This window comes from Drosophila innubila, assembly GCF_004354385.1.
Source record: "Drosophila innubila isolate TH190305 chromosome 3L unlocalized genomic scaffold, UK_Dinn_1.0 0_D_3L, whole genome shotgun sequence".
NCBI lineage: Eukaryota > Metazoa > Arthropoda > Insecta > Diptera > Drosophilidae > Drosophila > Drosophila innubila.
Window position 1 is genome coordinate 23,197,599 of NW_022995376.1, and position 144,179 is coordinate 23,341,777.

Sequence of the window (144,179 nt, forward strand, 5' to 3'; positions counted from 1 at the left end):
CCCTCAGTCCGTCAGCCCCTCAACCCCCTAGCACCCTTCCTTTGGCTGCACATGACAAGCTCAACATGAGTTCATCGCAGTGGCGATTGCAATTATATGGCAAACTGTGTTTGGCGTTCAAATCACCGCAGGGACACTTGGAGTGGCTACCAATGGACATGGAACTTGTGGGAAGTTTGTTGGGTTTTGGCCTGGTCGAGAGCTGCTGCTGTTTGCACAAGGGTTGTGGCCAACTCGTTGCCTGTTTTGCCATCTCTTTTTCTTTTTTATTTGCTGTTTATATGAATGACATGCATGAAGTGTTTATTGCATTTCACAAGTGCCTCATGAAATTGAAGCGATATCTAATACTCGTACTCGTATTCATACTCTTACTCTTATTATCGTATAGGGAACAGAGCTGGTAACTGAATTATAAACTGGCCATTAAGTTTCTTGGCCAAGTTGTGCTTTCAATTAAAGCACTCAAGTAAAATTTGTCAGCTAACGAAAAAAAACTTGAATACAGCTCAAGTCAGCATGAGAATCAATTGAAGCGTGAATTTGATTTAATTCACTAACTTTGTGGGCGTGGCACGAGTTCGACTAGTAGCAAATTTTTGCAACTTGGCATAAACTAACTTCCGTTCAAATGGCAATGCAGCCAACTGCAGTTGATGAATAAAACATGTAGTTATGCGCTAGTCGAGGGGGAGAATCAACTGCAAGAAGGGAAGGGAAGGGAAGAGAGGAGGAGGTGGTAGAAGGAGACGACAGTCAACGGGTGGCAACATCGCCAAGTGGCAGCATTCAGTCATCCAGCTGAGAGTGTCAAGTGTTTTTGCAACTCGACTACAAGTCTAATGGCATTTTAAGTAAATCATTGAAAAGACATTGTCGCAACTTCTTAAGGTTATTTTCCAACTGCTCTGTTCTACAGTTTCGCACGCTAAAAAAAAAAATTTGAGATAACTTAAAAAATTTGTTGTTCAGCTTGTTAACATCAAAACAATAGTATTAGCTAATTTGTTTTGTTTCAACTAAGAACAGTTGATAAAAATGTAAATAAAGTTATCAAAATGTCTGTAAATTAAAAAATTAAAATTTAAAATAAAAACTGAATGATTAAAAAGTCAAGATACCTAACGTAGAATACCCGTAACTTAATATATTTCAATATTACTACCTAATAAAAACTAGTGCGCACTTTTGGGTGCTTCTATCGCCCTAATTTGTAATAACTTTGGTTAGCTATTACTGCCATTCTACTTTTCCGATCTTGATGCAATTAAGTGAGCTAATAGAATATATTAATAGATAACGTTAATTAACATAAAAAGTGTTTTATATTGAAAACTGTGGATGTAGTGGTTTTTCGCGATTTGTTTCCAATTTATTGTAAAACTTGAAAATATCCCCTTGATTAAATTTAAGGAGACATCAAAATACCGACCATAAGTCTATCAATTAAGTATTTGAGTTTTTGTCTAAAGTTTAAACTGAAACTAAAAAAAATATATTTTTAAGCTTTAATTTACATAAAATTACATTATTAACTAAACATAAATGTAATAAAAAATGTATTTTGTGAATAAATAAAATGTAATTAAATACTATTTAAGTACCTGCAGCTTATTTCCGTTGCTGCTAAGCCACAATTTACTATAAAATCTGAAATGGCAATCCGTTTAGCAAATTATGCAAAACTTTTCTTAGGCCAGTTGAACTCCTGACAGGACACAGACATCGCACAGATTCAGCAGCTCAGACATAAGCGTTTTCCCTCTATCTCGTTTCCACTATCTCCCTCCCTCTCCCTCTCTCCCTTTCTCTGTCGGTTCTCAGTTTTAAGCTGCTGTTTAGAGTTCATTTCATGGCCGCAGTTGGCAAGTACAAAAAGCCTGAGCGAACATAAATAAATAATTGTAAGCTACTTAGCACTGGTTTTTCTCAATCTCTCTCTATATCTCTGTCTCTGTCTCTCTTTTAAAATCTTCTTCATTTCTTTACTATTTGTGCATGCAAATGCCGCGAGGAATTGTGGCCGAAACTCTAGTTTAAACGAAAAGCAGCTTAAATGCCAAACTAAAGAAGTTGTCATAGGAAACTTTAGTTCAATTATGGAAGAGTCTGAAACTGCTTCGAATGCTGCTGGCCTTATATTAGTTTGAAAATTAATTTATTGTTAAGAAAGCCGCAAAACAGCAGCCTGGCACACGTACGAGTACAAAACTGCAAACTGTAGGAACTGAAAGCAAATCAATTTCAATGGTCGTCATGTTGTAAGTTTTCCTCACTTGAAAAGCGTCGCCAGCAAATTGCAGTTGGGTTGCGAGAGGGAGAAGGGTATACAGAGGGAGATGGAGAAGGAAAAGGAGATGGAAACTTTAGCCTGAACCCGCGGCTCGTTCAGTGCCTGATTAAACTGCAGTTGCTGTTGCCCTTGGTCATTATTTAAGTTTTCAGTCAGACTCAACAACAACAACACAGCAAGTGTAACAACAACAATTAATCATTTTGACTTTTAATCTTTCATTTGTCCTTAATGTCGGCATCTTTATCGCGTCTCGGTCTTTGCCACGCCTCAGCTTTGAACCTTGCCCTATTTGTAGTTGTTTGTTGTTTGTATGAAAAGTTTACGCAATCCTCAAGCAACATGCTACACTGATAAAAAAATTGTTCGAAAATCAAGATTTCGGTCTCAAAACTACGAATTTTGGTCTAAAAAATGAGTCGAGAACATTAAATACTTAAATTAAGAAAGCACATCAACATTTCAAATAAGACCAAGTTCTTATTTTAAGAATAAATGTTCTTAAAACTAAAATTAAAAATTATTTATATATTTATATTTTTTTTTTTGACTTTTAAACCATTTGTTTTATATGAAATAGTACATATTTATACTTCCCAACAATTCAAGATTTTTGATATTGTATTAAGAACATTGACTTATTAGATAAGTAGGTTCTTAGTATTTTTAATGTGGTCTTTAAATTATTTTATTATTATTTTAAGAGCAAATTCTTTAAGGTAAATGTTCTTGATTTTAGAATTTGGTCTTTTTTTTTCAGTGTATACTGTACTCTCTTTCCATCTCCATTGCCATCTCCAGATCCAGTTGGGAGTTGCGAGTTGACTTCAGCTCGTATCTATCAGTCGTTGGCATCCATCTAAGGCTCAGTTTGTTAAGTACGCTTTTGGGTCGCTTAAGCAGACTTAATCGCATTATTACTTTTACGAGAGTTTTTCTTTATGATTTACGCAAACCGAGTGCAATCCGTGTACGCATTTTCCTTTCTACTTCTTCTCCCATCCTCAGCTCTTGGCTAAATTTGTTGGAAATGAGAACATCAGAAATGAATTTTTAAGTGCGGATTTTGTGGTCTGACATTGGTTGAGACCTGTGTGAGTTTAGTCTGAGAATTTCTGCAAATGTGAGCTGATTTGCATTTTTGACTAATACGAAGAGTTAAAATTTTATTAAGCACTCAAAAAAAAAAAAAAAAACAAGAAATTTCCTTGAAAGTAATAATCTGAATAACAGCAGATTTCTAATGTCAACTTTAGATTATAAGACTCTTTTTGAAATGCTCTTAATTTTGTAGAGTATTAAAGCGGGAACAATTGCAAATTTTCACACAATCTGTTGAGGCCATAAACAATTGGCAGGCCCAATAAAAATCAACACACATTTACTGGTCATTTATAACCCGATTTCATTGGCCTCACACATGAGAAATCAATTGAAAAATCACATTAACCGCACACCCAATTATTCTGATCATCATCATCATCATCGCCATCGCCATCGTCATTCTCATCATTATTCTCAATGTCATCGTCATCGTTATCGTCATCGTCATCGTCAGAATTCATTTAGACAGATTGCGAGTGGTGCAAGAGCCATAACAGAAATCGGTGTAAGGGGGGAGAATAAAACTCATTACATAAACGTCGACAACAGACAAAAATCGCATTTGACAAATTATTATTACTCTCTTTAAACGATATTATGGCGACTGTTCAAATCGATGGCATTTCGATTTTATGTGCGGCTCTTCTCCAAAATAAAACCAGCAACCAGAAACAATTTCCAAAAGACTCCCTCAGAAAAGGGTACCCGATGCCGAAAATATCAGTAATTGTTGTGCAGAGTGTGAGTGTTAAATGTGCAAATGTGAATGCGAAATGCGACTGTGAGTGTGAATGTGAATGTGAATCCGAATGTGAATGTGAATGGATTCGACAAGGATTCGAAATGATAATAAATGACAACATCGCTGTTTTGTGGTTCACAAAGTGAGCAGTAAATGCTCAATTGGCGGAATGCGAAAGGATTTCAGGACATTTTTGTATTTGTCAGGTGCTGATGTTATCATTCTAATTGTTCAAGACCACATGACACTTATTCAAATCTGCACTTAAACGTCGAATTAATCTTCAACATGAAATCAATGGAGGCTTTAGATATGTCAATAACTAAAGCTGTTGCTCTTATTATGCGAATTATAGAGATGACACTCGACAACTGCTTTTCAGTGCTGAATAATTCTCTATAATTCCTAGAATTGATCCCTTTCGCAGTGCAGTTTAATGCCAAATTCTTGAGACATTTATTTACACGCGTCTCTTAATCATTTGAATTGAATTTAAATATTTAATAAATATATGTGCGTACAATAACGTGTATATAAAATGCAGAGACATTGCCTTTGACAAGCGCCGGCAAAACAATTAAAACATTTTCAGCATTTTTCAACGCAATTAATCAATTTTGCATTCACTCGACTCTCTCATCTCGTTTTCTCCCTCTTATTTTCCATGGTTATTACTGGATTTTTGCCTTTTACCACTGAATTTCAAGAGTAAAGCAATTACAAGCGGTTAAAACCACAGTGGCGGCAAATTGAGCAGAAAAAAAAACAACAAAAACGAAAATATATTCTGACTGGGACCAAACTCAGAAACAGGAACATAAGTATGCATTAAGCATATGCATTGTGATTGTTATTGTTTTTTTAAGCCTGAAACTACTTGCTGATGCTTGTAAATATTTAACAAAATACCTTATGTACAACATGAGAGTATATATCGTAAGCCTGGACAACCGGAAAACCACAAACTCACGGACGGACAAACAATAATAACATCAGATTTTTATCATCATCATCAGCGGCATTTTGAAGCAAATTGAGCGACTGATGAGTGCTGAAAAGAGCTTATGGCCAGAGTCTATGAGATATGTTATTTTTAATGATATCATATCTGTTTTTAAATTCATTATAATTGTGTTTCGAGTCTGAGAATGTGAACACTGCTAAAAAATTGAAAATGAGAATTATGGCACAGAAATATAAGTAAATTGATTTAAGCGTATTTGTGGAACTTAAGTTGATGTAAAGCAAGTGTACTATCTCCTATTCACAGCAGCTGTAGAAGAGCGAGAGAGAAAGAGAGCTTTGGTTAATCTGCTTGAAGTTGCACTGCTTGCAGCTCGTTACAAACATTTTCACTTCTCGCATACGATCACACGTGATCGCAAGCAGTTAAAGTGTAAGCAGTTAAAGTGTCAAACAAACTGAATCATTGCAAGTAGTTTGGTTTACACTAGTGATGTAAATCCAAACTTTAGATCGAGTTTTATATCGAAATAGAAAATCGCCAAAAATAAGTATCGAGTTCTCGATGTATCGATATATATAAATAGTAGATCGAGTTGCAAATATCTAGTTTTTTCAATAGAAACATTTTTTAATTTGAATAGAAATCTTATTTTCTTGCATTGTTTCCATGTTTTTTTCAAACTTTGTCAATTTGGTAGGTTATTTATTATGGTCGTTCAACAAAAATTGAACGATCAAACTCAATTCTACAAATTATCTACGATGAACAATCCTCTGTGAGTTGTCGATTTTTCATGGAAATCGATTTATTCAGCTCGATAGATCGTCAAAAAAATCATCTAGTTGAAGTACTCGATAATTGCAGCCGATACGCTGTTGTATGGCAATTGCTTGATGATTATATTTTTTATCCAAATATAAACGGAAATTATGTTTATCAGACGAGTAGCAGTGTAATTAATAACGCATAATACAATTTTCAAAAGCAATTATTTAGAACCAACCCGTTCATATACTTTATGACACCAGCTAAGTGAAAACTCCTTTGCCCTTTTATTCATTTTCATACTTGCGCCCGTTCTCAGCCAGCTCGGACATCCGGAAGCTTCCGAAAACACTTCCGAAGCCAAAAAAAAAAAAAATTGCCGTAAATCAACCGCAACACTTTAGACACTTCCTTCCGCAGCGGCTGTGTCTGTGTCTGCGCCTTTGCTTTTGCCTTTCCCCATGCCTTTGACATAAAGTCAAGTCAGGCAATAGACATGAAAAAGAGGAAGATGCGGAATAAACGGGGAAATGAGAAAAGTGGCAGGCAAAGTAGAGAAGTAAAAACGGCAGGCATGTGATTTATTTTCTTATTAATTTCCGTTATTCACGCCGCACACAATATCCGCTACGTGTTACACTCAGGCTGACCAGAGACTCCATCTCGCCCTCTCTCTTTCTTTTCCTTCTCGCTTAGCATATAAAAAAGGGAGACTGTGAATATATTGAATACATTACGGGCACTCCTCAGGCATCGCTGCCTTGCCTAACAATCTAATTAATCAGCAATAATTCATAAAATTAGAGCTACACAGCGACAACAACAAAACAACAATATGGGCAGCAGCCACAGAGTTAGTGTACTGGCTGATGTGGGGGTTGGGGGCGTGGCAGCTGCCTCGTTTGCTTCACACATAAATTAAAACTGAAAAGTGCATAAATTAAAAAGCGCGTTGCGCATACGCCACGTGGTTCGCTCAGAAAAGTGCTGAAAACTTGAACGGACTAGCGGATGGGCGGACGACGCCTTGTGGGCGTGGCATGTAGCAAGTGGCGCCATTAATTGCATATTAATTTAGACAAATTTGTTGCCATTTTTATGTTCAGACAGCAATACAAAAACAAGCATTATGAACAATAACAAAAACATTTAATGGAAAGTACAATTTAGGAGAGTTAATTTTATACAATGAGGTGAGTTTAATCATATTAATGGTTTGCTAAAGGAATAAGATTATTAATAATGCTACTTTTACTCTTAAAAAATCTGAGATTTTATTCATTTGGTTGGTACAAATTATTGGGGTGGGAAATATGGATCGAATGAAAAGCCATGTATAACGTTCCATTCGATGGCGAATGCAAAAAGTAGAAATAGGATTAGTAGGATCCAACAATAGATGCCAACCGAGCGTCGGCTATAGAAATTTAATGTCAAGGTCCAGGTCAAGGTAGAGATCACTGTAATCAGGAAAAAGATATAGCAGACTACGCCGTGCTCGCCATACAACCAAACTGTTGCGCCTTGTTCACGAACATGTTCGTTGAAATATAGGGGGACAGCCATGCCTACAATAATACCTAAAAAAAATAATATGAGAATGAATTATGAATTTATCTTCCTTAACTCTCAATAGTTTGAATTCTAGATAATAGAATGGATTCCTTGTAGGAAGAAAGGATTGCCAAAATTTTTTTTTTTATAAATATGATTGAAAATTAAAAATTTTAATTAAAAGAATAAATACAGTATTCTCAAAAATATTCAATAAATATTAAGAATACTGAGGAATACTTAATGAAAAATATAAAACTTTTTATAGAAAGCTTCGTTAAACTTAAAATATAAATTAGTTTATTTTTACTAAAATAATAAAAAAAGCTTACTGAAAAAGGGACCCGCGAAAATGGCAGCAAAGGCCATTTTTTCATAGCCCTGCATGGTCATGCCAAAGATGGCTATCAAGTCAAGTATGGCATTGATCAAAGAGCCAAAAGTGATATCCATAAAATTGTCACTCAAGTTAAAAACGATGCCCACAATCGTGGTGAGCACTTCAATCTCTGCAGCACACATAAAGATGATGACGAAGGAACTGGTGCTGGTAATAAAGAGAAAAAGCTGTGGAAAGAAGTTTGAATGGAAGATTCAAAAGAAACCAGTGAGAGAGTACTTACAAAATGATAGGGAGGGGGTAAATCGGTGCGGGAATGAAAGAAGACAAACACGGCCGTTGGAACTGTGAGGCACAATGACCACAAGGAGTATTTGAAGTTGAGTACAATATGCCAACCGCAATAGACCTTGGCCAGGTCAGCTATTCAAAATGATTGAATACATTTATAAGGTGGGTTTAAGTTTTAAAGATGCGATCGCTTACAATGAACAGTGGTTATGATAATAAACGGAGTCGTGATAATCTGCATGCAGTTGAGCAACTTGCTCCAACCATGTTTGTATTTCTCATAGTTCACCTCGGGCACAACAAACTTGGCAATGAAAACCAATGGACATTTGCAGATAATGATAAAGCGATCGCAATTGTTACTCAATTTCCAGTCCATGGTATCAATGGGATTCAGAGCGCTTAGGAATTCAGAGAACAGAAATTGATTCTTCAGGTTCTTCTTGTTGTGAAGAATAGTCCTGGTCGAAACGTAATCGACGTCATTTGTATTCGTTTTCAGAACTGGCGTGACAAAGAAACTGCCAGCCGGAGATGATCGAGATTTGTGTGTATAGAAGCCGGTATTCTGTTTCCTAATGCTCATTACCTCATTGTTCTCCAGATCAATGAGTACTGCCATCTTTTTTCTCAATATCTCATTTCTTTTGAGCGAAATGGGCTGCTGTCTTAAAATAAATATTTCCGCACGGAGTTCTGAAATGGAAAGAAGAGCTTAAAAGAGATAGTTTGTCAAGTTAACTAGGCAACATACGCTTAATTGTTCTTCGCATCAAAATGAGATCAGCCAATTGAATAATCAGGTAGATTCCGTAAAACGTAAGCAGAACTGTAATCGAAACTTGATACAAGTCAAGAGATTACAGATAATCGATAAAAGACTTACCTAAGCTATCGCTTTGGCTAACCTTGCCCTCGTGGGAAACCATAAAACTCATCACCTCCACGGCCAGCAAAAGGAAGAGCAAATCCCTCGTTGTACTGTGACCATCCATCTTGAAGGGTTTCAGATAGCAGACCATGCCACCACACACGAGGACTATGACCAAAGCATTGCTAATGGTCCTCGTGAAAAGGGCACCCTGTGCACGAATTGGCATCATGTTTGATATCAGATCCGGAAAGGAATTGGCAAAAGCCAACACTGTGATTCCAGCGAAATATTCATTCATGTGCATCTTAACAGATAGAATTTTCATAACTGGCGATAGACTGAAAGAGCGTTGGAATATATTGCAAGATAATAAAATAAATGAAAAATTAACAGATTAATAAATATATAAATATTTAATGAAATAAATAAATAAATAAATAATAAATAAATAAATAAAAATATGATTATTTGTAAATTGTACAATGTGAAAGAAGCCTAATAATGTAATTAAACTATTCATTACTTTTTATGAATTAAACTTAAGATTATCAATTTATAAGAACTTTCCACTGTTTCAAAATCAAATAAAATTATAGGTATATTATGAAACTGATTTCGAAAACATGGAAAAGTCTAGTACTTGTATAAATTTAAGAGACCCAAAAGATGTACCGAACACCTTTTTAATTTGGCCTAGTAAACTTTTTAATATACTATCTTATGTGAATACCCTAATATTGTTATATATAATTGTAAGCATACCAATTTCAATTATTGACTAATTTTACTTACTATGTACTCACGATAATGCCCGTGATCAATACGTAAACGAGCACAAAGAAGATAAAGAGTAACATTACTGAAATTTCAGTTTCTGGAGTGCGAATGCCCAAAGTGCAGCACAAGACCTCGAAGTAATTTAGATTGTTAATTAACGCTTTACAGTCCGGCACCTTTCTGACCATCATGCAACGCGATTCGTATGGCAGATTCAACAAACTGAGACAGGTCATCTGTGGAGTCGAAAGTGGTAAATTTATGTGGTCAGTTTCAAGATTACCCAAATAACATACGTTTGGTAAATAGTATTTGAATTCATCATCTAAAAATGTCATTATCGCAGCGTCTATAAGAAATTTAAAAAAGTGTGTAAAAGGAATGTAAATAAAAGTGTGTATTGTATTTAAAACGAAAATATATTAATATGAGAAACATAAATGTCAAATATTATTTTGAAAGCTTACTCATCGAAATCAAGTACTTAGGTGTGGATTGAGTTTGGTTAATATAGATTCCGATGCAATTTTTAAAACGGCTTAGTGCCAACAAAATACAGCGACAGGAGAACTATCCAAATTGGAATCTCGTTTTATTGCATGGCAACCACAAATGCCAGGTCAACACCTTTTGTTGCTCTATCGACGTTCAATAAAATCAAATTGATTGAAGTTTCGCACGCTCTCGCTTTTCCTTTACCCGTGGGGAGTTCTTCACCTTTGCCCTTGCCCTTAACTCCCTCTCTCCCTCTCACTCTTTCTCCCTCTCTTTCTCCCTGTTTCATGTGCCCTGCTAGCTGTGAACATCAATTACATTCATTGCCAAACAAATATTGTACAAAGGAATTATAAAAGCAGCCATGCGAATGTCGACAGACACATGTTCTCCCTTCTAAAAAAAAGACAAGTGGGCGGTTACAGTCGAGCACGCTCTACAGTAGGATACCCTGTGCCCAGGTACTCCATTCTGATAGTTGATCCTCGACCGATTGTTCCTATGGCATGATATATGGAACCGAATTAAACCAAATTTGGTTAAAATGTACAAAACCACATTAAATGAATATTCTAACAGTTTGGTCAAGATATCTCAAAAAACAAAAAACTTTTTCATACTAAGATTTTATTTGCAATTGATCGTCTCTATTGCAGCTATATGATACAGTGGACCGATGTGAACAAAATATGGTCAGGATGTATAATACCAGCCCAGATGCATATTTTATCAGTTTGGCTAAGATATTTCAAAAAACAAAATACTTTTTTATACGAAAACTTCCTTTTCGATGCATCGTTTCTATGGCAGCTATATGATATAGTGGTCCGATCCAAAAATAAAAACAAACTTAATCTGCCTATGGTATCCAGGAACCTACTTACCAAGTTTGAAGTTTCTAGCTCTTATGTTCTCTGAAATCGACGCGATCAAACAGACGCACGGACAGACGCACGGACAGACGGACAGACATGGCTCAATCGACTCAACTGTTGCTCCTGATCAAGAATATATATACTTTGGGGGTCTGCCACGCCCCCTTCTGCCTATTACACACATTCTGCCAAGCACAATATACCCTTTATTGGCCGTTTTTTAATGGGCACAGGGTATAAAAAATAATACAAAAATGAAACTGGCACCGTTTTGTTTTGGTCTGTCTAGTAAACCCCTAAACCAGACCAAACGAGTTTACTGAGCCAGTTCCAGAGCTGCAGCTTCTGTTTCTCCTCTGCAGAATGTTGATTGAATGTGAAACCCCTTTCCATTACTTTTTTTTTTGCTTTTCCACCATTTCTACTTTCCCTTAGCTGTTGTTTTTTGGCACTTTACACTTTACAGCGAGCGTCAAATAGAAAAATGCGCCGACATTTTGTAAACAAAGCGTTTGATATTGGTGGAAAGGGATAAGGTAGTGAATTGGGGAATTGCAACGTTGCTGCTGAAAGGTCATCCCTTTTTTAGCAATTCACGTGAAGTTTGAGCTGCTAGTTTGTGTCCTGCCTAATGTCCAAACCCAAACCCAAAACCTAACCCAGACCTAACCCAAACCCTGTTATCCCATGGATTGCAGACAAAAAATGCAAAGCAAGCATGTTTTTTATACTCTTTGTATGTGTGTGAGTGTGTGTGTGTGTGTGTTGTCATCTTTTGTATGGGTTTTTTAATTTTTCGGCTGATTGCTTTATTACAGAGTGCTGCCCGTAGACTGCGGAATGTTCTGAGTCCGGCTTTTCGCATAGATATGGAAGGAGTACGAATACTAATACCCTTACCAATATGTGAAGTATGAGGCTTTAATTGAAAACTAACAGTCCACTCGCAGTGCGTATACTAGCAAATTACTTAAATGAATTATTTATTAAAGTAAATTTCACACCAAAGAAAAAATGTGTGTGAATTACCATTGAATGCAATCCTCTTTATTTTTAAACCGATCTGATTTGAATATAATTAATATTTCCCTGAGTTTTTTCCCTAGCCATTAATTAGTTTAAAAAATGTCTACTTAGTTTCTAATTAAATTAATTTAAATAAATACATGAAAGTTTAAAACTTATTTGTGATAAATGAATGACAAGCATATTCAATAAAAAGAATGCTGCTACTTCAATAATAATTATTTAAACTAAGAGGAATATTTCATAAAAATATCTAAAAAGTGATTGCACATTAAATACTGTTACTTCTCGTGTCGAGAAAAGGCATCAAAATTAATTTGAGGTTCATAGACGTAGAGAATCATTTCGCAGTCATCAAGTGAATAAAATTGGCTTTTGTCAAACTCATTGTCCATGTCTCAGCAGCTGGGAATCAGCAAGGCAAACCTACATTGTTTATATACTTATATAATATAATAAATGCCATACATACACTCACACTTATTATTAATGGACTTAAACACACACACATGCATATGGTAGGGAAAGTTCGCTAAGCCTGGATAAAGGAAATTTTATGTATGCGCCATGAAAACTTGACTAATTACAAATTTAGCCACAGGTTAAATGGCGAATTACTCGTAAATCACTTCACGCAAGCTGAAATGAGCTAAACACAGCGAAAGAGGGAGAGACAATGAGCTAGAGAGAGATGAAAGCTACCCATACATGTGTGAAATTGTGCGGCAAATAAACAGGAACAAGCAAGCTTCTAAGAGATTAACAGTCCAAGGAATTTTATCATCATCCTTCTTGAGTTTGATTTGTTTTTGTTTTTTTTTTTTCGTTGGATTTTCTTCATGTTTTTGGCTTAATAAATGAAGCGTTCATTGTTGTTGCTGCTTTCAGCGAACACTAATAAAGCAAATCAATTGTATTTGTGCACAAGATTTATGCTTTTCTAAGCAGAAACCATAAAATGTGCCATCCTCTATCGGCTGTCGCCCATTCCAATACCATTTGTCTTTTGTCTTTTATTCTTGATCAAGTTGCCTCAATTAATATTTCAGATGAATCGCAACTGAACTCCATGTCAGCTAAATTAATACGACTTTGATGAAAATACAAAATTTTAGCAAAGTCGAAGCTTAAGTACTCTATAACAGAGTACAATTATATTTTGTTGTTCCAAATTTAAGAATAAATACTCACCGCTTTAAATTAAGTTTTCATTATTGAAATCGTAAAGCAGCTAGTATTGTTTATAGAATTACTCTTAATAAACAATATATGAAGCAATCGAAATGGAATTTCTAAAACAAAACAAGCTCAATTGTACTATACATATATTTACTTTTTATAAATAAAATATTTCGAAAGGTACATCTTTGCACTTGATTAGTTCGTTTGCATTCGAATTACAGCACAATACAAATGATGAATTCTAATTGTGCTTTCATTTCAAATTTGTTATGATTTTCGAGTCAAAAATCAATTAAAAATGCCCTCAAAGTATGCAACACTTCATTTGCAGCAAACATTTTTGGCCCAAAGGCATCATTTTGCATTTTGTAAAGCGTAGGAGAATAAATTGTGCAAAAATCATTTTAGTCAACAAAGGAAAGTTGAAGGGGAAAAATGAAACAGAATGCATTATAAGATTGCAAACAAATGAAACGCATGCAAGTAGACAACAAAATCCTTACACTCCATTTCACAGCGTCAACATAATAAATCAACTTTTGCCTCCGTTCATCCGTCTGTCTAACTGTCTATCTGTCCGCCGTTCGGTTGAGTATTCTAGACGTGGTACGTTCAGACAAATAATTTCCTGTCTAATTTTCAGCAGCTGAAACTGCCTGCATTGTGGAACGGCAGCTATCAAGTGGGCTATAAGAAAATGTTAAGTGCTTTCGCTTGAAAGTATGCAACAAACAACACACACACAAACACGCACACATCAACACATACACATGCATACAGCTTGCCATCTGCTTGTTATTAAAATGACGCCTGCTCGATTAATAATGCAGTTAGACATCTGTACACAAGGATATTGCAGTATAGTTTATAAGAGGAGCTTTTTTATACACGTTCCTGGCTTATTCCTTTGCATACTCTGTGGCACTCGAATGCATTTTATTTTATTTTTTTTGGAAAAAATGAAACTTGTTTTTTAGCTATAAATTAGCTACTAGTCGATGCTACAAGTGCTTGAAATAAAGTTAAATAATTGTGTAAGAATTTAAGGTGTGCTAAATATTTTTATTTTTTTTTAATGTGTTGCAATAAATAAATAAGACGGGTCTTTCGATTTTTTCGTCAGTTTGGATTAAGGCTAAAGTGATTGATTGAGAAGGCGAGAAATTTCCAACCGAAGCAACTTTCACTGATTACTATAAAAATTCCACCTTGATAGTATCTATTAATATCAGTTATCAGTTAATGCACGACTAACGCTGTCAATTTCATCAGTTTAACAGCCTTTTATCCTGTTTATCTCAGAGGTTTTTATCTTCGTTCTATATTTCTTATGCTAGACACAATACTTGCAGCAGATCTTGAGCTTCGCTTTCAAATTTTTTCAGACATGCTGTCAGTATGGTTTTTCTTTTTGCTCGATTCCACTAACAAAGATTGAAAATGTCACGTAGGCTGACACTCGGAGATAACAATAAACATTTTACTATCACAGCAAATTTTCCATGCGAATAGAAAATAGTAGAATGCAGAATGTCAGACCAAGTCAGATCTAAAGTCAAAGCCAAAGCCATTTGTGAATAAATGAAAAAGGCGCCTTAAAGTATGCAGCAAATGTGAGTGCGAATGTGAATTGTGAATGTGGACGTTTATGGCATAAGAATAAGTATAAAAATATTCAATTTCATATGCATTCAGAGCGGCATTAAGTCGAAAAACGAATGCGAATTTTTGCACATTCCGTTTTGCATATGGGGACACAGATAAACAAGTAAAAACTAGTTAGAATTCCAATCATAAAAAGTGTGCTGAACTTGTTAAAATGGAATTCAACTCCAGTTTAATCAAATTTGGCTTGACATTAAAGAAATGTTTGTGAAGTATTATTTATATACTCTGATATAGCCTTGCTTACACTTCTTTGATTATTGGGTATAGCCAAGAGCATAACAAAAGCAATAGACAAAGACAAAACAATCTTGGTAAAATGACTGTGAGTCATTTTTTTCCCCTTACTTTATTTCTTTCTATTCTTGCATTGCATTTTGTCGGCTTTTGTTTGCCAAGGGAGCAAAAGTCACCATCATATTCCATTACCCAGGCAGCTGCAACTCCGAAAACGTTTTGCAGCAATTCTTTTTTACTCCAAAAACAAATATAGGAAAATGTTCTCTTTATGCTCCAAGTGGACACGTGGCAGCCACTTAAAACAACTCACAAGAGCTACTCTGATGCTCTTCACAATCAAACGAAGCTTTAATACTCTATTTTTTTTATTTTTAAAATATTATATACTTGTACTAATTAACTTTAACTTGCACTTTAACTTTTTATTTTCAGACCTCCTGAATCGGGTCTTGACATGAAGATCTCCGACCAAAATATAGACGATATCCCCAGTATCACCGCGAAAACCTCCCTCTTATAAGTTATCTTTAATTCATTGTTATGTTCTATAATAAATAATTTTGTTTTAATTTTAGTTTAATTTCTGATAATTTTAAGTTGGCTTGTAAGGTAGCAGGACACTCATCCCTTGTAAAAATTTGATTAAATTTTTAATAAAAAAAAAAAAAGAAATCCATAGCATACTTTTAGGGGATTTTAAAAATATTCCTTTGGGTCTTTGCAATTACTCTCAAATAGTTCATGTAACCTTCGTTGAAAACTTAAAAATAAAAACTTTAATCAGAGTGAGGGAGGGGGAGAGTAGGAAGAACAGAGAAAGTATCATGAGTGCATAATTAATTAGCGCTGTCTGTGGTGGGCGCGGCTTCTGCGTTGGCTTTGGCAGTCCATTTGCTGTTGTTGTTGCTGGTTATTAAACACAGAAAACAAAAGCAACAAACAGAAAAATATTATATGAAGAGTAAAAAAGGCGTTGCACATGCAAAAATTCATTCTACCCACCAAAGTCATACTATTATTCACAGTGCGGCCAGCTACAGGAAGGTCCTGTAATACTCCTGACTGACTGTGAAGCCTTTTTCAGTTAATTAAAAAGGCACTTCGCTTTTCGATTGCGGGTATTTGTATGCGTGTGTGTGTGTGTGTTGGCTGCTGTTTCATTATTAATGGCCATGCGAAACAAAAACATGAAATATGTTGTGTTTGTATGTATGAAGTTTTTAGTGCGAGTATTCGCATGAGTATAAATCAAAAACAGTAGAAGGTCTTCTAAAGACTCTTAGCATTCACTTAAATATTCAAAGCATCTACTTACAAATAATTAACGAAAGTACAAAGAGCAGATTAATTTTTCTAAATTTTAGCTCAATTGAATCTAATTGGTCAAAAAACTCTTTGTGGCCAGAGAAGAATGGCTAAGAAACTAGCTAGGTGTCAGATATACTTTGGATTATAAAGAAAATTTAACTTAAAAATAAATAGCTATGTTTAATCAAAGGTTTTTTATATTAAATCTGAGGAAAACAGTCGTGAAATTTTATATTTATTAAAAAATATTTTTGTTTTTTATAAATAGATAAAATCTTAGAGCTACTATTAATTGTTATAAGTATATTTGAAAGTAAATATTTATCATAGATTCATAAATTCACAACTCTTTTAACTCAGTCTGTCTCTATGTCCTTTTTCTATTGCCAGCCACATATTTTAGGCTTAGTAAAAATCTTTAAATTGAGCATGAACTTAGCTGCCAAAATGTTGTTGTAAAAGACCTTTCATATTTGCTAAAAGCCGACAATTGACAGTCTACTTTGAGTCTACTTTCAGTTTGGCTAAGATGACAAAATTTATTTGATGCTGTCAAGGTTCGGGGTATCCTAAATTCCCTATCGACTCAGACTCCGAGACGCAACTGTCACATTTGCTTTGTTTATTTGCACTTCGTGTGGGTTCGTTGAGGGGGTGTCTTAGGGTCAGGGGGTCACAGGGTCACGGGGGGTAATACAACATACAGAAATTTACATTTGCTTATGTGCCCGCTGTCGACTTTGCTTTGTTTATGTATTTTTTATTATCATTGATATTTTTCCTGTTGTTGCCTTTCCTCTCGAGTGGGTGTTTTCTTTTTCCTTTACTGTTTTTGGCTTATGGAGTTTCATATTTATTGACAGCTGGCTAAGGCGCATGTTGTTGACTTGTTTAGCATTTTTTATGAGCCGTTGACAGTGCCAACAATTCGCATTTGGCACAACTTTTCGGGTCTGTTTCTCACTCCCTCTAAAGTGTCACATTTAATAATTTCGCTGTAAAATGATAAGTTTACTTCACCTTTTTAGCTACGAGGAATTTTAGGAATGGTTGAATGGTTGTTCATAATGTCCTTTTGACGTAATCAGCTTTGGCTTTAATCCCGCTGTATGAGTATCCTTTAGTTTTCCACTCAAATGTATTAAATTTTCCCTTTTTTCACTGTAATTATCAATTTAAATACACATTTTGCTACGTTTTACACGCTCGTTAGGGTTTTGTTCGTCCTTTGCAGGACTTTTAGCAGCAGTGGCTAATTTAAAGTCCAGCCACGCCCACTACCTTTGAGTCAAACAAAAGAATATGAAACTTATTTAAATCCGAGCAGTTCTTTTGGGGCCATGTGCGCGACATGCGAATTGCCGCGTTGCATTGCCTCGTCGGACGCGTCGTGCCTCGTCGTGGCATCGTCAAGTGCCACTTGAAACAATGCAAATTTAATTAAAATTCCGAAAATCTGAAAACAATGCGCACGTTTTCATCATCAACATTATGCCCCAACACGGACACAGAGGGGGAGAGAGAGAAAGAGAGAAAGAGAGAGGTACAAACTCTTCACCCCCTCACTCAGATACTTGCGGATTGGTCTCGCTCCCTATCTCTTTCATCCCGCTCCTCTCTCTCTATCTGTGACCGTGGCTATAACTATGAGAATGGCTCCGCTATCAATGCAGCTGGGCAAGGACAATGCACAGTGGATCCTGCCGCCTGGCAGACTGTTTCTTAGTCTCCCCTTGCATGTAATTTCGGTTATTTCTTTTTAGTATTTACTTTTCAGGGTAAGTCAGCTATGTGCTTAAATTCGATATCTTAGTATATTAAATCAGCAAGAAAGGGACAGAAAGAAAAAGGAGAAAAATAGAAAAAAAAAAATCGATAAATATAGATTTTTATCTTCGATTGAAAGCGGTCGAAAGTGAGATGGAGGTTTAATATCAATAGGAAAAGCTAATTACTTTGAGATAAAAATGTACAGGGGTGGTCAAAAGAATTTACACAAAACTGAAGTTAAATGTACTCTCTATTTAAAGTTACTCTATTTCAATGATACAAAACTTTTCTTAACCCATTAAGTACCCATCGAAATTTTTTAATTTATGTAAAAATCTACATTTTTGACTTTTTTTCTTGGGCTTAAACAAAAAATGTTTTGATGCAAAAAGTTTAGTCAAACAATTCTAATTGTGACTGAAAAATTTATAAACATCTTTGCATATATTTTTTATTATTTTTTTGCATGGGATGAACTGAAAAAATGTTGTATGAAAAGAAGAAAAATGTTCAAAAAAGTTAATTTTTAGCAATTTCCCGTTAAATTATAAATTAAAAAAAAAAATTGGTATTCGGCACTGCGCAAAAATTATTTTATATGTTCGTGGTAGCTCACCTTTTTTTCGCACAGTGCAGAATGGCAATTCTCATTTTATTTTTTATTAATTTATAATAATACTTTATTTTGTTCGTTACAAAATGCAATATCAGAAATTTTGGTGCTGGAATATTTACCTCGAGCAGAGTTTTTTTTTGATGTGATACATACATACATCGTACACACATACATACATACATACATACATACATCCATACAATGACAGGCGTGGGAAAATACATTTACAAATCCTCTAATATAAATAAAGAAAAAGAGTCAAAGTCCCCAGAAGCTAGTGCTCGTTAAATAATGTAAAATTTAGTATTGTAAACTGGGCTTAACTCGATAAAAACAATTGTTATAAAATTAAAATATTTTTTAAATGAGTATCTAATCTTCGGCTTCCAGATCTTCGTCTCTTTCCATTGTCTCTTTCTTTGTCGCCTTACCGAATAGCAAATGTAAAGTTTTTGGTTTCGACGCGAGGGATTTATAGTGCGATTATACTTTTGTGTATGCAACGAGTACGAGTACTTGCACTGTTGGGATGAGTACAACGTGTTGTTCTTAGCAATGTTGTACTTGTTGTAGTTGCAATTATTGTTGTTGCTGCCTGTTGTCCGCTCTGAAATTGCATTTTTATAAAGCTGAAAGCCGCTTCCCATTTCCCTCCTCTTAGCTACCATTTGCCATCTCCCATAATAGAGTAGTTTTTAAATAAACAATGTGGATTCATCGCTTTCCTTGTCTTGTCAGCTGTGTTGTCAACTTCTCTCTCTCTCTCTCTCTCTCTCTCGCTCTTTCTCTGGCCAGTCAAGGGTCGTCTTCTCGTTGACTACTGCCACTTGGCCTGAAGGATACTCCCAGTCGCCTCTAGTCTGCCACTCCCAGTCTTGCTTTTATTTGCATGACCATCGCGGGAGCTGTGCGGTTTTATAGGTTCTTAGCTTTATTCCATATACGAATACGCGATAGAGTTATTCTCAATTTACATTCTTATTTTCCTCCTCTTCCTCCCTCCCTCTCTCTTTCTTCTACTGCCTTTATTATGCTGCCTTCATTCTCGGGGTGCACATCAAATGCTCAGTTATTTAGATGCTATCAACACTTTTGGTCAGGATCCCTTCAGGCCGAATGAGGCTCTATTCGAGTTGGTGACAACTAAAGATTTAAAATATAATCAAAATAATTGTATATAGCCATGATTCCAAGAAATAAACTTTTATATATATTAAGGTACCAAAATATATATTAAGCTTTCATTAGGACAGTTAAAAGCAAACGTTTTTGAATATTTTAATAATAAATCGAAAGTAAAAGTACATTACATAATTTAAAAAAAACTCAGTATATCCAACTTAAAACAAGAAAAACATATTAAAATAAAGTTTATTTATTTTTGTTGGGCCAACAATTGAATATCAAATTTAAATTTAATTTAATTTAATTTAGGATACAAATTAATTTAAGCAATTACTAAAAATGTTAAAAATTATAAATTTTGAAAACAGAAAAAAAGACTTCTGCTGTAATGAGTCTTACTAAAAAGAAAAGAAAACTAAAGTGTATAAAATAAACTACAATTATCATAAAAATATAAATAATATACCGGACATACCATAATTGTCATAGTTTTGTTTAATCTTTGCTACTGTTCCGATAAGAGATCGTGTATAAAATTAATATTTCTCCAGACAATGAGGCAAAGCAAACTCTTTAAACTTCATTTCATTACTGTTTTGAGTGTTGGCTTTTACAGCTGATGGACGGCTTTTGCTCTGGCCTCTTGGAGGCCATTATGGAAACTACTTACTTTTCATTTTCACACTAATTATCTGGGTGGCAAGTGTTGACAATAAATTCACGCCTCTGTGTTGGACAGACCTTAAAGTCAACTGTTGGCCAACTTGGCGCAGCGGGGACAATTTGAGCGCATAAATTGGCACAGAGTAGCCAATGTTTTGTTGTTATTGTCCTGGTCCTGGTAGCTCCTGTTACTGCCTGACAGAGTCAGCGTCAGATCCACAGCAATTCAAGGCTTTTGTTGAGCACCCCGTGCGAAAAATGCGCAACATTCAAAGCGAAAAGCCGCAACGAAGCGCACAATCCAACAGGGCCCAAAAGCCGCCCAACAACCGCCCAACAACCGCCCAATTGCCGCCCAAAAGCCGCAAAATTTCATTTGGAAAAGCCAAACGGCAAGTTGGCCTTGTTGCCCGAATGAGTTTGGCTTCATGAAGATGCAGACAACAGGACAATAGGCTACTTTCCCTCTCTTCCTTTTTCTCTCTCTCTCTCTCTCTCTCTCTCTCTCTTTTTCATTGCAGCTTTTAGTTGTCCTCTTGGCCAACTTTGTCGCTGAATGTGGATGAGACTGCGGTAGTGTTGGAGTTGACGGTGGCAACGAAAAATAACTCGATCTTATTGCAAGGAAGCGGGCTCAACTTTGTTGCGACTGCATAAGTTACGCATACGCCACATTGGCGGACGTCAATCAATTGCTTAATAAAATGAGAATGTTTCAAGGGTTGTATGGTTAATAATTGAAAATGCTAAGACTAATTTGATATCTAAAAATGTCTTAAGGATTACAGGATCAATCAAATTATTGAAATATGAATTGTAACTTGAATATAAATTATCTGACATTTTCTATTAACACACTAAATATGTATAGAAAGAGCCTCTGTTGAATCTCGCTACCTTTTTGGTTGTAGACAAAGTATGTTTATTAGGATGGATCAATATGTTTGGCTGGAATGCTCCCACGAGAATCGAAGTCCACGATGAATTCTAAGAATTTTTCACCAAGAAACTATGGGTTAAAAAATGAATTCTTATCATATTCATATTAAAAAAGTTGTGCATGTATTTAAAAACAACTCGATATCTTAACCAAACTGACAGAATATGCATGCAATATGTTTGAATCGGTCTTTTAATTGCTTAAATACCATATAAATTAGTCAGCAGCTGAGGATATTAAAAAAAAACAAACAGTGGATGAAAATTTTGTTTAATGTTAAGCTAAACTGAAGATGACAGCTGGATGCTAAGTCATTTTTATCAGAGTTTCCATGTGATATTACGAATAAAAATCCACTTCACTGTCATGAAAAGTGTTCTCAAAGTGGCTGCATCAGTTGTTGACGGAAGTGGGAATATTCTCAACTCACTCTTATAATACGTACATTCTTTTTTGGCCCATCACTTAGCCCCATTGGAAAGTATAAAGCTCTCTTGCAACACAGCGTACAATTGACAGCGCGCCCCAAAAGTTAAGTTTGCCAATTTTTAAGACATTGCGTATACGTCATGTATGTGTGGCAGGGGCAACCCCTTTGTGTCTAGCTCAAGTTGTCAGCTGGGCGCTTTGCATATGCTGCTTGCCATGTGTTTTAGTTGATTTCACGAATTTACCGTCCCGTGGAGAAAGTGAAAAACAATGTAATAGAAATTTCATAAACTTTACTGCATACTTTTTGGCGCTCTGCGCTTTCGACAAGTGCAAAACGCTCTTTATCTATAAGGATTTACCGTGGAAACCCCTCAAACGAACAAAAGTTTAAAGTTTTTTTTTTGTTTCTGTTTTTGTTACATGCTGTTAGAGGGGGAAAAGGGCGGGGATAGGGTAAAGGGGGATCGCTGCTTGGCGTAAAATCCACTTAAGCTGCCTGCAGATTTTGGGCGCGTTTTTTCCGGTTTTTTTTCGTTTTATGTTTTACTTTTTTTTAGTTATTTGGCGAAGAACATTTTTATGCTCTATCTATGGGGTTGAGGTGAAGACGTTGCATTATTTCAAGTTTGGCGCAAAGTATTTAAACCATAAAAATGAGCTACGAATCCTTCTTCTTCTGTTCTCTGTTCGTGTGGCCAATGGGAAATGTCTTTCACGGTTTGCCCGTAAAGTTTCTTGAGCATTTAGCTAGAGATTTATTGGCTGTTACTGCAACCGCACCTCCCCCTGATCCCTACCCCTCTTATCTACTTTATCACCGCAAACACGTAACGAACTGGGCATTAACCTCTCCCCCTTTTTCTGCCTCTACAAACTGATTCTGCATCAACATAATGATATGGATGATTCAGTTTTCATTCAGTTGTTGTCACCGCAACGCGCTGCGCTTTTCGCATTGTATTACAAAATCCAAAGTGGCGGTGTTAACGAAGTGGGAGGAGGGGTAAATTGAGGTGGGGGATGTCGAAGAAAACTCTATGGTCGTACCATAAAAGCGACCATTACATTGATTTACATGCGCACGTTCATGGCGAGCAGCTTACTGTCTATAAGTCCTACTACTTATCCCACATTCTCTCTCTTTCTCCCACTCTGCCACTCTACCACTGTCTCTCGCTCTCAGAGATACCCCTGATATTTTCTGGTATTTTATAGTGCATAGTAAAAATGCTGCATTTGGCATTTTTATTAGCTGCTCAGATGAGCAGGACGAGCTGCGACTGCGACTGCGACTGCGGCTTCGGTTTTATTAGCAGCTCTTAAAATTTCAAACGGTTTCATTGCCCTTTGTGCTTGAATTCCAAATTTCAAAGTTGAAGCAGTTCAATATTAGCTCCTACTAGACAAAACATTGCAAAATTTACAGCAGATTTGCTGCGATTCTCTGCACAAATTGGCAGCTTTAAGAGACTTTGAAAAGCTTTTAAGCAGCTTTTTATAGCAAAACTAATTTAATTGCCTGTTGTGTATAACATACATCCCCCAACTATTAAAAATAACTGCGGTTATATCATTATTTTTGTTTAGCACTTTTTATTGTTTTTAGTCTCTATAACATTTTTAGCTGCCAACTTGATGTAGATTTTTATTCAGTTGATGAAAAGTGAACACTGAACTGAGAATGGAAAGTTGGGATGGGGCTGCTAAAGTTCAAATCCCAAAGCCTAGACAATGCCATATGGTAGTTGGATGGGTCTTTTTTTCGCAGCTGCATTTCGCGGCATCCTTTGAAGTGAGTTTTCCAGCTTTGAGCAACGTTTCCGACTGTCAATTAAACTGCACTCTCGTCCGGCACAAGCCGATGAAGTTGGACTTGGATGCGAGAGGGGCAGAGGGGGAGATTGGAGGAGCATGGTCCCAGCGCTAAGCATGCCATTTAGAGGGAGAGAGGCGAAAGCATCTGGGATGGGCCTGGTCTTCATTCAGCGCAGGTATAGCGGAAAATTGTGTCCTTACACACAGCAACTGGCTGACCTTTTGCCCAATATTTTTTCATCTCTTTCTGTTCGCTTTTTCGAGAAGGCCAACAAAAATGTCTATTCAATTTTGCTGGATTTTTTGCTGTTGTGTTTTGCGAGGGAATCGCCTTTTGGGCATTCGAGAATTGTAATTAGTGTGAGGATGAAGCAGAAACAGAAGCTGAGACTGAGTCTGAGTCTGAGGATTTAAATCGATGCTGTTTGTACTCGTGTTTGGGAATTGTTTCCAAAAGGAGATTTGCTTTGTGCAAATCGTTTTTGTTGTAAATAAAAGAGTTAAGTGCCATTTGCCGCCATTGAACATAATTGAATTTGATTTTGCATTGAGTGAGAGATTTTTGCTAGGCTCAAGTGTGATTTAGTTAGTCCTTTTGGGTATTCAATATTTTCACAGAGAAATAAGTGGAATGCGGTTAGATTATGCGAAATAAAATAAAATAATAGCAAAAAGACATGCAAGTGGCTTATATTTATAAATATAATAAGAGGATTCTAAAAGATTTTATTTAAAAATTGTATTTTAAAGATTTTAATACTCCAATTTAGCTTTTCATTCTAAGAAGTTATGAATATTTGGTTTTCTTTCTCACAATTTGCTTACCTCTTAAAGAAGATATTCTTTAATTCTATTTACAATTTGTATTAAGAAGTCTTTTAACTTGGTAATCTTATTGCATTTTTAATTCGTCGCAAGGAAACTTACCTTTGTTTTACTGCTTTTAATAATTATATTATCTCCAAGCAAACAATAAATATTTGTAACCAGAGGAATGTATTTTAATCTACTCGTATTTAATCATTAAAATTTTCTCTGTGTTTTTTATTTTCATTCATTTGTTCTATTAAACAGTTATCTCTATCGTATTTAAACCTATAACAAATAAAATATAGCTTGCGTCTTCAAAAAACTCCAAGTTTTTTTTTTCAGCTGATTGATCTATTATAGATCTAACCTTTCTTCATTGAAATTGTTATAGACTTTACCTTAAGAATTTATTGCTCTAACTTGGAGGTTTTATCAATCTACAAAGTCACATTAAAATTTCAATATGTTTTTCGACGCTTCCATTGACATTTGGGCAGTCGAAGAGAAAGCAAACTTTTTGGCAAAGACTGTCAAATGGTTGATTTATTATTTATTTATTAGTTGTGACCCCAGCGAATAGGCGGACAACGGAGTCTGAGGCGACCTTATCGAGGGTCAGCCCACAAGGCAATCCATCAATTATGCAGCGTCGTCATCGTGGTAAAACGACGAAAACAAATCAAATTCCAGAATGCGAAAATACGAATGGAAATGGGGCAATTGACAAGTGACAGGATGACGGATAATTCGGGATGTGGAAATGTTACTAATTGGATCATTGAAAAATAGTTCATGTCAAAAAGTAGGCAACAGTTTTTTTTCTGGCAACAACCTAGTCTGCCTTTAGGCATTTCCCCCTAACCTAATTGACGGATTTTAAAATTAATTTTGTTGGTTTTCTTTTTGCGGTCCTCAATGAGCCAGAAAAACTGCTCCGCATATCATTTGAATGGGAAAAAGGTCTCCTTCAAGGGTGTCCATAAAGGAAACAATTGCCGTTTGCTGTGGCCAGAGGATTGGGGCGGCATTGGGGGCGTGGCGTACGTGCGTCGCATTGCGAATGGTGTGAAAAATGAAACAGCAGAAGCAACAGAAACCGTTACGAGCAGGGGCTGCCGCTGACAGCTGGCATAATGAAACTGAAACGCGTGAAATGAAACGGAAAAATAAATGTTGCTCAAGTGTAAAGCGGTTTGTTTTGAGAGGGTGTTGCCAGAGGGACGCGAAGGGGGGGAAAACTGAGGAATCTGTCCGTGACAAAGGCTTTTACTTTTGATGCTCTCTTTGTTGCATGTTGTTCAGATTTGTATTGTTACTGTGACCATTTGACCTTGTGCTGCTTTTTGATTTTCTCAATTAAATAAAAGAAATACCTACAAATTTTCTAATGGCTGGCATTTTTTATATTTGGCATTTCAATGTTTGTTACCCAGTTTTCTGCGAATTTGTGTAGTGCTTTTGACTTTGAGTAGGGCACAACCGAGTATCGTTTTAATTTAATAATTTGTAATCACAATTTTTGTCATTGACATGACAACTGGAAGTTGATGTGGATTTGATATTGTTATCAGAGACGGGCCTAATAAACTACTTAGTTTATGAAGTTGTCATTTTATTGGCAATGAAAAAAAGTAGTGCTAATGAAATTTCATTCCACTAGCATTGAAAAAGCAGTGCTAGTGGAAATTTTTTAATTAGTAATGCTTAAAAAATCAATTAATTATTTAAGTATTTGGCATTGAATATTACTAACGAAATTGGATGGTAATTAGCATTAGCTTTGCATTTATTTAATAAAAAAAAATTTGGTACTTTAAAAAAATTTTAATAAATGTTAAAAATAATGCTAAAATTTATGGAAAACTGTTAAAAAATTGTTTTATATTAAATAAAATGTTAAAAATAATTAGTTTTAAATTAACAGTTTTATTAAATTTAATCATTATTTTAACATTTATTAACATTTTTTTAAGTACACAATTTTCAAATTTTTTATTAAAAAAATTCAATGCTAATGCTAATTCACATCCGAATTCATTAGCAATATTCAATGAAAAAGACATAAATAATAGATTTTTTAAGCATTACATATAATCTGTTATATATTAAACTAGTCGGTAGGGCTATAGTCGACCTCCCGAGAATCAGAGATCGTTTTGTTCATACGGACAGACAGACATGACTATATCGACTTGGCGGTTAATGCAAATATATCTATTTATTTATTTATTTATATATTATTGCACGACTAAAAAAAGTCGACAATGAAAAAAATTATCAAGTTTTTAAATTAAGTTAAGGATTAGGATAAGGATTAAGGAACTGTAAAGAAAAAAATAAAAGTTAGATCTGGGGTAAGCAAAAATTATAAATGATCCAAAACTTGTTGCATGGATTGGGTAAAACCCAGAAAAACCCAATCAGATCAATAAAGATTAGTGTTGTTAATATTAATAGAATTAATGTTAGACTATATCCCATGTATATTTTATAGGATCGGAGATGCCTCTTCTTGTATCTTAAATTCTAGCATACAAAATTAATTCTTTTACTTATTTTTAAATAAAATAAAATGGTGTTGTCAAAACCTGACAATCGCTGTCAAGTTTCATTAAATATTTCCAGCAACAGTAGAGTATCCTTTTAAGATTTGTTGTGCCGTTTAAGCTACCTTTTATATTACGTTTTTCCGCTTATCCAAGGCAGGGTTCGTTAAGCAGCTCCCTCTCGCTCTCCGTCTCTCTCTCTCCCTTTGTCTACGATTTTAAATGCATCCCTGACAATCTTCTCACAAAGCGCAAACCGTATTAGCAATACTTTTATGCATTTTTCAGCCTCCCCTCTTCCACTCTCCCATTCGCACTGTCTCTCTCTCGCGCTCTGTATATCTCTGTCTCTGTTGAACACTTCATAAGTATTTATAAGCTTGTCTTCTTTGGCTGTTTCTGCCGCTTTGTGGCTCAAGAGGGGAAGTTTCTGCATTAAAACACGTTCCATTTTAATGCAGCAAAAGGCAAAAGCATAAAATGCCAAAGCGCAGTGCTTATAAGTAGTAAAAATATATCCTGCACTATCACAAGTCCCTCTCTCTATCTCCCTCTCTCTTTCTCCTACTTATCTCTTTCTCTTCAGCTGTCTGCTCAGTGCCTTTTTCTCTGTGTGAAGCGGCAACAAAATTTTATGCTTTGACGAAAGTTTTGCTTAATGACAGAAACATCCGTCAGATGTATACACGAACACACACACACACATACGTACACACACTCACACATACGTACATATGCAACATACACTTATGAGAACGTTGCTTAAATAAATTAACAAAGTTGCCTTGGCTGTTGGCTCTTTGCCTATAAAACGAAAGTTGAAATGAAAATAAAATTTAATTCAAGCGTCGACGTTGACGCTTACGCTGACGCTGACGTTGACGTTGACTGCAAGCATTGACGTCGGCGTCATGTGTTGCCGTTAAGTGCCATCATCATCAGCAGCAACAGCAGCCAGAGTTGCCCTCCTATTCTCATCATCTGGGAACTGAACTGTTTTGTAGTTTTTCGCTCGACTTTTCAACAAGCACACACACACATACACACACCCACACATGGACTTGGAAAAACTTTGTACGCATGGGGGCAGGCCGGAGATGAGGGGGATGTACTTGCTGAATTGAAAAATAGTTGCCATAGTTGCCAAACGCCTTTTCACATCGAGAAACCGCTGCAGAAGTCAAGTGTTTAATTAAGGTTTCCACTCAAGCGGCTTTTAATGTGTAAATGTTTGCTCGTAATTAAAAAAAAAAAAGAAAAGCAGAAAAATAAACAACAATCGCTCAAAAAAGAAAGGTAATAGCCCAACTTCTATCTAGAATGTCAGTCATGATATCCTCCAATTAGAGCCTGGTTTCTTTGTCTGTCCAGTCAATATCCTCTCTTGCCATGGTCAGGCATTCAGCCTATGGACATAATCTATCTAGTGTCAAGAGTTTATTCCCACCTGTCAGCGACAATGCAAAACGTCAGACAGTTCTAGCCAATTTTGACGAAAATACCTTAGACAAAATTCGAGCAAGTTGTGCCCAACAATGGGAATTATAAAGTTGTGAGACAAAAATGTGAAGACCTAAACAGTGTATCAAAATATATGGGAACAAAATTTAGAAATTATATTTAGGGTATTCACTTGACAGTGGCAGCGAGGCAAATGTGCCAGTCGTTACAACAACAACTTGTACTGAAAAACTTCTTTGACCCAGACAATTGAATATTCTAATTATTTTGCAAGTCGAAGTCACATCCAATTGAACGGTGTTTTCATTCAAAATTACATATAAAAATACATGTATAAAAAAATGAAAAATTCTGGCAGACTTAAACTGGATACTTTTACACGTAAGTCTTCAACTATATAAAACGTTTCAATCGAATATACAAAAGGGAAAATCAGTTGACTGGGTATAAGTGAAATGTAAATGTTTATTGACGTATCAAGTAATGCTCATACCTAAGTAATATTTATTTGAACAACAATGGTCGCATTCACCAGGAAACAAGCTCCCTGATCTAGTATCACAACAATTGTATACTTGTGATACTTCCTGGTCAATGATATGATTAAAATAATCGAATTATCGTAAGTAAAAACTATGAAAAGCGCAGATAAAAAATTCAAATAAAATTATCTTATCTTATTGTTATTAATAATTTAAAATTGATAACAAAAAAACTTTCGATAATCATTTCACGTATATCGATTAAAATAGTTTACGAAAGCACAAAAGTAGCAGTCTTTTTTTTATAATACATGCTCAAGTTTCATGATACACAAAAGTTGGTATCATGATACGGTATTAGTCCCGTTCACCAGAAGTATCAGAGGTATCATAAAACTGATCAGGGAGCAAACACGACCAAAGTTATTTAAAATGCATTTAATTAAACTTTTAAAATTATTGAAGTGCCAAGTTTCTTAATGTTAAATTTTTGTATAGACTTTCTGTATAAATAAAGTAATTTGAATTTTTAATATTCAATAATATTTTATAATAAGCAAACATTAATTGTTGGAAATTTCCTGCTAACTGGTAGTTTTTGTAACCAAATTACCTTAATAATTCAGAAATTTATTATTCACTCAATATTCGGTATTTTTTCTTTTGTCCTCCCTTAGTTATTTAATTTCATCTATTTTTAGAAAAACACGTTCTTTTTTACTTCTAATTCATGTACATTTAAAAATATAATTTTTCAAAAGTTTGTCGTTTTTGAAAGGTATAGTTTAAAGTAAGGCCATTACACTTTATATATTATATTTTTTATATTATATATTCCTGCTTTTACAAAATTTAACTTTTCTTTTCCTATTTGCATGGAAATTTCTTATTCTATTATTCTATTTTAGTATAAAGTTCTGAATTTCATTCAAATGATAAATAAGTATTTAAGAAATCTGCCCGAACTAGCACAAATCAATCAGTCGAGAGAACCATGTGAGACGTTCAAAAATTATGGCCAGTCTGTCCGCCTTTTAGTCACGCTGCATGCTGCAGACAATTGCCACACTCCGCTCTGTTCTCCACTGTCCGCCTGACAATCGGCTTGTCAGCGTTTGCACAACACGAACGAACAAAGCGCAACAAACGAGAAGCTGAGCCGTTTCCATCCTCCATCCTCCATCCTCGAGCCTCATTACTTGTCAGGACGCAGGACACGGACACTGAAACTTGGCTCAATTTTTGGATAGAAACTTTGGTCAACATCACGAGGACAGGAACTCGTTGCAAGTAGTTCCGAAAGTTGCCAGTTTGTGACTGTGACTGTGACTGAACCAAAAAGCAAGAGAATCTGCAGCAGCTGCTTCTGCCTCTGCCTCTGATTGGGGCACCGTTTGGCATTTCGAATCTATGCGCAAACATTGCAAATGAACTTTGATTGTGCAACTCATTGTAGCAACAGCAGCAGTTGTTCTTGTTCATGAAGGACAACAGCTCAAAATAATGACAATGCCGACGATGACGACGAGAACAGCAATTCTTACAGGTAACTCTGCAAACATGGACAGCTGACATTGTTACAGCACGCATTCTGCTTGAGTAACAATAATTGAAGATACATTCTGTAAATGGCTTTGAAGATCGAGTCAACTGAAAGCTTTTATAAGCAAATTTTATAATCAATGCAGCTGACAATTTAGCTTCATTAAAAGTTTGCATGTTCTTTTGATTTTACTTTTAAAAATAAATGAAAATTTAAATTACAATTATTGTACTTAATAATCTAGTCGGATAAGTTTAAAGTCTTTTAAAATCGTTCTTATGAACATCCATTTAATTACTTGGAAATGGTAATGTGGCTTTCAAAATTTAATTGAAAATATCAATGTTAAAATCTGTCTTATGAACATATGGCAATTCCTTAAAATTGCATCGTTAGCATACTAACTAACTTCTAATAATCACGTGGCAAGTTGGTGTAAGCTCATTTGATGCTTTCTTTTGCTTCCTCTTTACTTCAGTGTCTGTCCCCATCCTCCATTCTCTTATCATCGTTCTCCCAGCCCTATTGCCCGCTCACCTTTGGCATTTTGTATGCTGAGACTGCTTCCGCAGAACAGCAGTTGCAAGAGTTGCTGTTGTTGCTCTGATTGTCGTGCCATCAAAATGTGACATTGCTTTCCAAAAATACAACTCTAGGCTGTCCCATTCCATTCTCTTCTGGCTTATAAGCTGCGAGAACGGGAGTTGGAAAGGAAAACGAGGAGGAGGTTCCATGACATCTCTCGAGCTCTGCCATTTGCTGCTCCGATCCATTTCCATTTCCATTCTCATCATCATCATCGTCGTCGTACTTTTCGTCATCGTCAATCAGGCAGACTGACATGGAAATTATGAGAGTCTGTATTTCGGCATTCATGAATCGACAGCAATGTCATGACAAAGTAACGTTACGTTTTTGTGTGTTGTGTATTGCAGTGAAGTGTAGTGTAGTGTAGTGTAGTGTAGTATAGTTGTTGCACAGTGTATAGCTTTTAATTTATGTGCGTGCTGTTGCTGATTATGGCCCAAGGCTGATTCCTGCTGCAACTCACGTACAGACTGCAACAGTTACAACTATGCAAATCATACGCACCGTTGTACGCCGCAAAGCAATAGCAAAGCTGTTGCAACTTAAAGCCAACTCAAACAATTGACTTAATCCAATAACAAGACAGATATTATCAGAACATAAAATATATGTAATCAATAGTTAAAGTTATCTAAATCTTCAAAAAAAAAAAACCTCTTCACGAGGTAGAAGTCTAGTGACGAAAGCCTTTTCATGCACCAAAATTTCTGATATTAAATTTTGTGACGAGCAATATTTAATTTAATTTATAAATTTAAAACAAAAATATATAAATTAAAACAAAAATTAAATTTACCAAAAGGTCCCAATGGCCCCATTAGCTGCAATCATTTAAATTTTGCCCGTCCCACTTACACCCCTTTAATGACCCAGGTGAGTTAGCAAAAATTGTAGTATGTCATTCTGTTAGTTAGGACTTAATCCTTCGATCGGCATATAACTCAATCGATCGGACAGTCGTGTCAAATTTTCAACATTATCTGTATATATTCGCAACCTTCGTGCTGCTTTCGCCACTAGCGCGAAATAAGTACGGGGTCTAAATATTAACAATCCTGTACTTGAGACTTGCAAATAATAACTTTAAAATTTACAAGTTTATAAATTTGTTTGATTGCGTAAGTTAACGAAAAGCTTAAAAATACAAATAGTTACATCGACTTTAAAATATTTTTTATTAAATATAATAATCAATGTTAACATGAATTGTCCTGAGCAACTATATTTCGAGTTTCTTCATAAAACTTTCAGGACTGATAAATTTGAGGTCGCTGATTTCGAAAAATACATTCTTTTTGTTCGTCCTTGTCAGGATAATCGACAGGACCATTTTTCCGGCTGTTACTATATGGTAACGCTGGGAATAACAGGGTACAGGTTTTCTTAATTTGTTTTTTGAGGTATCTCAACCAAACAGAATATGCATATAAGTTCGTTTTATACATCCTGACCAAATTTAGTTCAAATCGGCTTACTATATCACACAGCTATCATAGGAACAATCATATTTTATGAATTATATTTTATGAACAGGAAAAACAAAAGCGTAAATTTACCGAGAAAAAGTGTTATTTATTCCGAATTTGTTTCATTATTATAAAGAGCTTTCTTTTACCTTTCTAATGATGTGTGTATTGCCTATAGTTCAGTACTAAAATTAGTTAAACGATTTCAATTTACTTGTGACGAATTGCCAAATGCCGTTTTTTTTGCACTGCAGAATATAGTGAGCAACTTAATCCGCATTTTTCGATTAGCTAGCTTCAAGAGATTGTTTCAATCAACTTTTTATTAGTTAAAGACAACAATTTACTCTTAGAATATCATAAAAAAGTTAGTCTTAAGTATGTTAATATGTTGTCTGAAAATGAAGTTTTATTAAATGCCTATTGCTTGTTACCATATGGTAACACTGGCAGTATTCGGGTTGAATTATAAATAAATAATAATAAAAAAATACAAATATAATAATATAATTAAGAGAAAAATATATTGAAGAAATTACTTGCATTACTTTAAGTCCAAGACAGTATGGACATGCATTTTGGCCCGATTGCAATTAAAACTAGAAATGGGTTTGCATGAACAAAAAAAAAGACACTGTCAACAGCATTTAACTATTCGTAACCCAGAGACAACATCTGCTGCTGCCAGATGACCCAGATGAGGTGGCATCTATTCAGCCAACCACCTGGCTAACCGGGTAACCTGGAACCCACCAGAGTTGACAGTTTGTAGACAGTTTGGCTTCGGTTTTAGTTGCTAAAGTTTATGTGCAGGCGGTTTGTTTTCTTGGCAAGTCAAACAGATGTGAAGGACATAACAGGACATCTTGAATGTGTCTGCTTTAGTTGCACTAACTAATCGATGTAGACTTTAATTTAAAAATGCATTATTTTGTGTCTCTGTCAAGGCACAAAAATCTTTTTTTGGCCAGACAAGAGAACTAAATGAATGAGATGCCGGCTTGGTGTGTGTGTGTGTGTGTGTGTGTTTGTCAGGCAAAACAAAGTAACTGACAATCTGACACAATGACCGAGTGGGCTAACTAAGGACTGACAGGGGGAACAAAGGAGTGGCAAGGAGGAGTTAAAAGGGATGCTTATTGTTCGACAACAGTTGGCACCATTAAATGTCATGTACTCGACGCCAACTGAACTCAACTCAACTGAACTGAACTGAAGTGAGTTTCATTCTGGTTTACGAATGTCTGTCTCTGTCATTTTCTCTGACTGTCTCTTTCTCTGTCTGTTTGTCAGTCTGTTTGTTGGACAATGTTTGTTTTGCATACTTTTCGGCGCCATTAACAGCAGACAGGCAACAACAAGAGAGCAGTCATTGCCATTGGCTTTTGTTTCTTGTTTTAAAAATAATATAGTTGCTGTTGTTGTTATTGTTGTTGTTGCAGCAGCTGCTGCTGCTGCCTGCCACTGCAACATGTCATTAGAAAGTACACAAACACACAGTTCAACACAAAAGTTGAGACTAAAAGTTAGTCCTTTACATCTCAACGCCAGACTCTGCAGGTGTTGTTCTCCTGCCATCCTGTCGTCCTCTTGTCCCACTGTCCATTTATTTAGGGGTCACTGCAAAGGCGAAATTCGGCCATTAGTTCCTGTTGCGTAGGGTTGCCACTGTGCCCCAGTGTGGCAATTACTAATTGCCTGACCAACAACAAACATTACTCGCTTTGTTTTTTTTTCTTCTTATTTTTTTTTTGTTGCTATTTGAGTTTTTATGAGCTCACTAGGCACGTAATTGTTTAGAAAACTTGTTGGGCAAAGGCTTGCATTAGGGCTGCAGACTCTAAGTACCTAATGAGTGGGGCATAGGGTTGCACTTTTTGGTAGAATAATCTAATGGAAAGTAATTATCCTACATTTATTATTTGCACTTTGGCAATCGGGTCAATTGACAACCAAATTTTAATTAGAAACAAAGCCAAACTACACACACACACACACACACACTTACACATACACATACACACTCAAGTAACAGGCTTAACTGCAATTGAAAACGCGCATTAAAAATTAAATATGATTCAATGAAATTGCGGAAATGAATGCGGTTTTTTTCCGCAGCTGTAGATGCATGTGTGTGTGCGTATGTGTGTGTGTATGCGTATGTCGGAAGTCCGACAAAAGTGTAAAATATTTTTTGCAGTTAAAACAAATATGAATTTCGGATTTCTGTCCCAAAATTTACCTAAATTTCAAGCGTCAATTAATAGAAGCAAAATCGCTGTCAAATGACCTCGACTCTGCTGCACTGCTGCTGTATGTGTGTGTGTGTGTGTGTGTGTGTTTCGCAACAACGGAAATGACAGTGCTGCAGCGACGCGACGCAGGAAGCAATAACCGAATTCAGTTACGTTGCACGGAAATGACACACGGCACGAGAATGAGAACGAGCATAAAATCGAGATGCAGCTACAACATGCCACATACATACTTACACGGTCCTTTCCATGTGTGTGTGTGTTCGATTTGGGCCAACTAATATGCAAAAATTGACATGAAATGCGCTTTTGATTTCAAGCAATGCGATTTCCATGGAGGAGATGCTGACACTATGCTTCTGATAAATATCCGGTGAGCTTCAGATTCATTCTCTCACGAAAATTAAAAATATTTATTCTTAAATTTTTAATATTCTGTAAATTGAGTTCAATAGATTGAACCAATTTTAATACCAATCAGTCTGAAAACTCTAAAGCTTACCCATCTTTTTCTCGCTTGTAGTGTTTTTTTTTATTCCACTGCCAAGTCAACCAAATTTAAATAAATACAAACAAGTTTTATTTATAATTTTACAATTTATTTATTTAGTTGTTCTTCATCATAATTTACTTGACTTTCGTATATTTACTGGGTTTCATCATCATTATATTTAATTAAGTATATATATAGATTTATATATATAAGTACTTGAGTCTAAGTTGTTTACCTTCAATTTAATTCCACTTTTTGGTTGCTCTTCGATCCTATTTCTTTACCTTTAGTTTTACTTTTAAATTTTACTTGTTTGCCGGCATTTGCAAGTAAATGCTGATTTTTATAATTTATTTGTATAATTATACAATAATATATGTATGTATATATAGAAATTTGCTGTTTTTTCACATGATTAATAATAAATTATATTTATAATTAATTACAATAAATTGCATAACAAAATTGATTCGACTTGCTTGTTTTCCTTTTTTTTAGTTTCGTTAATATCAATTATTTATATTTAATACAATAACTTGTTATTGTATGTAGTTATATTGTTATTCTTGTTTTTTCTACATCTGTTTTTATTTCTTTACACAAATAGAAAATAATGTAAATTAATATCAATGTTAATATTTTCCACCTCTTTCTATTCCTTTCACTCCACCAGCTAATTTGCCGTCTGTTTTGTTTTTAGTTGTTTGACTTCATAATACCCATATTTAGGGTAAAAGCGAATTTGCATTAAAAAAATAAAATTAAAATCAAATGTATTGCATGACAGATCGAATGATGGGTATTGAATCTTCGGTGTACCGAAGTTTGTTTTTCTTTTTTTTTAGTTTTTCATTTGCGTCCTTTTGGGAATTGTTTGTTAGTTTTGTGGTTGAATTTAAAAACATACAAAAAATATTCGCAGTTTTGTTGCTGTTTTCATTTAATTATTTCTAAAAAAAAGAGTCTATATATATGCATATTTAATTTGTTCGATTTGATGTTGTTGTGTTAATTACTTTTCAATTTTTAATTGGATTCTTATTTGTTTGTTTAATTAATAACTATCCGTTTGATGTAGCTAAGTTCAATGCCTGCTAATATTTGTTGTTTAGTAATAAAAATTATGTAATTGATTTTGTTTTTTTCTATACATTTAGCACTTAATGGGCCAGTTAATGACCAGTTAAGGCTCGTATTGACTGTCAAAATGTTTAGCCTGTTAATTTATCATGTGACTCTTACTATAATATATATATTTGGTATTTATGACTTTTTTTTTTTCGTTTTTCATTATTTTTTTTATAACAATTACTATCATTACATGTAATTTGTTGTATTTGCATTCATAAAGTTAAGAAATTCGTTATTCATTTTGCTTTAAACAATTTAACACTCTGTTTCAATTTAATAAAAGTATTTTATAAAAGAGAAATAAAAATGTTTAAAACATTTACCAAAATGCACTGCAAATGTGTTAATTGAGACTAGAGGTGTTTCAATTAATGTTTCAGCTCCTCCAGAGCGCCGGTCTTCTTGTTCTTTTTGACCTGGGCATAGAGCGAGGCGGCTTTATAGTTGATTGGCCCATAATGCTGACTCTCAAGATCGGCATAGATGAATTCATCATCGAAACTTGCGGCATTCAATGGCTGTATTATGTATATAGCAAAATGATTAAATAATAATTGATAATATCTCTTATAGATAATGCCATTGAACATCGGTTAGGAAAGCGCACGCATGCATCATTAATAATCTATAACGCCTGTCGTAAATGTTAAACTGATAAGAGCTGATAAGAGCGTGAGAAAAGTGTGTGCTAGTATAGCATATTGAACGATTTCAAGTATCGAATCGATTGATCTCAAATTGACAGCACGACAGTTGAAATAAATTATTAACAGAAATACAAATTCATTTATTTATTAAGTAATACAAAAAAAAAACAAACGAAAGATTTACCTTTTTCTAGTTTTGTGTGACATAAAACATTTAGCTGGCATTTTTAGTTGGAAAGTTATACAAAATGAATTTAAAATATATAGGTATTGCTGCCTTTGTATGGATCCTCAAAATCGGACACATGCTATAAGAAATCAACAATTTATGTAATTTAGAACACACTTTAAATTCAATTCTATTAACGAGTATGTTAGTTTGTTTGTTTTTGGATGACGATGTTTTTGGGTTAGGCTCGAAGTTTGTTTTGAAAGTGAATCTCGACGTTGGCTTCGGCTTTGCTTTAGTATTTTCTTTTGTTTTGTTTTAGTTGTAAATAATTTAAAATAAATAGCATAAATATAGTTATAAATACAAATAAGTTGTTTGCTTGGCTTCTGTTTGGTTTTGCTTTTTTGTTTTCTCTTAAATATGTTTTCATAAATTATTTGAAAAGCATTGCTTTCTATTTACAATACGAGGGTTTACACACAAGTTTTCATATACATACACATATCTAAATTGGTAATTTACACAAAACTACTTCAAACTTAACACACATACAGTCAGAGTTGTCTTAATACATAATACTTAATAATAGCTAATAATAAATATATATCTGAAAGAATCGCTTGTTGTGCTGGGAATGTTAAGTGTTTTTAATTGTTATTTCATGAATAATTTATTAAATTTAAATTTAAACTAACTATATACACTAACAAGAAGTGGCGATCAAGTTTAAACATTGATCTTTGCACACTTTCTATTTATTCGATTTCTTCATATTGGGTTGAGAATTTCGGGCTTCTCTAGAGGCCTATTATAGTAGAATAGTACATTTATGAATATATATATGATATATGAATAATGCAGAATGAATTTGGAAATATGGGCAAGGGTTATTCTTAGCCACCTTTTACCCTTAGTTTTTCTCGTTTGTGGGCATTTTTGATATACTAGAAACTATTGTATATTTGAGTTAAGTATCGATCGTTCGAATCGCTGCTTAATTAGTTAATTTTTATTAATTATGCTATTTATAAATATGTACTTATTCCATTCCCTCTCCCACATCACCAGTTTCTACTACTCGTAAATACTAAATACCTTGTATGCGTCGTTTAGGCCTGTCTAACTATCTGACTGCCACATTTTGTGGCATTCTAAATGTGCACCTCGCGATAGCTCTGAGTCAAAAAGTATCTCAATGCACCCGCAGTTGCATTGGCAATAGCTGCATTGTTGCTGTTGCCGTTGTTGTTGTTTCTGCTGCCGCTGTGGGCAGGTGTTGTTGGCGGTGCTGTGAGATTGTGTGGTGCCATCTCCTCCTCCTCCTCCTCGTCATCATCAGCAACACCACCAACATCATTGTCATTGCCATTGTCATTGTCATTGTCATCATCGACCATGTACTCCTCCTCACAGAAGGAATAGCCCAAGTCCTCCTCTTCTTCCGCCTCATCAGCAACAGTTGCTGCTATTTTTGCTGCGGTGTCCGCAATCTGTTCGCTTTGTTCCTTCTTTGGCCGTGTAAACATAAAGTCCGGATGCGTTTTAGTTAGCACCTCCAATGCCTCCAATGAAGCAGCAGGATTTAGTTGCTGCTGCTGCTGATGTTGCTGATGTTGCTGCCGTGCCTCATTCTCTTTGCGTTTTTTACAATCAGGCAATGTGGCTGTTGCTGTTGTTGCTGCTGTTGCAGGTGTTGGTGAAATTGGCTTAAAGGCATGCCGCTCACTTAGCGCCAATGGACGATAGATGAGGGGCCCCAACTGTTGTTGCCGTTGCTGCCATTGTTGCTGTTGTTGCTCCCTCTCCAGTTGCTGCTGTTGCAGTTGGTGACGCAGCTGCTGCAATTTGCCATTGGCCGTCTGTGTGGTCTGAAAGTGGAAGGTGTGATGCTTGCGCAACGGCAGCCGCATTGGACGACGCACCACCAAGCAATCGTAGGCGCCACTGGCCAGGGGCTGTGTCGCGTGGGGCGTGGCACTTGGCATGGGCGGTACATATCTTAAATTCTGATTGCAGTCGATGATGGCAGAGTCGACAGCAGAGTCGACAGCAGAGTTGGCAGCAGTTAATCGACTCGCCTGCAGCAGCAATTCATTTGGCATTAGCATTTGTTGTTGATGATTGCCACACCCCCACCCATGCTCAAGCCCCCTCCCCCGCCACCCATTGTTGTTGCTGCTAATTTGTTGCGACGTTGTTGCAGCTGCAGTTGCTTCGCTGTTGTCGCCATTGTCGCCGTTGTTGTTGTTGTTGTTGTTGGCATTAGGGGCTTCGGCATCGATGGCATAATGCCGTTTGATATGTGCGTAGGGGTCGCTGATGGTCTGTCGTCGTAGTTTCTTGTTGCAGGCATGCATGTTGCTGCTGTTGCTGCCGTTAGTGTTGCTGCTGTTGTTGCTAGGCCGTTTAAGTGCTAAAAATGGATTATTGGCCGGCAATTGGTTTGACTGCGGTTAGTTTTGTGGTTGCAATTTATCAAAAGGCATTTTGCATGCATGCAGTTGCAATTGTATTTTAGTTATTGTTATTGTTGTTGTTGTGGGTGATAACAGCAATGCAGTATTCATGTTGTTGTGGTTGACATCAAAATTATATTTTTGTTTGCGTGTAAAGCAAGAGTGTGACATGTAAAAGAAATCAATAAAAAAATAATGAAATAATATAAGCAAATTTTGGTTAACTAAGATAATTTTATAAATTGTGTATAGAAAGTTCCAACAAAAACGCGTTGCTAAAAATTCAACTTAACCTCAACTCTTCTGTTTTGTGTGTACTTGTATAAGACATATTTTATATTATATTCAAATGATATATGTTTTATTCAAACGATATATTTTTAGGCCCATCTGTAGATTTTTTTTTATTACTAATGTTTTATGCTAGAAAAATGCACAAATAATAATTGTGTTTCATTTCACTATTCCACATAGAAGTTAACCTTTTGATTTTTGTTATTAATATCCTCTTCTTTACGTTTCGCAATACAAAAGATTATCTTTATAAATATTCTTTTAAACTGTCCATCAAACTATTCTAGTTAATTGTTTCCAAATTAAATTTATTTTCTAACGTCTCTTTATGAAAATTAAAATAAATTATTTAAAAAGAATTTAAAATTCTTATAATGCGTTTTATTTCACTGTTTCCCATGAAATTAACCTCAAGTGGTTACTTATTAATTTAATGAGTCAGTACTCTGTCATAAATATATTCCGCTTTAAAGATTTTGAGTATAGCTGGTGTTCCATATCAGCATTTCTATTAGCTACACGTGCGTATATATCTTTCCCCATTCTTAATCTTTTGATTCTAAAAGATTTTAATTTTTATATCCAAAAGATTAACAAATAATTTCTTGAACTTAGACTGAAATTGAAATAAAATACCAGTAAATTAATCAAGTTGTTGCCGCGTTGAATTCGTGCGGAAAATTAAAGAAAATGTAATTTAAAGCGAATTCGTGTGAATGTGTCTGGTGTGTGCAAATTGAAGGATTGCCCCTACTAGTTGAGCTGCCTGCCACATGCCCCGATGCACCTAAAACGAATCTTTAAGCATACGCACCTCATGTGGACCCACGCGACTTGCCAACTGTTGTGTTGTTGCTGTGGCTGTGGATGTTGCTGTTGCAGTGGAGGGTTTGCACTTGCCACGACTGGCAGCACTGGCGCTGCTGGCGACGGACAACATGGAGGCGGAATGTCCGGGCTGATGGCCCAGTTGGTACTGCTCGTAATCCTCGGGTGTTGTGATTTCCGACGTCGGTTGCTGCTGCTTGTGTTGTTGATGTTGCTGCTGCTGTTGCTGCTGTTGTTGGTGATGCGATGACGACGGACGGCGATTACAGCGATTGCTGACGCTGACGGTGCCGGTGCCGCTGCTGTAAATTGAGTTGCAGGAGCTGAGTGAGGTGGGATCTGTGACAGGAGCCGATGAGGCCGATTCATAGGACGAATTAATATTGTGGGCTGGAGAAGCGGCACGTGTTGCATGTTGCTGCTGTTGCTGCTGTTGTTGTTGACCCTCCACATTGATGTAGACAGGTTTGCGGGCAAGATTCAGACCCGAAGATGTGGCCTTATGCGCCTTGGGTGTGCGTTGTCCCAATGCCGGCAACTGAGACTCATAGGAGCTATTGGAAATGCCCGAATCGCTGCGATAAATGCTTAGGCGTTCAGGTTCCATTAATTGAAAGTCAGCTCCGACTGCGGCGCCTGCTTGGACATCAGCCTTTTGCTGGTGCTGGCGATGGTGATGTTTCTTCTTGTGGCTCGCCGAGACGACAGCAGCGGCACCAGCAGCGTCACTAGCAGCATGTGATGGCTGTGTGTGCAACTGCACGGTTGCAAGATTCAGATTCATATTCAGATTTAAGTTGCCAGCCAAGTTGTTGCTGTTGTGGTTGCTGTTGCTGCTGTGCTTCTTGCTGCTGCCGTCGCCGCCCATTTCAATGTCCAACTCGCCGCCGCACTTGTCCGCCACATTCTCATAGACGGGCGGATCGTACAGGCGCATGGGCTTGCCATTGGATTCAATATCGCCATGGCTACCGCCAGCAAAGGAATGATGCCTCTTGCACTTGGTCGCCGATGTCGCAGATGTCGATGTTGCTGTCGATGTCGATGTTGCTGTTGCCAAGGATGCATTCAAATTGTACACTGGCTTTTTGAGTTTATTTGCTGCATTGGGAAACTTTAGGGAATAGAATTTCTTGTCCATGTCCATGCGTTCCAATAAACTGCCCGCCTTGCCGCGCTTGCCACGTTGCATGCTACCCAAGAGTTCATCACCTGCCGCATCGTATTTCTTGAAATTGCTCGCTGCCAGAAACGGATTCGTATTGAGCAGAGCTGAACTGGGTGCAGGTGGTGGCGGTGGTATACGCTCAACCACCGCATATGTGGGTTGATAATCATGTTCGATGGCATTCAAAAGTTGAGCATTCGATGCTGAGTTCGTATGGAATTTCTGTGTTTGCTGTGACGATTGCTGCTGCGACTGTTGCAGCGACTGTTGCTGCTGGTGATGATGTTGCTGGTAGTATTCGGTGTAACTTTTGGGAAAGCAATTGCTTAGATTGTATTGTATTTGATCGGAACTCGATTCAAGCTGATCCATGCTACGATTGTGAGGGGGCGGGGCTGTGCAACCACGCCCGTACTGCAAAGTGTTGTACTGCTGATGATGTTGTTGTTGCTGATGCTGCAACAATTGCTGCTGCTGCTGCTGGTCGTAGTAATGTTGCTGCTGTTGAGGATGCGGATTGGGATGCGGATTCGGATGCGGATGCGGATGCTGTAGAGTCTGGTGATGTTGCTGCTGCTGGTTGCTCATTGCTTGACCAATATTTCCATTGAGTCTCTTGGGTCGTGGAGCGACGCGCACCACATTTGTGTTGTTATTAAAATTTGTAGGGGTAGTAGAGAACTGCGTGTGCGGATGCGGATGCGGATACATTTGCGAATGCGGATACATGCAATGGGATTCAGCATTGTTTCATTTATGCGGCAAAGTGGCAGCGTGTTAAGAGCGTTAAAAGAGAAAACATTCGATTAGTTGTCAGTTAGTTATGGCCCTGTTTATTTATTTTTTGGCAGTTAGTTACGGGTTACAGTTTCAGATTTACAGTTACAGTTTGAGTTTAAAGTTAATTAGTTGTGGGTGAATTGTTGTTAACTGTTTTGTGTATATATTCAGGACAAATATGTGTCGAAACTAGCGAAACAACATAGATGGGAATTATTCATTTAAGAGAAACGTGTTCTTCAATTATGTGGAATGTAACATAAATATGCGAGTTGAACGGAATTTAAGCTATTATTATATTATTATTATTATTATACATTTTTGTGTACTTCTTCGATTTTAAAAGTAATTCATTGGATGTATTCTATTATCTAATAAAGGTACAATGCCCTGACTCAATGAAATAATCTTAGAAAAAACTTTAATATTTGAATTAACTGAAAATCTAAATTTATTTTTAACAATTAAATAATCCAAATAAATATAAAAAATTAAAATTGCGATTTTCAATGTAGACTAAGGTAAAAAGCCAAACCAAGGCTGAAAGTTTTTTACTTAGAATTGAAAGTTAAAAATTAATTTGGTTAAATGTTTTTTAAAGCTATAAACTATGATTAAGTGAGCTATAAGCTGATGTTATTGCGATCAAAATTTTTAAAATGAATTCTGTATAACATTTTATTCAAATGATTTTCTGTGTATGTTATTTATTATTATCATTATATTCCCGATTGACTCGCAAATTTAATATGTAAATATTAATTGAAAGTCCATTTTAATTAAATTAAAAATATAATCTGAAGAGACTTACAAGCTAAACGTTACAAACTACCAAACTTAAGAATATAAACATTATACAAAATTAATTTAACGTCAATTAGGCATACAATTTGAGTTCTTAAGATAAAAACCAAAGCTAAGAGAAATGAAAAGGCAACCAAATTCACTTGACGAGACATAAATCATTATTATTCTTATATTTTGTAATACTTCGTTTCGTTTTTTTTTTGCGAAAAAAAAACTGAAACGGATATGCTTGATATTTTGATGTCGAAAGGAAAGCAAGAAAATAAAGAAATGAAAGAGAAAAAATGACATTGAAATGACAAATGAATGATAAATGAGACATCATTCGAAAAATGGAAATGGGAAAAGCGAAAAGCTTTAAGATTAGGCTAGCTAGTTATATAAGTACTATTCGTAAATAGATTAAAGATACATTATCTCTATATAACAGAGGAGAACCAAACTAAAAATAAATTCATATGACATATCAGTAAATATCAAAAAACAATATTGAAGAGACAGTGATAGACATAGACATTGAAAAGAGACAAAGCTTCGACTTATACATATTTACTTAATACGATTAAGATCAAACTTTTTATAGGCAATATTACGATATTAGCGCAGTGTGTGGATGCGTTCTGTGTGTGTGCGTGTGTGTGGTGTGTGTGGTGTGCGGGTGTGAGTGAGTGAGTGTGTGTGTATTAAACAAATCTGAATACTCATTTCTAGGTTATGTTGAATAAACAATAAGTATAACTGTACCTTGTTAGGTGCCGTTTGCAGACCATGAAACGGTAGATTCTCATACTCGCCAGGTTCCGTCAATGGATCCCCCAAAGAAGACGACTTGTCGTGTACTATATAGTATACGTATACGGATCGGTTGATTTTGGCGGTTAGCATTGCATTTGTTTTTAATCATAACAATTCATTTGTATTTGTGTATTATTTGTTTGTTTTTCATTTTTTTTATCGCCACGTTTTTGGTAAATCAGAACGGCGAATGAAATAAATGTGAACGAAAAAATGTTTTGAAAATTGAAAAAGAAGAAGAAAATTGAATTAGTCAATTATAAAATTATAAGCTATTTAGACTAAAAATTAATTCACTAAAATTAAACTAAAGTTTTTCTTTCATATGTTCTGTGGTAATACCTATAAATCGAAAGCCTATACAAATAATAGTTTCTTAATTAAAATTTGTATTAAGTTTTATATTTTATTTAATGTAGTTTCTTAATTATTTTTATTTAAAGTCATGCAGAAACTTGAACAGAGGACAATTCACAAGCAGGCAACATTTAAACATTTAACAAGTGCAGGACAAAAAACGAAAAAATTAGAAAAGAAAATCTGCTTATAAAATATATGTTTATACAATAGTATTATTAGGAACATCGATTGTTTAACTAATGACAAGTTGCTGATTGCGGTAGCTGATGTTTCTCATTGTGGCTCTATAAATAATTTAGATGATGATGAATTTTGAGCATTTCATTGTGTTTTCTTACTTGTTGTTGTCTTTTTCTCTTTTTCTTTCTTTCTCGCTTGTTTAAATGAGGACCTCGTGGCTCGATTCTTTATATAAAATTACTTACAGCGATAAGTTGTGGTACAAAGAGACACAGATTAGGCAAAATGAGGACAGATAGCTCAGAATACAAGTTAGAGTATTTACAATGTGTGTGTGAAATGTTGAATGATGTGGAATGGATTGTGGATTTTGGAAGTACCCGAATAGAGAAAAAATATTTATAAATGGATTACAACGCAAAGTATTGCACTTGACTTTGATGGGCATTTTTATAATGCAAACTATTCTAAAACAAAGAAAGTTTATCAAATATTTCTTCTCGTGATTTTTTAAAATTAATTGTAAATAATATCAATTACTTAGCTCATTTAATAGAGCTTATATTTTCTTTTAAAACTAAAATAAGTATTTTTTAATTTAATTTTCTTTTTATATTCTTTCTAAATTATTTTAAAAATATTAATGTCCCCTTTAAAACTTAAACTAATAGATTTCAGATTTTAACTTGTATACAAAGAATATAATTAATCATTTTTATCTTTAATGGACAAATGCAATTCAGCATTTTTCCCAAAATGAAATTTGCGAATCTGAAAACTGAAAGTTCATATAGGTATAAATTGTTTTGGGATTTATTTTCGCAAAATTAAAGAGAGAGAGATGAAAGAATTTTCTTTCATTTGGCAAGTCACCTTTGGTTAATAACTTCTCATAGATACGGGAAAGTCACGTTAGGATATTCGTGGAAAATATTGCAGATACATGAGCAGAATGTATTTAAATAAACAGGCTAGGAAACGAGAGGCGTGGAATTCAATTGAGAAACGTAATCAATGTAAATGATTTATGAGTTGACTGGGAGTGAATGGATGAGTGTTGGGAATGAATATGAGTACATGAGTATATGAGACCTATATATGGGAATGACTTGTGAGTTTCTTCTTACTTTGGACGCGTTCGACTCGACTCGGGGAGACGACAACGGTGCGTTTGAGCAACGGCGGCAGACTGCTGTTGCCGCGGGGAATACTCGTGTTGCTGCCGCTGCTTAACAACAGCTGTTGCTGCTGTTGCTGCTGCTGTTGCTGCTGTCCAGGGCCACGACGCAATGGCAATATTGGTGGCGGGGGACGCGGCGGTGGCGTGGGGCACTTGAGTATGCCCCGCTGTGGTTGCAGCTGTGCTGGCTCCAAGCCAGGCCCAACGTGGGCTGTTGTTGCTGGTGCTAGTGTTGCTGCGGTGTCCATTGGCGCTGTCTTGCCTAATGAAGGCGCTTGAAATGTCACAGAGACATGTGATTGGACACTGCTGGGACTGCAAGTTGTCGCTGACTGTGTTGTTGCTGTGGCTGTGACTGATGTTGTTGTTGTTGTTGTAGTTGTGGCATTAGTTGCTGATGTTGTTGGCGTCTTTTTGTAGGTGACTAGCGATACGTGAAGTTGTGTGTGCGTGCGTGTGTGTGTGAATTATAATATGCAACATCAAAGAAGCAAATGATAAATAAAAAAAAATACAAATCATAAATTAACTATTGTCTGAAGAGTCATTGAGTATGTTGTTGTTGTTGATTTTACCACTGCCACTGCAACGTATGCCCTTGAGGCGATGCTGGGCTGCAAACGGCGACTCCTGACTGCCACGCCCACGCCAAAATGTCTGCAATAGACCCACATGACTGCGCTGACTGTCCCGGATGCCATCATTGTCCTCACTTCGTTTCGCTCGTCGAAAGACAAAGTTCCAAATGCGTTGCATGCTGCCAGGAACAGCAGCTGTTGCTGCTGTTGCTGCTGCTGTGGCAACAGTTGCTGTCGTTGTGGTTGCTGCTGGATTCGGATTGTCCAGGCAGGCGGCAAGCTCGGGCATCGCCTCAGCTGCTGTGGCATCTGTCGATGGCAAGGCAATGTCATTCGGATTAGTCTTCATCAGTCTAAGCTTTCCCGCTGCAGCTGCTGCTGTTGCTATCGCTGTTGTGGTTGCTGTTGTTGTTGCTGCTGTTGTTGCTGTTGCTGTTGTATCCATCACCATCACCTCGGTTAGCATTGTGCTATTTGAGTTAGTTTGGCTATCATTCAACACGGCACTTAACTGCGCCGACAATTGACTCGCATTTGGATTTGCATTTGGATTTGCATTTGGTTTGAGGGTCATGCGATTCACGGCGAGATTCTCTTTGGTGTCGCTGCTCACGTGCAACATGACGCCTGGCCGCAGTGGCCAGCGTGGCGGCGACTTGGGCACTGTGGCATGCAACGCGCCATTGCGCTCTGTGGGCGGGGGCGTGGCCAGCTCATTGTTGTTCTCCGTTGCGGGCAGCTTTAGTTGCTGCTGCTGCTGCTGCTGTTGCTGTTGCAGTTGTTGCGGTGGCAATAACGTTGCCGGCAACAATGTGGCTTCTGCTGGCGTTGTCTCTTGTATGGGCAGTGCCACGCCCACTTGCGGCAGCACCGGCTGATATGATAGCACACTGTATGCAGTGGGTGTGTGTGTGTGTGTATGAGCATGTTTTGTTGTTGTTGTCAGTTGCAGTTGTTGTTGTTAGCGTGTGTTTGAATTAAGCAAAGCGTTCAACAATTGATTACGAGTGTGACAAACACACACATAGATAGAAATATGCATATATATATAACAAAAGTTACATTTGTGTATGTTGTTTTTGTTGTTGTTTGTGGTTGTTGTTGGGTGCGCACATTTAGCAATAATTGCAACGGAACAAGATAAAATTGCATGGAAATAAATATAAACAAAATAAAACGATAAATTGTGATTTAAAATAGGCAAATCGTAGTCAAATTACTAAGCAGAAAAAAGCATGCCAGCTTTAAGTATTTATAAATATTATTTTAAGATTTCATTTTAATTATTTTCAAATATGTACTTTAAAAACTTAAATCTTCAAAAAGGAATACAATTTTTAAGGATTTTAAATTGCAATTTTAATAATTTGGCACTCGAATTTTTCTAAAAATATACATAAACTGATTTATTAAATTGTTTAGTGATTCGCCACTTGATTGACCCAGATTCAGTCATATAGACAACGCATATATAAAAGACGTGAAATTGGGACAACATAAAAATGTATGTCAATAAATCATTTTTAAGAAACTTAAAATTGAATTTAGCTAAATACTATTTAAAAAAATATTACCAAATCATTTTTGGAGAATCAATTTAAGAATTATAATTAACTTGAACAAAAAAATATATATATATGCATATAAGCATGTTGGTAAAATATCAATTATGCTTTTGTTTTTAATAAACTGATTTTTTTTTAATTTTAAATATTTAAATGCGTAAGGCAAATAAGAATTTAATTAATAATTTTGACTAAAACTATCTCAAATTGCACTTTAAAAGTAAAATGCAACTAAAAAATTGTAAAAGATTTTTGAAAATTTTCTTTTTTTTAGCGAACAAAAATAAAAGATTTTGAAATAATGTCACAAAAAGTTACTCAAGTTCTGATTAAATCGATTGAATATGGAAAAGAAATGTAGCACTTACCTCTGATTGGCACTAATGGATACTTCCGTATGATCTTTACCAAATGAATTTTAAATCAAATGACAATTTTGTTTGTTTGTTATTGTAGTTGTTGATGGTGTTGTTGTTGTTATAGATGTTGATGTGTTTGGGTGTGTGTGATCAGTTTTGATTAGCATTAAAAGCAGCGTATTAAAATGTTGTTGTTTGTGGTTGTTTGTTGTTGTTTGTAGTTGTTGTTGTTGTGGTTACAGCGAGCAATTGTTTATTAAAGCAGCATAGAGACAACAATATATATTATACACAAGTGTATGAGTCAAATAGATAGATAGATCGATAGATAGAGATAGATGTAGAGTTGGAGTGAGAGTTGGCAGGCGAAATTAATTAAAATGGTTGCAAGCAATGCACAAAAAATGTTAACAGAAAATTGGAAAAAAGAGGCAATATATTGTTGTTCATTGTGGTAGTTAATTAGTTGTTGTTGTTTATACAGTTATTGTTGTGGTATTGTAATTAATGTTAGCATTTCATATTGTTAAATTATTTTATCAAATTTGCATTGATGTTCCATAGATGATGTTGTTGTTGTGTTTGTTGTTGAAGCATTTAACAGGGATGCAGCCAAGCAATATTGTTGTGGTTGTTTACACAAATACCCATTCATATGTATAATTGAAAAGTATAAACAAAAAATAAGGAAAATAAAATAAGTACATAATTATTAATTATAATTATGTTTGTTCGCTTTTTGTTAATTCAATAATTTTTCCAACTGTAAATATGATTTAACGGCCAAGTAGTTACATATTAAATAAAAATATGCAATTTACTGGCAACAACAAAAAAAAAAATACATAATAATACTCATAAGCACAGCGCTGCAAAAGCTTAAAATCGGTAATTAAAACAACTGCAAACAGAATGAACATAAAAACGTGGCCTACTTATAAGGGCCGCAGAGGAGAAGGGCGGAAAAGCAAAGCTATTTGAATTGCATATGGTAATAGGTTGGCCAACACTTATGTGGGCTAACAAGAAGCTAACTAGGGTATTGGAAAATCAAGGGTATTATTAACTTGTGCAAGTGTTCTGTAACCTGATTCAATTTGAGTCGAGCATGCTGCGAGGCAGTAGAAAAATGCACATGCAAAAGTCGAAAGCGAAGGTAAATTTCAAATGAAATACATTCAAAATAAATTATAATAATATATTCGTAAATTAATTAATTAAAGTTTCGGTTGTGGTAAATTGTTGAAGGTTTAACTTAAACTCGTTGTCGCTGTTTCTCTTTTCTTGTTTTTTTTTTGTCTAAAACTATGCTAGGGTAACATTTCCATAATATGGCCAAAAATGACGGACACTTTGGCCAAGTCAAATGGCAGTTGTAGTTGTTGTTGTTGTTGTACTCACATTTATCCTGACGCCGGCGGCGACGGCATATGCAAATAATTATGCAACAAATAATGATGACGGCCAGCAATAAGGCCAATATGGCGGCAACCAGTATAATGAGCGTCGTTTTGTCCCAACGCTGCCACCAGGCCAATTGTTCTATAAAGGAGAAAAATGGGAGAGAAACAGAGAGGCGAAGAGTGGAGAAAGAGATCAGCATTAATATATACATGAGTAGAACAAACTTAAAGCAAAGTATAACAAAAGTTGTCTGAAGGGGGAAAAATACTCGTACATCATGCAATTCTTTTAAAGTCCAATGGCTGCCTACTTAGCTGACTGACTGACTGACTGACTGACTGACTGACTGACTGACTGACTGACTGACCGACTGACTGACTGACCGACTGACTGACCACTGACCGACCGACTGACCGGACCGACTGACTGACCGGACTGACTGACCGACTGACCGACTGACCGACCGACTGACGACTGACCTGACTGACCGACCGACTGACTGACCGACTGACCGACCACTGACTGACTTACCGACCGACTGACCGACTGACCGGACGACCTGACCGACTGACTGACCGACCGACCGACCGACCGACTGACCGACCACTGACTGACCGACCGACTGACCGACTGACCGGACTGACTGACTCGACCGACCGACCTGACTGACCACTGACCGACCGACACTGACTGACCGACTGACCTGACTGCCGACGACTGACTGACCTGACTGACCGGACGACTGACCTGACTGACTGACTGACCACTGACTGACCTGACTGACTGACTGACTGACTGACTGACTGACTGACTGACTGACTGACTGACTGACTGACTGACTGACTGACTGGCTGTCAGGCAACTTTAATTTATCAACTTGTCACATGGTTTTGCCATTGCAGACCTCCGGCTTCAGTTCCGCACACAAATGCATTGCATGTTTTACTTACAAAAGTAGCCCCCCTTTTCACCTCTGTGGTTGGTTTTGCAGCCCTGTCACGCCCTCGTAATATGCCATTGTCTTATGGAAACTGTGCTAGGCAGCTGGCAGCAGCATCCTTCATCCTTCGCCGTCTCTCATTGTTTTCCATATTTGCTATAATTCAGCTGTTTATCATCCAAACAAATGAATTGTCTTTGCCAACAGCATGCACTACATCTCTCTCACTCCAGCTATATATCTATCTCCCTCTTTCTATCTGTGTGGCAGCTGGCTTTGTTTCGTGGCAGCATTTATCTCGTGTATGTATTTGTTTTCTGAGTGTATTCACATATGTTATGAGCTATTCATTTTGGCATCGTGTGGATTCGCGTGTCAACAACATTTAGCAGTTGGCGACCACTCCTCAAACCCACCCAACCACCCAACGAACCACTAAGCCCGCTATCTACTTCCTATCTTATGCAATTAAACAAGCGAGAGAGCGACAAATGAAAAATGGCGGCTTTTAGTTTTAGTTCGTTCACTGTATAAGTAAATGTCTGCCTTAATGCGTGTGAGTGTGTGTTTGTGTGTGTGTTCATGTGTGTGGATGTGTCTCTGCTTATGTGGATTAGCATAAGAATGTGGCACAGCAGCAGTGGCAGCAACAGCAGCATTTGCGGCTTTAGTTCGCATATATCTTGTAGTCGGTCATTGCATCATTTGTAAGCAAGCATTTAAATATGCTAGCAGCGCCATCTGGTGCTCAGTTTTGAAAACTCGTTTTGAGGCAGTTTTGTTACTTCAATATTTTGTAGTGCTATTAATTATTAATTAATTGTAAATACGTTCTATTTAACCGTCTTGTGTCTAATATATATTCATTATTAGTTTATTAGGACAGACAAATCTTATTTAAACTTGTTTTGACTATTCACTTTAAGATTCATTTCATATAAATACAAATTAATTATTAGATAATTTCAAAATGGTAGTACTTTTGAATTCTTTTCAGCCCTAAATTTAATAGAAATTAAAATTCACAATTATTATAACTTAATTGTGCGACAGAGAATTATGTTAGAAAGGGACTATTCCAATTAAAATATTTTTACCAAGAATTCTTAAATCTATATATCTCTTTGTCCTGACCGACAAAATATACTTTTCTTTATTTTTTAATTCGAATTTTTTATTTTTATTGAAAAAACGGTTATTACTTTATCCAGTTAAGCTTCAATTAATTTGAATTAAATGCAGACACCAGGCTAAAACTTATCTTTCCATATATTATTAGCATTACAAGTAGCAGAGACTTGGTCAGTGTAGCGAGTATGTATTGTGTGTTTATTTTTAAGTATTGCGGGGTATTTTTATAACGTTAATATACTAATAGTTTCGCATGCATCTACTTACTCTTTGGTCGCACTAATTCATTAGAAGCGGCGTTAGTGAGGCATAAGAACAGTGGATTAGCATTAAAATAGTAAAGCAAAGATGGGGAAAGACAGGAAGTGTAGCAAATAAGTTAATACACAGACAGAATAGGATTTCAAACACCAAACGGTTTGCCCAATCTAGCAACAATTTTGGGTAAAACTCAACTGTTTTCTCAAACTCAAAAACGATAAACAAAAAATGAAATAAAGGAGAAATGAAATGTGAACTCGTTTGGGACTTTTTTACCTTGCCACCAAATATAAAGTGCTGAACCAGCTGTCAATATAATAATAAAAAACCGAAAAGTTGATATTTTGAATATAAATAATAAGATGTGATAGGATGTGATTGAAGCTAGGAATGTGAGAGGAGGTCACTGGATTTTGTTCTAGGGATGTACATATTTATTTATTATAATCGATCATAAAACAAAAACAACTAAAGAAGCTCTAAAATCTAAAGTGGACCATATAAATACGAGAAATGCTGGCGTCATCAGCTGTCAAATTTCAATTTCAATTTCAATTCAATCAATGAAATGGATAAAAAGTGGCTTAGTGAGTGGACATAGTAAAAGGAACGGGACGCGGGCATTAAAACCGCTAAAAACCCTTAAGAAAAAAAAAAAAAAAAAGTGACTTAAACAGCTGCAAAAAGAAATCACAGCGCATAAAAGGAAAAGCAGAAGTGGAGAAAAACTCAACTGATTCTCGTAAAAGGTAAAGAGGAAAAAACGCAAAATCAATTTCCGTTGGTTGTAATAAAACGTGGCGCATGTTAGAATAACAGGTAAGCGAATGGGAAGGGGGGAAGGTGGGGTGGAATGGTTAAAATGGGGTTTGTGGTGGGGAGTATAGAAATTGCTGGTCTGTTGCTGAGCGGCAAACAATTCCCTAATTGCCACAACGCCAGCAACGTGGCCGCCATTTTAGTTTAAAGCGGAAGCAGCTAGCCACCATTTTATGCAGAGCATCAACAAAACATCAACAAAAAAAATAGTAATAATAAAATGATGGAAGACCGGAAAGCGGAAACAGATGAAGCAAATATTGACAGTAATCAGCTTCCGTTTCCTTTTCCACTTCTCTACACAGTTTATGGATGTTTTTAAACGCGTTCCAATCTCAATCTCAACTCACCAGCAACTTCAATCTCACAGAATGCACCAGGACCCACAGTATTGTTGGCCACACAGCGATAAGTCCTGGCAATGGCATAATCCTCCTGCAGTATGTAAAAGCTTCTGTCCTCTGTCTTCTTGTCGCCGCTGCCCAACGATTCAACTGTTTCATTTTCAGCTTTAATTGACCATGAAAAATCGGCCTGTAAAGTGGTAAAATAAGCAAAGAAATGTGAGTTAAAAAAGAGAGTCAAAACGCACAGAAAAAAACCTTTTTTCACCTATGAAAGTTTCTTTGTTCCCATTTATATTTCTGTTTCTACATCTACTTTTGCACCTATCTACAGTTTTGACTTTGTTTTTTCTTCTATTTGCCTTCGGCTTAACACCTTTCACTTTGGAAATCCTACATCTTGTTTCTGCATTGACTTGTTATATTTCTTTTGAGTGTTGTTCTGGCATTTTATGGTTTTTTCTCAACTTTGCTAAGACAGCTTTCAAGTTGTTGCTTAATGTCATGAATATGGCCAATGGCTTGTTGGCTAATAAGAATTATAAGTCAATTGCTCTTTGAAATTGCAATTGAAGTGGAATATTCCTAACTGGATATTTGTATTAATTAAGGATTATTAAGAATATACAAAAACATCTTCAATAACTGCCCCACTGTCTCTCTCAGTCAATTCTAATTTGTTACACAAAATGTTAAGTGTATATAAATAATTATGAAATACCTTAAAAATTGATTAGCTTTAGAAAACATTAAATACATAAATGTATAAGCTCAGACTATTTGAATAAGTTTTCAACAATTTGAGAATGTCTTGAATAATCTTCAATTTCAGTAAACCAATTATGCTCGACACTTCAGCTCAAATGTTCTTATCTACTCATACAAGATATTTATTGATGCTTAAGTTAATGCCACGATATGAGTTTATTCACCTGGAATTCAAGTAATCCGATAATAATCTTCAATTTAAGTAGCTGCAAAATGCAACCATTTTGTCGGGTTAAACATCCTTAATCCCATGTACCCTTATCTACGCGTACACATGTCCTTAAATGCTTCATTCAAGCGCAGCCAGTTTCCATTCGCATCAATCTCTTCATCTGATTGCGAGCTCGATTATTAAATTTTAACTTTACGCCCGTTGAATAATTTCCAATCAAATAATTACGAGCCAGCGACTTTGCCCCACTCCACATCCACATCCTCTGCCTCTGCCTCTGCCTGTGCGTGGCCATAAATCTCTGGGCCAACCTGCAGGTTACTTTATCCTCCCCCTTCCTGCCAGCCCATACTCTAACCATGCCCCACTCTACCGCCAGCTTAATCGCCAGGCACGCTTTAACTCAAGTAACGCTAAAGCAAATGCAATTGCAGAGACAGAGACAGATAGAAAGAGAGAGAGAGAGAGAGAAAGAAGAAGCAGCAGAATGCTGCACTGATTTATGCGGCATGGCAAAAAGTGCGAACTCCAAACTGAAGCTGGGAGTCGAGTTCGATGTGGCAGTGGCAACTTGGCTGCAACTGTAGCTGTAGCTGTAGCTGTTGCCGACAGCAGATCCGTTTCCCGGCCAAAAGGTAAACTCATAAAATTGAAAATTCTTGCAGCTACCTGCATAAATAAAAACTCGAAAAAAAAATGCTGGGAAAACATGGAGAAAAAACTTCAACCTCCCTATTGGGTTAGCAGCATCCGTTTCCACCCATTGGCTCCACCCTTCAGCAGGCACCACAATTGAAATGCTATCGTTATTGCCATTTCGATGGCCTGCAACGGCCAAAAGGCATGTGTGTGTGTGTATGTGTGTGTGTGTTGTATATGTGTGTGGTAGTGTGCCCTTGCTGAGGGTATAACTAAGATTTTAACAGATTTGTCCAGCTATTTATAAGTATATTCTTAGGGTAAAAATTCAAATAAGCCAAAAACAATATTTAATTTAGTTATTTAATTTAATTTTCTGACATGTTAATTGACTGTCAAAAATATATAATTATATATATAATTTTAGTAATTAAAATAACTTTCAACTGTCAGCTATGTTAGTAGAACACCTAACTGCAAATTGAAATCATTATTTTCTATAGAGCATCTGACCTACGTCTTGATTTCGAAATTAATTTCTACCTTCCTGCCAACTCTTATTTTTTTCATAGGTCTGGCAACGCCCCTTAGCGTCACGTTCGAAATGGAAGTAATAGCTAGAGAAAAGTACGAGTACTCACATCATCAGGATTTCCGAACGCTGTGCAAATTAGTGTGTCCTGGTCATCGATCTCTCGCCTTTCAATCTCGCAACGCGGGGCAACTGGAGAAATGGAGCAGAAACAAAAGCTTGGCACAATTAGCTATAGACCTGGAGATAGGGATAACCCTACACTTTAAAAGTAAATACATATACTTACACTGCACATCGATAAAGGTTTCCGTGGTGCGATCTCCATGTTTATTGTAGGCACGACATCTATAGATGCCCGTATCATTGCGAGTGACGGGATCATTGATTATTAGGGTGTTGCCTCTGGTTACCGTCTTGTTGGGATACAGCCACTCATAGGTGGGTTCTATAGATGCATAGGCGTATAAACGCATTATAGAAAAGGAATATATTTGTGTAGATGCACAACTGTCAATTTACTTACCCGGATTCGCTTGCGATTTGCATATGACACGCCCAGGAATCTGATGCTCCTGCACATAGACAATGTTCTCCGATACGGTAATGTTTTTGGGTGCGTCTAAAGGGGAAAAAAGACGGAGATGGAGATGGAGATGGAGACTGTCATGATGGAGAAAAAGAAATATGAAATACTCACATTCAATGCTCAAGTAGGTGGTGCTATTTACTGTCGGCCCCACAGCATTTGCCGTCGATATGCACATGTATTTCGCGTTATCCGATTCGATTTCAAATTTTTTATTCGGAAAATTTGACATATTGAAGTGCTGTAATCGGTTTGACAAACGACAAAAAAAAAAAGAGAAAGGAAAATGCGAATATAGAACAAGAAAATATGTCAGCTACATGAATTGGGGATGAATTTTTTGAGACTCGAGCTTTGTCTGTGGTTCTGTCTACAGCTGTGATACGTCTCGTTTACTCCCCCCCCTCCCACATTTTGTCAGACATGTTCAGACCATTCAAATTAATTGGGAATTTATTACTTATTGCATTGTCAGTTATTTGTAAATACGCGTCTTTACAATATGTGACACAAGTGGGTTTAACAGGTAATTGATACGAGTCGATTTGTTGCCTATACTTGATATCTTAATTGGTTGCACATACGCTTAATATGATATACAAGTTAGTAAGTGAAACTGGCAAGTAATTAAACGGAAAATTGTCTGAAGTTTTCTCAAGTTGTGTTTACTAATTGTTGCAGCTAACTTTGAATATCTAGCATTGATTTAGTAGGAGTTGAGACCAGTTATTTATTTGGATTATGCATCCAAACCGAACCGAACTTAATGGAAGAAAAATATTGATTAAATCAGAGTCTTGTTGAAGAGAATAAGCTTTTCATTTTTAAAGAATAGTGGTTGTTTTATTCGAACTAGTTATGAGATAGTTTATTAAGAAATAAAAACCTTTGTTTTTTTTTCTTTTAATTTTGAATTTCCATAAAGTAGGGCTAATATTGCAATCTTAATAAAAACTTTAAATTCTCAAAATATACCAAGAGTGAATGTGACCTGTTTCTTAGTTGATGTATCTATTCTTTAGCTAACAACGAACACGTCCTTTATTCAAATTTTAGTTTTTATGTGAGATCTTTCATCCTTAATTTTGTTAGCTCAATTGCTTCTGTGTTCACCTTGAAATTAGTTCCGATTGCACAGAATATAAATTTAAATAGGCAACCCTAATATGGCAATCCTTTCAACAGTTATTCTGCATGACCTTGAGCTTATGCCAACAATGAATGGCAAATCAAGTGTCAAGGGAAATTTATAGATTGGTTGACTGCTTGACTGCATCAATTGGTAGGGTGGGTAGGTTGAAGCGTTTACTTACCAGAACGGAGAGCATGCTCTCAAAATCACCAGTGGCCGGTGAGGCGTCCATATACTTCTCCTTGACAAAGTAACGCGAATCACTCTTGTCAATTGGAACGCCATCCTTCAGCCAGGCGATCTCACAGCGCGGCACACACTCGATGCGGCAGGTGAGATTAAAGTTGGAAACGGAGTGAAGGACACCCGTATAGGGTTGCATATTCTTGATGAAAAATGGCGGGGCATGCACTTCCAAATTGACAGTGGCCATTACACCCTTGCCTCCCTCGTTGTATGCATAGCAGGAGTAGTTGGTACGACTGTCCAATCCGACGGGTTCCACAGTCCATTCCTTGGTGACAATGTCCTGGAGGGGACCACGCCCACCGCGCATCCATCGATATCTGTTGGGTTGCGACACAGTTTGAGCCACCGACATGAATTCACCCATTTTGCGGTACAGTGCATAGGATGCGGATGCGGATGCAGAAGCGGATGCAGAAGCGGATGTGGATGCGGATGCGAATGAATTGTGATATTGTTGTCCATGGCCCGTGTAGAGAGTTAAGATTTGTGATTGTGGCGTGAAAGTGGTGAGCGTGAGCAATGTACAAAGGGAATGATTCAAATGTAAATCGATTAGAGCATGCGTTTCTTTAATTTCATGAGCTGAACGGGTTGTACTAATGCTGGACAATCTGGATAAGGTGGCCAATGTGGATGATATGTGTGGATGTGTGGGATCAAGCAAATGTTGTTCTTGTTCTTGTAATTGTGATTGTGATTGTTTATCTCGCAGCTCTTGTTGCTTTTGCAGGAGCAACGCCTCAATGGCGGCATCTGCCTCATGTGGTTGCAACGCTTGTACCGTGTGGTATGCAACTTGTGGTGTTTGTTCTGTGTGGTATGAAATGTTGTTTTGGTTGGCTTGTGAGTCTACAAACCTATTGGATTCGGGATAACCCGGATCATCCACAGAGCAATAAAAGATCACGCTCTTCTTCTTAATGGCAATGGGTGGAAAGTGTGAAAGTGTTGCAGGTCCTGGTTCATAGTGCACCTGTAAGGACACAGAGATGCAGTCAGCTCAAATAAAATATAGTTTAAATTATCCTTTACCATTAGTTCCTTGTCTTCGCTGCGTTCTCCCCAGCCGGCTGCATTGTAGCCCTGGCAGGAATAGTTGTAGAAAAAGCCGCGACCAATGCTCTCCAAAAGCAGCTTACTAGGATCAATGTGACACAAGTCCTCCTGCGCAGGAAAGAGACAGAGAGTAGCATTACAGAGAGTGGGGAGGAAAGAGAGGGAGTGCGGAGCTTACTCTTGTCTCATAGCAATCAGGCAGTTCTTTGAGCAGCGTGGAGTTCGCATACCAACGCACTTTGGTCAACACCGAAGGATTCGCATCTACAATATTACACATAAGGGTAACATTCGACTCATCGCTCTCCTTGACGGGTCCCTCGGGAAGCATCTGCACCTCCACAATGGGCACATCTATAAAATAGTTGAATTGGTATATAACAAATTTCATTGTATAAATTTTATTTACACTTTCATTAAATAAACTATACGAATATTTTAAATTTATCTAAATATTTGGCTTTAACTGTATTAGTTCCGAGCTGGGAAAAGTGATTACATTTTTATTTTTACCAGAGATTTTAATACTATTTTTTATAATTTTTGTTTTATTTTCAACCATCACTAGTGCCGTTTCAACAATTGAACTTAGTAGATATTATGAAAATGATGAAAATTCTAGTTTTCATATTGAATTCCAACACAATTAAATAATTAGTTGGATGTCTCCCAACAACAACATTTTTGACTGAAATTGTCAACAAGCAAACACATCATAAAACCACTAAATTATTAAATAATTAAATCATTATCATACCATATATAACATTTTATCAAAAAATTTGGAAATTTAATATTCGATTTTAAATAATCTTTGCATAAAATTTCGGAAGTATTTAGATTGAAATTTAAAATCTTAAATATTATTTAAGTTTTCATATTTTTGTTTTTATATTTTTAGCTTTTCTCTTTATTTAAATGTTAATTTCATCTCAATTGTAATTAAGTGTAAATGTTAACTACATTTAAAATAGTGTTAAATAAATAAAACTAAAATCAATATATTTGATTCACTTACAGTGTACATCGAGATCGATTTGCTGCTCTGATATTCCCTTGCCAATGGAATTGGATAGTTGGCAAGTATAGTTTCCGATATCGTCCTTATTGGTGGACTTGATGACAAGTGCCACATTCTCTGAATTACCGCCCTCATAGTGATCCGTATCATTGACATTTACGATGTCGCCATTGCGATACCTGCAAAAAGGGAAACAAAGGATGTCAAATTAGTTGGTTTATTTGTCTGTGTTAAGCCGTTGCGTGGCATAATTTAAGTAGCTTTGTCTAGTTAGTTTAGGAGCACTATCTACTCTAATTTATACATACATTTATGATGCAACACATACAAAGAGATAGAGAGAGGGGGCGTTAAAAAGGAACAGAGAGGGTAGAGAGGGATTTTCTCTTGTTGCTATTTAAAATTTATAGGCACGTTTCCTAGTTGTTTTTGTTTTCATAACAACATAACATACATACACTACATAACATGGGTCGCACAGAGGGTGATAGTAAGTGGGAGAGAGAGGGACAGAGAGAGGGAGAGATGTCATTGAATCTCGGCTACTTTTCACTCGCAGCCATAGACAACAAACGACGAGGACTAACATACAAAATTATGTCAAATGCTCTTTGTACTTGACTTCGCATTGCTTCACTTACTTATTTACGGCTTTGCCTGTTGTTACATCTGCATGTCCTCTCTCTCTCTCTAGCTCTCTCTTCACTCTCACTCCTCCTGTCATTTACGCTTTTGCAAAAGCTTATACTTTTAACTGTACTCAACTATCATTCATTTTGCATTAGATTGTTTGACAAGCTTTTTGCAAAAGTGTTTCTGTCTCTTTCTTGCATTTTATCTCTCTCTCCTTCTCACTCTATCTTTTTATACACTTAATCTATGCATCTAACTATGCTTGTTTTAAAGTTCTGAAATCCACTAACGAATGCTTCACAATTGACAAAAAAAAGATGAAGAGTAAACAACTTGAACTGAAAGCTTGTATTAAATACTTGAATCAGATGTTATGGTTGTTTGATGGATAGTAGCAATTAAAAATTAAACTGCAAACCAATTGAGAATTAAACTTGTTTTAATACACAACAATTAAAACAAATCTCGTTTAATATATAGACAGATTTTTAAGGACTCGTCGTTTGGTACTGATCAAATATAAATAGGCTTACATGATAGAAATTGTCTCTGTTACATACGTTTGACTGTAGCTAATACACTCAAGACTCAATAGGGAACAGGACATAACAATAGCAGCCACAGACAATGGAGATACTTTGATACTTTCAGCTTGCTTCGATTTATTATTCTCTCTCTTTTTTCGCAGTGGCATTAAAGCAATTTTACACACACTTCTGTCTCAAGCACACGTGTGTTGTGGCTGTCTGTGTTTGTGAGTGTGTATAAAAAAAGCATTGCATACTTTACAGCGACAGGCGCCATAAATGGAAATTATATTGTTCTCAGCACAGAGGCTGCAACACAGTAAGGTTTCTGTTGCAGTTTCACTTACACACACATACACTCACACACATACAGGGCTCAATACAAATTTAAATTGATTTACAATAACAGACAAACGATATCACAAAAACAAAAGCAACAATAGCCATAGTACAACGTCACACACAAAAAACAATTTTCATAGCGAATATTTTCGATTTTCACGATTTTTCTCACATTTCAGCTTGTGATTGATATTACAGATATTTTTTTTTTTTTTTTGGGTTTAAAAAAAATTGCAATATTGCAGCCTCGTTAATTTAATGAGCGCACAAATCCTGCACATCATCATCATCATCATCGTGATTCTGGCCAAGCTTAATTAATTTTATTTATCAAAAGTATTTTTTAACCAAAAAGCTAACAAGAGTCGCTTCCAATTCATGGACTTCCTTGCTCTCTCTTCCTCTCCTACTCCCTTGCTTCCTTCCCCCGCCCTTCGTTTCTCCTTCCAGCACTTCCGACTTCTCTGCCATTTGTCCAGGCTGAAGTCTTGTGCGGAAATGTGTGTCCAGTCAAACCGGAAATGCCCTTAATGGCTAACGGAAAAAGTATTGAAATTATTTTTACATCTCGACAGCAGCTTTCCCTTCTCCTGTCCCCTTACATCACATACGAGTATGCCTACAGGCTCTCAAGCAGCTCATTAATTACTCATGTGTGAGTGTGTGTGTGTGTGTGTGCTAGTGTGTGTGCACAACAACAACTTCGAGGCAGACATTTTTAATTGGTTCGCAAGAAACTTCGGGCAAAACTCCGCCTTTGTCGTCAACAAGCCGTAAAGTCAACGACGTTCACTTTTTTTTCATCTTGTGACTGAGGCAAATTTGTGGTTTATTGCCCGACCGTCGCTTAAATAATTCAACAATTACAATTACTTTTGTGGTGATTTATAAATTATGTGCTAGACGATGTATGCGTGTGTATGTGAGCGTGTGTGTGTGTGGAGAATGGGCTTCTGTCTTTGGGGATTGTTTGTTTTATCATTGAATGCCTGTTTCGACTTGTTAAGGGTTGCTCTTCCATTGTTATTTGCCATTGTCTTTGTTTCGGGGGAAGTTGCCTTTATATGTATTGGAGGCAGACACAAATACACGTACTCCCCCCGCTACCACCCCTTCAGCTCACGATATTGCCTCTTGTTTTCCGTTCGCAACAAATTAAGATTAATTTTATGTAAATATTTCATGCTGACTGCGCTGTGAGGTAAGTAAAATGCTCGTACAATGGTTGAATGCATAAAAGCGATTTAATCTCTAATATCAAATCATTATTTGAGATAGCAATTGAATTATATTACGTGAGAACGCATTTTAATGAATCATCGCTAATAAATATTAACAGAAATAGCAATTCTGCTTAAAGTTAACTGAAGTTGATGGTATAACAAATATAATTGGACAGTGTTTGACTTGAATAAAGTATTTGTACTTAAGAGTACCTAAAACAGTAATTAACAGATAGTTTCTAATAATAATTCCTGAAATAGCAACAATCAGTTAACAATTGAGCATTTATTAAATTAAAAGTTTAATCAAAAGTTGAAGCAAATAGCAGAAAACAATAGCAATCTGTTAATTATATATGCAATAATACTTAAACGTGTAAACGCCATAAATGCAATTAATTTATAAATTGTTGATGCCAAGCGATTGCCACTTTCAAATATTCTGTGCCCCAAAATATATGCTACAAAAATGCACACAAGCTGCAAACGTAAATTCCGCTTTCTGAACTCAATGCACAAGCTTTTTACTTTTTAGACACAGGCAAAGACTCATATAGAGAAAGAGGGAGAGAGAGACAGAGGGAGAGGAAGGAAAATGTGTGGCAGACAGGCGTAATGAAATGCCTGCTAAATAAATTTTCTGTGTCACTTTTGTGTGTGCATTTAATTTCTCAGTTGGCATTAGCAAAAAACGTGGAAAAGCGGCAACGCGGCAAAGAGAGAAAACTGTGAAAATGTGGAAAAGGCTTGTAAAATGAAACCACTTGACATACTGACTGTTTGTTGGTCTCTCTGTGTATGTTTGTTGTGTCATCTTCATTCATCATATTCGCGAGTTGCAGCGAATGTTGCTGTTATTGTTGTGTAATTAGAAATTCCGCCTACTCCTATCTCCACCCAGGGGGAGTCGTATTGCATTTTCATGCACTATTTGTTAGAAGTAGCTTCAACATTTTTCAACAGAATTCTGACAGATTACACAACTTTAATTGGCTTTAGCTTAAAATAAATTCGACGTTTTTATAAACTGGCATTTTTTTTGCGAAATACTGAAATAGTGCGGTTTGTATTGTTGGATAGATCAGAGCTTCCTGAAATGTATCCCTTACATTGCATCTATTCAACACACACACACATACACACACACACACACAAGCAATTCGGCCTTAAACCACTGCCAAATGAATGTTGCGCATACGCCACGTGCCCCACGCAGAGGCATCAATTTCAATGGCAGCGAGCTAAATCTGTGGATGGATTTGCGACTCCAATTTTCATTTTGTGCGTCAGTGGCGAGTGCAACGACTATTCGTTGTATTCGCTGCCAAAAATATTCTTTGTTCCGCTGAATTTTGGCCATGTTTGTTAGACACAACTATCCACACTCTCACATTCTCACAGCGCTTCTCGCGGGGCAGAGTACAGTCAGGTTTGTTAGTTGGATAGTTGGTTTCCATGTCAGCGATGATTTTGCATTATGCGCACTTTCTGGTCGCGTGTCATTGTGCAATTTTGTGTGTGAGTTGCAGTTGCACTCGATGGATTAACTCTTGTTTTTCTTTGCCACAGTGAAACCTACACTGAGCAGAAATTAATGATACATACGAGTATAAACTTAGGCTGAAGAATATTACTACTGCACTACAGAACTAACAGAAGGTCAAGGTTTTTAAATCAAATGAAATCTTTTAAAAATTTTAAGTAGTTATAATTATAACTTAAGCTATTGACTCTTTTAATTTTATAAAAAAGTCGCAGCTTTCATAAGAATGGATGCAAACAAAAGCACTTATTTTTTAAATTACCAAAAACCTATAAAAATCATTTGATATGGTTAAAAAAAAATTAGTTTTTTATTAGCAAAGCATAGTTTTTACGGTAATTAATACCCAAGGAATTTAACTACTTTGCCAAATAATATTTCTCCCATAAAAGTGAATATCTGCCTATTTAACTCTTAAAAAATAAAATTATTATGTCAAATTATTAAACTATATTGCCAAAAATATTTTTTTTTAATGTTTATTAATTAAAAACAATCTGAACTTAGTAACAAAGTATACTGTAACCTGATAGTTTCCTTTTAAGCTGACTTTCCATTGACTTTCTTTTAAATTGCTTATTTGTTTCATGTTGTTAGACCGCGTACTTAAAAAAAGTACAGGGGTCTATTAATTTTTTAATTCGAAAGCTTTAAGCTCGATTGAAAGCTCACTTAACTGCTATATCTCACTGTTTGATTGGTTAACACGTAGTTCCATTTGAATATTGCTACAATTTGTGAAATTCAACGAAATTTCTCGCTGTTTATCTGACACGCCACATGCAACAGCCTATAACTTGAGCCCAGTGGCAACAGAAATTTCTAGTTACATTCCATTCGCAATTGCAATCGCATTCGAGTTTGTTTTGATTTGCAGCAGATAAATGCATCCTCGCTATTGGAGAAGCCCTTGCAATGGAACATGGCCAGGGAGAGGGGTGAAGAGAGGCAGTGTGTGTGTGTGTGTGTGTGTGTAAACAGAATGTGCACCCAAATTCACGCACTTTGCTGTTGCTTCTCGTGTTGCGTAGATTTCAACTCTTGTTGTCTATTTACTTTTGTATTTGTTTTTAATTAGATTTTTGTTTACTGTGGAAATTTTAGTTTAATTGAGTTCTGCCGGCGCGCCGTTCTGTCGTCCCTGTTCCCTACCTGGCTTCAAAGTCACACTGAATGCCATTCAGCCTCAGGTCTAGCTTCTCTCCCCCCCACTCCCCCTCGTTGCCCCATCCTGAGTCCCATCCTGATGCCCATCCTGATGCCTGGCACCTTTGCCCAGGCGCCAACGCAATACAACAAAGCACGCGTCAGTTTTCGCCTCGGGACTGTAGCTATCTCTCTCACACACTGTGCACCAGTTTCTCTTTCTGTCACGCACTTTCTATTACCATCTCTGTCACATGTGCAGGGTAGATTTAAAAGCAATTTAAATTCGTTTGCATTTCGCTTTTGACTTTTGCATTTTCGGTCGCATTTTGTTGATCCGCCTCCCCCTCGTTTAACCTCTCTTTGAACTCCTTCTTCCTCTTACTTTATATCATGCTAGTTTTTGGATTTAAGCACTTACCAAACGACCTGTGTGAGCGAGGCAGGATTCGCCACGTATTCACAATTGAGCAGCACAATTTCACTGGTGTTTGTGACCATTTCCGGTGGACTGACCTTGACAACGGGCGGATCTGTTAAAAAAAAGGCCATTAGTCAATTGAGAAGAAAACCAAGCCAGATATCACTGGAAATAATATATGTATCTTAATTTATGTCATATTATTCCAGTAGTTATAAGAGTTTAAATATTCAGGTTATTTTCTGAAAACTTTATATTTATATTATGTTTCGAATATATAAGCTTAGTTTGAATAATGCAACTCTAATCCCCTTCCTTGAAATACTGCTGTTCTTTGCTTCCCCCTTATCCATGTCCATTTTATATATGACATGACATCTTTAAGTACTTACACATCACTTCCAAAGTTAGAAACGAGGCCATTGGCTTCTCTCGATTAATTTGCAGCACAATATTCTCAGCCTCACAGCGAAAGACGCGATCGTTTTCAAAACGTGTTGCATTAAAAATCAACTCCGACTGTGTGTGATAGGTGCCATCCGCTTTTTCAAACTAAAAATGTAAAATATAACAATAAAATATAAATAAATAGACAGTACTCTCAAATTAACTTACAGCCCTGGTGCGTATCTCAGTTATTTCGTTCTCCTCGGGACTTATAATTGCGGTTGTATTATACCAGGTAAGGTTAACTGCGGGACGTGCGCCGTGTATCTGTGAAATGTGAGAAAAAAGAAAAGAATAAATGCAAACAAATGTTATTTATATTTATGTAAACAACTGACAACTTGTCAAACGGCCAATGGGGCGTATACGTTATGTGCAGGGGGAGAGAGGCACAAAGCGCGAGCTCTCAGCAATTGCCATTAAATTTCCATTAGCTGACAAGTGCACATATTCATATTTCCATTAGGCAACAGTTTTACCTGCCAACCAGGCCAAAGACTCAACACAGGCCAAGAAACTAGGCAGTAAAACAATTGCATAAAATTCCATTAAACATAATACGCAATCAATAGACAATTTTGCATAATTTCAGAGTGCACACAAGGAAAGTCCTGTGCTCCAAAGTGCTGCTAAACTGCTGCCAATTGAGCACTTTTCCATTAAAATGCAATGGCAACTCGCAAGTAGCACAAGGCAAAGACTGAGTCAGAGTCAGAGTTCGAGTCAGAAGTAAAGAGGTGAAGAGGTGAAAAGGCCTAGGCAAATAACAAGGCATTGTCGTAGACTCATGGCTCAGAATGTTGCAGGACATAGCCAGAACAAAGCTCTAGCTCGCCACACACATGTCCTCGACGACGACGACGACGACGACGAAAAATCGCAAAATAATTGACAGTTAATTATTGTCAATTACTCGGACTCCAACGACAAGGACAACGATAAACGACAACGAACACTAAAAACTGCCTGATGCACAGTGCTGCCGAGTTATGGAGCTAAGTGTAAGCGTTAACTAGAATATAATAGAATATATTTGAAGAGTTTACTAATTAACAAATTTCTAGAAAAATAAACAAGCAAAATCTACAACTTAAAAGAGTATGAGTTGTATCTATAAATTAGACACACTTATTTTCTATTTAAACATATATTACATAGATGAGATGTGATGGATTTAACCAACAGTAAATAAAACGTTCTTCAACATAAAATTTATATGAAACATTCATTATCCATTTTATCCACGTGTGTTTGAAATTTTCAAATATTCCCACAACTAACTTAATCAAAGGAAATTAATTAAAGAACTTAAGCTGTGTCTTGACTCTTATTTACCATAATATTTTGTATATTTAATATTGTTAATAGTTTTTCAGTTGCAAATATTTTTTGATGCACTGTAAGGCATTTACTTTTCCATCCGTTCATATGTGCAGCTCTCTCCCCCTTATCCCTTATTGAATACAGAGTTGGGTTCAGGCAATACTTACGTCACATGTTAGCACCACTTTGCTGCCCTGCACCGTATGATGTTCCACTCCATTGATGTCTATGCTCGTGGGTCGCACTGTGAAAATGTTAAAAAGAGAGCAGAGAAATTGGGTGGCTGTTAGAAAATTGCTTAAAATGCTTGACTTGTAATTGGCTTTTGTGTGTGGGGCAATGTCTACAGTTCGTTTTCCATTATATTCCACTTTTTTATTTTCCCTTAAGATTTTTTTTCTTCTACCATAATATTAAACATTAATAATGGCAATTTGCATGCGAAGAACTTAGCCTACTATGGATTGGTGGAAGTTGCAGATTGTTGGAGAAAGGGACCATCAATCAATTTGTTGTGCCCACTTTGTAAATGAAAAACTTGGCTTAGTTGCTCAGTTTTATGTTACATTTAATGACGTTCATTAATTGCCTCAACAAAAATGTCAAATCATTCGTCAATCGAAAGAGCAAGAGGCAAAAAAGGACACGAAAAGCGAATTGGAAAAAAAGGAACCAAGTAAGAGGGGAAAATGTTACTCGATATTGTCAGCTTTTAATTAGAGAAAATTTATTTGCATGACTTTCGCAAAAGGCCCTTGAATTGGCCTCGTGGAATTGTAGTGCTTGTAATTAGAATGGTTCGTTTTAAAATTGCCAGGGTTGCCGCCTCTCTGCGGGTTAATGAACCCGAAACATGTCAGAATGTCGCGTCAATTTCGATTTTATTCCTTTTGTATATTATTTGTTGAAAATTTATCAAGCTTTTTAATTTATGTTGATTAAAGCAATGTAAGAGCGTAAGAGCGTTTTTTTTCGGATTTAAGACTTTGGATTTCTCCTCAAATTTACATTTTGCAAAAAAAAAAATAGATATTTTATATTAATTTAAAAATATATTGATACATTAACATATTGATTAAAATTAAAATTTTGAAATATTCTAATAAATTAATCATATATTTATTATTTTCCATCCATTTGCTTAAAGAATGAGGCTGATAAATAAACATAATTTGTGTTTGTATGTAATCTTACTTAAAGCCAAGTGAATGTTTTTCTATTTTATAAATTTCATTAGAGCACGCTCGTCTTTGGCCTTTTAGGTATTCTAAAGTTCAAAACAAAGTCGTAAAAAAGCAAACCCTTTTTAGATCCCTTAGACAGTCATATAACTAAGCACACCTACATAAATAAGTCGTATTCTATAACTGACTCATGGCTGTCTTTTATGATGATAGGCCGTTGAGTCATAGCAAAGGGAGGATAAGATAGGAACCTAATAACAATAGATAATGTTTAAAGTCTGGAATGAATGGAATGATGACTCACCTTGCAAATCGACGCTAAATTTGGTAGAAATTGCATTTTTAATCGCCGCCGATTCGACACGACATTCAAGATCCTGTGCCAGATCGTCACGGGACAATGGCCAATCCAATTCGAGTGTCGACGTATAGAGACCATCATTCAGATCATGAGTGGCCGAATCTGTAAAGTCAAATGAGAATTTATTATTAAGTGGCAAGACAATTATAATTTGTATATATTGCTGGCGTCTGCCCAAGTCATCATCATCATCATCCACCTGTTTCCTAATTACAAGCAATTATGATAAGCAAAAGGCTTTTAAAATCAAAATAAATAAAATTCCGCATGGAATCTGATTCAGAATCAGAATTTGTTGGGGCCCCGGTCCTTTTCTGCATACCAGACACACAAGGGTTGCTAAACCGCAGACCGACGCCAATTAGAGGGCTTTACAATAACAACCAGAAGTTGAAAATGGAAACAAAAAAAAAACAAAACAAAACGGAAATGCCAAAAAAAATGAGGAAAATCAAGTAAATGTTGTTGGCGCCTTCTAGTTCTCGTGTTGTTGCCTTTCATTGTAAATTGTTCAGGGGATTTTCAGGGAATAAAAAAAATCACTTTAAGTGCTTTTCAAGGCCAACCAAAAAGGTAAACCAAAAATTTCTGAAATATTTCAAGTGCTTTTTTTCTGGATTCAATTCTGGTTTTTCGGCTAATGTAATGGCTGCTCTTCTGGACTTTTAAAAATAGAAATCAATTAATTTGCTTCGTGGTTTGATGCGTGTTCCTTCGGGTTAAGCCCCCAGTTGTGGCGTCAGTTAAGGGAGGCTCTAAAAATTTAATGAAAATCGCCTCTAAGTTTATTTTTATGCTTTACAATAAAAGGGCATAACATTTTATGGGCTGCTGCTGAGGGCATTTGCCTATTCCGGCACCAGTCTGAGCCCAAGAAAAAAAGTGAAGCTGACACTGATAAGAAAGCCAAATCCTTCCGTGGCCTGGACCTGGCTTTATGACCCCGGTCGTCAGTCACTGCATAAACTTTGTGGCGCATCGTAAACCCGGCTCGACTCGACTCGAATCGCCTCTCAATTCGCTGCCCTCTCCCTGAGTTACATTCCATGGGCTTACGTGTGTATCTCAAATTGGCTGCTTAGCTGTGTCTCCCTCCCGCTTGTTCCCTGTCCATTCTTATACTCTCTGTTTGGGGGAATCAATAAACGCGCTTCAGCAGATTTTATGACGAGAAACCTTTATGCGTTGTTCCTCCACCTTGGATCATAGTTGGGGTTATACTCACATGATACAATTCGCCTGGTGCCTCGATACCAGCCCACATCGGGTTGGGGGCGTGTGTTCTTCACCATGCAGGTCGCCTTGAGGTTCTGCCGCTCCTGCATCGGTCCCACGATGCTGCCATTCTCAATGCGGTCGCCTTTAGCGTCCAAAATCACAACCTCTGTGGGTGGCACTGTTTCGTCCAATCGATCCAAACGACATTTCGTGATGTTGTATGTGTGTGTTTGTGTGTTTAGTTGGATGTGTTGGTGTTCGTGTGTGTGTGTGTGTGCGTAGTTCAATTTTTTTTTTTTTTTTTTTTTTTTGCATTTTTACATTGTTTTTTTCGGGAGGTAAAAATGTTGAATTTGTGTTTTTTAATAAATCATATTTGATTTTTGCGTTGTATATAAATTATTATTGGCCAAAAATTGGAAATAATAAAACAATTAAGAGCAATAAATTTATAAATTAAAATGGATAAAATGTATGAAATTTGTAAACTAACTGGTAAAAACAAATATCGTAATGAATCAATTAAAATGCGAGTTGAATGAGCAGATATTAAAGCCGTAAATTATTTGTATATGAAAATTAACAATAACTGTTAAGGCGCTGTTGAGAATTTTCTTTAAGATTTCGAATTTTTCGAATTTAAATAAAAACCAAATTTTTTATACCTTAACTTACGGCTTTAAAAATATGAAGTTATGATATTTAATTGAAAATAATAAATAAGTTACGGCTTTAAAAACTAATTAGTTATGATATATTTAATTGAAAATAATAAATTAATTCAAAAAGAAATGTGAAGTAGAAAGTTAAAATTAACTGTAAATAATACTTCAAAAACCCAAAACACCACCACATTCTCATTCATTTTAAAACTAATAAGGTCAACTGCCATTCAACTAAATAAATGATTATAAATAAAGTTTATTTATAAGAGATTTTTGTTCTTTTTTTATCAATTTAAATTTACCAAGGTTTTCTACGTTTTGTTTGCGCAGTTTTATATTCATAGCCAAAAACGTTTTGTTGTTTGTTTTTTGGTTGTAATATTTTTGTTTTTTAGAAATCAAATTTAATTTAAAGCATTTTTGGAGTTTAAATTGTTTTTAGGTTGAGTTTCACATCAGGTTATGGTTTCAGTATTCAGTATTTCGGTTTCAATTTTTTTAGTTGAGGCACACAGTTCAATACAATTTTGGGTTAACGTATAGAAATAACAATTTTGTTGGTGAGTGCACACGTTTGACATGGGAGCAGGAAATATTGGGGTGGGAAGAGAGGCGTTTGTGAGAAGAAGAGGCGTGGCGTGGTGTTTGGTTTAGTTTTCGATTTGTTTTTCGTATTTTTTGTTGGTTAGTTTTGGTTTCGGTGGAGTTTTTTTTTCGATAGCAATGCATATATAGATATAGATGTGTATGTATATATGTTGTATGTATTTTTAGAATTTCCATGTCGATGTGGACGAGCGTTTTGTATGCGATTTTTCAAATCATTTTCATTTATTTTTTTTTTTTTTTTTGATTTTTGTGTTTTTTTTTTTTTTTTTTTTTTGGTGGGACAATCAGTTAAGAGAAAATATTTGCATGAGTTTTGACACGTTCAAATGTTATGGTAAAAAAGTAAAGTTTCGTTTTGCACTTTTAAAATGGGTTAACATTTTGATAAACATACATATAGAACAATATATACGGATATGATGATATATATATATATATATACAAGTGGATGTAAGGCGTTTAAAGGCAGGCAGGCAAAAGGCAGTCACAAAATATACTAGTTGATATCTTTAGATATATTCATTTTAATCACGGGCAACGAAACGAAATCACGGTGAAAATGCAATCGATTTGTCAACGAATTTTGACTTTTAAATTGTTAATTGTTTTTTAAAAGTTTGTCAATGTTGTTGCGAATTTTTACCGGAGTTATTATTAGATAGAAAAAGAGCTTAGTGTAATAAAATAATCCCTAATGATTGCATTTTCATTCGGCTTTCAATATTATTTAACTGAAATTTCAAAAGCACATTGCATTAACAGGACAAACACAGTAAGCGGAATCATTACTCATCATTATTCTTTTCATTCACATGCAATATTTTCGCAGATTTCCCTCAGATCTTGATTGTTGCTGCTTTTGTTAGTAGGCAAGCACCATGCATATGTTTATACTTATAATATGAACTTGTTTTTCTTTTGATTTAAAGGTTAGTTTAGCATTTAGTTTTCTTTAAGCAGTCGAAAAACACAAAACTTTGTACAAAGATACAAGAACAGAAAAGCGTTTAAGAATCTCGACAAAGTAAGCGCAAATCATAATAGAGAGAGAGACAGAGAGTTGTGAAGCGATTACTTGTAGTATGATTGGGACATGCAAAAAAGAGTTGAAACGAGGGAGATTGGATATTGGTAACTTACCTAAGACTCTCAATTCGACACGGTAGCCATTGAAGTTATCACACGCTTCTTCTGGTATATAGAATGTTGTATCACATAGATAGATATCCTCGTCAGATATTCTCAGGTCCTTAATAACTAATCTGTATGGATTCTGCTCAACAGTTACTCTACAAAGATTTCAAATATATAATTAGATAGTCGATAACATCTAGTTATGTTGGACTCACCTATTTTTAAATTCATCGTTCACACTCGTGACATTGCTATCGCCAAGAAGCATCGCAGCGATACGATCATCGCCCTTGAACCAGTTCAGGGAATGCAGCTTCCCGCATTTCTCCTCATTCACAGGACAAGGTAGCACCACATTTTTGTTCTCATGCTCCTGGATGGTGCGATCTATAGAAAAGAAGAAGTAACAATAAACGATTGTAAATATTGATATACCAAAATTAATATATATTATAAAACGAGTGGCTGTAAAAGTGCAACACAAAGGCATAGGAATACCTCGTATCAAGACACACACACACACACACTCACACAATCAAAGGGCTATTCAAATGTCTGAGGAGGTATGGGGAGGTTAGGTTGAGCAGCCATATGAATAAAGTCGCCATTCAACCTCTGGCATGGCGAGTGTTGTGTGTTTAGTATCATAAATTCAAAAGAACGACACTTTTTGCCAGCCAGAACACCTTCCCAGGCACCCTCCAAAGCACACACACACACACACACACACACGGAGAAAGAAAAAGACTTTCTATGGGTTGCCATAGAAAAATTCAGCTGCTGTTGAAATGAACAAAAATGATTCAATTTGCATGGCAACCAGTGTTGGGCAACGGCTCACAGAGAGCCAGAGAGCAATGCAAAATTGAAAATTGAAATTAAAGTGGCCTTAAGAGTGCTGTGGCCTCTTAGTAAGCCTTTAAGTAGGCTATAAATTTATTCTTTTCCCTTCTTTAGATTCAGATTCTGACTTGTAAATTCAAATGATTACATTGTGTTTTACATTATTTTCTTTTTTCTTTCTTGCAATTTGTTTATATTTTAGCATTGATTTATTTATGGACTCTGCGGTTGCTTTTGCTTTTGCTTTTGAACTTGCCCACAAATTATGCAAAGTAAATATACTTTTTGATTTGTAGTCGATTGAGGGATCGAAATGTGGTAATCCACACAAAGAACAGAGCAAAGTTTTTGTAGAATATTTGCTATAAATATTTAATGGACATTTAATGATGAAATTTGCATTGATTATAATCGTTTGTCAAGTAAAGTTATAAATAATTACGTAAATAAATATAATTTAGTATCTTACATAGACATGTTTCTTATAAATATTAAATTTGGTATGTTTTATTAAATATTAATACTCTTTGTTTATTATATTATGAGCAATAAAAGTAATATGCTTTAATTGACTTGAATAACAAATTGTATATTCATAACATGTTGACTGAAACGGCGAACAAAGCAGTTCCGAAGGTCTTAACTTGTAATCAATTCAATTACCAAAAAAGCCATATGAAATATGCCTCATAAATCCCACACAAATAGTTTGTAGTCCACACACATGCACACACACACACAGCAACCCGTTTCCCATATTACACTATACAACATAAGGAAATATAACAAACACACACGCAATTACACACGCTCGAAATGCATAAAAAATACAATTTACTTATCGGCCCAAAAGCCTATAACATAATTTGAAATTTACGCTCCATTTACAGCGGTAGCAAGTGTGTGTGTGAGGGTGTGTATGTGTGAGTGTGTCTGATAAGATATCATTTATTTCGCACGTTTGTCCGAGGGTTTCAGCTCTGAAAACTAACTTGTCCATCTTGAGCCTGATGTCTGAGTAAAAAGAGGGAAATTCTGCCATAACCGACAATCTGTATCGTCTGGACTGACTGTCTGTCTGTCTGTCTGTCCGTCTGTCTGTCAGTCAGTCCTTTACTCTGTCTCTTTGTCAGTCTGTCTAACTGTCTATTTCTTCAGCCTGTCTCCTGCTTGTGCTTTCTTTCGCCTCTGTCCACAAATTTCCTGCACTGTGGCATATTAGATTAGGCGCCCAGTCTTTCCACATTCCACGTCTCTCTCTCTCTCACTCTCTCTTCCTTTGGGCAAGCAGCATCAGCAGCAGCTTCTCACGATTTATTTTCTACTTTTTTTTTTATTTTTCAATTTTTCTATTTGGATTGCTGGTTAGGTTTTCGTATCTCCTTCTTTTTCTGCTGTTTCTTTGGTACACTTCCTTTTCCGCTCTGTATTCGCTGCTTCCTACAATGCTTACAAAATTCAAGCAGACATGTGAAATATTCAATTTCTCAACTAGCAAATCCTGCCAGGCAATGTCCTCATTCTCATCCTGCTCCTGTAGTAACTGTAATGCGTCGTATGTTGTGCTGAATTAGCCGTGCCAAATACAGCGCCGACTTGCTGGGTTATATCTTCCAGTGTGTGAGACGACCCACTCTGTCTGGTTCTGAGTCTGAGTCTGGGTCTGGGTTCTGGCCCAAGGTGATGCGGGCTATCGTCGAAACTAGTCGCAACCTTTGTTTGGCTGCTGGCAAAAGGATTGGACCAAAAATTGAACTTAAATGGCTGCCAAGGAGATGCTCAATGTGTCAAAAGGTAAAAAAAGGTTGCAAAACCATTTTATACTTAACTGAAAAATTGCGAATGTTTGACAAGCTTTAAATATTATTTCATTTATTTTGGAATCTCATCTTTTAGTTGTTACAATAAACATAAGCAAATTTAAAATTTGTCGTGGATGGCTCCAAAACTTTTTTTTATCAATTTATATGTATTTTTTAACTCTTAATACTTTTTAATTTTAAATTGTATATTGCACTGTAAACTAAATTAAAAGATAACTAAATAAATCATTTTTATAAAAGCGTGCAAAAGTTTATTTTTCAATTAAATCATTTGGCTTTATGCAAATGTCCCAGAGGAATTGAGGGACTTAAGAAGAAGAAGAAGAGAATTGCACCTGCTGCATATGATGCCAGGCTTGAATCAATCGCCTTCCTTTTGGGCATAGAAACAATAGTCAAATTAGTGAATCAATGAATGCATGACAGCACAAGACCCGAAGCTGATTTCCAGTCCCAAACAAATCTCATTTGAAATTTCAACTCATAAAGCAAATCGTTGGCAATTTCAATGGACATTCACATTATCGGGATGCAGTGGGGAAAACAGGGAGAAAGCGGGTTAGCTTTAGCAGCTGCTGTGGAAAAGTTTAGCCACACAAATCTCTGAATTTTGGGAAAATTTCACCACAGCTTTTATAATTGTTCATAAATCCCCAAATGGTCTTTGCTGTCGTTCGTTGTCGTCTCTTTTCTCTCCATTCAATTCAAAAGTTTTCGCCTCACACTTTGCAGAATTTATCACCTCATTTTTCACATTTCGACTAATTTGTACCACAAATCTCTTTGGCTACACCTGCATTCAGCCAAGCGAGTGTCAAATATTACAGTAGTTCCCCATGCCTCCATTTCCCCTGCCCTGCCAACCACTTTATGTGAGTCTGTCGTACAAAAGATTGTTAGCAATCAACTCAAGCACCAAACTTTGATTTGTATGACCATAAATCGCACTTCATTTTTGATTTAACCACCAGCCCCACAGCACCAGCACACAACCGTGCCACCCGTCCTACTACCAGCAACCACTAGACACAGTTTTGTGGCTGTCTGTTCATAAATTTGTACCACCACGAAGTTGGCAAAAAGTTTTCCCAAACCCAATCCCAATCCCAATTCCAACCTCAACTCTTGCTTTAAGCCTTTGGCAAACAGTTTCTTATCTGACTGCCATGTGTGTGAGTGTGTTTGTGTCTCCCTTTTTCTCTTCTTACCACTTGCTTTTTGTATGGAGTGTAAACGTCTTTAGCTTGGCTTTTATAATTCTATTTCCGTTTCCGCAACAGCGCAAAAAAAAGGAAAAACTTTTTGCTTGCCTTGCTCATATATTTCAACATCTTTTTTCCATGTCGACCATTTCCCATCGCTGTTCTCCTCTAGTTGCAAATCAAACTTTTCCACATTTAGTTGTGTGTATGTGTGTGTGTGTCTGGTTGCCATCATCATTGTCATCATCACCAATGGCGCTTCTACTGGGGAACGGGAACTGGCTACTGTCTCTGTCCATATCCTTGTCCATGTCCGTTTCGTTCTCATCCTTTTTCTGCTTTTACACATATCGTAGCATACTTTTGTGCGCCAACGCTTTGACATTGAATTTGTGTGTCATTTAGCGTGTGTGTGCGTGTGCATGGGCTTGTGAGTGTGTGTAAGTGCTTGTGGCTTACTCTAAACGTGCTTAGAACTTGCTTGAGTTACCCTACGTCTTACTTTCCCCTCTACTCTGTCAACAGCCCGCATAATTCAGCGTCAACTTGGCCTGACAGAGACACATTCTCAACTCTACTTTGTCTGTGTGTGTGTGTGTGTGTGAGTGTGTGAGTGTGCGTGTGTGTGCAATTGGGTGTACTTGTGTGGTGAGTGTCTGCTTGTATATTGTCTTGCATTTTGCGGTTGCTCTCTGCTTATCTCCCGGCTGTCTCGCAGCCCTCAAACCATTTCATTTAATGCTGTTAAGAGATGCAAAATGCACACAAAACGACACTAAGCTTAAAGCGATAATTTATTTAATAATAAATTACGTATTTTTATTATATAAAAGATTAAATTCAAGAATATAACGAATAAATTGATATTTTAATCGAGTTGTGCTATTTATATAATTTTTTTAAATTTATATTTGATTAATACGCGCGCGTAAATCACTTAAATAATAATAAGAAAATACACTTTTTTTTAAATAAAATATTAAAATAAACCATAAAACAGTTGTTGTATTTTGCACATAGTTTTAACTTCTGTTTTGGCAATTTAATTTGTTGAGAAAGTAAAGAGAATGGGAAAAGAGGAGTTGAGCGCCAATGTATAATACAAGGAGTGTCAATCGCAGACACAACTTGGCCAGTTTAGTGTACATTAAAATTGATGGCTTCATTTTGGCACAAATTTGACTGGGGCAATCAGGAAAAAGTATGCAATAAAAACGCTTGAGCCATGGCAAATGCTAGGTATACGAGTATACGCATAAAAATTTAATTTCTAATAATAATATTTTATGATGGCCGCCTCGTTTGCAATACACGAACACCAATACACACAGGGCTAGCAATTAGAGCAGCAACAAGCAGCACACAAAATGCATAAACGATTTTAATGGTCAATTTTGGGCAATTCTCTAGAGAGAGTAGAGCGCAAAGAGAGAGAGAGAGAGAGTGAGCGAGGGGGGGAAGAGTAGAGTGTCTGTTTTTGTTGGGTTCTGTGCCAAGGCAGAGAATTCAATTTGGCCGCTTGGCAGCTTGCTGTTGCCTCATAATTAAATCTTGGCTTGCTGCATGTCCCAGTCATTAAAGTAATATGTTTTGGCTAATTACATAGACACACACATAGTCATAACTCAATTGCATGTTCGTGTATCATACTTTTTGAGGGTCATTCTTTATCAGACATTGCTGTCAGCTGTTGTCGTTCGTTAAATGCAATTAAAAAACTAGCAAATTAGCTCCTTTTTCGAACTGACAAAACACAGATACTCTCTCTCTTAACTGGAAAAGTATATAAGCTTAAAGTAAACTACATATTAAATGAGGTTTTTTCAATCAAATTAAATTTTTGTATGCAAACCTAATGATATTTTAATATTCTCATTTATAGAAAGGGTATAACGTGCAACTCCTCTGCTTTAACAATGTAACTGTTGCTTTTTAATTAATTGTGAATTATATGAAGTTTAATTGAATTTAAAGCTAACTTCACAGCAGCTGCATTGGAAGACTTTGAGACGATTTGCATATGGGTAAAAGAATTGTGCGCCTTAAAGCAGGCAATGAATTTTAGCTCCTCTATATTTTGCAATTTAATTCATTTATTTGAGTGTGTGCGTGTCTGTGTGTGTGTTTTTATGTGAGCGTCTGCTTGCTTTTTTGTGCATTAATTCCATTAAAAGCGCTTCGATAACATGTTTCACGCTTGGTCGCTTCAATGGCGTCGGCCCCTAAAAATATGCAATACAAACAATTTTTCATGCCGCAACGCTCAGTTTTTTTCCTCCCAGTCTCAGTCTCTCTCTCTCTCTCCCCCTTTTTTTCTCTCCCTCTCTACTTGCCTCTCGGCATTCACGTGCCTAGCACGTTGCAGGGGCAGGCACATGTTTGTAGTCGTTCGCTTGACTTTTTATAGAGAGCGCAAAAAATAAGAATGCTATGCAAGAGGCTGCATGTGTATTTGTGAGTGTTTGTTTCTGTGTGTGTGTCTGTGCTTATCGCTTCATATGTTATGTATAATAACATCACCTTCATCTGCTATTCATAGCATGTTCATCAATCAATTAATCGATACGCGCAGAGCAGAGCACCAATCGCAATGCCAAAATGAAATTCTGAGGCAGTTGCGGGAAATGGTAAGAGCGAAAAGTCTGCCGTCGACCAAAGCCAGTTGAGTGGAAAACGTTGTAATATTTAAAAAAAGAATACATAAACAATTTATTTATATGCCTTAAATTGCAATTGAGCTGCATAAATTGCAAATAAATTGAAAGCTTAAAAAAATTATTTAAAACCATATCCTTAATAAACTCTTATTGAATATTATATTTATTTATTTATTTATGAGCTTTATTTCCCTTATTATTGTAAATTCTATAAAGCTTTATATAATATCAGTTTATACAGAGCTTAGAATTATCTTAACAACTGAAATATTTCATGTATTTATTTTCTTTCTATAATTCTTGATTACGTTTATTTACAAAAGTTTGTTTATCAAGAAAAAATGTGGAAGAAAAAACCTTGATTTGAAATTGAATATTATGAATTTAGTGATAATTAATTCACATAGTTTTTCCTCAAAAATATATATAAACTCTGCCATTCATAATTTATAGGAAAGTTATTGTTTCTCGTTAAATACTTATGGTAATATATTGTACTTTTTTTAAATTTTGTTTTTTTAACTTAATTTTTGTTTTTTTAAATTGTTATATATCAGATTTTCTCTAACAATTTGTATTATTTTCTATTGGTTTTCATTATCTTCGTCTTGATATTTTGTTATATGTTTCTTGAATTGCTAGAGATTTTATTGGCAACTCGAACAAGCAATTAGACTAAGCACAGACAGTCTGTTGGAAAAGTTCTGTGTCTGTCTTGTCGGTCTGCAATGACCAGCATGAAAAATATGTGGAAACATGAAAGCAATTTTCTTGGCTCAAAAGTCAAGCAATGCAAATTTGAGGGGGGAAGATGGAAGGTGAAGGAAAGGTACAGAGACAAGAACAATGTCAATGTGACTGCTAAGCGTTCCCCGTAGCACAATTAAGTTGGACTGCCAAGTGGTGCAGGGAAAGAGACAGAGAACGACTCACAACTCAACCGGAGGACACTTCTCTGGGGAGACACCTTTATGAAGTTCGGGGGCAAAAGCAACACAACACTACACAACACAACTAACGATAAGCGCTATGATTATGGCATCTATACAAGGAGGAGGAAAAGGAGGAGGAAAAGAGGGAGGGTCATTTATTTTTCACCTTGTGACTTCGTGCTTCGAGTGTAGTGGGGGGAAGCCACGCCCACATTGGCATTGAACAAGGCGCAGTTGTGACTCAATTGTTTATCAAGTTGAGCTCTGTTTTTTGTCGATTGTTCAGTTCACTCTAATGACACATGTGGTCTCTGTTTCTGTTTCTGTTTCTGTGTCTGTGTCTGACTTTGGACTCTTGACTTTTTTGTTGTTGCATACTTTAAGGCGCTTAACAAGTCTTGCAACATTGCTTTGCTTAGTTGTCACTTGTCTGCCAACTGTTGTCTGTTATTACCTTTTTTTTCTGTTCTTGTCGCCAATGTTCTCTAAGCTTAAACGTGCTTTGCTTTTGAAAGCGCTGATTACCACAAAGCACAGACAGACAACTGAGTGGAGTGTAAATCGATCCAATTCTGTTTGATTTCGTAGCGCAACTATATTATAGAACCTGCCTGTGATTTAAGCACGTTTAAAGAGATTGTCTGGTCAACAAGAGTAAATATAGTATAAGGTAAGTCTGTCAAGCCAGGTAATATCAAAGGTTGATTGAACTCGATGCTGGCACATTTGCTTTTTAATGCAATAAATATATTGGGTCAGCCTTAAGAGCTGAAGAGTTTATGATACTAATGGAACCTGTATTAATTAAATAGAATTTATATATGTGCTGCAACTAATGAACTTTTTTCTTGGAACAATAAAGTGCGCAATTAAATCAGATAAAATCTATGTAAGCACATTAAATCAGCTTTTAAAGATCAATTTCTCACTTCTACCTATAGGCTAAATATTTTAATTAGACTGATTTCAAGCTCAAGTTTAATATTTTTGTTAATTTACTTTATTAAAGCACAAGAATGCAATGTCTATCTGCCAACTCGTAATTACTAATGAATTAATTAATGTCGTGCTCAGTAGACATTTTTACCTAATTTAGTTGATAATTATTCAAATGTAAAAGCTCTCTCGTTGAGCTTATGATTAAATCAAGTGTCTGACTTACATATTTGTTTTATTTTCTGTCATTTTGTCAACCAAATTGCAGCAGTTTGAGATGAGAATTTGTTTCATTTAATGAAGGCCATCTGCATGTTGGCCATTTTGGGCATTTCTGGTAACAATAAGCAGCTGTTGTCCTGTAATGCTCAATAGTGTCGCAACCCTTTTTTGTGGCTTAGTAAACCGAGTGTGAACACACAACGAAATACGGCAAAACATTTTGCAAGAATGTTACCCAAAAGCTCCTAATTCTCCGCCCATTTCGAGCCTCTCAACTCTGGAAACAACTGGAACACAAATTCCAGAGTACAACATCTTTTGGCATTCACAAGTGTCTCTAGCCTCAGAAATTTGTAATCCCAGGCATGCAACTTATAGTTGCTTTTTAGGCCTTTTAAATTATGCAAACTGCTTTTGTCACACACACATAGTACACACATTAGGGGGAGTCCTAGGCAGGAGTAGGGGAAGTCTTGCTAAACACATGGCACAAGGACTGTGCCTGATGTGTTGTCCAATGCCCAAAAGCATACAAAATATCTTATTACCGGCACTTAAAAGCACCACTAAATTTTAATGTGACAAAGCACCGAAAAATACCAGACGAAAGAGACATTCCCAGGGGGGGTATAGGGATGCAAAGAGAGAGGGACTCAGTGGGGTCTAGAATCAAGCTTGTTGGCTGAGGCGAAACCATAATTTAATTTAATTACAGGCAGCAGTAGTTGCTAAGCATAGGTTCAATAAAGTCGTCAGTTAACATACACCCTCATCCCCATCCCCATCCCCATCCCCTTCTCCAGCCCTGCTGCTAAATAGTCAAAAGCGTCCACACAAAATTCATGTAGTCGAAAAATGGTTTGGGTTGGCACCCACTCATTCATTATGAATGTGGTTTCGCTTCAGCTGCCACGCCCCCTTGGGTGCGGGGTGGGGGTACGGGTAGGGATAAGTGGAGTGGAGTGGGAAGTCTGTCGCACACATTCATAATAAACTGCCACAAATCTCAGACATGCAAACAATTTTGAAATTTGCCTGCTTTGCCAGTTCTGTTCAGTCTGTTCTTTTCTAGCCTGGCCTAAAGTGCATGACCCTCAAATGTCCTTAAGCTGTCAAAAATAAGTGTCAAAAGTGGGCTGCCTTCCTCCCTCCCTCCCTGTTATCCTCGCAGTCTGAAGGATGAAGGCAGCCAGCAAAATAACAACGAAATAATAAAAATGAAAATGAAAAAAATAAAGTAAAACATAAACACAAATTTTTATATTGTTACGTATTCATTTGTCTCCCTCTCCCTCTCCCTCTCTCTCTCTCTTTCTCTCTCCGGCTAAAAACACAACACACACAATGAACAATTCCCAGTCAGTCTGTTCCCCTCAAATCCAACCTCGTCCCGTCCGCTCCTGGCATGTCCTTTAAGTGGCCGTTTCGGCTGCTGGCCACGCGCGGTGCCTACCAAAAAAGCCGCCATATTGAAATTATGTAAACGGCTGTCGAGAGCACCGGAAACTGCGTGGCGTTTGCTCTGTCTCCCCGCTCCCCGCTCCCTTTACCTCTCTACCTCTCTTAACTGTATACAATATTTTTTGCTGTTTTCCCTGCCTAACGCTGCCACCTGCTGTGCCATCACTTTCCTCCTTCCCCTCCTCCCACTCCTCCTCCTCCCACTCCCACTCTCTCCCTATCTGTGGCTCTCTGTCTGGCTCACAGCTGGAAACCTGCAGCTGGACTCCACTTCATTTGCATTCATTCCGTTTGCATATTTTTAGAGTGTGTTCTTGGAGCTTGTTTATCAAAAATTAAAGGTTAATTTTACCTCCGCACTCGTTGCTGTCATTTAATTAGCCACCCCGCTAGGTGGAAATCAGGCGGGGTTACATAAATTGCGAAGCTGTGTTGATTTCCAACTGGCAGTGAGTAATCATCAACTTGCCCTTGCGCTGTTTTCTTTTTTCTTCATATTTATCACAGCTTCATTCTGCCCCCAGCTTTGCGTGGGCGTGACCTCACGTAGTGCCACAAAGAAACAGGAGAATGAGAGGAATGGGGATGTTCTTTTTTATTTTTTACGCTTTATTTGTAGTCTACTTTTTGGGGCTTGAATTTTAATTAGTTGTATGCTCATTTAGATTGGCGTTCGTTGTGCTTACGTGTTGTTGGATTTACACAGTTTTTGATTTGTTTAAACATGGACACAGATTTTTGCATATCTGAGATAGAAAATCAGCATGGAAGAATGAGAAAGAGCATGTGGATAAAGCAAAACCCAATCTTACTGCTCACTCAGAATCGACATACTTTAAAAGTAGAAGAAAATCATCGAGGTGTTTTTTGAAATATTATTTATACTTGCATCTCAAATGATCAATATCCATTTACTAAAAATAAATCATTTAGTTCTGCAAACATGATTTTATTGAAAAATATTAATATTCTATCAGAAAACAATCGAAAAACTTGCAAATAATTATTATTTAAATGATATTTGCAAAGTAAGCATTAAATAAATTTATGTACATATTATCCTTTTATTTAAAATAAATAAGTTTTATCTGCAATTCTGTGAAAATTATTATTTGCAAATTGTATTTATTTATTTAAGCATTTTCTGTTCCATCTTTAAAGCAAGTCTAAAAATAAGTTTTATTTTTGAACCCTTGGAGTGGAGTGTTATTATTAGACCCCACTTGAGCCTGACATTTTGCACATAATCCTAGTAGAGAAATGCTGCCCACACAAACACACACAAAGGCAACATACGTATTCTGTAAATAAACTCTTTTGTTATCTTCTACCGAACAGTTTGTATTTTTGTGTTAGGGAAAAAGGCAGAGAATTGACTCACAGAACGTGCCCAATTTGATGTCTCTTTAAGCAAATGAATAGGCCAAAGTTATTGTTGTTGTGTGTATTATTGTTGTCTTGTTGTCTTTCATTTGTTTTTAAATTATTAACTCACTTTTTCTTGGCCAGGCTGCCAGCCCAAAAGTAAGCAATTTACGTGCACATATATCATAGGGAGTTTCTACTCTTTCCCAATTTCCTTGCATTCTCCCTTATTTTTCTCGTTTTCCTCGAATAATTAATCTAGAGGGCAACTTCTAGCTTCTGCCTAGTTATTAATTTGGTACGTTGGCTTCTCCTACGTTTTATTCTTCTTTCTATGGGGGCAGAAACTCGTTTTCTGGCTTCAAGCAATGTTCTCAGCGCACTTGTCAAGATTTATTTCAATTTGCTACGCACACACACACACCCTCACAAGCCCACACACGCTAAATGACTCTTATCAAAATACAAACACACACACACGCAACAAGTCACAGCGCTGAGAACGTGCAAAAGTTACTGTCCTGCGGCCTACGTGTCGTATACTTGATGTTGCCCTGCTTCTTTCTTTCTTGCCTTACTTTCTTTCATTTTTCCGCAAAGTAGGCAAGTTTTTCCACAAAGAAAAATGAGACACAAAAGTGCTGTGTAAATGTGTGAAATTAATACACCCCACACACACGCACACACACACACTCATGAATCTGTGGCAGCTGTGTGTTCTAGCGCAAACTTTTGTGTCTATAAAATATACGTTATTATTGCATTAGGCCAAGTCCAAAGCGAAATAAAAATGGAACTTATGCGTCTTTATACACTCTTTTCTCCCCGCAAATTGATAAACAACACACCAACACACACACACACACACATACGTGTATATAGATGTTGCCAAACAACTTATTTAGTTTTCTTTAGTCGACGTGGCAAGTGTTCAAATTTATGAGTTCCTGGCAGCAACAGTTGTCTCTCTCTCTCTCTCTCTCTCTCTCTCTCTCTCTCTCTCTCTGTTACACCCTCGCCTGGTTGCTTTATTAACCCCACAATGCCTTGTTTTATGGTAGCAACAGTAACAACTTGTTACCACTTTACTGCCAGTTGTTTTTGCAGTTGTAGTTGTTCTTCTACTCGATAATTACATTTGGGAGTCTCGCTACTTGTGACGCTTCGTTGGCCATTCACTGGCATCAAGCTGCATCAAACTGTCAAGTAGGGAGAGGGTTAATAGAGGGCAACTCATTTGCCAAAAGTTGCAAGTTCATGTGGCAGCTTGTAGGTCAGTTCCCCACACAGTTGCCACTTGAAGCGTAACGCGGCAATTGCAACCAAACAAGACATTTCTCCTTTTTTAGTTATTGTTGTTGCAGCCTTCTGTTCCCGTCGGTTCCGCTCGAGCGCCATCTGTGGGTCGTTTTCGCTCATTCTCATTTTTCTCTTTTCCCCCCTATTGTAGACGCTTTCATACATACTTGACCCAAGTGAACAGAAGGCGTTTTTGCAGTCAGATAAATATCAGAATTCTTGGCCAATTTCTACAATCTTATAGAGGGAGAGGGAGGTTACCATGGAAATACCAACTTATAACTGCCAAAGGGTTTTTTAAATTTATACATTTGCTTCAAGCGTAAACAGTTTCAACTTACTCTAAATATTAGTCTGTCGATTAAATTGCTTAGTTGACTTAAACATACCTGAAAAGAGAAAGAAAATAATATGCCATTAGTTAAATAGACTTAAATTTCAATTATCAATTCCATTTCGAAATTAGTTTGTTCTAAACAATCCATTATTTTTATAAGATAACCCGTTTGGATACCCAAAAGAAACCCAACTCAATTGCATAGCTACTTCAATCAATCAACGCTGACATTGAGCAGCTGGACACGCCCCCAAGCGGAACTCAATTACACTCTGCTACAGAAAACAGGCAACTAAATAGAGTGTATCTATGACACAGTTTAAAACCTAAACATGCCCAAAGCTAAAGTGTAATTACGTCCGAAAAGCATTATTATAATGTGTGACAGAAACAAAGAGAGAGAGAGAGAGAGAGAGAGAGACAAAGAGAGAGAGAGGGAAAGAAAAGAAAAAGGAATAACGAAAAAATAGTTGGCAGTCAAATGTGCCGCCAACATGCGAAAATTAATTTATGCCCAAGGTCTTGGAACTACACGAAGAATAAAGGGAAAGCAGAAGCCAGAAACCAGACGAAAGGACGAACGGAAATGTGGGAGGATAACAGAAAAAAATAACAAGGATAACAACAACACAGCGGGGGGAATGTCAACGCAAAAAGAAAACTGAAATGGGACGAGAAACAGGACCTACATTCCGTGTTGGCTTTTCTTTCCTTTCTCATTTTTTTTCCCAACACTTTATTCAAAAGCAAAGGTCAAATAGAACGGATGCCCCGCTGAGGGATGGAGATGGGAATTTGTTGGGATTGCTTGGGTCAGAGACAGGTGAATGGAGTGTTGTTGCAGCCAAAAAAGCTGTGACATAATTTTGAACTACACTTTTTTAGCTTCTGGGTTTATCTGTAAACACATTTGCCAGCCGGTTAGGTTAGTTTCGGTCCTCAGGGTTTCATTTTCCTCCTGACACATCATAATGAAGCAATGAACCAAATGGGGAATGGCGTTTTTAATGGAATTTGTGGTTATCGTGTCGTTTGTTTTATTTATGGAGAGAAAAGCAACACATTCGGGTTGGGAAATTCGAAATTCTCATTATTGTTATGGACCATTGCTGTTGTCATTACCTTAAACGTCGAAGAAGGTCGAATCCTCTCCCCTTTTCTATTCCTCTTTGCCCCTTTGATAAGAAGTGCAATCTTTGTATATTTTTCAATCAATTTTTGGGACTTTTGTGGTAGACCGAAGTTGAAATTGTTATGTTAATGTAAATTCAATTTAAAATTAATAATGAATTAGGGTTGGCATTAAAGTTTGTTGGTTTCAGAAGGCTTTAAAGACAATCAGTGTAGATTGGGCTAAGAAATAAGTTGGAAAGTAATAGGAAAAGTTTTGTGGAGATAAACTGAATGCAAAGGATTCTAAAGGTATTATAGAGCATAATATTATAGAAATAACGAATTAAGGTCAAATATAAATAAAAAAGAAAATTTTAAAAATAATACTAGAAACGAAAGAAAGAGAGAGAGGAGACAAAAAAATAAAGCAACTCAAAACCCACAGTTATCGAGTTTACTAGAGATCAGCAAAGAAAAAAAACCAACTAGTTAATATAGCTAATATTTAATTATTTTATTAGAGTATATATATTTAGAGTAGTTGTTCTTTATAGAAATTGTAAGCTTTCTGCTGTTTATGCATTAAGCAATCAACAGCTGTACAATAAAAGGCTAAAGCTTTCAGAAATTAAGCTCAGGAAACTCCCTGACCAAAAGAAACAACAGGAGAAGGGGAAAGAGGAGCAAAGTGAATGGAACGAGAAAGAATAACTACAACAAAAGAACTACAAACTGGCTAACAATCCAAATAGCAGCAACAACAATAACAAAAGCGAGAACTGAGCAACAACAGAAACTCTGTGGTACTTGCAAAGTAGGGAGAGAGGGTTAAGAGGGTTAAAGGGGGTTAAGAATACTGGCAATATTCTGGCATAAAGAAGAAAAAACTTGTTTTTATAGAGGGGAGACAGCTGAAGGGGACTAAAGGGGTTTAAAAAAACCTCGAACAGCGGCTTCCTATCAAAACAGCGTCCTATCAAAACAGCTCAACGCACACTCAACACACTTGCCACATGTCTGAAGTGCGCTGTGGTCCAAAAAAGTTTTTTAATAAAAATATTAAATTTGCATATGTTGCTCCCAGACGTTGGCAACGGCGAGCTCCGAACTCTCAAGCCAGACATTTTGGGGTTGCCTTTGGTTACCTGTGGCAGGAACTGCTTTTGCCGCCGGAAGTGGTAGCCAGTCGACAGAGAGAGAGAGAGAGAGGGAGAGACTTGTGTGTGGAGCTGGCAAGTGCGTTTTTATTGCCAGCCTAGCCTAGAATTTACCTCTCCTTCATCTCTCTTTCCATCTCTTTTTTTCTGCGTGTTGTTGCTGCTCTCCCACTCATTTATGACGCATGAGAAGAGCACTGGCAAGGGAATGGGAAACTTCAGCTCAAACCACTCACCAAATTAAGTTCAAGTGAGCGCAAGTGCGGAAAGGTTGGCGGCTTATGCCGAGTTGCTACTTAAGCGCTGATTAAGCGGTGAAAAGTCAGAGATGTGATTAGAGAAAAGAGAAAGAGAACGGGGTGGAAAGGAAAGAGGATGAAGAGAGAAAGATAGAGTGGCAGAAGCTCACTATCTGCGTTAGAAAACGTTACACGCAAATGTCTAGTCATAACTCAAATTTTTCCTTTTAATTAATTTACTCCTTTTTGTGAGGAGCCTGGCTAATAGATCTGAATTTGTATTTTTTTCTTAAATAAAAAAGTTTTCAAAGATTTCCAGCTTGTAAATTAGGTGGACCTAAGGGAAGACTTGCTTTTTGTTTAGATTTGGGAATAAAATCTGCATATTTCAACCAATTAATTTTCAATTAGAAGGAAAAGATCCGGTAGACTTTATCTTTTTTGAAAGTGGGGTTAGGTTGACTTTCTTATTTTGTGTTCTGTGCTTTCTATCTCTTATCAAAATAGTATCTGCTTTCCAAATTTCTTTGATTTTTGTCCTCTCTTTTAGTTTCTATTTTCTTTTTAATATATTCTTTCTCTCTCTTTTCTTCAGACTAATTCGAAGAATTGGTTTTCCTCACCTAATTTATTTTAGTTACAACTTCTTAAATCGCCCCATTTTTAAATCATCACATTAAAAAAACTTGTCTAACCATGTTCTTTATATAAAATGTTATGTCAATGTATTTTCTTATTGTTAAGATTGAATATTTAGTAAGCTTTCCCAGCCAATTAAAATCCTGACATAACTGAATGAAAAGCAAAACTATAAGAGATACATTTATATCTTTTCTGTATAATCCCAGACACATGTGTACATCTGCAACTGTATCTATAAATGTATCTGTATCTGAAGCGTTTGGGTCTGGATACTGTGCTCATCTTGACAACCTTTTGTTGCGGTTTTTACAGTCGCCTCACAGTGCATAAAAACTGCATGTGCCCAAGGGCACAGCAGATTTCCAGAAGTAAAGAGTGGTACAGGGTGGAGTTGGTGGTGTGGGTGGGGGTTAAAGGTCGGAGGGGGTGTGCATTGTATTGTGTATTGTACAAGTCAGGAAAATGTCAAGCGATAAGCAAAAGCCGCTTACATTCAACTTGGCCCAAACAAAACGTCAACAGGGGGCTCACACGATGCTGCTGCCAATTTCTGTTTGACAGTATTAAATGTTACTCTGGCAATTGTCTTTATATATTTTTGATGTGGTTTGCAACAACTTCACGGCACAACTATAAGCGATTTACAGTTCAGTTGAGGATTTGTGAACCGTTAACAGCAAGAACATCGTGTATGTAACTTAAAGCTAGAGCTTAAATAAGAAGCACGAGTGTAATCTTAATCAAAACCAGCTCAAAGGAGTTCTTTATAAAAATAGTAAGACTACATGATTATTCAAGTATTTTAAGGAACCAATTTAATAATAATGAATCATAATCAAACCATAATTAACTGATTAAAGCTGATGTGTACTTAATTTATTAAAAATCAAACATTAACTAACTAGTTACAAAGCAGCTCTTAAGCCAGTGGTAAAACAAGTTCCAAGCTATTCAAACAATTCGGAATTTTTTATGTTAATCTCATTTCGGCTCTAATTTATTATACATATCTTAAAGCAAGAACTCCCACACTTCTTGACACCTAAATAGAAACACGAAAAACACTGACTTAACAACATTATTTAAAGAAGTTTCATGTTTTTCTTAAAAAAAAAACAGTACAAAATATGACGACAAAATGTTGCGTAAAAAAAGTTACTGAAATAAAACATTACACATTATAATGATGGGAACATGTTACTGCAACAACAGCAGCAACAACAAAAAAACTAACAAGCAAAAATGTTGTCAACAAAAAGTTTTTAACAGAGAGCGAGATAAAAAGAGAGAGAGGAAGAGAAAAAGTGGGAACGAATTGTAGAAAAAGTTTTCAACATCATCAAAATGCGCTCAGGCCTAATTTAAATGTGTTTGAACTTCTTACGCGCCTCATTTTATATTATTTACATACAACAAGAACAGCAAGAACTTCAGAAGATTTTCTTTAAATGTGAAAGCTTCTTTTTGACTGAGTTTTGACTGCGAAATCTTTGCACAGCTTTAAGTTTGAGCAACAACTTTTTTCCTCAAGACAAACACAAAAAGTTCTCTCATTTTTCTTATTCCACTTTTTTGTGTTCTTATTTGTTTTTGACGCATGTCGCATTAATGCAAATATAATCTGACCACGCCTTTTTAAGCCATTGCTGACTGAAGTTGGACAAATTACAAATTGAGAGCTCTGTCAACACTTTTCGGACCCCCAACAAACTTGACCTCAAGTGAAACTTTGATGCAAGCGACGACAACGTCAACCTGCAACTGGCTAAAGAAAACTAAAACTCGCTTCGAAGTTTCTAAGTTCTTAAGTACACATATCACCTGCTGTGAGGGGAAGGAGAAGGGAGAGTGGTGGAAAGGAAACCGCAACAAATGTGGTTTTTGTTTTGCGGACTTAAAATCTTAAGCTGAAGTGGCAAATAATGCCAACCGGGAGTAAAATCATTTATTTACAGTGGAGTAAGTTAGCTAAGCTAGTGAATAAGGCGATTAAATGCTATACACATACACATATAAATTTACAGTTGAGCTTCCATATAGTGAACTCCTTTTTTTTAAGTAACTTCATTATACCTCAATCAAAGAAAATGTATACTTGAACTAAATTCATATATGTAAGTTATTTATTACAGAGAAGTTCGACTGTATGACTCACAGGATGCTATAATTAATTCGCACTTCTTGACGCACTTTACAAACAATTTGCTTCGAGTGCAAAATAATTAAAACAAACAACAATTAAAGGCAACAAAATAAGCCCACTTGCAATGCGTTTATGGCTCTATAAATAGTATAAATAGCAAATTATACGCATACGTCAAGTGAGTCACGGATGGACTATCGAGTGCAGCAAATTGAATAGAAGTGCTAGAAATGAGAGCAAGAAACTCATTTAAAGGCACGACCTGAAATATTTGTAAATAGAGGAATAATTTGTAGAAAATATATTACATAAATTTGGTATTAATTTAAAATTATTTTATTTATTTATCATCGATGCACACTGGACAAAATCGCGAAATATTTGGCATAATGTCAAAAATGTCATGGAAATAAAACAAAATTTTAGTATAACATAATCAAAGTAAATACTTTATCTATATACTATATCTAATTGACAATTATTATCGCTATTACTGCAACCGTGCAAATTTTATCGGGCTTCAAATTCAGGTGGTTAGTCAGCTGTTTGCATTTGCGTGGAGTTTTTTTTTAATTTGCGCGCTTGGCAATTGCACACTTTTGGAGAAAAACGTATTGTTAATATTGGAGTTTGAAGTTCAGGGAATGTAGAGTGGATAAACCAAAAAATATTTTGTTAACAATTTCCATTTGGCATTTATGTGTATTGTTTTATTTTGTCCAAAAATGAACAAAATTCAAGACAAATGCTCGTGTTCTGTGGAGTAAAAACTGACATTCTGAGGATTTCTGCGATCTGTAATGTATGTTAAAATAAAGTAGAAAAAATGTTTGTTTGTCTCATTCAACTTTGCTAAACGTTTGATAGCAACGTCCGAGTGTTTATGTAGTTTTGATCATCGAAAAATTAGTCATAATTCACTTAATATTTAATTGTTTTCATATTTAGGACTATTTTACATTTACAAAAATAATTAAAAATCCCAATTTTCATGGATATTTTCTTTTTACATGAAGATAACGTATCCGCATGTGGTCTTATATGGCCGGTCAGGGTAGGAGTGGTCAAATGAACTCAAAATTTTTATTAAACATTGTGCTTACTATATCTATTTAATATGCCAAGTTTCAACTTGATGTCTACATTTTTCGACTTTATGCTAATATTTCGCGATTCGGCCCAGTGTGCGATAGTAAAACACTTTTTATTGGAATAAAAAAGAATAATGATAATTTTAACAAGAATAGGAATTTCCAAACAGAGCTCTAATATTTTTCAATCAACAATCAGAAAACAAAACGTCATTTCGCATCTCTCAGTTCCAGCTTTCATATTGCTTGTCATCTATGTAGATGTTTTGGCTTGAGAACTCATTTGGCTGATAAAGTTGGCAACGAATCCGTTGTGATCATTAGTCATTTGGAGCTGTGACTGTAACATAATCCAATCCGTTGTATGCTCCGAGTAGACTTGGTTACTGGTCAACCCACTTCATTTACTCGTACCTGCCTGTCATAAATCAGTTTCAGTTCTCGACCCTTTCAACATGCACGACAAGTTGGCCTTTTCTAGCGGTAATCCAATACCGAAAAACCCCAGCACAACCCAGCACACACCAGCCCAACTCAATCCCAATCCCAACTCCAATCCCAATCCACTTCTCGAGAGCTAGGAACACATGCCAAGAAAGCAAACCAACAATTGGCCACGGTTCGATGTCAAGGCTTTAACAGAGTTAGCCAACAGTTGCAATTGCCGGAGTACGGGTACTTCAAGCTTGCAACATGCCACAAAATCAATGAGCATAAGCTATTCGTAAGCGGCGACAACAACTGGTGACAGTTTCGAACAGTTGGCAAATTTTGAAAGTGAAATTGGATACAGGAGCTGCCACATACGCACGTTGCATGCATACTCGAACTCGTTTACGAGAATAGCTATCTGCTTGCTGCCTGCTGCTTGCAACGTCTGGTGGCAACTTCTGTTCGAGTACGAGCACAGCACAACACAACACACCACAACAAAACACGCTCTTCTACGGCTTCCTCTGAGCTCCTTTATTGCTTCCTCTACCAGCTGCCATTTGGCTGGTGTAAAATAAGTTGACCAACAAGCAAAAACAAAATCAAAATTGCTTTGACAAGTTCCTGTTTAGTTTAGTCAAAGAGGAAGACACTAGAAATATGGGGAGAGCTGAGCAGAGAAAACTAACTTAACTAAAGAGCAACCTTAAAGAGGAATTATATAATTATATTGCTCTGTTCTGTTCTCGTACTATTGTTTCTTTTTCTTATAATTTTTTTTTTTGTTATATTCGTTTTTTTAATCACTTTTTTCTCCAACTAAACGCTTTATGAGTTTTTGGTTTCGAGTTACAACGGAAATTTGATTTTTAATACTTGATTTACTTCCGTTTATCTCACATTTTTTTGCTGATTTTTTGAAATAAAATATTTTAATTATTTTTTTTTTTTACTATATTGTACATATTTTTTTCGAGCTTTTCAAATATTTTTTCAAAAAGATTAAGTTAAAAAATACAGCTAGTGTCTTTGTTCTTAGGTCTCTCATAATATTCATAATTTTGTTAATTATCTCATACATAATTAAGTAGCATCATAAGCTTTGTTGTACTTCAATTTTAATAGCTTTTCTCGCATTTATTTTGCACATTTCTCATTCTTTCAGAGTTTTTTCTAATTTATGCATAGAAAAAGTCATGCAGCCCTGGCAACTGGCAACTGGCAACTTCACCTGGATATAGACACCTGCACACACCCATATATAGAAAGGAGTCGGCTTAGATAACAAATCTGAGCAACGTCAACTTTGTGCTCGACGAACGCCTCAAGAATTTGTTTAACGCGTTGCATTTAATCAATGTCAGTGGGCGGTTGAGGGGACTGTGGAAGGCGTGGCAGCAGTGGCGGAACATTAGCAAATATTTGCGCTGCACTTTGGTTGAAAAATGCAGTCATTTAACTTTGGAAGTGAACCCAGAGGCGACTGCAAAGGCAAAAAGGAATCACAGCGACTGCGACAGGTGCGTGAGTCATGCGAGAATCTCATTTTTCCTGCAACTTGGCTGCAACTACAGTTGCAAGTTGCACCTGGCTGGAATGGCAATTGTTCTTTGCCTTTCGTTTTCCTACCATTTTTTTGGAGGAAGACCCTGAATGACAGCTAACCATTTAATTTGGGTGACACCTCTCGAGAGTCAAGAGTCGAGTCTCAGCTGCAACTCTCGACTCCTCAGACAGTTTTTCGATGTTGCGACTCGTTTTGCAGTTCTACCCAAAATGAATGGTTAGCTGTCAAGCTGTACAAACTAAATGACAGTTTATGCAATGTCAAGAACCCCAATATCACTCCCATTCCCCTCCCTGTCAGAGGCTGACAAGTCGACAAGTCAAAGGAACAAAAGAAAGACGAGCAACAAAATAGAAAAAAAAAATAGTATAGTTTAGTGCATAATTCTTAAAATGTGCACTTTTACAAACTTTTTTTTTATTCTGCATATGCCATGTTTTTGAATTTCGGTATATTTTTTATTCCTTACTTTTCATGTTCATGTCAGAACGCTGCAAAACATGCAACATTTTCTTTTGTTTGTGATCTCAACGCAGCCACAAACATGACAGGTTAATTCGACTGTCAAAAATGGAATTTATCAGACAACCTACGCGCCCAGAAGCTCAAAAAAAAAAAAAGAAAACAAATATAAAAAGCGCCAAAGGGCATTACACAGTGTTATTGTGGCCTCCACTTTCCCCTTATTTCTGCCTTTGTTTTCCTTTCGAGAGCGGAAAACTCATATTCATAGAGTTCCAAGTGTTGTTACACACAGAAAATATTTTGGTGTATATTTTTAAGCCGCAGTCTCAACAGGCTTAGCCAGCAATTGAGTATTTACTTAGAGGCTCTTTACATAAATAAAGTCAACGGATTAAAGTAAAGGAACATTGCCAGTGGATTAAGAGTCGTACAGAAGAAAGTAGTAGTTTGTATCAGGTTTCATGAAATAAGTTTTAAAGCTCATTGATGCCCCCTTCGTTATAACAGTTACTGCAAGGAACGAAAAGCGTAAATAATATTGATTTTAATTACTTATATTTGAGAAATTTTAAATATAAACACTTTGAGAATATGAATCGCTTACAAAACAAAATAATATATTATTATTTGTAATACTAATTTAAAGCTAGAGACAAGCGGTTTCAATTCAAAAGCTCATTATTACTTAATTTATCACAAAAAGCTCTCTTCCTTTAATTATTTCAATTTTGTTATTGCAAGTTTTGATTTTGACTGACAACAATACAACTTCATTAGTTAAGTTCCTTTGTCAGTTGCACATCTAGTCACAGTGCTAATCCAATTCCAGCTTTATTTCAAGCTCATCACAAAGTAAACAGAGAGAACGAGATAATAAGAGAAAGACAGAGAATCTAATTCCCCTATGTGCAGGGCATATAACAAGTAGACTTCATTTGTGAAACTCTTCAACTTGTTACATTTACAATAATTACACAAAATCTAAAAATCTCTAGTCAAACATTTGCACAAATCAAACTGAAAGCGTAGCACAATTTTAATCTAAAATGCAAATATGAGAACTGAACTCAACTCAACTGAAGACACATATGCAGCTCGAGAGCACTTCAGAGCGACTGAAAGAGAAAGAGAGTGTGAAAGAGAAGGACAGACAACGATAGAGAGAGAGTGAAAAAAGTTCCCCAGCGAAATATATTCATAACAATTCTATTAATTTTTCTCTTTTGTGCAATTCAGGCTCGTCTCCAGGCATTGTTTGACAAAGTGGTAGCTGGTGGTGTTGGTGGTTTTTTGGGTGGCTTTTTTGTGGGGTTTTTGATGGCTTTGGATTGACTGCCACGCCGTTTGCCAATTTGCATATTCAATTGCCACAGTGACAGGCAATATCGCAGCTGTTGAGTCTCTGCACTGGAAAAAAATACCAACTTCTAAAATCAAGAACAATCGCTTAAAATATTTTGTTCTTAAAAAAAGAACATTTTAAGACCATATTACTAATACTAAGAATAGTAATCTAAAAAATCAAAGTTCCTAATACAAGAATAAAAATCATCAATTGTTAGGAATGTATTAAAATTGTATATACTACTTCAAATACAAATAGAGGAACCGCTTCAGTTGTGAAGCAGTAAGAAATTAAAACAACATTTATAAAATTACCAAGACAGAATTAAATTTAAAAAAGTCAAAATTAAAAAAAAAAAGAAATATAAATACAATTTTTTATTTATTTATTTTTAAATTTTTATTTTAAGAACATTTATTCTTAAAATAAGAACTTGGTCTTATTTAAAATGTTCTTAAAACCAAGATGTGTTTTCTTAATTTAAGAATCTTATGTTTTTTAGACCAAAATTCTTTGTTTTGAGGCCAAATTCTTGATATTAGAACTTTTTTTTATCAGTGTGGGTTTACTCTAGCCCTCACTTTCCCTCTCTCTCTCTCTTTCTCTTCCTCTAACTCTTTCTCTCTCTCTCTCTCTCTCTCTTTCGATACAATAATTGTCTGGCTATGAGTCAGTTAGCTGACAGTCTACCAACAACTGAGTTGATTAGAATGAAGTGGCTGCCGTCTGGTCTCTCTAATCTAGTGAGTGGCTGCTTCTAAAACTTCAACTGATTTCAATTTCCCAACTCACATAATTGATGAAACAATCTATTTTTTTCAAGCTTTAAACAATTGTATTTTAGTTAAAGTTATGCTTAATGTGTCCTGGTTAATCATTTTTAAATAACTTTTATATAGTTATCATATTAGCCTTGGCAATGTCATTTTATTTAGGTAGCTCTTATTTTAAGTTTATATTTAATCCCAAGTCAAGGCTTAAACAAAATTTATTTATCGAATTAAATTTCACAATGACAATTTTAGTAAAGCTCTTTTCGGAATTTAAATTTAATCCTGAATAAAATATTGTTAAAATTCTTCAGAGCTTTGATTCTCTTTTATTTCTCTTTTATTTCTCTCTTATTGAATTAAAATTTAAATCGCAGGTGCTAACTTCAATCCTTATCTGTAACAATCGAAGTTAATTTATTTTTGAAAGTTCATTTTCAATCCTGAAACGAAAAAAACAATAGTGATCTACAACTTTAATTCTCTTTTCTTTTTATTATAATTTTCCAAATTTAACTCAGTTATTAATTGAAACTTAATACAGTTTCACGATTAACCTTAAATCGCAAGCAAAGTATTTATTCAACAGTATTCCTTCTCCATTTTTCTTCTTTATTATTTGATTATATTTTTTTCAAATTTTTAATGCATTCTCTTTGAAAGTATATCTTTAATCTTAACCCGTAGTTTATTATAATCAACTAAAACTTTGCTTCTCTTTTTAAAATTTCGTATTCAACAGAATTGCATCTTTTTCCTTTTTTTTTCGTCTTTGTCTTCTTCTTAATTTCTTAACTTCTCTGTGTTTGTTTCGTTCTTGTGACGTCACATTCTCTTGAAATGTTGCCTTGTTTTAGCCTCATTTACGTGCTCGGGCATAAGTTTGGCTTGGCTTTGCACACTTTTTGACACCACAGACAACAACAACGACAACAACAACGTTGACGGCACTTCAACGGCTTTTCTTCTTCTTCTCAAGTCGCAGCCGTTGACAACCTGTTGTTGTTGGTGGTGGGGTGGGTGGATTGTTGGCTTCTGTTTGTCACACTGCTCGCATTTTGTGCTGTTGCATAATTATGCATAGAGAGAGAGTTTGCTTCCTGCCACGCCCCCTCCGCCCACTTCACCCTCCACATACTCAGACACGTGTATGCGAAGGCATCCCAGTTAGACGACGTGCTTGCCACTTAGGAATTCAATCACATTTCGCTGCCCTCCTACGCATTCCCTACTCCTGCCACTTGCAACTCACCACTTGCCACTTGCCACTTGGCGTTCTGCGAACCATTTCCTTGTGCACATTATAATTATCCTCGCGTTTAATTAACGTGTTTACACACACACGGCACACTCACTCACACACACAGACACTCACATGGCTGTTGACCGAGTGACCCCCTCGGAAATTTCTATTTTTCAAGTCTCTCGTCTAGTTTCGCAGTGCGTTGTCGCTTTTAATGCTCGTTAATTTTATTTTGAGCCGAGGGGAAATTTAATTGCGGTTTGATTGCCGCTCTGTCCAGGACAGAGAGAAAATTCCCTCCACTTCCACCTCTTCAGCTACCCATTTCCCTTACCACATTTAGTTGCACATTGCGCTTTGACTTTGGTCAAATCAATTTTGTTTTTGGCATTAATCAGCATTGGTTGGCCAAAACACATAGACAACAACAATTCCATTAGCGCTTTAATTGATTTGCATTTAGGTATTTGACCTAGGGGTGCACCCCACTCTCCACCCCTTTCACCACCCTCCCCATAAGTGAGTATTCTGCCAACAAAGCTGTCAAATGTCGTCTGCCTCAGGAAAGTGCATGATTAATTTTGTAGATGACCATTCTGGAAGCTAACATCGTAATTAGTTTCATTCGGAACACATCGGAGTTGTCGCTAAACTCTAGAGAAACTTTACAATCATGTATCAGCAAAGTATTAATCATAAGTAATGTAATTTTTTATTAAATTTTGATAACTACTTAAAATACTTCAAATTTGATCGAATCTAAAGCATTGAGTCTTTAAAACATACCGAAAATCGATTTCAGAAAACGAAAATGGATCTGATACGACCCAAGATATAGGTAGTTATTTTTTCTAGATATTGTATTCGATATATTTCTCAACAAACTTTAAGTTAGTTGTATATAAATATTTGGAGAATTAAATGTATTATTTTTCACTTACCAATTCTATAATTCTATAAGAATTGAGAAATTGAAATATTTTTTAATTCCTAAAATTAAATCGAACCATCTGCAAAATTTTTGAGACTTACAGCCTTGTAAAGGAAAATGAAATCTTTGATTGATTGACAGTTGACTTAAATAAGTTTAATTCAAGAAATTGTCTAACAAATAAAATATGTCACCATTAACTTAAGTACAGTCATCCCACAAGATTTTAGCTCAGTCATTACATAATTTGATCTGTACAGTTTAACTGCTTCATCAGACAAATTACATTATGTACGAGAGTAGACGAAGACGACGACGAATGGAGCTCATTTTAACAACTCTCAACTTGCCATACTTAAATCCAGTTGAAAATTTAAAAAGCCATTTTAAAAGCCGAAAAGCACAAGCTCCCCTACTACCCCTTTCCATCCCTTGAGTTCACAACACGCACACGTACACACAGAAGAAGCAAATTTTATTTTATGATAACAACACGAGAACAACAACAAATGATGCTGCATGTGATGTTGTCACACATCACACACACACACACGCACACGCACACACCTACGCATGTGTGGCATAAACTGAGCATGTGATTTGTAAAAGGGAACAAAGCGACAGTGCGACAGAGAAGTTTCTTTCCCTCCACACAACAATTGGCACGTGTTCCCTCAGCGAAGTGAGGAAAAAAACATAAATACATGTGTGGGTGTGTGTTTGTGTGTGTGTGTGTGTTTCTGCTTCCGTCTTGGCAGCCATATTATAATACATCCCTTCCTCTCTCGCATTCTGTTTTTTACTCCTTAAGGAAGAGAGAGAGAGAGAGAGAGATCTCGAGTTTCTCCTTTTCCTGACTCGTCTTATCTTGATTTGTGGCAATTGAATGTCATGTGCAGCAGTAACTGACAGCATAAACATTATCAGCAACACATGCATACTTCCCCTCTTTCCCCCCTCTTATCGACCATCCCGACAGAGACCATTTTATACTATAGATACATTTGACGATATGTCGCGAATTGCGTGTGTATCGCAAATTTCTCGTACGTTTTCAATTGCGACGCGTCACTGATTCTCATACGGATTCTCATTCTCATTCTCATTCTGCTTCTTATTTGGATTCTGATTCAGAGAGTATCTGCCAAATTGGCTGGGAAACAGGTGTTCAAAATTAGTCAAATCGACACGCGGTGTCGTTTCTCGTCGTTCGCGTTTCTTTTTATCGATTTCCTCAAAATTAGTTGAGACACTTTCAGCAAATTTCTAGCAAAATAATGAAAACTTAAAGAGCTCAACACTCAACGACAAATTTAATTTAAAGCATTTAAAATAATAATTTAATTACACTATGAATTTAATATATCCATCAAACAAGCAAATTACTATTTAATAAATAAGTTATCAATAAATATTTAGAAAATTATAGGAGATGCGAAAAGGTTTAATCTATTGATAGGTTCCTGTATTTGATAAATTAAAATAGACTTTTGAATTATGAACTTTACTGCTTTACTTTTATTTCGATTTACAATAATCATAATAAAAATCCAAAACTTTATTTGAAATCCCAACCAAAATACAGAGGTACTAAAAACTTGGGACTATATGGTGCAATAATAAAAATGAAATATATCCGTAAATCGTAAAAGCTTTTAAGCACCGACAACGCATCCAGTGTGGCCTATAAAAATAGCCAAATGATATAAGACGATTGCTCGATGCAAAGCCACAAAATGCAAAACATTTGTTTTACAAATATTTTGTTCGTGTTAAATACATATAAACAAGTATATTCGAGTACATTTGAGTGTAATCGAAATGCAATCGAAAATGTAATGCGTAGATTATTTATAGAGAGAATTTTACAACATTCTGTGGCCACGTTTTCTATTTGCTCATTGACAATGCCAATTGAGTGAATAAAAATAAAAATAAATAGTACAAAAAATGAAGTCACGACACAAGTGTCGCTGCATAAAAGCATTATCTCACATGTAGACGGAACAGATGTCATAAATTCAGCAAAGAGTCTACTCTAAAGTTAAATAGCGCGTGAAACGACTATAAACTATACCAAAAGAAAAATTCTCTAATGAAAGTATAACAAATATTAAACAAAAAAATTAAAAAAAAAAAATATGAATAAAATGAATTTGCACTTTATTTGGCTGCAGAAAAAAAAAAACAACAGGGCAATGAATAAACGAATGCTGAATACACTTAAATGATAGAACATGTTAATGGAATCTGGAAAAATGTAATATAATTCTTTGAAAAGCTTGGAAAGCATAATTCATATAAAAGAAACAAAAAAACATAATTATTATCATAAATGATACGAAAGTTTGCTAAAACTCTGAATACACATAGTTATTGTTTCTTTTGTATTTGTAGTCTTACAAATGAGATCACAAATAAGCTTTTCAACTATAATACCCTTCGAAAAGCGAATATAAAATCTTTTTCATTAAAAACGGCGCCAAAAGTTTGCACATAAAATTTGTCTTTACGCTAAACGTGTGAAGAATTCGCCATTCCACACTCTCTCCCCTCCTTTGTTGCTCTTCCTCCCCTCGGCGATAACTTCTTTATGCTCAGTTTATGCGCTTAGAATACTTTTATATGTTTTGCTTCACTTTTTTTCAGCATTTTTTAGCATTTTTTTTTTTGTTCTTGCTATAAAAACGTATAATGAAAAGTTTGGGTCATAAAGCATAACATGTGCAGTCTGAATTAAGCCTCCTCCTCCGCCTTATACATATAGATATGGGATACGTCAGAGCTAAGAATGAGCCAACTTATTTTATTTGTTGTTGCTGCTGTTGTTGTTGTTGTTGTTGATGTTCACATGCAACGAAGCATGCCTCAAGTGGGTGGGCCACAAGACGTTGTCCAAGTCTCTGGCGGAGGCAAAGAACAAAGCTGGGAAAATGCTCCAAGTGCTTAAAAACGACTTGATAGAGTGGCGCAGGAAACATTCCGCAAATGCATTTCCCATGCACATTTTCATGCACATTTAAGAAAGAAGTCCCCCCTCCATCACGGAAATGCATATTTAAGCCAAACAACATGAGCCACAGGTAACAACGACAACGACAACGACAGCGACAGCGACAACAACAATAACAACTGCAACAACTATGAGCTGGCTATAATTTTAATTTAATTAAATCGAGAGAGATGGAAAAAAAGAAAGAAAGAATGTTACGAGGCACAGTTACTCCTTAGTTTATGCCCTCCTCCACCTTCACTTTCTCACACACCTGTAATGAATTTTTTTATTGTTGCCTTGCGTGTCATATTTCATTTCAATTGATTTCCTTCCTCTTCTCCCATTCTCTCATTCTTCAATATTTTTAATAAGTTTGTTCCACATTGTCCATTGCTCAGCCTTAGCTTAAGTGACTTTTCCCGCTCTGCCACTCTCTTTCTCTCTCTCTCTGTCTTACTCTTTCTCTACTTCTCAATATTATTCGCTTCTCCCCTTAACGCTTAGCATTTTTTGCTGCTGTTGTAATTAATGGTGTGATTTTCTTTTTGGTTCTCTCCTTTCGTCAACTCTTTGTCGCTCTTTTTGTTTCATTTTATGTCTCTCCCATTCTCTCCCCCGCCTTTGATTTGTAATTATTATTTATTTTCAAGGGTCAGTGATTTTCTCGCTTATTTTTTTCATCGCCGCTTTTATACTTTAGTTCCGTCTCTTCAATTGAATTTTGGCGTGTGAATTTTTTGTGTGTGGAAAAAAGTTATTTGAGCGATTTGCCAGAGATTTAAAGCTACTCTAAAAATTTGAAAAATTGTTTTCATTGAAAATAAGAAAAACTACTCTAAATAATCTGATTTTAATATAAAATTGTATATAATTTGATTTTGTTTCTGAATTACATTGCACTTTGGACGATTTTTTTGTTTAGGCGGCATAAAGTCCAAGATTTCATGGTAGCATAATCAAAGAATGACCTAAGTTATTATAAGTAGATACTTCAGTTAGATTAAAATATTTTTTTTTCGGCTTGGTGGCAGCCCGTTTTCGTGGCAGCTCTGCAAAGTCAGCTGATTTTTCATAAAAAGTTCTTGTGAAATTTGGCGCCCAATGTATGGTGACTTGTTAAAGCCAATAAATAAGCAAAACTGAAAACTTAAAACTAAAGATGACAAGTTTTTTGTTAAGGTCCATAGTCTATAATGTAATTATCATTTTTTGCTTACATTTAAAAAATTTCATTTCGCTTATACAAATTCAGGGGCGGAAAGGCGTGACCCAGTTCACAAATTTTCTTTTCCAAAAATCTTGTACAAATATGGTTAGTATTAATATTAATATTTCCAAAAATCTGGTACAAATATGGTTAATATTTGTACAAAATTTCAAGTACATAGCTTTACTTTTAGAGTTTTTGCCATTATGCCGAATTTTTTGCCCGTAGCCGAGTGGGAAGGGAGTGATCCAAATTTTGCCGCCTAAATCAAGAAAACGCCGATAGTGCATTGATAAACATAAATTAATATTTTTTCTTATGCAATGTCATTTTGTACTTTGAAATGTTTGGCAACTCTTAAATTTATTTACATGTTTTATAAGAAATTTTTTAAGTTTTCTAAACACCACTAAACAGTTTACTCTTTGTACTTGCTATTTTAATGATCTTTTTAATTTATGCCATTTCTACCCCAGAATTGAAAGCGTTTAATGGCGACATTTGTCGCTTGTTGCAAGTGCGTCATATTCATTGCCCTTGCAACTCTGCAGTTGCATTAATTATGCATTTACATGTTGCATATGTGAATAGAATTCGAATATTATGCACTCTGAGCATTTAATGTGCCCATGTGTGTGTGTGTCTGTGTGTGTGGATCGCTAATGAACAAAATGCAGTTAGTGCACTTTGTTGCCTTTGTTGTGTTGGCCTACAGCTGCTGCCGTTGTTTTAATTATGTTAAAAGGCAGGGGGTGGGGTAAGGGAGGGAATGCAACAAAGTTACAAATGTTTTGCGACTGTTTTTGGTTTTTGGCGACACAAATGAGACGCCTTTGTCTGGCAACGCCAAAATTTATGCGGCTATGAAATCGTAACGAGTTGCATTGAAACATTTCAAACAAACATGCAAAAGTTTGTACAACAAATGAGCTGCAACAGCGGCTGCTTAACTATGCAAATACCCTATACCCTATACTCTATTCGTACCCTCTAACTGAGAGCTAATCATTTCTATGCTCCATGGAAAAGTTTAAAACGGGGAGTATAAACACATGGGATTATTTGCAAACATTCCCTGAGGAAGACGCTCATCAGGCTCAGGCATAAATGGCTGAAGCTTTTCAGCTTTTAAAGCGGTGACGAAAGGTTACACTGAAAAATGGAAAGCTCAACTGAGTGGGCGATCAGGCGTTTACATAATATGTTTATGTATTGCTTGATTCATATTTTTCAATTGATAATGTTTATGTTTACGTTTTGCTTGATTCATATTTATCAATTGAAACTCATTAAATTTCCAGAGTATAAAAAACCATATCTTTAAATATATATATTTAAAACTAATTATATTGGAACAGCACTTAAATGCCCCTTTCACACAAACTCCGAGGGTATAATGTAAATTAACAACGTGCATTTTAAAGGCCCTTTTTTAGTTTTAATTTAGATTTCTATTACAAAGTTGTCTGGTTTATTATTTAATTAATTATGCACTTGCGCTCAACATTTTTATTATTATTAATTTAGCGCAGACAGCACTGGAGGAAGAAAGAGAAGAAGGTACTACAAAATAGAGAGGAAAATAGAAAAAAATTGTGTCTATTGCTTTGGCTTTTCCTTTATTACTGCGCCTTGTACTTTTTTCACTGTTCATTAGCATTTGTTGGACATCAGCTTTTGCCACTCCTCTCTCTATATCTCTATCTCTCTTCCCCTTTACTTTTTCTGTCCCTTATTTTGCCTGAGGAAGCTGATAAAAAAAATTGCATAGTTTTTTCTCTTTTTGATCTCATCCTATTTCATCTTTTTCGCTTTTCCATGTCTAACGTTCTCTTTTTTTTAGTTTTTGTTGCTCATGTTGCTTGTTGATGAGCTTGTTGTGTGTTGTTTGCGGGATGCAACAAATGGGGGCGTATACAAGAGCGCAGGGGCGTGGTTCTGCTTATGCAAGCATCATGATATGCATATAGAGGGAAAAATGTTAGAATGAGAGAATGAGCTAAGCTAATTTTATTTTAAAACTCTTTTGTTAAATTTCAATGATGATTCTTTATAATACTTTACGATGTTCAAGTTTTCATTTTTGCCTTATTACAGGAAACAAAAATGTAAAGAAAAACAAGAAAAACTTTGGTCAGTTATATTTATTTAGGTGAATTTAAAGTCCGAAAATATTAATAATGAAGTTGGGTTATATTTTTTCTCAAGAGACTCTTACATTTGAATTTGTGAAGCAATTAAATGTTGGGAATTATAGCAACCACTATAGCAACAAAATATAAAAACACTTTGCAATTATTTGCCTTTAATACGTAATGAGCCATCTGTATAATGAGTACACTTAAAAGGTCTAAAAAACCTCTTAGCATTAGGAACACGTTAACATATATACAATGCGTAAATGTTAATTTGTAAATCGAATAATTAAATTTGATTATTCGATAGTTTTTAAACGACAAAAATCAATTTCTTCCAAATATATATCGCCACCCCTCTTATTAGGGAAAACTTTCTCTCTTAGCATAATTACTTTAATGTTATTTTAAGCATTAAGTGAGTTCCGACTGGTTGTGGAGTCGTAATCTGGGCAGTCTCAGATACTCCCCATTCCTCTACTTGTAATAAGTATATTTTTTTGTTTTCAAGTGATATAGGCAACGTAAAGTGTAGAGGGGAGACTTACCTATTTCGGCACTGACATGAGCAACAATTGCCAGACAGAGCAGCGGCAATAGCCATGTTCTTCTTATTGTTCTTAATGTTGTTGTTGTTGTTGTTGGTTGTCTCGTAAATCCGATTATCGTTGGGTTCGAGGACGAGGGCGCTCTGGCAGGGTTGCTATTGTTGTTGTTGCTGTTGCTGTTGCCGCCGCTGTGTTGTAAGCGCCTCAGCAACATGTTGCCAGTGTTTTAAATGTTGCCAGCTCGTCGTACGTAATGTTGTTGTTGTTCTCTTGCACTTGTCTTGTGAGCTGTTATAATTTGGGTTGGCTTTGCTTTTGTTTTTGCTTTTTCTTTTGCTTTGCCTTTTGTCTTGTCACACTCACTCACATTCAAAGAGTGCTGGTTAGGGGAAGGGAAATCAGAGGGGAGTGTTCGTTCGTTTGTCAGTTGTTCTGGTTGTTTCCGTTGTCGTTGTCAGATTTCAGTTTCAGTTCTGTTGTTGCGTCGTTTTTGGCATTTACTTGATTTTTATTATGTTATGTTTCAATGATTATATTTTTTTTTTTTTTTTTGTTTCTGGTTGTTTACAATTTGATTTCCTTTCACACTTAATGCTTTTACTTTGAAAATTTTGGAATTCAATTTCATTGATTAAACATTTTACAATTGTGCTGCAATGAAAATTGGAGAAAAGAATGGAAACAAAAATTTTAGATTAGTAGTGAATGGTGAAAAATAATTCTTTGTTGATAAATATTTTGACAAATAGAGTTCATTCTACTTCTAAGTTAAAAAAAAGCTTAAGTTATTTATAATGCTTAAATATAATTTAAATATTTGTGTTTTCTTGGATTTTATTTTTTTATAATTATTCCGATGTTTTATTGTATATTAATTCAGGTTTCTGGTTTATTTTAAATGTTGGTAGTAATTTAATCATTCGTGATTCCAAAACTTATTTATCGATGTGAATTATTATTAAATCATTATTAATATTCTCGTAGGTATATTTTAATGAATAGTTTGGAAAACATTTAAATTGATTTCAGTTTATTTATTTTGCTAACAAAAGCTATAAATTATATTATAAGTTTTATGCGTAACTCTACACTAAGCTGCATAAATATAAACCCAAAATTTGAAATATTTTCGTTATTCATTTATAATATGTATTTGAGAGTAAAAGTAGCTTTTGAAATCGATACCTGCCCCAATTCGCCCTCCACTCGATTATAGTGTATTCTAATCGTATTTGAATTTGAGATTAGGTGTAACAAAACAGACAAGCACACACACATACACACACTTTAAGGGGGATGCAAAGTAACACTTGACAAGCTTTTCCTAGAGCTGGAAAATCATATTTCACACGTGTTGCATTTTGGAAATTGATACGATTTGAGTTGCTTTGAAATAAATTTCCAATTATTTATTGAATTATTGTCTATCGAATGGATTTGATTACAACAATTTGTGCCTTGTGTAGATGATTTAACAATTTCAATCAAATTGCAGCCTTGAAATAGATACTTGTATTTGGATCAAGTACTGTATAGAAAATTCGATTGGGTGATGTGGAAACTTAATACTAATGAAGAAAACTCCCCAAAGAATTTTTCAATCGAATTTGCAAAGATCGAAACTTATCTTATTTTTCGCTACCAAAAGAAACAAAACAAACAAGACCAACAAATGTTGGACAAAATTGAAGTCACTTTTATTGTGGTTTTACGGGGGGGAAAAGTGGGCGGAATTGGGATGCCCAATTTCCTAAAAGTATGCAGCAAAATATTTAGCAATTTCTTGCTTCTGTTTTCATAGCAAACTGTGTACGATGTTTGTCCAGTTGAAAATGAACTGTAGAGCGTAGGAGCCGTTGCTTATTGATTTCGTTGAAGGCCATACGTACACGCGGCGTATGCGCAATATTTGCCTTTTGGCACTTGGCAAAGCGAACGAAGCGAGCAAAATAAATAAATAGAGCAGAGCAACAACAAACAAATAATATTAACCAAAAACTAAGCCAAAATGTTGTTGATGAAAACGTGACTGGACACATTGAGTGGCCTGAACACACACACACACATACACACACACACACACTCACACACACAATCATAACAAGCACAAATACAAATACGACGATAGTATATCAAACTTGGTAAATTTTCTGTTTTCTGGGGCACACAGTGACCACCAAAAGTCAACTGTCTGTCCTCCCAATGCTACGCCATTTATATACATATATATTTTCTCATTTCATTAGATTGTTCAAGTTTTGCCTTCCTCTAATATTCAGTTTATGATGTTTTATTGAAAACTTATTTCATCTTTTGCGTCTTGCCAATATTTGGAAATATATATTTGTATTTATATATTTATATTCTCCGAGTGTTTGTTTAATTCTGCCGCTTGGCAAAACGCATAATTAAAGTGGAAAGCATTTTCTGGTTTTATACTGAGCATCACAGACGGAAATTACCTCACGATAGCAACCAAATGAGTCTGTCATAAAAGTTGTCTTATGTCATATGAAAAATCATAAGGCACGCAAAATAAAAATATAATTCCAATTACTTTGCAATCTTATAAAATGAGACAACGACAATCTGTCTCGACAGTCACAGTAATTTATATTCAAACGACTTAGCTCCAATTTTATGACACAAATTGGTTGTAAGAACTGCGCATTGGGAATCAAAAAAATTATTAAGAGGAAATACATTCAAAGTATAGCATTCAAATATATAGAGATAAAAGTATTAGAATTCGATTTGCGTTTTGCTTTTAAATATTTGATTTTGCTTCGAGTTATAAAAAAATATTGTTCGTATTAAGAATTTAAGTCAATATTCAAAATACTTTTTCTTACTTATTGAAATAATGATATCAGCAACTGCTTGTCTTATTGTCTCGTACAAAATTCTAAACATTCAGATTATATCTAAAATGAATTTGATAAATATTATCGTGTATATTTAAAGCTCTTGTCTTTTATTAATATCTCATATATTTCCTTTTTAATTATTTCCTCGTTTTTCCAATGCTGACACTACCTGTCTGTCTATCCCCAAAGAAAACGTATATTTTCTATTATTATCAAAGTGAAATAAGTGAATCATTAAAATAAATCTGTAAAGCTTACATATATATCTTACTCAGTTAAAATTCTCATATTTCCAATTCAATTATTTGCAGCTCATTTTAACGCTGGCAACACCTGTCTATCTGTCTGTCTATCTGCCTAACTGTCTGTCTGTCTGTCCATCTCTATGTCGACTTTTGAGGCTAACAAATATCTTAGGAATTTCCTTTTGTAACGAATCTTAAAGCCATTTGCCTTAAATGGCCGTCAAGAAGCGACAGGCAACTAACTAGCTGTCTATTCCGACTCTCCTCTCTTTCAACTCTCCTGCCGCCAACTGTGAGGAGTCCTAGAAGTCCTTGATTGACAGGCGCTTTTGCTGCTGGCTGCCATTAATCAGCTTAAGCAGCTGGCGCGTGCAAAATTAAAATATCTGTTTGGGGCGCCAAATGAAGTGGCACCAAATTGTATCCAAGGATAAAGAAAACTTCTCAAGAGGAAATTAAAGAATAGGGAAAAAATCATAATGATTGTCGGCATATATCTCGCTTGACAGAATTTTACCCTATCAGATTTGATAGCTATGCTATTGGTTGTTTTTTTTTCATTATTTGTTTAGGGTTTTTATGCATTTGATTTGTGTGCTTTGTGTTTTGTTTTTGATTTATTTTGGCCGCACGAAGTTGGCTTGTTAATCTCTTTTGCCGTGTCCTTCAGATCCTTTTAAATTTTCGACTCCATTTTTTTTTTTGATGTCATGACATGAACTATGTGTGTGTTTCATGTAATTTCCCCTTGTGTGTTTTCTCTTTCATTCACACACGTGTATTCGTTGCTTCATTTATTTCATTTCTCATTTCTTTGGCGACATTTCTCGTTTCGTTTTGTTTCGCTTCTTGTCGATTTCATTGCTCTCTACCTTTTGAGCATTCTTCTGGTTTCATTTCAGCTTCTTTCGCTTGGCCTTGTGGTCATTCAACTGTAAGCGAACCTAGAACAGAGAGAAAAATACATAAAAAATTATTAGATTTTTCTTATACTTTTTGCCCTAATATATTGTATGGGGGGTCAAAACGAGGAAGAGGGGACGGTCTGACTAAATTGCTTTTGTATGCATATGCCGAATGGTTGGATGGATGGCTGGCTGGACATTGTTTGCCATAACTCATACATACACACATACAAACACACTCACCTAAACAATCGTGGGAAATTAGGCAGAAACATATTTAAGGCGATTTTCTTGATGAGATATCGTTTAATGGTTGCTGTTTATCTTTGCACGTTCTTTTGGCCTCTGATGAACAGTCAGCAAGTCACAAAAACTTTGACTACTTTTCTCCCCCTCACTGTCTCATCATATCACATTATAATCGTTTTCAAATGAGAATGAAAATTTGCTTCAGCTCAGCGTGGCATCAAAATGTCTGAATATCAAGTATACGCACGCATGACGTATACGTACTTATTAAATTTCCATTGAAAATGAGTAACTATCGCAATGGGACGCATTTAATGGCAACTAAATAATTCAAGATTCTTGTATTTGAGCCACATGAAAGTATAAAACGAACAATATCGAAAAGATACCATAAATTTATTGGGAAATGTAATTTTTAAATCACTGTGGTGTCATCGAGCCATGATTTAAATGATAGTGGGAGATTTCCCACAACTAAACGAATGTACTTTAGCTTTTTTATGGTGTCTCTTTCCCAACAACAAATCATTATGAATAACTGAGATATTTCTGGGCTTTCATTGGACAACTTTCCACCATTTAACACAGTTCAGTCAGAGTTTACAGTCGCTTTCTCAGTTAGTTATTTCTTATCAATGCTGAGGGCATTCAAATGCCTGTGTTGACGGCATTAAACGGTTCATTAAGACACTTGACAATTGCCTGTGAAAATGGCAACAATGAGAGAAGAAATGGCAATTAAATGTTGTGGAGAAATCATTTTCCTTGACAAACTAATACCTATACAACAAAATGTAAATTGTGCTCGTTTTTTACTCAACAAGTATTTGGTTTTTATTTTAATTAAACAGTTAAGAGTAGAGCCATAAATTTCAAGCGGGTGTAACTATAAATATACCTTGAGTTATGTTTATGGCTTAGAAAAGCGTCGAACGAGTCGCCGACACGTGAGTCGCGCATTAAAAATGGCAATTTTGTTATTGTTCCTGCTCGTTTGCCATTTTCATAATTTGCACAATATTTTAAGAGACGAGACAGGAGAATTTGCTAGGTTCCAGCCAGGATCAGTGACTGGCTGACCATATTGTTTATGGCCAGGACGAGTGGCTAAACCAGAAGCTATTGCCATTGGCTTATATTCAGCTTTTGCCTCGACGCAAAGACAAACCCATAAAAATGTCACAATTCATCAACGCCACTAAGTAGTTTCGTATTTTATAACATTCAACGGGGGGTAGCTAACTTTTTGTTTATATATGCGGGTACATACTATAAATAAATCTCTCGTTTTTTTGGCTAGAATTTTGGAGCTGGACTTTTAGTCTGACCTCAGCGCATTTTTTGCCAGCTAATTAATGCAGTGTTGACCCCAATGTTTAATATAGTTATATAGTATTTACTAAACTAAAATATAGATTTATACTTATGTCCTCTTCTCGTTAAAAGCTTTTTAAAATTAATAACTTTTTTTGCATGCATTTTAATTTGCTTTACTTTCAGTATGAAAATATTTACAAAGAAAACTAAACAACTTTACTGTGCATTAGTTTCTCATGAATTTTAAGCTTGAAACTGGTCAAAAATTAACATAACGCCGACATAAATGACGTCAATGCTGGCAAACAACATCTTTACAGTATGAATATTTAAGATGGCTTCAAAGAGCTGTCAAATTATGAAGTCAATTGGAAAATTGCAAAATAAAAAGCAGAAGAATCATTTGTTTGTTTATAAAAGCACAAAAATCGCAGTTAAATTCCACTTTTTATCTTGAAAAGAAGCGAAGAGCTTCACATTGTAAGTATATGGTTTGAAATATTCAATGCAAAGCTTCAATGTGCTTTAATAGCTTACTTTATAGAACTATAAAATCTTGTAGAAAATATTAAATTAAAAAATTGTTGAGCTTTAATCAATTAAGCTTTGGCTTTAAGCTTTAATGTGCTTTCACAGGTACATTCTAAGAGCTATAAGATCTTTTAGAGAGGATTAAATGCAAATAGTTTTTAGATTTAATCAATTGTAAATAATTTAAATTTAGGCTTTGCTTTTAAGATTTAATGTACTTTCACAGCTATTTTCTTAATACTATAAGATCTTTTAAAGAGGATTTAATGAAAATAGACTTGAGCTTTAATCAATTAAGCTTTGGCTTTAAGCTGTAATGTGCCTTTGCAGCTGCTAGCTTAGAGCTTTGCTTACTTTATTTTAAATTGTAGTTTCTTTAAATGTATTTGTTTAATTAATTGTTTAAAACAAGTCTAAAACTCCTGCTAAAAGCTTTCATGCGCTTTTAAGAACTTTATTTAGTGTTCTACAAATGCTTGTTACATAAAAAGTGCTTAATAGTTTCTTCTATCTCCACATTGTCAGTTTATGTTATAAATGTGTACTTTTTAATAATATTTTACTCACACACATACATACATAGAAGAAGAGGTCCCATTTGGCTGCTTTATGCGAAACATGCGCCATAAATTCGAAAAGTTTTAATTGACTTGCCAACAATTAACCGAACCATGGCAGCTTTGGCTCATAATCAACAAGGCAACAACTTAAACAATTTGCCATACTTGCTACACACAGCACTCTTCAAGTCCAACACAAAATGGCGTCGTTTCGCATCGCTTGTGTTGACAAAAATTAACAATATTTTCACATATATACGAACATTCAATATATCTATCGATGGAAGAGTCAACTATGTCCAAATACGCAGCAAAGTGTCAGAAAAGCTTTTAAAAAATTTCTACCATGGTTTAATACTTGCTCACTCGCTCTTTCTCTGTGTGTCCCTCTTTTTCTGCATTTTATTAAATGCATTTATAGCTTTTTTTGGCGAGTTTTTTCTACAATTTTTTGTTGTTGTCGTTGTTGTCGTTGCGGCTGCCACTGTGAAAAGCTCATGCATTTCAGTTTTTTATACTGTTTACGCCATTTTAACTTTATTGTTGTTGTTATTATTCTGTGGCCAACAATGCTGTGGCAAGACAGAGACAACAACTGTCGCTATATGTGTGCGCTGGTGTGTGTGTGTGTGTGTGTGGATAGACATGGCAAAAGTGAAATGGTTATCGCGCTTGTTTGATTTAATTTATTGGCTTAGCGCCATTGTGGCCTGATGTGCAACACTTTACACACAACACTCTTTTTTTTCCCTTTTTTCATCCCCTTGGAGGGCAGAGGGTGCGAAGCAGGGGATGAGGTAGAGGGGGGCTGCCCTGAAGTGGCTTTTTGGGAGACCAACGAGCGCTTCCAGTCAATCTACTCGACTTTACAGTTTGTTGCATGTTGTTGAGTATTTGCAGCTCGCACTTTTTATATGATTATACCTCGTTTTTTCTCAACACACGCTATAGGGAATATAGCTGAAGTCTGCTACACTGAAATTTTATATAAACACAACTGTCGACGCTTCAAAGTGAGAATCCAAGATTAAATATAAATCAATTAGGTACAGAAAGTTACTTTTTTAAACATTTACAGGGTAACTCTTGGTTGTTTACTTTGAGCTAATGCCTGACTACTTCATTTTTATTTTGTGCACTCGCTGTTGGCTATGATAAAAGCTGCTGATTGTTGGCCGTGTCTTGTGGGCTCTGTCCGAGACCTGCTTACATTTGAATGTATATCTTTTTTGGGCAAAAGAGCTGCTGTAGCTCCAACATGGCCAGAACTGTAGCGTTGAAACAGGTGCAGCTGACTTTAAAAACCGCACCCTGTCAAAGTGGTTGGACACAACATTCTTTTATGACAAACTGAGAAAGCTTATGGACTGAATAAATTAAATATTTCTCTACCTGTTAAAATGTCTATATTTTGCTTTTGATAAAACCATTTGAAGCGGCGCGTTTTCGATCAGCTTTTACAACCCTTATAGCATGGTCAATCAATTACAATTCCCGATTTCAATCACGCTTCTTTTGAAAACTGAAGAAACCCAAAAACCACCACAAGTAACGCCCACAATTTACTCTGCAGAACAATGTGCAAATCATGTACACGAAAAGCCAACAAAAACTAAACAAGTGCGTTATATATGGTGTGAAATGAGGAGATACCCTGTAGAAAGAGAGAAAAACGATTGGTCTACTTTAGAAAGAAGCTTACTGAATAAATAAAAGCTTATCTTCAAAGATATTTGCTGTTTAATCAACAAGTATATATTAATTATAGTATTTTTGAAATAATTTTAAAACAGTTAGTGCTGAAATATTTAACAGAGTAGCTGATATAAAAATACTCGATAAAAATATAGTAATTATAAAATCAAATAAAATAAGAAGCTTGAATTGAATGCATTTATTCTGTATTCTACAACAAGTCAAGAGTAAATTTTAAATTGAATCATCTACAGCATATCTATAAGTCGAATATTCACAATAAACACTCTAAATTTTAACCCCCAGAACAGTTGTCATCTGCGTGATGGAAAATGAAATCAAAATAAACAAAATTAAAACTAAGCAATTGAATTTCTTCAATCGCATGCCATAAATTATGCAATAATAACGAAATTATGTGTTGAATTTGTGCCAAGGAATCAAATGTTGTAAGTCACCTGGGCATCGATTGTTGTACAATTTGTTGTCGTTGTTGTAGTTGCCTGGAGGCAATGTTTTTTTGGGTGGCTTTTAGGGGATTTGGCTTTAATTTTAATGTGAAACGCACTTAGGAGGCATTTACGTGGCATACATAAAGAAGGCTTTCATTTGCCTGCCTCAAAGTCACATGTCACATACATTGAAAGTTTGATTCGGCAGCCTGTAAACACCAAACAGACGCCAAGTCACGCACACCCCTAAAGAGGGAAGAAGGGGAAAAGAGGGGAGCATATCAGAAGTTGCCACACAGAGACACATGTCACAATGTGAGGGGAGGGAGTGGTGGTGGGGGTGTTAGCCAGGCTATTTGCTTGCCCTTTTTTGACATTTGCTGCCAAAGTTGATATTATTAATTTACAGCGCGTAGCACAGCCGATGGTGGTATGTGGCATGCCACAAGCATTTTCCTACCACTTGCCACATTTATCGGCAAGTTTGTCACCACGCGCGAGACTGAGAAAGAAGATGCCGCCCACACACACACACACACAGGACACGAGTGGAGGCTATAATCATAAAATCATTTTATTGCTCTGGCAATTTCATTATTTAGGATTTTAATGTAATTTCTCCCAGTTGGATTTAACGTGCAACATCTCGAATTTCACTTGCCTAGGCAATTGCCCAGGCAATTGACTGTAGCCTTGGTCAAAAAATATATATAAATATATATACCATATTTAACTAACTAAGTACACGTTTGAGGTCGAAGGAGACACAAGTTTCTGTGCAGCTATTTGACTAATTAATTTGCAAAAACTCATTCCTCATTTCATTTGTTGTTTGCAATTCTCAAACGTGTGCTTAACACAAGTTTGCGTGCTTAGAAGTGTGAAAGAAAAGACAATGAGTTGAGGAGAAAAGGACATTCAATACCCTGTACGTAGAAGCTACTCCACTCAGCAGGACTGTTACATAAACTTACACAAGACTGTAACACTTTTGTTTAATCATTTTTGAAATAAACGTCAGGGAAACAAAGTCCCCGAGGATTAGAGTGTTATTTACAAGAAAAAAAGAAAAAAAATATTCGTGGTGTGACTTTTGGTTAGTTGCACATAAATTTAGATTAGAAAAGGTAATACTCATATGAGTGTACTCATAAATGTATTTGTGTTTGTGTTTGTATGTGTATGTGGATGCATGCCTGTCGTAAATTCATCACCAAATATCAACGCACACCATCTAGAGCTGAAGCATAAAAACAAATAAACTGAAAATGAAAATGAGAAAATGAGAAGAAAAACAAATAAATAAAGCAAGCATGAAAAATGTTTCGTGTGTGGTTAAAAATTTGCGTGTTTTTTACTTATGTGATTCGTTTGAGCTTATCCCTTTTTCTTTCCTGCAGGATAACAGCTAACATACAAACACGCAGAAAGATAGAGAGAGAGAGCGAGAGAGGGAAATTTGCATACGGTTTTCAACACTGCCACACAGTGTTGCACAAATTTGCAATGCCATATTTGGCTGCATAATAAAATATTTCACGCTAAGATAATTTCAATTGTTTGCATGGGGCAAGTGGCATTGCCAACATGTCGCGACATGTGAAGTGTAGAGCAAATGTGTGACTAGAAGATACCCTACATCTAGTGCTCCATTAAATTATTAGACAAAATTCTGAATATAAAAGCTTGATGATTAAGATGATTTATTATTAATTAGTGGAAGAATTTATATACCCTGCATGATTTGAATTTATACAGGGTATAATATATATTTTTTTCTATACATGACATATGGAGACTAGACAACTGGGCAGACCTTAAAACAATGCGCCCAAAAGCAGACAACAGAACAATCCTCCAATGTGAACTCGAGCCAAAAATATGATGATGCATGGACGCCAGACGTTGCAACTGCCAGGACCCCATACTTGTGCGGTCTGCAAACAACAAAACACACTCCGACTCCGACTCTGACTCCGACTCCGACAGTAACAGCTCCAGACAGTCGGCAAATAAGCAGAGAGGAAGCCGGAAAAAATACTGAACTGAAACTATTTCCCATTTCGTCAAATGCGAACAACGCCAAAACATCATCATTATAAAGCGAGCATCTGAATTTATGACACATGTCCCAAGCTCATATGAAAAATATCATTTTGACTGTGTGGTAACAGTTTTTCTGACTTCCACCCCAATGTCTTTTAAGTAGGGGGCGTGTTTTGCGGTTCCTGCGCCTTTGTTTATGCAGCAATTTATGGCATGCAAAGCAGAAGCAAACACATGACAAGGACAATGCCCAAACATGGTCGACCTCTGGTAATACGTTGAGCAAATATTTATGCGGCTGGGCTTATGGTAAAAACAGGACAGATCACATACATATACACACACATATATATATATAAATATCTGTCGGGGTCATCGAGAGTTGGGGTGGAAAGAAAGTCGTGAGTGTCAAAGCCATTAATATTTTTATTAGGTTTACTCCGAAATGTTATAACGATTGCATATGCTGGACAAACGTTTCACTCTGTTGATGTTTAATTAGTTACACGAGATACACACACACAGATATACACTCGCATACACTCACACACACACACCCACTCAATCACACACTCAGTCATTCACACATTGAATATGACAAGCGCATTAATTGCTTTTTTATTTGCTCGTTTTATCGTTGGATCAAACATTGTGTAAGCTTATTTTGAATCGATTTAGTTCACAGTTAAAGCAACTAATTAAAATCAATATGAGTTCTAGGCTTGACTATTAATAAAGTGATACATGGACATACATAATTGTTCTCCAGGGTCACTTGACATGTCATAATGTCAATCATTTTAATTGGTTGCACCTGATGATTTTCCCTTATTATAATGGCCAATTTTTGTATGTGTACTGAATTGAATTTAGTTTTAAATTAAATAAAAATACTTATAAATATTAAAAGATTCACAAATAATTCACAGAATTATAAATATGTAAATCGATCAATTTTTCGCTTAAAATTGCGTAACTAACGTGCTGTTAACCCTGTTCTTGTATTGATAAAGAAGTTTGCCAATCATTATGCATCATCTGTTGAATTTTGAAAGGAAGCCCACGCCGCCAGCTGTTGAAACCACTTTGATAAAGAAAATATTCCCAACAAAAGGCGGCAGAAGACTGAGTTATTAGGTGGGTTTCAGGGGAAATCAGAGGGGGACTAAGGCGTCTGCCAAAAAAGCTCAAAGGGGACAAACGAATGACGGCGAAAAGAAATCAAAATGCGCGCTTTTTAATGTTAATTCTTGATGGGGGCCTGGGAAAGTGAAAAGTGTGTGTGTCGTGTGTTCTTTAGTCTTGCTGGCAAGTGTTTTGTTTGTTATTGTTGTCGTTTTCCCTTTGCATAAGAAATGCGCTACTCAATTGCTGGGAATTGGGGAATGTTTTTGTTTCTTAGTTGCGACAGGTGAAGACGACGAAACGTCAGAGTGTTTATCAAGGCTTTTGTTTGGTTTGAATCAAGCCAGACTGAGTCTCAGCCAAGTAAAGAGAAAAAAGCGAAAGAAACCATGTAGAATACTCCACAATGTTCTATTATTATTTTATTTTGGCTACAGACCAGTTTAACTAAATGCTGTGCAGTCAGGCCTTAAGTTTGAACAAGTTCCAATATAGAAAATACAGCAACGCTTGACCCCTGCCCATTTGACCTTACTCATGCGCTTGATTGATTGCACAAACGGAATGGAATACAAAAAGTAAACTAAGCGACCTGTGTACAGGTGAGTTCAGGCTGGACCATCCAAAGGTACGCTACATATTTAACTTGCCGAGCTATTCCCAATCAAAAATCAACTTAACTCAAACTTGAGTTTCCTGACTCTTTTGAGAGCTGAGAGTCCAGTTTTGTAATTGTAACAAATGAAGCGAGTGCTCGGGCATTTTTCAAATAATACAAAAAATCCAAGGAAAGTTAAGTATCTCCATTTTCTTATCCCCCTTTGCTGGACATGGCAGGTCCTTCAACTTGTGGCTGTGTAATGAAGTCGCTATTGAGTTTTCAAGTTGTCTGACTGATGATTTGATTTGCCTCGATTGCTTCTCAATTGGCCGGCCCATGATGCGAATTGAAAGGGAACGGAGAAGGAGAATATTCTAAATTTTCCAAATTTAATTGCATTTTACTTACATTTCCTCAATGAGGCTCTGCTCGAATCTCTGTTGGCATTTGCATAAATCCATAATATTGCAAACATTTTGATTGAATATACATGGCCAAATAGGACGCCATATTTGCATATGATTTATAATTTCAAATTTATATTATGTGTGGCATAAATTATGTTATTTATAATTGCATTTTCTCCAATTTTTGTTTTGTTTTTATTGTATCCATAAATTATGTTGTATTTCCAAGAAGATTTCAACGCGTTTTTAAACACAAAAGCTTTGATTGTTATGAATATTTTATTCATATCTGTGGGTATTTATTATATGTGATAATTAATAGTCTTGATTTATTAGAACTTTGTTTATTTGTATACCTCATTAGCAGCATTTTTGTTTCGATTTAAATTGCGTGTAATTTACATTATTAAATATTTATTTAGTATCTTTTTTTGAATGTCAATAAATAATTATTTAAATTGTTTCTCTTTTGTTATATCAACAATAGAATTTATTGATCATTTTATTATCATTATTTAATTATATTAAAGAAGCTATTTTGTGTGAATTCTTTTAAGTATTTTTTTTTGTCCTTAAACTTAAAATTTTTCTTCTATTTTTCCTTCTTAAACATTTTATTTCTTATTATCCCATCAGCCCAAAAATTCTGAAACTCATCTTTCTCAACTAAAACAGGCTCTAAATGGTGAATTGTTGCCCGGCTTAGGATTGCTCGAGATTCATTTGGTTCCCATTGCACGTAACGCACATTACAGGCACCTCAACAGCTCCCCCAACCCCCAAAATTTCTTCCCTCCTCCTTTTTCTGCCGCTTGTCCTCCTTGTGCTTGCCACATGTGCAGCGGCGCGTATAATTCGCAATTTAAATTTTCAAAATAATGTTGTAGGCAGCGTTTTTTCTTGCCGACATTTAAATATTTAACGCGCAGCAAAAAATCGAAAAAAAAAAATAAATGAAAACACGTGGAAAACCGTTAAAATAACGTTAAGCCGTAGCGAGAAATAAAATGCAACGCTGCCTTTTATGAGTCGCCTCACGAGTGAGACACAAATGCGAACGAGGGTCAACCATTTAGGCCAGGCCAACTGGTCGACTGTCTGTCATGCCGGTTGTCGGTTCGGTTGTCAGTCAGCCAGTCAGTCAGTCTGGGGGCAGGTCAGGTTACCATCAGGCGGCACACGTGCACTTGTCTCTCGCTCTGCCCCAGCAGCGGGAACGATCCCGGAGCAACCATCGGCAAGCATCGCAGCCGTCGTCATTGTCCGCGTCGTCGCATGTGGTCATTAAAGGAATTTCCGTTGTGGTCATCGAACCGTGAATTAAAATGTGCACACAAAATGTGACCGTCTCTTGGTTTCAGTTGTTGTTGTTGTTGTTGCTGTTGTTGTTGTTACTGCTGGTTGAGGGAGGATTCGATGTTGCATGCAACAGAGGGAGGACGCACCACAAAAATGTTTCGTTTGTAAAAAATAATAATGAATAAGTTGTTTGGTTTGATTCTTGATGCAGGTTGAACTTGGAAATTAAACAGACAGACCAGCAGAAAGAGAAACAGGTAGCTTTGAACATTTTCATTTGTACACATTTCTTTTTGAGGTAAAAAATTTTAATATAAAGTATATCTCTTTATAGTTTTTTCTAGGTATTATGTCAATATGTTTACTTTACTCACAATCTATTTACTTTAATTAAATTATTTGACTAGCCAGTTAGTTTTCGCTTGGAATTAACAAGTATTTTCTATTTATACTTTTAAATTAATGTTGTAAAGAATTCAAACTTATTTTCACCTGTCACTTTCAGTTTGTTGTTAGTTTAAGATTTTAGTACTTTATTCTCTGACGTTGTCATCTGCCGTCTTTATATTGATGTTTTTCCAGTTTCTGATCAGTGAAAATATTTCATATGTTGACAGCATTTCAGTACGATATATTCCCTGATTTATGGCAATATTTACCGTATACATATACACATATATATTCCATATGCTCGTCATTATGACAACACATGCAACAGCTCAGTTGAGTTTTGTTTAGTTGATTTCTCATCTGCAATGAGCAAAATCCAACAAAAGTTGCTCAGATATATCTACAAGCATATTTTATACTATACAAAACTGGCCGATTTTACTTCAGCGATATAAATGTATATATTGCCAGGCATGACACATTTTTTGCAAAATGAAGAACAACAACAACATCAACAACGACAAATAAAAATCGTTGCGCGCTATTTTTAAAATTTGTAGCGGCTATGATATAATTTTGCCGATTTGCTTAGCCGGCGATTTATATATATATATGTATATGCAACACATATACAGATTTATATATATTATACATATATATAAACATTTTATTTTCGTTTTCGCTTTTAGCGCAGAAAATATTTTCAACATTTGCTCATTTTTCAAAAAAAAATAATTTAAAAAAAATTAAAATAACACAAATAACACATATAATTTTATATAGATTTGTTTTATTTAGTTGCTGCTGCTTTTGTTGTTGTTGCTGTCTTTGACAACAGTTTTATGCGTTCGATTTACTTTTAGCTGTGACATAAATTTATGTTTAATTTTGTCGCTGAATTTCTATTTCATGTGAGTTATTACAAGGCAAACATAATGCAAAAGGTCGTCCAAGTTATTTATTCAATTCCTTGAAATATTTTCTTGTTGAAAACATATTTTGATTTTAAAATTTTTTGATAGTTTTCCAACGCACCGGAAGCTGTTTTCAAGGACAAAGTTTGATGTGTTGGCTTTTTTTTATAGTTTTTTAATGATTAGTTAGAATGTTCTATTAATTGTAACAATTTTAAACTTTTAAAATTGACATTTGTACTTTTTTTATCATTTCAGCAATAATTTTAAATTTTAATTTTCAGTTTAAAGATGTTTTCTCAATTTTATTTTAAATTTTGTCAACTTCTCTTAGTTGACATTAAAAAAAATAATAAATATTGAAAATATTTAATATTTTCCTAGTGTATTTTTAGTTCAAATGTTTATTAAATTCATTTGATTTGAATTGAATAAACTGAAACTAACAAAATTTTAAAACAATTCTATTGTATAAAAATATTTTGTTATTAAATTATTTAATTTCAATTATTATACATTCATTCAATTTTTTATATTTTATATAATAAAAATTTTCGACTATTTAAGTTTTGTATCATATTTATTATTTTTTATAAGGTTATACTCTCAATTGAAGTATTATTTAATACATTTTTTATAATAATTGAATAGGATTTTGTTTTAAATACATTTTTGAAATATATTTTATTTTTTTTTATACTTTTTTTTTTCAAAATATTCATTTCCATTTGATGTTTTTCAATTCTGTATTTATACTTTTTTTTGCTTACTTTCACATAACTTTCGCATATATACTGAGTATATCTGTACATAACTCAAAATTTAAATTTATATTTTTTCTTGTTTGTTCACACGCGCGCTGATTACTGCCAATTGTTGTTCGTTATTTGGTTATTGCTGCTGCTGTTGTATGGGCCAGGCCAAAAGTGACAACAACGTCACATACAATTCGATTCAATTCGAGTCGAGTTGCTTTTGCTGCTTTTGTCGTGTTGGCGAGCGAAAGAGACGCGCGCGCTTTGGGGAATCGTCCACGTACTCGACGCACGACGTTCAAAGTGAAACTGAAATCCACTTGATGGCTGAAAAGGCAGCCAAAGCCAAAGCCAAAGAGCCAAGGCAGCAACGGCGACGGCGACGACGACTGCGACGACGACTGCGACTGCGAAGTTGGCAGCGCAGCAGAGGCTGAAAAGCCACCCCTAAGTGGCTGCCGCGCAAAATGTTGCCGGCTGCGTTGGCGCTGACGTTGACGTCGCTGTTGACGTCGCTGTTGGCGTCTCTGTTGGCGTTGTCGTTGTCTTTGCCTTTGCCATTTCTTACAGCTGACGTCGACGTTAACGCCAGCTGCGTTGTAGCCGTCTCGCGTGTTGGTCAAGTGTTTTGGGCCCAATCGACCGACACAGTCACAGACACGACACAGAGAGGCATGCCACATGTTTCCCGTCTTTTGTAGACTTTTTCCGTTGTTGTTATTGTTGTTTTACTATAAATTTGACTTTGGCATCTGCGGGCAGCGTTTCCTTTTTGGCTGGATTTAGAATTGAACGTTCTTGTTATTGTTGTTGTTATTCGTTGGCCCGGTTTTCATCTGCGCATAATTTGATTACTTGATCTTACGTTTTTGTTGATGAAATATGTTTGCTTTTACGACCTGAATTCAATTGTTGGCAATAAATTTATACGCAAACAGTTGTCCGAGTAATTGACGTGTATACTACAAATTAAGATTTACATGGGTACTCGTGGTATAACATATTCAGACACTTGTTTCTTGGCCAACAACTTGAAGTACATTAACCAAAAAAACCAAAAGATAACAGCCATTATCTCCATCGTCCTAAAACTTAAAAAGTAAACATTCTGAGGGGAATCAGTTGATATGAATATAATGAACTTTTTTATAATCCTCATAAATAAAATTATCATCTTTACAAAGTAAAAAAAATCAAAAATAATATTTGATATCCAATTTTGTGACGAATATTATATCAATTAATTTAAAAACTAGTCGGAAAGGCTATAGTCGAGATCCCGACCATAGTATAAACGTTACTTATTTCAATATATATAAAAGTACTTTAATTAAATTACTTGTATTCATTTGAAAACATTAAATCGCTATAACTGTCGTTAAAAGCTTTTAATTAAATTACTTGTATTCATTTGAAAACATTAAATCGCTATAACTGTCGTTCTACTTGTCCGATCTTGATGCGATTCAGTGGGATAATACAAAACACTAAATAACGTATTATCTTAAAAACTGTGGATGTGGTGGCTTTTCGCGATTTGCGGGGGCGGAGTGTGGCGTGGCTTAAATTTGAAACAAACTTGACCTGCTCCAACGCATTTGGAGTCCGTGCGTGAAAGTTTGGTATCTCTATCTTTTATTATCTCTGAGGTCTAGGCACTAGACGGACTGAAAGACAGACGGACGGACAAACAGACAAACGGACATGGATACGTCGACTCGGCTGTTGATGCTGATCAATATATCCCACAAAAAAAACCTCTACACGAGGTAAAAGTCTAGTGACGAAAGCAATTTCTAGCCAAAATTTTTTATATCCAATTTTGTGACGAACAAAATTCAGTTTAATCTAAAAGTTTTAAATAAAAATATAAATTAATAAAACTAGTCGGTTGAAAGTACAGTCGAGCATACTCGACTGTCGAGACCTGTACTTACTATCCAAAATCAGTCACTTCTAAAACTAAATAATATTTAAGATTACCATAAACTCTATATAATAAATTTGTCGCCGCTCGAATTTGCTTCCGATATATCAATAAAATTTTATCGGCACCCGGGAACACCACGGGAGGCCAATACACTTGTAATGGGGTCCTTTTTCCAAAAGAAACTTTCTGGGACCTTCGAGTCGACTTGAGTTGCGTAAAGCAACCCCAAAGTTCCCAAAATTATTTTATCTGCTATCTACACAGATAAAAGTATATGCATATAGCATATCTATATATATGTACATAGCAAATAAAACTAAAATAATAATAATAATAGATTAATAATAATAATTATAATAATAATAATAAAACAAAATAACAGATAATTTAAATATAATAAAAATAAATATTCATATATAGCTTTAAGATTAAATATAGTAAAAATAAAAATGGTAATAAAACAAAATATCAGATAATAATAAAAAATAAAAAATATACTTATAGTATATATGCCTTAGAGTCTTATGTTTAACACTATTTAATAACACTAGTCACACTAATTATCTTAAAATGGAACACTTGGTAGCACAACAAAATCAAATTTCAAAATGAAATTTTAAAACATGTATTGAAAAGACATTAAATGTCAGTATAAGATCTATAAATAAATACCCAATAAATTGTAAAAAATTTAAAAAAAAGCTTAAATTCACTGAAAAAGCCGTTGCCATTATGGAATGAACCCAAGACAAAATTACAAAAATTTTCAAAAGACAAATGCTCAAAGTAATTGACCACTACTTATAAATTCTTTATAATAAACTAAATACCATATTAACTTGTTTTATTATTTAAATGAAATTTTAAAACATGTATTCACATTAAATGTCAGTATAAGATCTATAAATAAATACCCAATAAATTGTAAAAAATTTAAAAAAAAGCTTAAATTCAGCTGGAAAAAGCCGTTCGCCGGGAATCGAACCCAAGACAAAATTGCAAAAATTTTCAAAAGACAAAGGCTCAAAGTGTTGAGCCACTCGCACTTATGTTCTTTATCCTCCTAAATGGCCATATTGCTTGTTTTAGTGCTCAATTAAAAAAAGTAAAAAGAAATAGTTTATTTTAACATTTAATGTTAATATTACATGCCAAATAAGCACTGAGTTTGTTTTAATATAAAATGAAATTGAATTCGAACATAAATAAATTAAAATCTTTGCCCACGGCAGACTCGAACCCACGAGCACTGTCCGACTCCGCGACCCAGTACACTGCGCCACTGAAGCCTACGTCTGAATGGACGCCAATTTGTTATATAATATGTTAATATAAATTTTTGTTTTATCAAGATATTCAAGTTTTACTACTGCCAACGCGCCATCAACGAATTTAACAGCAAAATTTATTATTTGAATATCTTCGCTATTTACTGTGCGATCAGAATGAAATTTTCAGCAAAAATTTAGGACAATTATATCTTCATCTGTGCAAAATCTGGAATTTCTGGCTTTCAAAATGCTCTTATAAGATATTCAAGTTTTAATTACTGCCAACGCGCCATCAACGAATTTAACAGCAAAATTTATTATTTGAATATCTTAGCTATTTACTGTGCGATCAGAATGAAATTTCAGCAAAAAATTTAGGACAATTATATCTTCATCTGTGCAAAATCTGGAATTTCTGGCTTTCAAAATGCTCTTATAATTTGATATGAAATTTTCAATGTCGATTTGCAGGCGGTTAAGGGGCGTGGCTGATTTTGAAACAAACTTGATCTGCCTGCAGTATAGAGGAACCTACATACCAAGTTTGGTGTCTCTAGCTCTTATAGTCTCCGAGATCTAGGTGTTCATACAGACAGACAGACGGACAGACAGACAGACAGACAGACAGACAGACAGACAGACAGACGGACATTGCAATTTCGACTCGACTATTGATGCTGATCAAGAATATATATACTTTATAGGGTCTGCCACTCTTCTACCTGTTACGCACATATTCGGTAAAACAAACCCAATAGACCCTGTACTGTTTTAAGTACGGGGTTCAAAACGAAAGTTACATTGTGCACTGTGAGCAAAAAGGCAAGCTTTGTACATAAAATTACTTTTTTGCAGTGCCGAATGAAAATTTTCGCTTTTTTTTTATTAATTTATATTTTTATTTAAAATTTTTAGATTAAACTGAATTTTGTTCGTCACAAAATTGGATATCAGAAATTTTGGGGCTAGAAATTGCTTTCGTCACTAGACTTTTACCTCGTGTAGAGGTTTTTTTGTGGGATATCAGAAAAAAAGTTTTTCATACTAATACTCGGATTTCGCCCGATCGGTCCTATGACAGCTATATGATATAGTGGTTCGATTAGAACCAACTTTGGTCAGGATATACAAGTCTAACTTAAATGCATATTCTATTAGTTTGGTTACGATATCTCGTAAAACAAAAAAGTTTTTCATACTAAGACTTAATATTGGACCGATCGGTCCTATGACAGCTATATGATATAGTGGTCCGATTTGAACCAACTTTGGTCCGGATATATCAAACCAAGTTAAATGTATATTGTATTAGTTTGGTTAAGATTTCTCATAAAACAATAAATTTTTTTCGTATTAAAACCTAATTTTGACCCGATCGGTTCAATGTCAGCTATATGATATAGTGGTCTGATTTAAACCAACTTTTGTCAGGATATATAAAACCAAGTTAAATGCATATTGTATTAGTTTGGTTGAGATATCTCATAAAACCAAAAAGTTTTTCGTACTAAAACGTGATTTTGGACCGATAGAAAAATGTATTTATTCACTTAACAGATAATATCTTCCAAACCCCTCAACCAAAATTTATGTTTCATATACCAAAAAACGCGAAATTGTACGGCATATTACAGCATATTATATTTGTGCTGCTTTCGTCACTAGCGCGGATTACCGTCCGTACTTATCGGAATTTGATGAAAATGTTAATCAGATATTTATAGTTTCCCACAATTGTTCTCTAGAATATTCTCCTTGACGATCGGTAAATTATTCGGTAAATTGTAAATCAAATAATTCTTGTCTATCTTTATGTTTTCTATACCGCTAGTCTTTATATTAGTGTACTAACTGGGGCACATTATTATATACAGATCTAGATATATGTATAGTATTTTGGCCAAAACCATTAAGTAACGGCACAAATCTAAATAGCCAAAATATTTACACAACAAAATGTGCTCAATGAACTACAATTTGGCCAGTGGAAGCCGCTTTTCATCCCAAGAAAACCAACTGCTGGGCGGATGATTTACAGATGTGATCTTGATGTGGATCGGCTGAGGGTGATGTGGAGAGGGGGAACCACCCATAGAAGAATTTTCAAGTTCAGGCATAAAAATATCAGCGCTAATGTTCCGATTGACATCAAAAGTTGTGGGGATATTTGGGTCACAGACAAAATAGACATTAATTGGCCGAAAAGGCTGGAAAACTGAGGAAAATATTCATATATATTTAAGACAAAAAGAGAGAGAGTGAGAGCAAAAGGGAGAGAGAGATACATGCGAATTTGTATGCATGAGATTTATTTTTGGCGCTTGACAAAAAGAGCTGCAAAGGAAAATGAATTGAAAACGCACTGAAACCTCCAAAAAGGACAAAACAAAGACAAAGCGAAAGAGAAAGAGAGTGACAAAAGTAAAAGCGAAAGAGAAAGAGAATGACACAAGAAAAAGCTGGCCGGCAGCCAAAACAAAAATTCGTACGTAGATAAATTCAGATACTCTACAAACAAAAAAGTCTACACAACTGAGAGAGCAAGAGAGCGCCAAGAGACAGAGAGAGAGAGAGGCGATGCTGCCAGCGTCGGCAGTAGCAGCGACAGCAGCAGCAGCAGCGAATGCGGCAGCATTGGCGGCGTCGGGCGAATGAGCGTAGCAAAACAAAGACGGCAAACAACGGCAGCGTCTTCTTGTATTACAAAATGTGGCGGCAAAATCGAGGCAACGTCGTCTGACACCTGTGCGTGTGCTTTTCCCTCTCCCTCTCCCTCTTTCTTGCTCACTCTCTCCGTCTCTCTCCACACGACTCGTTTATTAATGAGGCATGAGGCTGCTGTTGTTGTTGTTGCTGCCACGCGCCCTCTCGCTGTAGGCAGGTGTCTGAACAGGTAGCAAATTCTACTCTCAGGTAACGCATCCAATGCGTTTCATTGTGTAATTGAGTGTGTTGCCGACTCTTTTATTATTTATGTGTTTTCATTTTATTCGCTATCGCTTGCTGCCCCCTTTCTGTTATTCTTTTCTCTCTCTCTCTCTCTCTCTCTCTCTCTCTCGATTGCCTTGTTTAATCCTGGCAACTGTCCATGCAAAGCAGATGCTAAATATTTTGGTACAGCGTCCGAATTCAATACGTTTTCCTCTTGGCCATCATCCGAGCAGCTGTTGACTGTTTTCCTTTCTTTATCGTATTTGTATTTTTTATTGATTTCATTGTATTTATCTGTGGGAACAGGTGTTGTTGGCCATTTGACTGTGTGATTGAGATGCTTAACAGCATAACATGTAAGCGAAAAGAGTTTGGCGACTCTCAAATACTCTGAGCCAAGTGGTTTAATAATTTCTTCTTTATATATTTTTATTTATTAAAAGCTCATCGTGCTCTCAAGAATTTAATTAACAAATCATTTAAATAAAAATCATAACGAAATAATTCTTAGATTAGGAAAGTTTATCAAATATGTCACTTTCGTTTAATAATTCTATCAAAAATGTCAATTAGAGTAAAAAAAAAAGTCTAAAAAAAACAATGAAAAGGCATTAAATATTGAGAGAAAAATATTTTTTTTTTTTAAATTCAGATAAAAACATGTCTTTACACCCATATATAGTATATGTTATTTTCCAAGCTCTATATGGCGCTTTTATTTACTTTCCATAAGCAAAGGAAGTTTCTTTTAGAACTTCGGCTTACATTGTACAAACCAAATAAAATTTGTAGAATGCTCAAAAAAAAATATTTTTAAATTTATGAATATCAAAAATTATAATTTGTACATAAACATATACTTTTATATACAGGGTACAACTAAAAACATAACATACCCAAAGTGAGATTCGTAATTAGCTCAAGTTGAGTTTCTTGACCTACACTAACCACCAAAGTATCTCTAAGATACTCTGCTCTCCTAATTGGTCCGATTCATTTGTAGACTGCACACGTAGTTAACCTCTTAACGGGCTAATTCAATTGCCACAAAATGAGAATTTAACTTTTAATCCTCTTCTCCGTTTTTTCTTGGTGTTTCTTTTTTTTGTTTTTTGGCTGCGACACGCAAAGTGAAATTGTGCAAGTGAAAAGCTTGCCAACAGCCAAAGAAAATGCCGTGAAAATTAAGGAAAACTGAGACGGAGTCCTTGCGATGCGATTCGGGCCAAGTCGAGACACCCACGCAATTTTCCTACCTGGCTTTTAATCGTGACTTCACTTGGTTGTAAGAGGGGTAAGGGGTAGGGGGTAGCTGGTAGGGGATGGAAGGGTGGCGAAGTAAGGGTGTTGAAAATGAGTGCGATATGTCTGCAGAGTTGTCGGAGGTTGTCGAGCGAAATGTTGGCAATGTTCGCGCTTCGTTAGCTTTAATTTCAGTAATTTGCAGCGACGATTTGGCCAAAAGGGCGACCAGACGCCGTTAAAACAAAAGTAAAATAAAATCCGACGCGACATTTTCACGACTCAAGACGCAACACACACAAGAAAAACAACAACGACAACAGTGGCACCCACAATGCCAACTGGGAGCAACTTTCGCTCTCGCTGGGGACAAACAGAGACGTTGCACCTTCCCTCTCTCCCCTTCCTTTTCACCCGTCCCACATCACCGGCAACTGCCTACAACTCTCAACTCTCGCTTAATATTTAATGACCAGTGAAGTCCAGGAGACGTTGGAGTTGGTTTGCCAGATGGGGTTTGGGGTTGGGGGTTGAGTGTTTAGGGGTTGTCGAAAAGTCTCGTGCACTGTAATTGCAAAATGTTTCGCATGGAATTTTATTTACATTTTCCATGAGCTGCAGAAAACTCCTAGGACTTGCCTCAGACGCCAGCCTGAAGTCATTTGCTTTCTCTCTCTCCCACTCCCTCTCGCGCTCTCTATCTCCATCTCTTTTTCTCGCCTTACGCTTTCGGTATCTGACTGAATTCCAATGCGAATTCGTTTCATTTGAAAGCTTTTCATTTCTGTCTGCTTGCCGCGTTCTGTTTTCTTCCCCACCATTTTCCTCCCTATAATGAAGTGTACGAATTTGCTAAAAAGCTGGATTTCCGTTTCCATGTCTTCCTCTTCCTGCAACTCTTTGTGTGTGTGTGTGTGTGTGTGTGTGCGATTCTTAACGAGTTTAGATTCGTGTACTGCGCGAACAACTCCAGCAAAAGGCTTAGCAAATGTTGTTTGTGAAATTGTGTAAAAGAAAATCTTAGTTTATGTAGTGCAGGAGCTGCCAACTCGTTCCAAATACAGCAGCGGAAAAGAGAAGCAACCTTGTAAGACTCTTTTCTACTCTTCTGCCACTAGGCTAATGAACATCTGAACTGAGATTGAAGACTCGTATGTCTTCAAAGTCAAAAGGAAATGCTAAACAAATTGGGTCAAGCTGAAGACTTACGAAAATCGAATGTGTGGTTGCAACTTTGAGAAAAATTCCATAAGTAATCAAATCAAATGGAATATCGGAAAAAGCAATGCATGTAGGTTATTTGAGAATCAATTCTGAAATTTCCTACGGAAAGAAAAGTTCTCTGTTTGCTTATTGAACGTTCGGTATAGAGTAAATTTGAGTTGGTTTCATTTCAAATGTTATTAATCAATTTAGTACAAATACCTGTACGCTTTAAATAATATTTAAGCTTTTAGAAAACTTATATTATTATTTCAGAATTTAAAATTTACAAATACAGCTATGAAGTAGTTATCTTTAGACTGCCGATCTCTTTTACTTACATTTATTAAAGAAAAGTTTGCTTTTATCTATCGACTAAATACAATTATTGTATAGCAGTCTGCTGTAATCACCACAAGTCAAATTCTTTAATATCAACTCTTATTATTTTATAGTATAATCTTTTATTGTTGTTTAATCAACGCTCTTAGCAAAACAACACAAAACAACTCTTATAAATAAGTCTTTTAATTAATTTTGTTTCGGTGAGTTTCATATCAATAAGCTTTCGCTGTCATTGTTCAGTTTGTGTCTTTCTTTTAATTGAAGTTCTTTAGTGCATATATTTTAATTTTCCTTGCGCAAAATAACATCTAATCAAACTCGCGAGTGGAATGGAGAGAATAAAGAATTCCAACACAAGCTACACATACTGTAGCATGCAATGCTTTTGTTGCTTTTCATTGCCTGCCCCCTTCGACAACATGCCCCCCGACAACATGCCCCACCGACAACATTCACAGTCTGCCATTCGTTAGTCTTCAATCTAAACCAATTGTTCTATGGCTTGCAATTGTTCAGTAGTCTGTAACCAGAACACATGTCAAAGTGAGACAAAAGACTGCAATGGAAAGATACACAAGCATGTAGAGAGTGAGAGGATGAGGGAAAGAGGTCAGGCAGGAGAAGGACATGGCCACTGGCGGTTGACATGATGACGTGTGTAATGAGCAAACAAATACGCGCGTTGCAGCTAAAGTAAAAATAGGAGAAAAGGGCAACATTGTAAGTAGAAATACAAATAAATAATAAAAGCAAATACGAGCAGCAACAATGCCTGCCTGGCGTATCCTGCAGCAATCCTGCAACAACTGGGAAAATGGAGAAAAAATCACTAATGAATCCGGCGAATGTTTTTAGCTACAACTTCACGTTGCAGTTGCATGCGAAATTGCGGCATTGGGGCTCTCGAATGAATGGGAAATGAAATTGTTGCCAGTTGAACGTGGGACACCCGAAGGGTAAAGGGGAAGGAGGTGTATCTCGAGGGACAAAAAAAAAATTGACAAAAAAATACAGCGCTTTTAATCCCTAATGTCAGTTCACGTTCAATAAAGTCGAGTTCGAGCTGTTGTTTTGGTTGTTGTAGTTGTTGTTTTGGTTGTTGCCACCCTGTTGTTCTGTGGTCGCTGCTCTGACATTTCTTTTACCAACTCTTTGGCGACCTTTTCATATTATTTTCTATTTTTGCGGAGGCTTTGAGCCCGTTATACATTGCAACGGATGCGCTGCGTCCGGCGGTTGTTGCCGGAAAAATAACTCAACAGCAGCAACAGAAATTCCCTCGATGTCGACTTGTTGTTTATTTAATTAAAAATGAAAACAATGCATGTAATCCACACACCTTGCTTACTCCCTCCTAACTTCAATTTAAACAAATAATTATTCAAAGATTATATTATTTCATGATATTTTTAATAAAAAGAAAATCAGCTCTTTAAAATAAATAATTAATTTATTAAACTTTTTTCATAATATAAGAATATTTATACTTTTAAATTTGTATCTATTCTTAATTAAAATTTTACGCCAATTTCCTCCAGATTTTAAAATATTTCTATAATATTTTCATAAACAAAATTTTGTTTTTCTTTAATTTTTAAGTTGTTTTTTCCCCCAACATTATGCAAATTGTTGTGCGGTTGGCAAAAAATTGCATGTGCTTGCTGCCACATACACAAAGTAGGCTGCCTCATTTGAATGTAAAAAGGATTAAAGTTTTTGGGGGAGAACTTTGTAAGCGGTGGGCGTGATCTCCACTTTCTGTCCGGGCGCTATGAAGTATGCTCCTTATGCCAATCGGAAGTTGAAGTAATTGCTTAAATTGCACATTTGTGTGCTTTAATTGTTGAAATTATGCAGAGGCCCAACCAAAGTTGTGGAGAATTGTCCAAAAAAGTTTTTGAAAGAGGGTGCTGTAAACGACTCAAGAGGCGCTTGTTGTTTTTATGAGTTTTGCAGGAAAATGGGAAGGAAAAACATGGCGGTATAGTTGTCTTAAAGTCGGGCAAGAAAATCGAAAATTACGGACACTTTCAGCATTTTGGGTAAACACAAAAATTGTTAGTTAGCTTTGACAATTAATTAAGTGATCCAGAAATAATTTTGATTTATAAGCTGACAATTCAAAAATAAGTTATATATATATAATAATAACCTGAAAATATAGCATAATTAATTTAGAATTAATAAGAATAGTTTATCTGTTGTTGTAAGCAACCTTAAGGCCTTGTCCAAGGTTAATTAAATCATAAATAGATTATACATTTATGAGCTGCCCGCTCTGAAAACTCGGCAAGTACTTGGAAAAGTAAAGTTGCCTCAGGACAAGGACTTCAGCTGCAATCAAAGCAATGAACATGTAAGATTTATGTTTTGGCTGAGAAAAGAATAAGAAACAAACAAATGGGGACACAACTGCTACACCATCTATTTCAAATCGTATCTCTCTATAAACAACTTTAATGCTCGCAAATCCAAGCCAAGGGGCAGACAACGAGAGCTCATGTCCTGCTTGGGGCGGAACGCGTTTGGTAACTATGGAAAAGCCGTCGACCTGGCCGTAACCAAAAGCTGACCAAATCCAAGCCGTGGGCTAGTTTTCAGTTGAATACATTAAAAATCCCTAAAAGAAACAGAGACGCCATGCAGAAGAGAGCTCATTAAATGCACCCTCAAACGGGCATAACTTTGGCTCGTGGGCAGTGGGCAGTGGGCGGGGCAGGAGTAGATTCTGGCCAACATAAATCAGAACGCGCCTGGCAACTTAAAACGCACGTGCGTTCGCAGAGTGGAAGAGGGAGGATAAAGGAGATGGATAAACAGGAGGCGGACTCGATGTGGGGACTAACGGTTCAGTCTGATATAATTAAGCATCATAACTCGAGGGATATTTGTATTGTTGCACGGACGGTGAGGCAGCATTGGTCCTTGGATTGTGGATGAGCCAGGAAATGAGCAAAAGCTGCCGCACCAAGCACGAAACTTAATCAAAACTTGTTGTTATTGTTGCTGCTGCTGCTGCTGTTGTTGTTGTTGTTGGTGCTGCATACGGCGGATAAAGTTTTATGTAGTGCAACAATTTTATAAACTTGGCACAAAACAAAAGCAGCAGCAGCAGCAGCAACACGAAAGGTAACAGAGAAAGAAATGGTGTAAGACAAAGACAAAGTGCAAAAGTATAAAAATCACTTCATAAATTTAAAGCACTAAAACTGACGGACCAAAGGATACTCTATACTTATTTATGCAGAATTTAACGCAATTTAAAGATGCCAACTAGAAAATTCTCCAAAGATTTTATATATTTTTAATATTAAATAAATTGATGAATTAAAGATAATAATAAAAGTTGTCACATAAAAAAGTATTATTAGGCTGCAAACCGGGTTTTTAAGCAATCCGAGCCGGATTATGAACCGAACATTTGATGTTGTATACTCCGTGAAACCGAACTTGAACCGAATCCATTTCTTAAATAATAGGTTTGGTTAGAAAAAAAAATAGTTACATTCTTTTTATTAATGATGTAAACATACATGGAAATATCCACAGCTCGATTTTCGTGAAAGCTACGATATTTCGAGTTGATTGAATTGATTTCCATGAAAACATCGACAACTCACTGGAATTTGTTCATCGTAGCTCATTTGCAGAACTAAATGATCTTCAATCGAAAGTTTTCTTGGAATTTAGTGCTTATCGAGAAGTGAACTAAATTCAATTGCGCGGAAACAAAACAAGTTCACTTAAATTATATTATAACATAAAAAATCACAAAATAATAAATCATCTTAAGACTAATTTAGACTATAATATTTTAATATTTTTGAAATGTACTTTGATATAAAAATCCAAAAAAATTATACCAAAAAAATTAATTTTTATTTTGCACATATTTGAACCAAGGTTCGAACCCAAACTTTGGGCTTAGGAGGTATATAAACCGGTTTCCGAACCGAACCTATGTCTTGCTCTAGGGTTCGAATCATCAAACCGAAACTTTGCCAAAATTTTGATGGTTTGCAGCCTTGATTATTATACTCTTTAATAAATTGTGCAGATATAATGGAAGATAGAGTGACTAACAGATGTCCATTAATTACACTATGCATTCAAATAATTTTTATTCTTTTAGTAACAGATTTGTAATCCTGTTTTCAGAATTTAACACTTGTTTATCAATTTTCGAGAGTTGAATCTATCTGCTGATATTATATAAACACTTCTAAATTTAAGTCATTAAGTTTGCAATTATACAATTTTGAATGAAGAAAATAATTATTTTTGTGCAGCGATTTTAACGATTTTTATTAATTTAAAATTACTGCTAACTATCGAAAAATTAATGATAATAAAGTAGAAACAAACAGGGTGTTTTCATAGTCTGTCACGTCTGCTATTGTGTTTTTCATATACAAGCTTCCACCGAAAATTGTGCGTATTGCTTAAGCGAATGAGCCTTATTAGTAATATAAAATACTGAAGAAAACATACACATTTATTTGAAATTTAATATATAATTGCAAACATAGATGGACAATGGACGCTACAAGAGAAGGAATAGAATAGAGGACGAGAATAAAATAGAAAAATAGGGGAATAAAGGAAAAAAGGGAGGGGACAGAAAGCCGTGGGCCAAATTGGTCGCTTGAATGGCTGACAACATGTCCCCCATCATCGTCATCGTCTTCGTCATCGTCAGCGACAGCGTCGTCCCCTTTTTGATATTGTCGAGGATTCCGGACGTAGTCGAGTCCTGTTCGTGGGTTCAAGCAGACGCTTTCCCTTTTTGGAGCGCCTTCCGTTGACAAGCCAAAGGAAACTTTCGGCAAAAAGGGAATTAAATGCCCGCCGGCCGTTCAAAATCCAGACAAAGGAAACCCAGCCAAAGGTGTGAGGAGGTGTGTGAGGGGGTGGTCAGGTGTCTGAGGGAGCGGGTAAGAAAAGAAAACATGCCACAAATGTTATTGTATTGTTTTTGAAGTTGAAAGACAGTCGAAAAAGAAGAAAAAGTATGTTAAGAAAGCAAAAACAATAGCAAAAGTTCAAGTTGTTGTCGATTAGGGAGCGGAGTTTTGAAGCAGGGGAGCAAGGGTGCGAGATGGTTCACATTGACTATGGGCGTGGCAGCTTCGGTCAGCGAAAAGTGTTATAATGAGCCGGCTTTTGTTTGTCCTAATTATAACCCCTTGTATTGAACAGGGCCTCAAGTGTTTAGGGGTTGTAGTTGATGGTCGTATTTTGTTAAAAGAAATTTTCCCTTTGTTGTTTCGAGCAGGGATCAGCAGAACAGAACTCTAAGGCATAAAAAGGAAACAAACAATTGTTTTCGAAAGCATGCAATAAGTATATGAGCATATTAAAATGCTGTGAATTTATAAAAAATCAAATAAAATGTACATTCAAATCTAAAAAGAAATAATTTAAATCTAATAATTTCAATCTTCTGACGTTTATTTAATTCTCTGTTTCTTAAGCTGAAAATAAGCTCAACACAAAATTCCATTCAAAAACTGTTTTTCACACAAAATAAAAACAAAAGAAATAATTAAGACATATTTTATTTATGTAGTTATAATAAGTTTTGATAGCTGACTTGCAGATATTAATTTAATATTTATTTAATTACTTTATCAAGGAAATGTACGAAGCACTGATTTTTTTTAGCTTCTAATATGTGTTTAATTCTATATCCTTGAAGCAGAGCAAATTATACAAATTAAGCTCATCGTATTAGACAAAAATTGAAGTTAACAAAAATGTTTTGGTGGCCAACAGGTAAAAGAAGCTATAAAGCCATTCTTAAATATCCATTATTACCATTTACATAAAATCTAATTAGTAGCTATCACAACAAGGGCCCTCTACACATATATATAAACATAAGACATCTCATCTCAGTCCTCCTCCCTCTCCCCCCCATAATTACAATCGCATAAGGCGAAAGCTCACGCGGAAGCGGGAAGAAAAAAACATAGCATACTTAGCAGGGCATTCGAAGTTTCCTTTGCCTCGCACACCCACACACACACAAACACACACACACTCTGGCTGTCATATCATGTGCACATCACATCAATTTGCAAAAGAAATGAAATGGCTGTGGCAGCCACTTAAGCCAGGACGAGTTGCCTGTAACGGGAGAGTAAGAGACAGAGAGAGTGAGAAAAAAGGAAGGGAGAGCAGCGAAGTGTGTTTGCTTGCTTAAGCGAAAAGGGAATAGCATGTTGCTGGCAGCGAGGGCAGCTACGTGCGTTACTCAAGCTGTCAATTGCAGCCTGATGAGGCAACTTCAACTCTCCTTGCTCCACCAACTTCTCTTGCAACTCAGCAGCTTCTGCTCACACCTTTGCATTTTCTCCCAATACGCAAATCAATTTGTGTGCGAATTTTTTCTCTTTCCCATTTTTTTTTTGTTAGCCAACAAATCAAAGGGAGCCGAGGGGCGGAGAGGGGGTTACCTGATTTATTTTGCCATGCTTGCAACTGTTTGCCGCTTAATGATGTTTGTCGCCTGTCGAACGCGCGTGTAAATTGGAATACGTGTGACTCCTTAAAATGCCCCTTCTGCCACCCGCTAACGCTGCCCCCTTCCCCCTTTCCGCTTCCCCCCGTCACCCTTGCGGCATGTTGTGGCATGCAAATTTAAATGTATGTAAATCGTATGCTTCTCGCGCCGCAACGCAGCCCATGGAGGAGACCACGCCCACCTCTCGTGCTTGTCATTTGCATACAAGAAGTGTACATATGTTAAATTTCCCTCTTGCTCCTTCCCTGTCCTTTCTGTACCTCTTACCCTTTCCCCACTGACTTAATCCTTTTTGCGCGCATTAAAAGCTTGGCCCAAAAATTCGTTTGTAGAACTCGCGTTGGATTTTTGAAAACATTATACAAATTTTATGCGTTCATCTCTTCTCTCTGCCTCTCTCTCCCCCCTTTCTTCACCACTCAACATATATCTCTTTTATTTTTGGCTGCTATGCCTGTGGTTTTCTTTTATTTTATGTGTTGTTGTTGTTGCTGTTGTTGCTCAACGCTTGACTGACAGCCAGACATCAAAATCAGCTTAGGGAATTTTCGCTTAATAGAAATTTACAATGTTGTCCTTGCTCTGTCCTGAATGTCCTTTGGCTGGCGCTTAAAATTAATTACGGCCTCAGCCCCGGCGGCGGCTTAAAGCGTGTAATTAGTGCGACATATAATTGAAAAGGACTCAGATGATATGGCCAGACACCGGCAGACTGGCCCACAGCATGTCCTGCATGTGTCTGACCCTTTGCAAATGTCACAGCTCCCCATAAACATGTTAAATGAAAGGCCGTCAGACGACAACAAAAATATTGTATATAAATAGAAATAAATTTAAATTGCACAAAAGAAAAGGTGAATTATAAATTTCAATAAAAAAAAAATTAATTGAATTTAATTGAATCGATCTACTATTTAATCTGATTATATTTTGCCGATAGTGAGGAAAGAAAGGCATGCAATTATAAAAGATACTTCAAAATTAATATGAGTAAAAAAACGTTCTCTTTCTAGAAATTTTGATATTAAATTTATTAAAACTTAATTAAATTAATACATACGTAAACTATTTAATTATTTAATAAGATAACTGAACGTGAAAATCATTCATGAATATTGCACAAGTGAATATAATTCTACAGGTAGAAATGATAAGAAAATACAATAAAATTGCTGTTGTTGTTTTTGTAAATAATAATATAAAAAATTTTAATATTAAAAATGATTTTTTTACATAGAATTTTTAATATTATAGAACTTATTTTATGACAAATTGTCAACTGATTGAATACATTTTCTTAATTTAGTGAAATTAAAAAAAAAATAGAATCTAACTCAAGTTAAGCGAATTTATAGCTTGAATTGAGATTTTGGCATACTTTCTTTTGAGTTATTTTCCCATCTGTTACCTGTAGTCTATTATGAAAATATTGATCGCATCGATGAAGTTTTTCTCCTATCTACAATATTTTTTCATATTTCAATTGAATTCGTTGGTCCATTTATGAGCCAAATGCATTTTCAATTCAATAAACTCTGAAGCAAGCACAAACAATTTTTGGTCACAAAAGCAGCAGCTGCACCGGCAACAACAACAACAACAACAACTACAACTACAACTACAACTACAACTACAACTACAATTACAATTACAACAAGGAACTGCAGCTGCCTTGGGGCCAACAAAAAATTCCTCGAGCTGTCTCAATAAATCGCTGCCCAGGCTATGAGAGGCCATCCGGAGCCATTCGTTGGTTGCAATTTCTTAAAGGCCATGTCCTAAATGCAGCTACAGCTCCTTTTCGCTGAGCATTAATATCTATATACATTTTTCATCTGTTGCCAGCGTAGACAATGCAAACAAGTAAAAATGCTGCTATGGCCCTTGGGTTAGACTTGGAGATACTCTGTAGTTACTTAGGGAATCTTTACTAAATAAGTTGAGCATATAGATACAGAATAAATTAAGGTTTCAGTTGATAAGATGTGACTCTAATTGATTTTCCAAAGAATAAAATCCACTTATTTCTGGTATTTTAATACTCTTTCTTTAGCTTGTTGTAGAAAAACAGGGCATGCTCGTAAGAAGCCGTCAGCTGAACTAAACGCATTTTTGAGATATTTCAGTGTCATCCTGATGGTATTTTTGTGTTTTTGGCCATCTGCTGTACACTTTCACTTTGTCAACGCCCATTTTGGTTGATAGAAATTCTCGTTTCGTAATTGAGCAGCAGCTGTTGCTGCGAGCGATTTAAACTTAAAGCCAGCAAGTCAGCATCATGACCAGTTGGCCAGCAGCATCAAGCAGCCCAATTAATTAGCCCAATTAATGTGTCCTCACGTCGCGTTGCCATCGAAATTGCCGTTAACTCCGTTCCGAGTTCATTTGTCGGCCTTCCACGTTTCCGTTTCCTACATCCAGGTTTATTTGCATTAAACTGTCAAACTAATTGACAATGGCGCGAATCTCCGAGTGTCTGTTTTGGCTCCATTCACTCCATTCAGTCACCCCCAATCGAATGAGATAAGTGCGGCGTTGATATAAAGTCAGTTAATTAAGAATGAAGCAACACGAATGTCAGATGCAATAGTGTGAAGTGGCTTAAGAAACCTCTTATCAATACAGCAACTCTTTATTATCTACACAGAAAAAAAGAATCATTCGTTAATTAAGTTTAAAATTTGATCTAATCTAATAAAAAATCTTGCAGAACCCCGAAAAACTGAGAAAAATCGTACTTGAGTCAAGCACTTTGTACTTGAATTCAGAAAATCTGGGATTCCCGTACTTATAAGGTAAATCTAACAAGTTTAGAATTTACCAAGTTGCTTTAAGTCCACTAGCACATTATAAATGCAGTTAGAGAAAGCTTATGTCAAAAAAAGCATCTGAAAAATATACTGATTTATTTATTTACCATTAACTCAGGGCGCTCGACAAAAGTAATATAAAACTTAACAGATTTATAAGCAATAATATTTATATTAAAAGTTATTTGGTGCTATGCTGAATTAAAAGACTTTTTAAGCCACATAAACTTTTCAGATATTATTATTTTTACTACAGCATCTGAAACTTAAAGCTCTATTCACTTTTAATTAAATATTTATTTTTTCATTACAACACTGTATTCCTAATGGGTTTATTTCTTATAGCTTATGGCAAACTTTGAACATTGAAAGCACAGAATGCAATAATGATTTTGCTTTAATCAAATATGCACAAACACTTCAAGTATCACCTGCAAATGATTTTATGTACTCGTTATTATTTTTTTTACCTCGACTTCTCTCGTATCTTTCATCTATGTCAAAGTCAGAGAAACAAAACGCATTACATGAAATTCAATTTTCAATAATTTTGGAACAACTTTTTCCCTGAACCAATAACAATCATTAAAAAGAAGTCTTCAAGTAACGCTCATTTGCATCTGATTAAAAGTAACAAACAAATGGAAAAGAAAAGCAAAAACTTTTCAACTCTGTTAGGTAAGGTTCCACACAAAATGGTGTTACTAAGATGGAGTGGTGGAGTGGTGTTGCTGATAATTTTAAAAATTCAATTTAAATTCTTGGCTCATATTTCAATTGCAGCACGCGTCGTATGCGTAATTTTTTTGTGTGTTTGTATTTGTGCTGTGAGAGCTGATAAATCAGCTACATATCTTTTACATAACTGACATTTGTCAGTGACATGTGGAGTTGGCAGATGGCAAACTGGCAACTGGAAGTTGGCAGTTGGCAGTGGGTAGCGAAACGCCTGAATTGTCATTGAACCACAGTTGACATGAGCAGTCAGTCAGAGTAGCAGTGGGAATCAAACATTTCCCAAGGGACGCTCTGTTTCCGCTTCCGCTGTTGACATTTCTTTTTTTCTTCTTTTTTTTATGAGTGTGAGGACTTTTTGACTTTATGACTTATTTGCCAATCAGCAATTTAATGACTTCCTGCTCCTTGTGCTGATCTCGCAGGATGCCGAACATTACTCTGAATATGTTTAATTAAGCCACGACACAAAAGAAAAACTTTAGTCGGGAAACCCGTTTTAAAAACCAAAGAAAAAGCCGTTGATTTTCAGTGACTGCATTTGACATTTTTTGACACTGCAATTTCAGGAGGTTAAAAATGCCAGTGAATTTTTCTTATTTGCCGCTTGAATGACATTAATTCGTCTAAGAAAGTTCCCCTCAATTCGCGGCCTCTCCTTTCTTCCATTTGGTGAGTGCAACGAGTGAAACAAGTCCGTAAAAAGGCAAATAAATGAATTTCATTTATACTCTTGCCCAGACATAAACAAAGTAAAATCGACACAAATTCCACAGAGCTCGCAAACGATTTGTGTCTGGCCCAAAAGGATAAACGCATTGCCCAACGCACACACACACACACACAAACACACACACACACACCCAATACAAACGCACAACCAATGTGAGAGAGAGTGAGAGCACCAACACTTTCAAAGCATATTTGCATTCAAATTTTGTAGCAACAAGCAAACAAACAAGCCAAAAGGATGTAGAGGCAACTGTGGCAGGAGCTGGAGGAGGGGAGAACCCACGGGGAGAGCGTATAAAACGCTGCAATTGCCGTAACATGGCCAAGCGAGGCGTAACCCACAAAATCACCCGAAAAAGAGAGCAAGAAATAGCGAGCAGAAAAACAGCAAACTGCACTGAAAGAAAAGAGCAACTGATTGATTGTGATTGATAGTTATAGATAGAAGTGTATTCGAATTGAGATTAAATACATTTAAAATCTTATTTACGTCACATTTAATTCTACTTAGTTAAATTAAAGTTACTTTGAATTTATTTGATTAATTTGTTGCATATGATTGATCAGACTTTGATGTATTTGATTGATGAAATAGTTGTGACAAGATAAAGGTTAAACTTATAAAAATGGCAACAACATACAAATTAATTGATAAGGGTCCTCACTTAATAGTTGATTAAATTAATATTCTGAAAAATTATGTAATAAAAAGATTGAATTAATATCAGCACTTTTAAATTATTTTTTTAATCTGATGGACAACGGAAAATGAAGACAGTCATAACACACGAGAATGCCATTAAATTATATTTATTTGACTTCATTGGAGTTTTCCCCACATATATTCCTCACTTATTCCGTACATTTATGAAGCCCATTTCTCTTTTCATTCAATTTTCCCTTTCTCTTTTACTTGAATCAGTCCTTAATCAAAGCAGCACTTGTTTCTTTTTTCGCCGTGTACTCACACATTTCTCAGTTCAACTGAAGTTTCGACAGTTGCAGCAAAAGGGGAACGAAAAATTGCAGCGCCAACCGAAAGACATATAAAAATCTGTCAGTTTGAAAACCGCGCACATGTATCGCAATCAGGATTCGTTTCTGTTGCTCCTCACATTGCCGAGCGGCGGCTTTCCCCCCGTTCCCTTGACTTTTCTCACCTCTTCCTTTGCCACTGTTGCACGTCAGCTTTGTTTGTTTTGGGCAGTCGCTGCTGCTGCCAAGGTGAAGGAATGCCAAAAGAACTCGTTACCCATACGCGATGTAGGACCGAGCTTCTGACTTGGCAGTCGATGGATGAATGCGGCTGGTAACCAAACAGGATATACACACACTATATACAGACACCCCACACCGATGAATGACTGCCTGAATAACTGACTGATGAGCAGACCGACTGAATAACTGACTGACTGACTGACTGACTGACTAACTGACTGACGGGTCGGTTAGCTCAGCCAACAGCGCAGACCTGACGACCTGAAGACCTTGTCGCTTTTGAACTTGGCTGCTCAACGGGTCAGAGTGATGAGAGTGTTGGCTGTGTGTGTTTCTCTGTGTGTATGACTTGTCAGTTGGTTACGGGAATTGAACTGAGGTTAGGTGTAAGGCGTCGACATGCCAGAGCATACATTTTGATTGAGCAAAGGAAAAACCTCTACCTCAGATACAGCTCTGGTAACTCCTATCAAATCTATACGCCCTAATCAAAAGTCACTTTGCTTAAAGTTTAATAAAATAATAAAAAAAAAACACAAATTCAAGTTATGAAAGATTGAGCATGATTGAAGCTAATAACTGCTAATTTTAAAAAAATATGTTGTTCGTTGAAACTACCTCGATTGATGAGCAGAGAAGCTGATTGAAGATTGATCTCGATTGAAACCTTGATTGATATTTCAAGGGAGGTTTTTAAGAAATAAATATGGAAATAATTGTATACATTTGTTAGTAAAGTATACTACGGATTGATTGACCATAATATCATAAAGCCTTTGATTGAAGAAGCTGATTCCACGATTGATTTCATAACTATCAATCTTTTTTGATTAAGTATTATAAATGCAATACGTTTTTGTGGCTTGAAAATAAAGATTATGCATAGTTAACTTACTGATTGAATTTGAAATGACTGCAAATTCTTGCATAATTTGAAATTAAGCTCCTAATCTTATGGTGTTTCAGCTTATCTATTGGTCAACAACTCAATTTCTGCTCCAAAGAGAACAACAACCCACTGCAATTACAAATGCGATGCGTGCGAACAAAATAAATCAGAGCTAATGCAATTAGAACTAAGCACTTGTCAATGCAAAGGGCCAGAAGGGACCCCACAATAGTGGTTGTCCCCAAACTAGACT

The 144,179-nt window shown here is 35.9% G+C and overlaps 2 protein-coding genes and 1 long non-coding RNA gene across 3 annotated transcripts; all 3 read right to left on the reverse strand.

Moving 5' to 3' along the window:
- Positions 1 to 7,104: 7,104 nt before the first annotated feature.
- LOC117787566 (mitochondrial sodium/calcium exchanger protein-like) lies at positions 7,105 to 10,069 on the reverse strand. Its single transcript, XM_034626117.1, has 8 exons — positions 10,004 to 10,069; positions 9,723 to 9,943; positions 8,943 to 9,268; positions 8,811 to 8,885; positions 8,252 to 8,752; positions 8,049 to 8,188; positions 7,758 to 7,992; positions 7,105 to 7,451 (listed from the first exon to the last, which is right to left on the reverse strand). The coding sequence occupies exons 1-8, from the start codon at positions 10,043 to 10,045 to the stop codon at positions 7,168 to 7,170; spliced, it is 1,824 nt and encodes a 607-aa protein (XP_034482008.1). The 5' UTR covers positions 10,046 to 10,069; the 3' UTR covers positions 7,105 to 7,167.
- A 26,817-nt stretch (positions 10,070 to 36,886) lies between these two features.
- On the reverse strand, positions 36,887 to 106,287 carry LOC117788511. The gene is made up of 25 exons (XM_034627294.1): positions 105,737 to 106,287; positions 72,852 to 73,023; positions 72,643 to 72,791; positions 70,236 to 70,406; positions 68,954 to 69,112; positions 67,633 to 67,709; positions 66,311 to 66,409; positions 66,088 to 66,247; positions 65,696 to 65,807; positions 59,858 to 60,039; positions 59,018 to 59,193; positions 58,816 to 58,947; positions 58,641 to 58,756; positions 57,716 to 58,100; positions 56,514 to 56,643; positions 56,340 to 56,435; positions 56,103 to 56,261; positions 55,923 to 56,005; positions 53,709 to 53,892; positions 50,205 to 50,345; positions 44,531 to 44,625; positions 42,761 to 42,880; positions 41,018 to 42,655; positions 38,617 to 39,594; positions 36,887 to 37,152 (listed from the first exon to the last, which is right to left on the reverse strand). The coding sequence occupies exons 1-25, from the start codon at positions 105,948 to 105,950 to the stop codon at positions 37,003 to 37,005; spliced, it is 6,078 nt and encodes a 2,025-aa protein (XP_034483185.1). The 5' UTR covers positions 105,951 to 106,287; the 3' UTR covers positions 36,887 to 37,002.
- Positions 106,288 to 109,432: 3,145 nt separating this feature from the next.
- Positions 109,433 to 118,834, reverse strand: LOC117786495. Its single transcript, XR_004617633.1, has 2 exons — positions 118,738 to 118,834; positions 109,433 to 109,792 (listed from the first exon to the last, which is right to left on the reverse strand). It is a non-coding gene; the product is annotated as an uncharacterized LOC117786495 (long non-coding RNA).
- Positions 118,835 to 144,179: the final 25,345 nt, after the last annotated feature.

Coding starts and splice junctions, on each gene's coding strand:
- LOC117787566 (XM_034626117.1), bottom strand. CDS start 10,045: ATGACATTTTTAGATGATGAATTCAAATACTATTTACCAAAC. Junction 7,993..8,048: donor TACCCCCTCCCTATCATTTT/GTAAGTACTCTC, acceptor TTCTTTCCACAG/CTTTTTCTCTTTATTACCAG. Junction 7,452..7,757: donor TTTCGCGGGTCCCTTTTTCA/GTAAGCTTTTTT, acceptor TATTTTTTTTAG/GTATTATTGTAGGCATGGCT.
- LOC117788511 (XM_034627294.1), bottom strand. CDS start 105,950: ATGTTGCTGAGGCGCTTACAACACAGCGGCGGCAACAGCAACAGCAAC. Junction 59,194..59,857: donor AATCGATCTCGATGTACACT/GTAAGTGAATCA, acceptor ACTATTTTATAG/ATGTGCCCATTGTGGAGGTG. Junction 37,153..38,616: donor TGACTCAGAGCTATCGCGAG/GTGCACATTTAG, acceptor TACATAATACAG/CCATTGAATGCCGCAAGTTT.